The following is a 144,179-nucleotide window of genomic DNA, read 5'->3' as shown; positions in this document are numbered from 1 at the left end:
CTCAAATTTTATCAATCAGTCCATACTTGTATATGGTGTAGTTAGGAAGATCCACTAGCAAAAGTCTGAAACCATTCTGGTGGAGTCCCACCCAGAAGGCAGGACCTAATTGCCCTTGAATCAGGATGCACATAGAATATGATGGGCAATGGAAGTGGGACATAAATCCAATTTTTTAGGTTCATTTACTTTAGGAACTTCACCACTCCTTTCCTTAGCAAATCCCAATGGAAAGCTGGTTATAATAATAGGAAATCATTTTTGTGAAATTTGGTGTTAACAACTTTCCATCTCAGATAACTAAAAAGAGACCAAGATCTTTCCACATCTCAAGGCTGTAAGAAAAGTTAGCTGATGCTATAAAAGAGAATGCTTATATAGCTCTGCCAGCCTTCAACTCAGCTCAGCACAGGCTCAATTAAACAGCAACCATTACTCCAATGACTCTTAAAGTTTTTGTTCTGCAACTTCTGCAACCACATGCTTCCTGGTGGAGAAGGCCTGCCCACCCTCAGATCAGGGAGTAGTGACAGAAGTCTTGTTAACAGTGAGAATTCCCACTAGGCAAGTTCGCTCTGTCTTTTTATATTAGCTGTCCAACAATTAGGGAATGCAGGACTTGGCCTTACCCTACCCATAGCCTACTCCAAAACTGTTGAATATTCTGTCTGATCAAGAGCCCATTTGCATATGAAGATTTCTCCATATGGAATAAAAATGGCTCTTTTTATTATTGGTTGCCATTTGATCATCCACCCTTTATAACTGTAGCACTCTTCCCTCTACTCGACCATGATATGAACCATGAGACCATCACATCCCATCCAAATTTCTGACAACCCAAATATTAGAGGTTAGGAAAATTGCTAGGTTTGATGCTGGGATAAAGTGAGTCACTCACAAGTAACTGATTAGTTAACAAGGTGGTTTCATTATATAATCTAAAAACTGCAAAGGGGCCCCAGAAGTCATGGAGTCTAACCCCTATACAAATTAATTCAATTTATAACATTCCAGAAAAATTTCAGGCAAGAAGCAATTATTAAGCATCCTGAATGTGTCAAGAGGTGGGAATACAAAGAAAGGCAAAAGACGATCCCAGTTCTCAAGGAGTTCACATTCTAATGAGGAAAACAGAATTTGAACTACTACATCATTTACTTTCATATATATTTATGTATATGTGTGTGTGTGTTTTGCGTGTGTGTGCGTGTGTGTGTGTGATAGAGCAAGGGGGAGAGAGAGAGAGAGAGAGAGAGAGAGAGAGAGAGAGAGAGAGCAAGAGTGAGAGAGAGAATACATGAGATATCAGCACAGGGAAGGCACTTAGTATCAAGGAGGCTTGGAAAAGGCTTCTTGTAGAAAGTGGAATTTTAGCTGTGACTTGAAGTAAGCTTGGGAATGTAGGAAGTAGAAATAAGGCATGTAGGCATGCAGGACAGTCAATGAAAATGAACAGAGTTGGGAGATGGAGTCTTGTTCATGAGAGGGGATCAAGATAACAGATTACTGGATCACAGAGTGCATGGGAATGAGAAAGGTATAAGAAGAAATGGATTAGAAAGACAGGAAAGGGCTAAATTATGATGGACTTTGAATTCCAAATAGAGATTTATATTATATCCTGGATGTATTAGGAATTGGATAGGGGGCTTCCATAGTCAGACTTGTGATAGCTGAATAAAATGTCTCGGAGAAGGGAAAGACCACAACATCCAACCTTCAATTGAAGGTTTTTGGTGTCTAAAAATGAACTATCATTGCATTTTACAGAGAATTCTTAGAAAAGTTTCCTCAACATGTATTTTCCATCCATTGGTAGTAGCTCTGCTGTTTCAGAGCAATTTAATCTCTTCAAACCTTTGCAGACAGGTATTTTGACTCTCCAAAGCTCCCTGGTCCATTTGATATTTTCTGTCATTAGAGCCACTATAGATATACTTTTTCTCTCTAATTCTTAGACATCTTTGTATCTGACTCATCCCTCTCCCCAATCCATAACTTCTGGAGAGAATGGATTGTTTATTTTTTATACCTGTATTCCTAACACCTACCAAAGTGTTATATTGATGCTTTTTGATAAGTTTTGGGTATCTGAGCAAAAACTCTAGAAAAGTCTCCTTTACCTTTTACAAAGTATACCACTCAGGAGTAATCTATTTAGAAATTATGTTTGTTTCTGTAGCGTCTTTCTCCCTAACTCATCTTATAAATATTGTATTCTTTAGCTGCAATATTGTTTTATAGAACAAACAGTCAACACTACCACTTAGTGGCTAAAAATGGTAAGGAAAAATGTAAGGATATTATAATAATCAAGGAATGAAATGATGAGGGTTTGCACCACAGGGATTGTCACATGAGAGAAGAGGATGTATATAAGTGAAGGCAAAATTTATGAGGCATGGTAAACATACTAAATATGTTAGGTGAGAGAAAATGAGGAGTGGAGAACCATGTGTAGGTTGATAGTGGTGGTGGGGGTTTGGGTGACTGGTAGGATGTTGAGACCATTGATAGCATGATGAATGGATTAAATGTGATAATTTGAGGATGGGGAAGATAGGCGTATGTAAGCAACAGAAAAGCAGTCAGTAGCTAGGGAGAGAGTGAAGATTAATTCAAGAGTAGGGATAACAGAGGGGCAATCTTCTGGAGAAGAAAGAGTAGAATGGGAACATGTGGAGAGATTTGCCTTAGCTCTTCATGTCACACAGTGGTAAAGGAAGCAATAGTAGAGGAATGGAGAAGAAGGAGATCTAGGCAAAGGGCCTCAAATTTTTTGTGTGTGAAATGTGAGGCAAGCTACTTAGTTGAGAGGGTAGGAAAAAGGGAGATCCATAGGAGATTTAAAGGAAATGAAGGTTGAAAAAAAAAATCTGGTGGTAAGTGTAATGAATTGATTAGGGTAGTATGAAAGGATTGTCTTGCCACTGTGATGGCTCAGTTGATGTCATGCAACTTAAATTTGTAGTGGACCAATTTGAATGATGTTATAATATTCTCCATTTTCACTCAGCAACACATGAATAATATTGAAGGAAGCAGATTGTGTGATAATTAAAAGCTGAGTTTTGATAGGACAAAATTGGCAATATGAAAAAAGGGCTAGGAGCACAACAGAAGAGAATAATATAGAGTTACATTGATTTGCCAAAAGGTCCAAGTAAAAAGAGAGGAAATAGTGATGCCTGGAAGAGTAAAGATACCACATATCACAGTGAGCAGGAAGAAGCAAGTTAAGGGTTACAAGGAAAAGGGAGAGGTTGAATCATAGCAGACAGCAGAATGATCATTTAAAAATTTCAGAATTCATGAGCATGAAAGTGGTATATATGGTTGATGACAAGATCAAAGGTATCATGGTCTGTGTTTAGCTGAAGTGGGATGGAGAGATAAGTCATAGGTAAGTTGAGAAATTGTGAGGTAAGAGTATTTTAAGGAGTGCACAAATATATGCAAATATATATATATATATATGTATATACTAATGTTATCTCGTATGCACAAAAGAATTGGAAAGGAGAAAAAACTTTAAATTCAGTAAGGAAAAATGAATATTCTGGATGTTTGTATGTTATAACAACTAGAATCTTGATTGGGAGATAAATATGGATTTAAATTAGACTCAAAGAAAGAGATGTTACTGAATGATGGTGGTAGAGAAAGAGTTTGATTAAAGTAATTATAAGCAAAGAGTATTTTGATTCACCTCTCTATTAGTGAGTTGGAAGTCTGAGTGAAAGTGCAATCATTGGTGGAAAGGAGGGTTTGGGAATCTGAGTTAGATGTACAGAGCCAGGTATCTGTGAGTTGCCAGAAGCAGGAAGAAGTGAGAAAAGAGAATTTTCAATATGAAAACATGATTGTTTCCTATGAAGGAAACACTCCACAGAGCATAGTATAATGTATGGGTAGATCTTGTGTGGTTTGTTGAGAGTGAGGTGGTTCACATTGGGTCAGTGGGTGATGGAGTACAGGCACTAAAAATAACATAGATACTAATGAGGTCTTTTTATGATCCCATGCCTTTTTTTTTGCTTTCCAAAGAATCCACTTTCATAGATTCAACAAAAAAGAAAAAAAGTGCTAAGCAGGGGGAGTATTTGCATATTTTTTCCTTATCGTTTTTAATTTTTGTACAAATGATGTTTTTAATACATTATTAAAATATTATTTTATAAGAGTAACCATAATACCCCCCCCCAAATATAGACCCTCATGAGCAATAAAAGTACAGGAAAAATAAAAAAAATAAAAATATATAATTAAAACAATGTGCTTCGGTGGAACACATTCTTTATAAGTCCATCACAAAAGCTACTTCCATATTTTTCCACTGTTGCCACTGCCGATCACAACTCCTTCCATTTGTACTTCCCCACTGCCATATACTATATTTTCTCTCTCCTTTCACTCTGTCCCTCTTCTTAAATGTGCTGTAGGGTATATGAGTGGTGCAGCAGACTGATCACCGGCCCTGGGACCAAGAGGCCCCGAGCCCACATATCATCCCTAAGACCCAGCAAACACCTGGCCCTGGTGGTTCCGGACAGGCCAGCCAATCCCAGTCCCTTGCAAGAAGTAAAAAAGAAAATGTGTTATATCTGACCACTCTCTCCCACGGTCCACCCTTTCCTCCATCACTCACATCCCCCCCTTCCCCCTGTCCCCCTTCTCTCCTTCTTACTCTAGATGCCTATACCCCATTGAGTATATATGCTGTTTCCTCTCCAAGTCACCTCTGATGAGAGTGAAGGTTCCCTCATTCCCCCTCACCTTCCCCCCCTTCCATATCATTGCAATAGCTCATTGCAATAAAAAATCTTATTTTATGAAATATCTTAGCCTATTCAACCTCTATGTTCTCTTACTCCCATTACATTTACCTTTTAGCCATTGAGTCCATTTATATAGCATTAAGTTTTGCAAAGTGTTTTATTTAGATCATTACATGTGAGACTCACAATACCCTTGCTAAGATCTCTTCCAGCTCTATCATTCTCTGAAAAGGAAGGCAAAAGGTCAGTTTAGTTATATGAACAACTATACATTGTAAAAACTAGAGAAAGGGAGGGAGGGAGAGAGAAAGCAGGACTTACATTATGAAAATAACATAATTTGAAGAGCATCACAACTGCTTCAAAATACTCTACAACATGGTACTGCTAATTGAGCTGAAATCCCCACTATTCTTGGGAGGAAAAAAAAATAGGATGATTACCTTCAAAAGGTCACTCTTTAAGCACACTCATTATCTGGTAGAAGAGAAAGTTATGCTGACCTTCCCATTAGTACAAATTAGTTCATTAACCACTTAAGAAAATCTGAGGGAAAAAAATCTGCTCCTGAGATGGTGAAATAAAAAAAAAAAGCAATCTAAATATGTCTACTGAAGTCCTACCTCATTATGTCATGGAGATAACTCTGTGCTCTCTAATACTAAAACATCAAAGGAAAGAGAACTAGTAAACCGGACTAAACTAGAAAGATTTCTAGTGTGATAACTGGCTGTAAGTTTGTACCAGTCAAGCTAAGTACAAAGCTGGCTGTAAGTCTGTACCAGTCAAGCTAAGTGCTAAAAAGTTGCCATCAATTAACAAATTGGTTGTAGCAATTCATAAAAATATATATATATATATATATATATGCATATATATATATATATATATATATATATATGGGTTTTAATCAATGGAAGGTGTACTTACAGTAATAAAATTTTGGAACTTTTGAACTTTCTAAATAAGTTTGAATTAGGAGAAAAGAGGATATATCTGTGAAATGGGAATAATAAGTGCACCTACTTCCCAGAGTTATTGTGAGGATTAAATGAGATAGTTTTTGTAAAGCAGTTTTCAGATGCTATATCACCATATAAGTGCTAGAAGTTATTGTCTTTTCATATTTAGTACCTGATATATATTTAATGACGGATATATAATAGTTACTTAATAAATGCTCATTAATTTTATTTTTTAAAAAGTTGAAACGGGGTGGCTAGGTGGTGCAATTGATAAAGCACCGGCCATGGAGTCAGGAGTACCTGGGTTCAAATCCGGTCTCAGACACTTAATAATTACCTAGCTGTGTGGCCTTGGGCAAGCCACCTAACCCTATTTGCCTTGCCAAAATCAAAAAAAAAGTTAAAAAGAGGAGAGAGTATCTCATCAAAAGAGAGGACAGACAGAGAGATAAAGACTCATCAAAATCATTGCTAAAGTATAGAATGATGATTGAAAAGTCAAGGTAAGTAGGACCAATGCAGGCAGATTTTGCTCGTTTCTTGGTTTTTACCTAGAGTCTATTTTGAACAGTAAATTCTGAAACCTTACATAAAATATTTTTGGCATATTTCCTAAACCAGGATCTTTATATTCCTCCCTAAAAATAGCAATATAAAAACAAAAACTGCTTTAATATAGGAGATAAAAACAGGAAATAAAGAAAGCAGTGATAAGAACAAATGTAATTTTAAAAATATATAGCTAAAATTAGAAAACAAATAAACTCCAAAATCCCCAAACTTTGATTCAGTAATTCCATGAAACTATGATGACTTCAATGAAGGCATTTTTTCCATTAGTGCAATTCATCTCTTGAATGGAAGGAAAGGGAGGAGGAAAGAAAAGGGAAAAGGGAATAATCATTTGTTAAGTATAAGGTGTTAGATCTTTTAAGAATATTATCTCAGTATAACTTTGGATGAAAAAACTCAGAGGAAAGATTAATGACAGTACAGTAACTTGAAAGGGAGAAGACTAGAATTGTCTTAAGGAATATAAATTGAAAATTCTGAGAGCATACTTCTCTATAAAAAAAGGAAGACAGCAGAATGAAATGAGGGGAAAAATAAACTTAATAATAACTAAAAACAAATGTGACCATGATTTAGAGAATGTCTCAGTAAAATGATATATAAGTAAAGTGGAATATTCCTGTTCCATAAGAAAAAATGAATATAATGAATACTGAAAAGCACAGAAAAACTTACTTAAATAGGTATATAGTGCGACTTACATTATATTTCATATTAAATTAAAAATTAATGTATTGTCTGAATAACAACTTATTCACACATATTTGAATCAATTGCCTAGATGTTTTTGATTTGTGTACTTAAGTTGTTTTTTTTAAATATAATCTGCATTGATTTGGTTTATGAAAGTTTTCAGTATATTCAAAATTATCCTTTTAATTTTTGGGGATACCTTCTATCCTTTTTTTAAGCCAAGAGTTCTCTGGTCTCCAGCAAACAAAAACAACAACAATAACCACTTAATATTTGCAAAGTATTTTACAAATATAATGTCATTTTATTCTCAGAACCCTGGGAGGTGTTGGTTGTTGTTTTAAGTCATGTCCTATTCTTTGTGACCCCATTTGGGATTTTCTTGGCAAAGGTACTGGAGTGGCTTGCCATCTCTTTTTCCAGCTCTTCTTACAAATGAGGATCTGAGGAAAACTGGGTTAAATGACTTGCCTGGGGTCAGACAGCTTGTAAGTGTCAAATTTGAATTTAGGAATTTAGGAATTTAGGAAGTCTTTGGGACTTCAGATCTAACATGCTGTCCACTCAGCCTCCTAGCTCCTCCAACTCTGAGTGGTAGGTGCAATTATTTTTCATATTTTTAATTTTTGTAGATTGTGTTTGTAGGTAGACAAAAGTTAAGTGATTTTTCCAGAATCATACAACTAGTATTCTGAATTTGAACTCAGATCTTCCTGATTCTAGGTCCAGTATTCTATTCACAAGCCTTCCTAATTTTTCTCCTAATTGTTTATGATGTGACCCTTTATATCTGTCATGTATCCATTTGACGTTTATTGAGGCATATAATGTGAAACGCTGATCTAAACCTAATTTCTACTTAATTTTTTTCAAATTTTCCAAGCAATTTTAGCCAAATAGTGTATCATTACATCAGGAGATCAAGTCTTTGGGTTTGTCAAACACTATTACCATGTTCATTTGCTTCTGTTTTTGTGTGTAACTAATCTATTACACTGTTCTACTATTATTGTTTGTGACATAGTTTGAGATCTAATGCTATCAGGTTCCCTTCCTTCCCATTTTTCTTTCATTAATTCTTTTGATATTCTAAACCTCCAGTTTTTTTCTGTATACCGTAATTTTTAGAGGTAGATTTAATTGGCACTGAGTAAATCAGTTTAGTTGTTGTCGCTTTGATCCAGCAATACCACTACTGGGTCTATACCCTGAATAGATGAAGAAAAAGGGTAAAAACATCACTTGTACAAAAATATTCATAGCTGCCCTGTTTGTGGTGGCAAAGAATTGGAAATCAAGTAAATGTCCTTCATTTGGGGAATGGCTTAGCAAACTGTGGTATATGTATGTCATGGAACACTATTGTTCTATTAGAAACCAGGAGGAATGGGAATTCAGGGAAGCCTGGAGGGATTTGCACGAACTGATGCTGGGTGAGATGAGCAGAACCAGAAAAACACTGTACACCCTAACAGCAACATGGGGATGATGATCAACCTTGATGGACTCACTCATTCCATCAGTGCAACAATCAGGGACAATGTGGGGCTGTCTGCAATGGAGAATACCATCTGTATCCAGATAAAGAATTGTGGAGTTTGAACAAAGACCAAGGACTATTAACTTTAATTTAGAAAAAAAGTGATACCTTATTGTCTGATCTTGCTATCTCTTATACTTTATGTTTCTTCCTTAAGGATATTATCTCTCTCTCATCACATTCAATTTGGATCAATGTATACCATGGAAACAATGTAAAGACTGGCAAATTGCCTTCCGTTGGGGTTGAGGGGAAGGAGTAAGATTAGGGGAAAAATTGTAAAACTCAAAATAAATAAAATCTTTAAAAAATAAATAAGTAGTTATTGTCATTTTTATTATGTTGCAAGGTCAAGTACTGAGTAATTAATACTTCTCCAAATTTTCAAGTAGGTTTATATTTTTATTAGCATGATTTGTAGTTGTATTTTTTTAGTACTTACCCATGTTTTATTTAATAAGTAAATGCTAAAAATATTTTTACATATTCTGTATTTATTTTGAATGAATTTCTTGATTTCTTCTCATTTGGCTTTATTGGTAATATATAGAAAAGCTAATGATTTTCATGTATTTATTTTATATTTTATCACTTTAATTATTATTTCAATTTTTAAGCTAAAACAGAGCATTTTGCAAAATGTAATAGTTATTTATTCTCTATTTTTCTTAGGTTTATTTCCTCAATTTATTTTCCTGGATTTATTTCTGTAACTAACATTTTCAGCATTATATTGGATAGTAGTGATGATAATGAATACCTTGCTTTTTTATTCTTTCATCTCTAGTTATAGATATTATTTACCTTATTTTAAAAAATCCAGCAACTACTACACTTTTCAGTATCCCTAATGTAAATAGATGTTGCACTTTTTCAAAAACTTTTTTGACATGTATGATTGATATAATCATGTAATCAATGCTGGTTTTTATTAGTATGATTTTTAAATATTTCTATTATTCTAATTTTAACCAATCCAGCTTTACTGGCATGACTCCAATCTAGTCATAGTGTATAATCTTTTCAAAATAATCTAATAATTACTTTAAATATGATTGCATCAACATTCATTAGGAATGAGAAGAAACATATTATATAGTGGAGAAATGTGTTTCTGACATATATGGGTTGCGTGACCTTCTCCAAATCACTCTTCCTTTTAATGCTCTTCATAGCTCTCTAAGACAGCAAACTGCAGAGAAGGTGCCATCTTTTACTGGTAGAAATAATTCCTTCCCCTAGGAGTTTCCTATACTAATGAAGTCATAGGTTCAGACCTTATCCCTATCCATCAGAGATATCAGTCTACAGTTTTCATTTTCTACTTCATCTCTCTTTGGATCATGAATTGAGACTACCATTTGTATCATAGAAAGATGGTGATAGAATTTCTTCCTTTTTATTTTTATAAACAGTTTATATAATATTAGTATTAATTGGGGTGGCTAGGTGGCATAGTGGATAAAGCACCGGCCCTGGAGTCAGGAGTACCTGGGTTCAAATCTGGTCTCAGACACTTAATAATTACCTAGCTGTGTGGCCTTGGGAAAGCCACTTAACCCCATTTGCCTCGCAAAAATCTAAAAAAAATTAGTATTAATTACTCTTTGACTATTTAATATAATTTGTTAGAATTTGCTTGCAAGGGCAGTTAGGTGGTACACTAGACAGAGTACCAATGATGGGTTCAAATCTGGTCTCAGACATTATCTGTGTGACTCTGGGCAAGTCACTTAACCCCAATTGTCTCCTACCCCCCCCCAAAAAAAGGAGGGAATTTACTTGCAAATTCATATGATCCTTGCATTTTTTTCTTGTGGCTTGTTTAATTTCTTTTTAAGAAATTTGATTATTTAAAATGTCTATTTCTTATTTTTTACTGGGTCTTTTATATTATTTTAAGTATTCCATATATTTATCAACCAGGCTATCAGTTTTAGTTATTTAGTAATCATTAGTTTTATGAGTTCTAGCTTTTCTAAAATTCCATTTGAGTCATTAATTTTTTTCTTGTTTCTTCCCACCAAACACCATTATAATATGTATGGTTATTCCCAGATTGCTCCTTATGGCAAGCATGTACAGATGCCCTTTTACTGCTTTTTGCTTTAAAATATCACTTGGTTCATTCCCCTTCATTAGTTACTAAGTTAGGAAAGCTAATGATAACAGGTTGCCAAGCTTGTTAGAAGAGTAGGCAGTTTCTAACTAATGGGCCTTGAAAAGACAAGATGTGACTCCTGTGGAAAAAGGAAGGTTTTCCTGCATTGGCTTAATGTTGGGGCCAAGTTCCTCCAGGCTTCCACTGCCCAATTGGTGCATGGAATCAATCAGAACATGAGATGTTCTTATATTTGCCAGAAGTCTATAAAAATCTTTATGAGAATGGTACATAATATCCTTGAAAATATGAAACAGAAACAGGTTTTCACAGTCTGTTTCCTTTAGTAAATCATTTTCAGTCATATAGTTCACTATGAAAGATGAACATAAATAGATGGGATGATATTACCATTTATGGTTTACATCTGAGAAATGAAAGTGATTTCCTCAAGAAAATGGATGACTAAAAAGCAGTTAAGCCCATCATATAGTTAGAGGTAAAAGATGTTTAATACCACTGGTAGCAATGAAATGTTAAAAGACTTAGGCAGGGAATTTAGCAGGTTGGGTAGATTATGGGCAATTTTTGGAGTTCATGGGAAAGACTTGCAATCTGGGAGAAGGCATGAATTAGGCTCAATCTTCCCATTGAGATGAGTTCAGATTCATTAAAGTATTGTTTTTCCCATTCCAATGAATTAATTTAGTCTGGAAAACTTTAAATGCAGAACATGCCGTATAAAGTAACTTTCTTTTAACAGAAAGAAATATTCAGTTTGGAGAAGAAAAGATATAGAGGATAAGATGGTTATCTTTAAGACTTTGAAGTGCTGCTACATGAAAGAAAGAATATATTTGTTTTATTCATCCAAAGAAGGATAAATTAGGAGCAAATGGTCAATTTTTACCGATTAAGAGCTAAAGAAAATACCTTTCAAATATATTTAAGGATGAAATTGTATTACTTCAACCCAACAAGGAGGGAGGATATAAGGGTAAATAGGAAGATCAGTAAAGTTTGGTAAGACAAGGATTTTGTGACTGTCCAGTAAAAATAATATAGTAAGGAATTAACCAATGGCCTGAACAGTTTCATCTAACTTTTCCTTTCAGGAAAACTCATTTGGATGGGGGTTAAAGAGAAAGAAAGTGCATTAACCTAAACTCTTCACAGCACTTGTGACATTTTATTAGTTGGAATTTAGGTTGGCTAAAGTTTGGGAATTCAGACCAGTACAATTATCAATTTAGCAGGTGAGGATCGCCTCTCTGCCTTTTGGCTAAGATCAAGTGTAATTTAGCAGGTGAGGTTAACAAGGGTGTAATCTATACCCCAGTAGATGGCAGCAGAGAGCAGCTCAGGAACTTTTAAGACTATTGAAGATGTTAGCAAAAAAGCAAAGAACAATGTGATTACGTCACCAAAGACTATTAGCAGCTCTGTACAAGCAGAAGTATGATTAGTGTCATGGCCACGTGTTTCTCTGTGAATGCACCTTAGCCAAACCTGTACTCCACATGGGCTCCCGCTTTGCATGTTACCTGATCACATATATTCTCTGCATTTAGGCCTTCCTCCTGTGGTCATATGGTTGATTACCTAGGATAAAATCTACTCCCTCTTGGTAAGGGGAAAATCTTTCCTTATCATTTAATTTGTTATGCTGACTTTTTCTATTTCACTTAGTAAAATTATCTTCCCTCTATTTAGTATTTCCTATTTATCGTAAATACAGCTTGCATTGTATATATTATTTGCATCTTGTCTTCCCCCAATAGACTGTAAGTCCTAGAAATTAGGGACTTTCTTTTGCCTCTTTTTGTATCCCCCAGTTCTTAGCTAGTATCTGGCACTTAGTGTACATAATTGTTGTTTATTGATTGTTTGAAGAAAACTTATCAGTGGATGGTACTGAGAAAAATATTAATGAGAAAAATTAAATTTATTCACTTATACAATAAATGTTATATCTCTTCTTTTGCTGCAATCACTTCTTTTATAGGACTTGACATTGAATTCACAATATTGTTGATACATTCCTTAATACTTTGTCATAAAAACACTTTTTTATCAGATAGAATTGTATTCTCTTTCTGAAGTCTAGCCTAATAGACTTTTTTCTTTTAGGTTTTTGCAGGGGACAAACTGGGTTAAGTGGCTTGCCCAAGGCCACACAGCTAGGTACTCCTGACCCCAGGGAGGGTGATTTATCCATCAAGACACCTAGCCATCCCCAATAGACTTTCAATGGGCCTTAAGTCAGGTCACTGAAGCATGTTTATCTCATCTCTTAAGTAAATTTCTTAATCTTTCCTGATGTGTCATGCATTACAAGTTTGTATTATAATATCCATTTGGGAATTTCTATAATCTTGGAATAATTTTGCTTCTCAAAATATAAATATATTTAGCAAAGTTCCTCCAAGGAAACATATTATAGATAGATGTTTTTTGGATGATGAAATCATCATCAGTTCTTAAATATTTATTTGGATTTCATCTGTCAATGGTATATCCTTGAATGAAAAACCTAGTTCTATTGGTTAAAAATTACCTTTTCTCCCCATATCCAATATTCCAGTCTTTTTATTGTATTACACATGACAAATGATTTTCTTGATAATAATAGCTAAACTATGTGTTTTTTTTTTAAATTCTTCATCTTATTGTTCTTCCAGGTTCAAGAATCCTATACCCCACTGCTGAGGAATGAGTAGAAATGTCTGTAGGTTCTACATACATTTGAGGATTAATTCTTTGTTTTCTGCAGAATAATTAAATTTTAAAAACAATTCACCAGCTTTTTTGTTTTTTGGGTTTTTTTGGCAAGGCAATGGGGTTAAGTGGCTTGCCCAAGGTCACAGAGCTAGGTAATTAGTAAATCTCTCAGGTCATATTTGAACTCAGGACCTCCTAACTCCAAGTCCAGTGCTCTATTCACTGTGCCACCTAGCTGCCCCAATTTGTCAGTTTTTAGAATTTTTTTCATATCCTTTGGTGTTTAGCATAACTGATTCTGTTTCATTGTGGGTTTTAAAAAGTATTACTTATTTTTAATATTCATTTTTAAAAAGTTTGTTTCAAATTCTTTATCTCTCTCCTCCCTCCCCAATGAAATCTCTCTCTCTCATCCCCTCAACCCAATGAAAAGGCAAAGAATAATGATATCAACTCTACATATGAAATCTTGCAAAACTTATTTTCATATTAGTTATGTTGCAAATTTAAAAAAGCAAGCAAATATTTGTATTTGCAGAAGTAATTGTGGACAGTGACATACTGTTTGGGCTTAGAAAGCTCTGAGATACTCATATGTTAAATAATGCAAAAACCCCAATACTAAGGAGAAATGCTTTTGTCTTAGATGTTCTAGGAAGAAGAGTCTTATTTCTATAATTTAACACCTGACTTGTGTCAGATTTGTTAGCTAGATTATCATATGTTTGTAGTTAAATTGTTTCTGGTGCTTGGAGATTTGAAGGCATGATAGCCATAACCCTATTTACAATTATCAAGAACAATATACCAATTGACCAAACAATTTGATTATCAGCAGAATAACAAGCAGACCAAAAAAAAAAACCATGTAAAAATGGAAATTATAAAACAATTGATTTTTGCTTAGGTTTTGATATTTGTGGTATCTTGATATTCTATTATTAAGTATTACTCTACATATGCAACTGAATATGGTTTTGGTATTTTGGTAAGCTCTTATTAAGTAGTAAGTAGTATTCTACATATGCAACTGAACAGTTTGTAAGGTTCAGTTTGATGAAGTTAATTTCATAATTAAAATTTGAAAACTAGTCAATAATAAAATTTGTAAATAAATGTTTGAACAATAATGAAAAAAATCCACTTAATTATACACACATAAGAATGTCAGAATAATAGCATTATAATACTCTAAGAAAGAGAAAAGACAAAGGAAAAAATGTGTATCCCAGTATGAATTCCAACTTGTAGCTAGGTGTTACTTTAGAACCCAGATTTCTATGTCTTTATTCCTTACTGTCTGTACCAGAAAAGGGCAGAGTCAGAACCTTAGTTTACTTCCTGGAATAACCAGGGCAGAACTTTCTCATCTTCTTCCCTTCCCTTAGGCAAGAGGCTTAGTCAAAGAGGTTAATCTATTTTGGGTGATTGCAACTGATTAAAAATGAAGATAGGCTTGGAGCAGGAGGCGAAAAAAACAGACAGAAAGTCTTCTATTCTGATTTATTCTGTCTTTAGAACAAATTTACTCTGATTTATTCAGTCTTATGAAACAAATGTAGGATAAATAGCTCATTAAACTTGATCACCAAACCTTCAAGTAAAATACTACCTTGTATATTCTGTGAAATATAGACTAAAGCCCCCATTGTCTTAAGCATACTAGGATAATATTTTCAGTGCTACTCAGCAAAGAAATGGAAAACAAACTCCCCAAAACCTAACAAAAACACTTTTACCCAGTGAAAGATCAATTCTATATCTGGGCGGATAGAAGAGGGAGAAGAGGAGAAAAATATAACCTTAGCCACTTGTCTTTGCAGTAGAGGGGTAAAAATCCACTATTCTTGCTTGACTATGGTTTCCAGTATCTGTTTGGTCTTCTGGAAAGACTCTTTCCTCTCTTCCCATTTACTGATACCTTCTTTGGCAACCTTCCTCATTTAAAGTGAAATTCCCTACCAAACCATCTTCACAAATTTTGAGATGTTCAGTGTTAATAACTCTTTCAAGACTAAAAGTAGACCCGTTTTGATTTGCCTTGTTGAAGAGTTTGCATACTAGAGTTCCCTATATCAATTAAATTACACACCTAGGACAAATTTAAAACAACCAAAATATTTCAATCTATAGAAAGAATTCAGGAACTTCCAGAAGTCAAGATAGTGGAGTAACACAGGAAATTGTCTGAACTCTCCCAAACTGAACTCAATACCATAACAAAGTAATGTCTCAAAATGAATTTCAGAATGGTAGAACCAACATAAAGATGGAGTGAAACAATTTTCAAGCCTAAGACAACATGGAAAGTTGACAAAAAAATTTTTGTCTCATTTGGGTAAAAGGGAGGTGCAGCCCCAGTGAACCTCCAACCCCCATCTTCCATTTCCACAAGCCTCAGTATAGCACCATGTGAGTAGTAGACAGGTCCTCAAGCAAGCCACCAAGGCTTGTGACCCCTGGCACAAGTAGTTTGTCCTCTCTACCCCAGGAACAGAGCTCAACTTTAAAAATACCTAACCATAGGAAGTTAATATGATGACAGGAAAGATCAAAATACAAACTCAGTAGAGACCAGCAATGTCAAAATGCCTAATTTCAAAGCCTCAAAAGAAAAATGAGAATTTGTCTCAGTTCAAAAAAAAAAGAACTCCCTGAGGAGCTAAAAAAGAATTTTTAAAATCAACTAAGAGAAGTTGAGGACAAATTGGGAAAAGAAATGAGAGTGATATAAGAAAAACCATGAAAAAAGTTAATAACTTGTTAAAGAAAGCACCAAAAATGGAAAAAATATACAAAAATGTACTGAAGAAAGAATTCAGATATCTTTAGAGATATATAATATCCTTCTATTGTCTGAGGTCAGGAAAAAAGGAACAAGATGGGAAACTCAGGTCCCTTGATTCCTTTTAGTGTTCTTTCTGCTTCTGTTCTCTAATCAAATGAAATGCTATTTGTAAAGAACTTAGCACAGTGACAGTCACATAATAAGCATTTTATAAATACTTATTCCCTTTTTACCATACTTCTGCACTATTCCACTCTGAAATGAACAAACTTTTTGGAAGAAATGCCTGTTATTTCACAAAGTACTAATGATACTTAATTCCTTAAGTACAAAGTACTAAAGGTATTAAAATATTGCCTATGGTATTTTAATAAGGTAAAAATTCCTGAGTGCCATTAGGAAACACCATTGCTTCTTCCTCCATTTGAAAAAAAATGGCCTTGTTTCTGTAAGGCAGGCTGACCTGACCTACCAGTTTTTCCCAAAGCTCTCTATTCAATCTACATCTTGAAGAAAGCCTATAATCCTTCTTTGCCTCACATTATCTTCAAATGTAATGAGACTTAAAGCTCATTCAAAAGAAGTACACATAAAGGGGTTAGATTCCTTCTAAGGACAGCCAAAAAAACACACACATTCCATAGGCTACAGATGGGTTGTCTTCACTCTGGAGAGCTAAATGCCACTGAAACTATCCCTTTGATCAAAAGCTTATGTTGTCCATTAAAAGCTTAGGAACATGGGATTTAGATCTGGAAGGGACCTTAGTGATTATCTGGTCCTTCCCCTCATTTTAGAAATTAAGGAATCAAGGGTAAGAGAGGAAAGTGAAAGGACTTGTTTGATTCTAGAGAAAATAGCAGAACAGGATTTGAATACAGATACATTAATTACAAACCTAGTGTTATTTCAGCTGTTTTCATGCTATTAAAAAATCTCTTATTGTTGATCATCTGCCAAAAAAAATCTCATTTTAGTTTAATTGGCTACAAAGGAAGGGTTTATTCACCTCTGATATGTGATCTACCATGCAGTTATAAGATAGTATAAAGGTAAAATCTTAGTGTAAGAAAACAGGGCCTTTGATTTCTCAAGACCTTATCAATACCAGTAAAGTGTCAGGTGATTGATTTATTCAATAGTTTTCCTGTAGAATGTAACAAAGCTTTCTAAAATCAAGATTATTGGCTTAAAGAAAGTTTGAAGGGATAGTTGCACTTTTTCTTTTTCATTGAAAAGGGGGGGGAGGTTCATGTTATATCTATAGATTTCATTGGAAAGAATTCCATTGAGTATACTGTTTTGATAAAGACAGATTAATCAATAAGAAAGGTTATGAGGAAAATCAAAATGGGTCAATGAATAGAATAGAGTACAAGATTGAATTTTTAACAAGATTGAATTTTTAACATTTTAAGCACAAATTTAAAAGAATAGTAAATTAGCTCTGTCTTCTATAGTTATGACCTTTATGTAAAGCAGAGGCAAAAACAAAGTCAAGTGTATCCCAGAGCCCCTACATGCATTCCTCTGGGCTTTACAAGAGGATTTTCAAATTTTGATCTTTTCAGCCATAGACTATGACCTGTACATGTTCACAGGAATATATTTTATAAGAACAAAATGAAGTGACCTCATTCCCGATGGGAGAGCTCCTTCAATCTGTATTGACTGACTTATAGTCTCCTAGGTATATTTCTGATGTCAGCTTTGTCATCAACTTAGTTTCCCTTGGAGAAAAGATGGGAGAAAAGGGGCAAGTGATGTCTATTGTACCTACTCCATGCTATGTGGGGGCAGCCTTTGCTATATAAGACATTAACAAAAGAAAAATGTTTATGACATTTTGTGAAATTTTAGTTCCTACTTTTTTTCCCATAACATGGAACACAGACAAAACAGTGATAAGAACTTCCTCCTTCCCCACCATTTGAAGCTTAGCTAAAGGAACTGAAAGTTTAAGTCTAGTTTAAATCCCCTCATTTTGTAAATGAGATTATTATTGGTTACAGATAGCCTGGCAAAGATGAATACATATTTTCTATTTTTCCCTGGTTCCCCCCAAGTATTTTCTCCTATCCTTTATCCCTCCTATCATACATACTAGATTTGCATTCTTTGACTCTTATCCTCTAACCCAGGTCAATGCCAAAGAGAAAAGAGCTAGAAGATGGTGAAAGAGAAAGAAAATTCTGTCCTGCTCTCACCTTAGGAGGCATTATCTTCTACCACTACACATAACTATAGAATGGGAAGGAGAGAGAAGAGGGAAAGTCATTAAACCACTTCAGGAACCCAAACTTTACCAAATCACTTCCTTAAATAAAGTGGGGAACCTCCTGAGGCTTGCAAGCATCTTTTATTTTTTGCAAGGCAATGGGGTTAAGTGACTTGCCCAAGGCCACACAGCTAGCAGATTTGAACTCATGCACTCCTGATTCCAGGGCCAGCACTCTAACCACTGTGCCACCTAGCCACCTCCAAGCATCTTATTTTGAAGTTATTTCTTCTCCCACTCCTCTGATTTGGAGGGCAAGAAAAATGGAATGTGTATTCCTTGCTAAGAAAGCACTTTTGCTTCCAGAGTAGTTCTCTATCTCCATCCCTCAATAATCTTATCTATTTAATGCCATCATTTTCCTACCGTTATTTGTCATCTATTGATTTCTATTTTACTCTTCCTGAGCTCATTGTTACTTTAGTATATTAATAATCTTCCTTTCTATGTTACTAATATCCTTCTTACACCATCCTTCTACTAAAATTGCTCCCTCCATTTCTTAATTGATGAATCTGATGGCCTTTTAAAAATGTTAACAGCTCATATGGCATGGCTGGACTGATTGTCTCCAAGCAGACACAAGTTGCTAAAGATTCTGGAAAGTGTATTTCTTCCAGTTGTGAGATCAGTATTGGAAAGTGGAGATTCTGATGCAGTGGAAGTTTGAAAAAGATCTCTGGAGGGGAAGGGAGAGAAAGAGAGAGAGAGAGAGAGAGAGAGAGAGAGAGAGAGAGAGAGAGAGAGAGATAATTGAGAGAGACAGAAAGACAGACAGAGATAGAGAAGCTGTAGGACAATTTTCAGGGGTTTTGGAAGCCTTTTATTTGGATGGAACCTTTCTCTTGCAGCTTGTCTTTTTAAGAGAATTCAGCAGAGAAATACTGAATTCAGATTTTTTGGGGGGGAAAAAAACCCATAGCAAAGCATTGGAACAAAAGTGAATCTCTGTTTCACCCTTTTGTTTTATTGTTTATTGAGCTGCAGCATCATTAAGGGTTTCTTTGCTATTTCAACATTTTGTCTAGTGGGACCTTTACTCTCAACTAAAACTCTTAGCACTAAGCTCATTTTCTCCAAGGAAGACTAGTTAATTTGTGCCAGGGTACTTTGTTTTTTTATCCCCCTCTAAGAGAGGGGGAAATGTAAAAACATCAAAAGGAGGTTGGTCCTGGTTAGCCATAGTGACCTCTGCTGGCACAATGAAGACTCTCTGCAGTCTTTGAAACTATTGAGCACCCCCTACTGTTAGAGACTTTTATCTTTTTCTGATACTTTCCAAGATAGGGCTTTCTTCTCTTTCTTCTCTTAATTTTCTGACATGTTCAGATAATCCATGTGCCATCTTCAAGACTTTCCTTGTTTATACTCTTATCTGGTGATCTTAGCATTTATGGGTTCAATTTTCATTTCTATTCAGAAATTTTTTTGTGTTCAACTTAAATCTCTCTCCTAAATTCTAGTCCATCATGCCAATACTGCTGTAATAAACAACTGGTTGGTCTCCCTGCCCAACATTTCTTTCCACTTTATTACATCCTCTAATCAGCTGTCAGAGTGATTCTCCTAAAGTGCAGCGTTGATCATGTCACCTTCCTTCTCTATAAACTCCAATGACTACCTATTATCTCTAACATTAAAAATAAAATCTTTTGTTTGGCATTTAAAACCCAACACAGCCCTTTGACCCTTTTACCATTCTTACACTTTATTCCTCTCTCTCCATGTGCTTTGCAGTCTAGCAATGATTTGTTCCACATATACAACTCTTCTTCCCTTGATTCGATGTCAGTTTTCCTGACTATCAATCATGTGCAAATTTAGAAAATCTACCCCAAATGTTCATATGGCCCATTTATTCCCAACCTTTCCTGGCTGATCAGATCAATACAAGCTTGTAAGATTCTATCACAGGTTGGGCACAAATAGTCCAGGAAACATTTTTGGGCATTGTGCTGGTAGGCTGTCCAGATTTCATAAGCATGCAACACGTTCCTTTTAGAGTCTCTCAAACACTGAGCTAGCTCTGGCAATGCATGTATCAGCTTCCTCATCTACTGTACATCCCTGGAAAGTACACTGCCAAAGTAAGTGAACTTATCCATGACATTCAATATTTTTCCATTTGCTGTAACCAGTGGTTTTATGTGTGGATGGTGTGGTGCTGACTGGTAGAGAATTTCTTTTTTCTTGTTAATTGTCAGACCAAATTGAGAAGAAGAGGCCAAGAACTGACCCATAATTTATTGCATCATAGCCTCAGAGGTTTTATTGAGTGCACAATTATCTTTGAACAAAAAAGCACTAACTTCTTCCACTTTAGTCTTGACTTGCAGCCTTTTCAAGTTAAATAATTTAATATAAATATTGTAGCTGACTTTGATTCCATCTTGGTCCTCATTGAAGGCACATGGCAAATTGTTGAAAACATGTAAAAAGCATGAGAGCAAACACACAACTGGGAAAATCTGAGCCCATTGTCCATTCTCCAGAATCTGTGCAAGCATTCTGTGGTGGAACTGGCATACAATACTCAGGAACTTCTCTAGGAAACCAAATTTTTCCACAATCTTCCTCACACTCTCATGACTGATGTTATCAAAGGCCTTGATCAGGTCAACCCATATTATCTCTAGACCTCTGTTCTGTTTCTGGCTTCTCTCCTGGAGTTGATAGCAACAAAGTCTGCACTGACAGTTCTTTGGCCTCTCTGAAACCACACTGGCTCTGGGTAGATGACTGATTATCTTCCTGGTTGAAGGACCAGCCTATTAAGGAGGCTTCTGGCAAGAATCTGGCCAACAACGACTAAGAAAGATCCTTCCCCCTGGTCCCCCACTTTTCTGTTTGTCACAGGGCAGCCTATTTCCTTTTTCTTTGTAGAGATGGACAATGGAGGCATCTTTGAACTTCTAGGGATAACCTCCTCTTATCATATGGCCCAGAAGATTTCAGTCAACTTTTGTATGAACAGTGGCCCCCTGCTTTGTAAACCTCAGCTGGAATAGAATTATCACCAAGCATTTTGCCAACAAGAGAAACTTAACAACATTCAAAATCTCCTTCAGTTCAAAGTTTAGCTAGAAAAGGATAGACATAAAATACTTAATAAAAACTTAAAAAGGCTCACAGTCTGATATCACCAATATTTGGTTAGACATCTCTACTTGTGAATCCAGTGCACACCTCAGCCTCAATATATCCAAAACATAACTTATCTTCTTTAATAAACTCAATCTTCCTCTAAATGTCCTGAAATCCCCTCACTGATCATTAGCCATCTGGGTCTCCCTCTGCCTCACTTCTTCTTGACCTTTCTCTCCTCCCCTAATTTCCTCCCTTGATAGTTTTAACTCTACACAGCATATCTTCTCTCCTTGAATACTTTCTTTTTCACCTGTTCATATCTTGTCAATGTTCACTCCTGGGATATTATCATCACTAAATGACTGGTTTGTTCTCCCACTGCTTAGGAATGGCCTGTGGGAGGCAGGAGACAATAAAGAAGAATGACACAAATTATAGGCCTTCTCAATTCAATAATAAGAGAATTGATGTTATGTAATATTTTGTGATATTATTATATTTCCCCTGAAATTAAGTAAACCTTTTTTGCTTGACTATGATCAGAGGTCTAAATGAATGATTATAACTGGTTATAAACAGGAGGTATGTCCAGAGAGTGGGAGCTACATCAGGAATAAAATTACTAGGGCAAACTTCAGTCCAAACTGAAGCATAACATCTTATGCCATATCTATAGAGAAGTAGAGTTGTGTTATCTCATATCTCAATCACTTTTTGCTTTGTTTGTAAAATATTTATTTTATTTCAGTTGGTTCTATGTATCCCAGGTATTATCTACTTGAATTTCAAAAATGCCTAGATCATGATGGCACTACTGCACTAATGACCTCTTCTATTACTTCTTCATGATGTTCATGTGATCCCAAGTTATTGAATACTATCTGGAAAATCCCGATGAGTGGAAAGTTTTTGAGAATCAACCCTAAGATGGTCTTTGAATATATTCTCTTAAGATCAGAGATTTGAGAAGTTCGACATCAAAAGTGTCTTACCAAATGATTAGATTATTGTCATTATTTTTGTTTTAGAAACTCATAAAACCACCAATAAAGGTATAGGATGGGGTGTGATCCACAATGGTGGAGGGATTTTCCATACTTAAGAAAAAAATGATCTTTTGAAGTACCATAGCACTATGGCAAAATAGTTATACCCTCATACTTCCTGAAAGGAATCCGCAGTATTCTGAAAACAAAGAAACAAGATGAATGTAACTAGGCATGAGAAAATGCCCCTAGTCAAAAATATCCTTTAGTTTGAAGCATTCTGAGTTTCTAATGAAACCTAAGCCTATTTAATGCTGGGAAAGTTCAACTTCCTTGTTCAAAGCTTATAGCATGGTTTACAGGACAAATGGATATCAAATACAGTTGTTCTTACCAAACAAGATTTTTTAAATGAAATGAATATAATTGAATCAGTGAGATTCATGTAACCCTTGAGTTCCCAGGCTTCCTAGTGCCCAGTGTTGTCATAGAGATAGCAGACATTAGAAATGGCTGATATAGTCTGATCCAGAATTTGCCAGTTTTCTGACATTTTTTTGAACTCAGTTATAGGGACTCATGGGGAAGAGTAATAGGAATAGATTTTATCTTAAGAATCATATAAAAGAAGGGAATAAGTTGTAGTGTTAGGAGACACCCATTGACATGAGGGTCCTTCCTCTTTTCCTGGGACCCTCATCACAGGTCAAGGAGGAGAAAAACCCTGTACACCACCGATTAGAAGCAGACCTTCTTGGAGCCTCTGTGGGGTTTCTTGTATAGAGAATAGCCAAAATCTTATACCCATGAAGGTTTTGTGAGAGATTTTCTTTTTCTCTTGTGGAGACAAGGTAAATACTCCCACCTTCCCCTGTTGTCATACAGTAAGCTCCTTCCCTCCCAACAATGCTGGTCCTTGATTCTTTAACCCTCCCTGAGGAAGAATTGAATATTATAGGTTATTACACTGGCAGCAAATGTAGAGGTGGTCAGTCAATTTTTTTTAAGTTTTTTTTTTTTGCAAGTCAATGGGGTTAAGTGGCTTGCCCAAGGCCACATGGCTTGGTAATTATTAAGTGTCTCAGACTGAATTTGAACCCAGGTACTCCTGACTCCTGGGCTGGTGCTTTATCCACTGCACCACCTAGCTGCCCCTTGTGCCACCTAGCCGCCCCTGGTCAATCAATTTTACAATACAGTAGGTGGTGGGCTATAGTGGGTTTACTTTTTGACACTTAACATACAAATATCCACTGATTGTCCACTGCCTTAGGGTCTGTATATGTTCCTGCCCCCTCCTTGACTCTGCAGATGGGCCTGTCTCTCCCACCTGTCTGTTCTTCCAAGATTAATTACTATCCTGCTACTTCTGGGGCATGAGCTCTTCTGCTTTTTGCTGGGATAGAATATCCATAGACCTTATGGCTAACACACTGGCCACTATGGGGCCTGAAGCTGCCTTGACTTTGCTCCCTTATGCAAAGGGTTGCTGGGAGCCAGAGATGCTCCTGCCTACCTGTGCTTAGCAGGCATTCTGTGGACGCTCTTATGGCTCAGGACTGTGTCCTACTAAGCTGGGGCCAGTGCTGCAAACCATAGTTTCATTGCTTCCTGATGTCAGAAACTGCTCACTGGAAGAAATCTATATTCAAGGATTGGGTTAATCACTCCAGGGCTTAGGTTCCTTTCCTCCAATACAGGAAAGCTTTTCTGATGCCAGTTGACTCTCACTGAAGGACCCAGAAATTCTTAATACCACAAACTCACAAACTTTCATTGACTAAGAATTTCTAGCTCAAGAGCCATTTATTCCTAGAGAAAGAGTCTCCTTATAGCTCCAGAGAAAATTCCAGAACTGAATCTATGGACACATGTTTCAAGAGCACACGCAGTTGATTTTCTGGGGTCAACAAATATTAAATTTTTTTAAAATTTTTTCTCTTTGTATTTTTAGCATGTCAATTTATTAAGTTTTATTAAGCACTTATGTGCAAGGAGTTACACTAATTTTAAAGTGTTTAAAAAACAAGAAAGTCCTTTTCCTTGAGGAAAATACATTCTACTGGTGGAAAAATAGATAAATAAGAGAATAGTAAAAATCTTTGAATAAGAGCAAATCAGTGACAAAACTGTAGGAAAATCTTTCCATAGAAGGTAACACATAAGCTGTGAACCTTGAAGAAAATTAAGGATTTTAGGAGCTGAGGAAGGAGTGAATTCCAGCCATGAGGGACAATCTGTGTAAAAATTATGTAATACCTCATTTGGGGAAATTAAAGAGGGTTATTTTGGTTGGAACACTATATGTATAAAAGGGAGATAACATAAAATGTCTTGATAAAGAAGCTGAAACTCAACTATAAAGCTTTAAAAAGGCCGAATTGAAATTTTATCTTAGAGACAACAGGAAACCTGCTGAATAGTTACCAGCTGCTTTTGAACATTTCCACTTAGATTTCCTATTGTCTTTTCAAATATGCCCAAATAACTTACTGCCTCTATAAACTCACCATCTTAATTTCCCCATTTAAGTCACTTAGTTGGATAACCTTGGAGTCATCCTTAATTCTTCTGTTTCTCTCCCACCTTCCTGCATACCTTTGTCTCCCATTCCCCTCCCCATCCCCCACTGATTAATCAGTTATCAAATCTTAATGATTCTACTTCCACATCTTTCCTGTCTATCCTTTTCTCTTCACTAAAAGGATTACTACCTAAGATCAGACCTTCATCATTTTTCAAGTAAACTATTGCAGTACTCTCTTAATTGATCTATTGACTTCCATCATCTTTTCTCTGTATTTCACTCCTCATATAGCTGCCAAATTGGTTATTCTTAAAAGCATAGATCTGACCATATTGTCTCTTTTGATCAAAGGAGTGACTCTCTCTCTCTATTGCCTTTTAAGGCAGACATGAATTCTTCTATTTGGAATTTAAAGCAATTTACATATTTTGTTGCAGCCTACCTTTACAGATTCTAAATCAAAGTCAAACACTGACCTTTTTTGCTACTCCTCATATGCCACTTTTCACCTCCCAAAAGAGTCTATAGTTTGTCCTCCTTGCCTGTAATGAATTTCCTACTCATTTCACTCCTCTTATCTTTTGTCACATCTCTCTTCATGTCCTTCTACATGAAACATTTCCTGATCCTCTGAGTTATCTCCCCTCTTTCAGAAGAGACCATACATATATGTATACCATATTTCCTTATGTATAAGATGCATCCTTTTTCAAAAAATTTGGGGTTTAAAAACTGGGAGTGTCTTATACTTATGCTTCAGTCTACAGTTGTAGATTGTTTTACTTGCATTTCCCACTTTTTTCTTGCTTGTTGTCTTGGTGCTCATTATTTTGCATTTGTTACTGGTATATAACATTAAGTTTTGCCACGTTCAGCCCACAAATGACTCAGAAAAGATTTTCTTACAGCACTGAATTCAAAGTTCAAAGTGATCCAGTTTGCAAAAGTGAATGACAATCATGCTGCTAAACCTAAATTTCATCTTCCTTCAAATGAGAAAATAATCTGAGAATGGCCATGGGAAGAAGAAACCCAACAAAAATGCCACAGTAGAAGAAGGCTATGAGAGGCAAATCAGCAAAATGGCCTGATCTAGAGAGGGAATTGAAGAGATAGATGGAAGAGTAAAGGGCCATTGGAATTCCTGTGTCCACAAAGATGGTTTAGCATGAGGCAAAAATTGCTGATGAAAAAGAAGTTACTGATTTCAAAGGAGGACACAACTGGAGCTTCAGATTCATAAAACAGAAAGGACTAAACATATGTCTATGCTCCAGTCAATCACAGAACAAAGCACAAGCAGGAGAGTAGTCAGAACCTCTCCTAAGACAGTGATTCATCATCAAACACATATGAGGATGAGCTAATGGACAGGAGTTTTGACAGTGATGAGGAGTTGAATCAATTTTATGATGAATAAAACAATCTTAATAACTTTATGTAATATATCTTTTTCAAATTTTGGATCTCAAAATTAAAGTGCATCTTATACATGGGAGCATCTTGTCCATGGGGAAATATGGTCCATATACATATATACACACATGTATGTATGTATGTATGTAGCTAGCTATCTTGCATCTACTTATCTATTACATATACTTTTCCCCAATAGAATAAATACATAACATATAGAAGTTGCTTGATGAATATTGATTGACTGATTGAATAGGAGTGTGACTTAGTCAAATCTGTGTTTGTTTCCTGCATGTCTGCATGTTAGGAGTGGACCTCACTCAGACCAGCACCTTATGAGTACAGGTTTGAGGGGATGAACAAGCAAAGTTTTTAAAAGGAGATATACTTTCTTTAGAAGGAAATTTCAAAAAAACATATTACAGAAGTTGGCTTGGTGAGCTGTACCCCTCAGTCCAATCTTGTCTCTCTATGGAAATATATAAGTCATCAGGAAGTGGTGACTCTTGAAGTCTGGAGATCTGCCAAGATTGATGGATCCTGATTGGACTTGGGAGAGCTTTTTTATTTTCTTAGGAGACTAGGAATCAACTTCAAAATGACCAGAGGCCACCAGGATACTGTGTCAAGTTGTTGGATCAAGAGAACATCTTGAGTCTTAGGACACTCTCTCCCCACCATTACTCTCACACTCTTGCCAATCAAGTCCTAAGGATTGCTTCACTGTCTTTTAGGGAAAAACTATTCCAATTATGTTGAGGTGTGGGGAACAGAGGGATGGATAGATGCAGATATTGTTCCAATTACACCATGTAAAGAGTAGATTAGAGAGGGAGAGACTAAGATCCAGGAAAATATTTCAGTAGACCTTGTGAGAAATGAGGAGCCTGAACTAGGGTGATGACCATATAAGTGTAGAGAAAGCATAGATTCAAGAAATGTTGTAAAGAGAGATTAACAAAAAATATTGGCAGTTGGTTGAATATGAAGTATGAAAGAAAGTAAAGATGGTTGGAAACATCTCCATTGTTGCAAAACTAGTTGACTGAAAAGATAGAGGTATGCTCAATTGAAATATATTTAGAAGAGTTTTAGGGCAAAATAGAATGAGTTCTGGATTGAATATATTCAATTTGAGGTAAAAATTCAATATAATATATTTGAATGGGTGTTGCCTCAGTCTAACCTGTTAATGACCTTAGTTTAAAAAGACCAAACTCTTCCACTGCATTCAAGGTCATCTCTGGTCCTCCTAATCTACATCTTGCCCTTGGATTCAGATGGTTTCTGAGGAGAAAGTAAGGCTGGTAACTTTGCCCAACCCTCCCTCACTTCAATCTAATCCACTTGTATGTTATAGCATCACTTCCCTAATGCTATGGTCCTCTTTGAGAATGAAGGACTATAGCAACAACAACAACAACCACCTAAGATAGTGGTGTCAAATTCAAATAGAAACAAAGGCCACTAAATAACACTAAAGAATGATACCTGTGACCCACATATTGACTTAGAAAACCATGCATATTTATATATTTCTTTTTTTAAATTAATATATCAAAACAGTAAAATCAGATGGAACATTTTAATATGGTATGGGTCACTTTAAGGAGTATTGTGGAGTGTTAAATGTTCTAAGGAACATTTCTTTAAATTCCAAACTTAAGATCTTTAATCTTTTAAAATTTTTTTTTTATTTATTTAAGGCAGTGAGGTTAAATGACTTACCCAAGGTCACACAGCTAAGCCATTATTAAGTGTCTAACGCCAGGTTTGAATTCAGGTCCTCCTGACTCCAGGGCTGGTGCTCTATCCACTGTGTCACCTAACTGCCCCCTTATCTTTAATCTTCTAATCAAATAGGGCAAGACAGAAAAGGAACACAGTGCTTGCCTTTTAGTTGAGATGGAAGTATGTGAAGAGAAACTAGAACAAAAGGACTTTAAAAAATTATCTGACCTGTATGATTTATGTATACATCATGGTCACATAGACTGTCTTGAATGAAACAGAAACCTTCTAGGAAAAGAGGTTTGATCCCTTTTTTGTTAGCTGACTGATTCAGTAAGGGAATCTTCACAAGAACTTTGTTCAAAGTTTTTAATAGTTATTAAGGTTTTGTAACCTTATAAATACAAATATACAAAGTTAACTTTTATGGTTCTTATAAGCATATATTTATAATTTATATGTATTATATTTATGTGGTTTTAATATATACTTACAATTATGTTATACACCATATAATATTCATAAATATATTCATAAATATTTGTGCATATTATCATTACATCATACCACCATATAAAAATATTGTTGTTGTCTTTTGTTTTTGAAGACCAATGACATCAAGGGGCAATGTCTTAACTCATGAATGAATTGAAGTTTAAGACAGAATTTCATAAAGTCATCAGCCTCACTCTTCCAGAGTCATCAAAGTCCATTGAGAAGACAAAAGTCAGGATGATTGGCAATGCCCCCAGGATGATGTTGGCATTTTTGATATCTGACCAGGCTTCTAAGCTCTTTACAACACTTACTTTAGCTGCCTTCATGGCCATTGGAAGAAATTGATCTTATCTACCCATTCTGCTGGGGAAAATTTTCACATGCTTAGGATAGACAACCCCTTAACTCACCAATGTATTTGAAGGCTGTCAGTTATCCTTAACGTGCATTAACCTGTCTACCAATATGATTTTTACCTCTGTTGATACTATAGCTTCTCGGAGCCACAGGTGAGAGTTGGTTGCCTGGTAGACACCAAAGGAGAATTAGCAACCCTGGAAAGGGCACATCAAGTTGTTATGCCAGAGGTATTAATCTTTCTTGAACATCTCATATATTTTATATTTACATATATGTAAATAGCAAATACACATGTGTGTACATATTTATTCATATTTTTGTAATTTACCATGTAACAAGCTATCATTTGTAATTTATCAGTGTAATTCACCAAGCATATCCAATAATTTAAAGCAACATAGTCCTATTTAAAGCACAATACTATTTAATTGTCCAGTGTTGTGTCCTCCTTCTTCCTCCCACTCCCACTATGTGACCTTTGTTTAGTCATCACTAATATTTAGATAGCTAATCTAGTGCTAGATGTAAAGTTACCAAACAATGTATTAATCTCTAAATGACTTTACAGTGAGTGACCTTGACGTGACTCTTTAGTGTTTTCTTTTGTGTTTCTTCATATGAACTGAATTGGTCTTGGTTGGCTAGGAAAATTTAAATCCCTCATTGAGGTAGCCAGTGCCTTTTTCTGTATATCATGATCTCCTTCATTATATTTGAGATCCAAAATTTCACTTAAGAATATGAAATCAACCTATGGAAGTTTTTTCTAAATGAGTTTACTTGAAAAGTATTTGCTCATAGGTTTAGAAAATAAATGGAAAATTCTAACAAAAGCATAATCTGCTGTGACTAGAAATTAACTCTTCAATGCTAAATTGATTCAAACTGTGGGCCTCAGTCAAGGTAAGAAAAAATAGCCAAGGATCAATATTACCAAACACTCATTAAATAGCTCTGGGCAAGGTAATTGCCATCTCTGTCATTTTAGTGAGCCCACATAATCTAGAATTATCTCTTTCCCTTCTCATTCTAAAGGGCTGGGTGCTTTACCTACCTATCATACAATGAAAAGATTATGGTCAGAGAGCTAAGATTCTCTGAGAAACATTAAATTTGATTCTTCAGAAAAAACAAACTATTAGAACAAGTTGATTTGGAACTAGGGAGGGTTTAATGATAAGAACACTACACTTGGATTCAGTGGGTAAAATTACTACTAGAATAAAATATTATTATTTATGATATGGTGATTCTGAGATCTCACAAGGCTACTATAGCAGCATTTATAGTCTATTAAATCATATAAAGATGGAAATCTTTAAAGTACAGACCTTTAAAGTACAGATTGGCTATCTAAAGTCCTTCCTCAAGAAGTTCAGAGGGGTTCATCCCTACAGGACTGACTGTTCTGGTGATTAATTTCAGCTCACAGGCTCATAGATTTAAAACTAGAAGGAATTTTAGAGATAATCTAGTCTGAACCCCTTATTTTATAAATGAGGAAATGAAAACCCAGTAAGGTTTAATTATTTTCTCAAATTCACACAGATTTTTTTTAAAGCCAGGTTTTGAACCCAGGTTCTCTAATTACAAATTACAAATGATGCCTCAATTGGTTTAGTCAGAGCAACTCACAAAATTGACTTAATGAAGAGTAAAGAATTTTTGAGCTTCTTGGGTGGGAGTAGAGCAATACCAATGAATTCACAGTTATACTGATGGGCTAAAGTATAAACATTATAATCATTAGTGCCATTTTAACTAATAATGATGTTATAGACATAGCAAATTAAACATTTTTCAAGGAATTGAAGTGAGTAGAGAAAACCTTGAAGGCATTGCCTTAAAAGTTTAGGAGAAAAAATAAAGCCACTCAGTCAACTAGGAATTATTAAGTGCCTAAGTATTTAAAGTCCTAGGCATTGTGCTTAGCACAAGAAAGGCAAAACCCAAACTAAATGAAACAAAAGAACAAAAACTAGTCCCTGCTCTCAAGGAACCCACAAATTTAAAGTGGGGGGCAGCACAATAAGAATTGTGGAAAAAACTATGTACAAACAACATATCTATCTATCAATATATGATATATTAGGTATAGTCTCAGCTTGTTTTGGTTTAGTCCTGTCTGATTCTTCCTGCTCTCATTTGAGGTTTTCTTTGCAAAGATATTGGAGTGATTTGCCATTTTCTTCTTCAGTTCATTTTACAGATGAGAAAATGGAGGGAAACAGAGTTATGTAATTTGTCCAGGGTCACAGAGTTTGTAAGTAGATTTGAACTCAACTTTTCCTATCTCAAGGCCAGGTGTTCTGTCCACTATGCCCCACTCCTAGTGGGGAGGCACTAACTTGAAAGTAATTCTTGGGTTCCTTAAACTCTACACTCTAAACCTTAAACTGTAATTGAATTTCTTAACCATACACTTTAAAATCTCTTACAGGGTAGAACCATTTTGGAAGGGTAGCTATTGATATAGTTGTGCTTTTCCCTTGAGAGGAAGTCTGCTATAATGGAAACAGCATTGGATGAAGTTGCAGAAAACACTCCTTCTACTTCTAGCTCTGCTCCCAACTAGATAAATGACTATTTCTTTGGGATTCATTTTCTTCATCTAGACTAGATTGGGTTGCTTCTTATGAGAAACTAATTGTAAAGCAGAGTTCCTGGTACATAGTAGGCACTTAATAAATGCTTATTCCCTTTCCAATATTCCTTAAGTTCAAATATTCTGTGACTGCAGTGTTGTTTCTTTTCATCAGTCATGCATCTGAAATTTCATTTTTGTGTATGTGGTGCTGAAGCTCTAAGAGGGCTTTGCAACTAGGGCAGTATAAAGTGAGAGATGATTGAGGTGACGGGAAGGTGGTATCTGAAGGTGCCAGAAGAAGCAGACATGAGACTGGAGGTAAACATTTAGATTTCTCTGGATTCCCTTATATAAAGGATATCCAGGGAAATTTTCTATGAATTTCAGGGAACATGGCAGTAATTTATTTATAATGAAATAGAAGCAGCTGAGTAAGCTAGACTCATATCTCAAGGAAAGATGGGAGGTCTGCCATCATAAATATATTAAGACCTTCAAGTGCCCAAGAGATTGAATCATCAGTCAATGACCAATAAACCTACAAGAGAGTTTATTATGACTTAATCATGAGGGCTACCATTATAAAAGACAAAGACCTGAGGATCTTGCTTCTAGAAAGGATAAAAGTCAGGAAGTTTGCAGTGACATGCAGAAAGTGTACTATGTTTACCTTTCAATCAGTATGTATTCATAGGACAAGGTAAAAGGGCTAGACCATGCCTATTTGCTTTTCAGGTTATCAGGGAGAAGAATGGAAGAACTGTTTGAGGAGAAAATAAAAAAGCAAAGGCATCTGATAAGGCAGGGGGTAATCCTAACCTGTGTAAAGAGTTTGGAGGGTAGAAGAATGTGACAAAGGAGAAAGGGAAGCAATAACACTGAAAATTCTTAAGAACTACTATTTTGAAGCTTTTTCCTTAGAGAATGGAATCATTCAATAATAGAAGAGATAAATATTAGTGGTTGGTAATTCCCTTTTGAGGAATACTGAGACAACTATTCTGTTGCTTTGGCAGAAAAAATAGAGAGTTCTGCTAGCTTTCTGGGGCAAGTTTCTAGGATAAGATGAAAAATGTCCTGACATTTGCCACACCTGACAATCCCTATCAACTGCTAATGAATCATGTATCAAGGATAATTCCAGAGGTACCCTGGAAAGCATTACTAAAGTTTAAAATCCTATGCAGACTTTAGGGGCACAAGAGGTATTTTCTACATTGTTGCTGATTGAAGGGACAAGTTTCAGAGGAGAAAGGCAGATTTTGAAAGTGAACACAAAGTTAAGAAATTATACAAAAATTGTACTTAGATTTCTGGTCCACAGCTTAAAATGTAGCTTTTGGCTATGGATAGCTTATAAGTGAAAATAAAAAATATATGCAACTTCCTCAAGTTATCTCTTCTTCTCCTTGCCATATCATGATTGGGAACTCATTCAGGCGAGGGGGGAGGGAACAAGCCCAATTTAAAATTAAAGTTCATAGGTCTCACACACCAAACTTAAGGGTTCAGACATAATAGAAAGAGCTGAAGATTGGGCAGGATTGAGGGTGGAGAGATGGGCTGGGTTGCAGGAAGAGGAGTTGGTACAGGACTGTTCATGAATTGGTCACCAGCACAAAGACTGTTTTGAATCTGCTCCTCATATCTCTTAATTTCTTTAAAAAAGCAAGTTCATTCCCTCTGAATAGGAACAGACTTAGAAGTGAGTCATGAATATATGGGGAAGGAGAAACTAGAGAAATATCTAAACAACAATGTCTGATCATGATTTCATTGTATAGAGCATTTAAATAAGGACAACACAGAGAGGAAGAACAGCAATATTGTACCAAGAGGAAGCTATTGATTACTTTCAAAGAAAAAAGCAAAAGAGACAAAGAGTTCATGAATCATATAAATCTGATACAAAGTCATGATATAAAAATGAGAATATTATCTAGGAGCCAGCCAGATCTCTTTCTATTAAAAGAAGACTAACTGGCAAATTTTTGACTTCCTTTATTTATTCTTTAAAAAAGTTGAAAGAGCAACCAGGAAAACAATCATTTTGGATTGATTCATATCTATAAAGAGGAAGTGCTAAAGGGAACTTCATTACTGAATTATTTTTTAAATTTATTTTTATTAAAGATATTATTTGAGTTTTACATTTTCCCCCCAATCTTACTTCCACCCCCCTCCACAGAAAGCACTCTGTCAGTCTTTACTTTGTTTCCATGTTGTACCTTGTTCCAAATTGGGTGTGATGAGAGAGAAATCATATCCTTAAAGAGAAGTCTAAGAGGTAACAAGATCAGACAATAAGCTATCTGTTTTTTTTTTCTAAATTAAAGGGAATAGTCCTTGTACTTTGTTCAAACTCCACAGCTCCTTATCTGGATACAGATGGTACTCTCCTTTGCAGATAGCCCAAAATTGTTCCCGCTTGTTGCACTGATGGAATGAGCAAGTCCTTCAAGGTTGAACATCACTCCCATGTTGCTGTTAGGGTGTACACTGGTTCTGCTCATCTCACTCAGCATCAGTTCATGCAAATCCCTCCAGGTTTCCCTGAAATCCCATCCCTCCTGGTTATTAATAGAACAATATTGTTCCATGACATACATATACCATAGTTTGTTAAGCCATTCCCCAATTGAAGGACATTTACTGGATTTCCAATTCTTTGCCACCACAAACAGAGCTGCTATAAATATTTTTGTACAAGTAATGTTTTTACCCTTTTTCCTCATCTCTTGAGGGTATAGACCCAATAGTGGTATTGCTGGGTCAAAGGGTATGCACATTTTTGTTACCCTTTGGGCATAGTTCCAAATAGCTCTCCAGAAGAGTTGGATGAGTTCACAGCTCCACCAACAGTGTAATAGTGTCCCAGATTTCCCAGGCCCTTCCAACAATGATCATTATCCTTCCTGGTCATACTGGCCAATCTGAGAGGTGTGAGGTGGTAGCTCAGAGAAACTTTAATTTGCATTTCTCTAATAATTAATGATTTAGAACATTTTTTCATATGGCTATGGATTACTTTGATCTCCTCATCTGTAAATTACCTTTGCATATCCTTTGACCATTTGTCAATTGGGGAATGCCTTTTTGTTTTAAAAATATGTCTCAGTTCTCCGTATATTTTAGAAATGAGTCCTTTGTCAGAATCATTAGTTGTAAAGATTGTTTCCCAATTTACTACATTTCTTTTGATCTTTGTTACATTGGTTTTATCTGTGCAAAAGCTTTTTAATTTAATGTAATCGAAATCATCTAATTGGTTTTTGGTGATATTCTCCAACTCTTCCTTAGTCATAAACTGTTCTCCTTTCCATAGATCTGACAGGTAGACTAGTCCTTGATTTTCTAATTTGCTTATAGTATTGTTTTTTATGTCTATGTCCTGTAACTATTTGGATCTTATCTTGGTAAAGGGTGTGAGGTGTTGGTCTAATCTAAGTTTCTTCCATACTAACTTCCAATTTTCCCAGCAATTTTTATCAAAGAGGGAGTTTTTATCCCAATGGCCAGACTCTTTGGGTTTATCAAACAGCAGATTACTATAATCATCTCCTGCTTTTACACTTAGTCTATTCCACTGGTCCACCACTCTATTTCTTAGCCAATACCAAACAGTTTTCATGACTGATGCTTTATAATATAATTTTAGATAGGGTAGGGCTAAGCCACCTTCTTTTGCACTTTTTTTCATTAAGCTCCTGGCAATTCTTGACTTTTTATTTCTCCATATGAATTTACTTATAATTTTTTCTAACCCATTAAAGTAATTTTTTGGAATTTTGATTGGTAGGGCACTAAACAGATAGTTTAGTTTTGGTAGAATTGTCATTTTTATTATATTAGCTCTACCTATCCATGAGCAGTTGATATTTGCCCAGTTATTTAAATCTAATTTAATTTGTGTGAAAAGTGTTTTATAATTGTTTTCAAAAAGATTCTGAGTCTGTCTTGGCAAATAGACTCCCCAATATTTTATGCTGTCTGAGGTTACTTGGAATGGGATTTCTCTTTCTAGCTCTTCCTGCTGTTTCTTGCTAGACATATATAGAAAAGTTGAGGATTTATGAGGGTTTATTTTATAACCTGTAACTTTGCTAAAATTGCTAATTGTTTCCAGTAGTTTTTTAGATGATTTCTTGGGATTTTCTAGGTAGAGCATCATGTCATCTGCAAAGAATGAGAGTTTTGTCTCTTCCTTCCCAATTCTAATTCCTTTAATTTCTTTTTCTTCTCTAATTGCTGATGCTAACATGTCTAATACAATATTGAATAGTAGTGGTGATAATGGGCACCCTTGTTTCACCCCTGATCTTATTGGGAATGCCTCTAGCCTCTCCCCATTGAGTATAATGCTTGTTGATGGTTTCAGATAGATACTGCTAATTATTTTAAGGAACAGTCCATTTATTCCTACACTCTCTAGTGTTTTTAATAGGAATGGATGCTGTATTTTGTCAAAAGCTTTTTCAGCATCTATTGATATAATCATATGATTTCGGATAGGTTTGTTGTTTATATAATTAAGTATACTAACAGTTTTCCTAATATTGAATCAACCCTGCATTCCTGGAATAAATCCTACTTGATCATAATGTATTATCCTAGTGATGACTTGTTGTAATCATTTTGCTAAGATTTTATTTAGGATTTTTGCATCTATATTCATCAGGGAGATAGGTCTATAATTTTCTTTCTCTGTTTTAACTCTTCCCGGTTTAGGTAACAGTACCATATTGGTTTCATAGAAAGAGTTAGGCAGAGTTCCATCTTTCCCTATTTTTCCAAAGAGTTTATATAGGATTGGAACCAATTGTTCCTTAAATGTTTGGGAGAATTCATTGTGAATCCATCAGGCCCTGGAGATTTTTTTTAGGGAGTTCAGTAATGGCTTGTTGAATTTCTTTTTCTGAGATAGGGCTGTTTAGGTGTTTAATCTCTTCTTCATTTAACCTGTGCAACTTATATTTTTGTAAATATTCATCCATTTCACTTAGATTACCATATTTATTGGCATAGAGTTGGGCAAAATAATTTCAAATTATTACTTTAATTTCCTCCTCATTGGTGGTGAGTTCACCTTTTTCATTTATGATACTAGCTATTTGGTTTTCTTCTTTCTTTTTTTTCATCAAATTGACCAGAGGTTTATCAATTGTATTGGTTTTTTCATAATACCAACTTTTGTTTTTATTTATTAATTCAATAGGTTTTTTTTTTGCTTTCAATTTTATTAATTTCTCCTTTAATTTTTAGAATTTCTAATTTGGTACTTAATTGGGGATTTTTGATTTGTTCTTTCTCTAATTTTTTAGTTGCATGTTTAGTTCATTGATTTCCTCTTTCTCCAATTTATTCATATAAGCATTTAGAGCTATAATATATTCCCTGAGAGTTGCTTTGAATGAATCCCATAGGTTTTGGTATGTTGTTTCATTATTATCATTATCTAGGATAAAATGGTCAATTCTTTCTATAATTTGTTTTTGGTCCACTCATTTTTTAAAATGAGGTTCTTCAGTTTCCAATTTGTTCTGGGTCTATATCTCCTTGGCCCAGTATTGCATATAACTTTTATTGCATTGTGATCTGAGAAAGATGTATTCACTATTTCTGCCTTTCTGCAGTTGATCATTAGGTTTTTATGTCCTAGTACATGGTCAATTTTTGTATAAGCTCCATGTACTGCAGAGAAAAAGGTATATTCCTTTCTATCCCCATTCAGTTTCCTCCATAATTCTACCATATCTAATTTTTCTAACAATCTATTTACCTCCCTAATTTCTTTCTTGTTTGTTTTATGATTCAATTTATCTACATCTGATACAGGAGGTTGAGGTCTCCCACTAGTAGAGTTTTTCTATCTATGTCTTCCTGTAATTCTTTCAGCTTCTCCTCTAAGAATTTGGATGCTGTCCCACTGAGTGCATATATATTCAATATTGAAATGATTTTATTGTCTATGGTACCTTTTAGAAGGATATAGTTTCCTTCCTTATCTCTTTTAACACTATCTATTTTTGCTGCTGCTTTGTCTGAGATAAGGATTGCTACCCCTGCTTTTTTTACTTCAGCTGAAGCAAAATATATTTTGCTCCAACCTTTTACCTTTACTCTATATGTATCTCTCTGCTTCAAACAAGTTTCTTGTAAGCAGCATATTGTAGGATTCTGGTTTTGAATCCACTCTGCTATTTGCTTATGTTTTAAGGGAGAGTTCATCCCATTCACATTTAAGGTTATGATTACTAATTCTTTATTGCTCTCCATGCTATCTTCCCTTTATTCATATTTTCCCCCTTCCCCCTTTTTATCCATATTCCCCAGTCTTTTGTTTCTGAAAACCACCCCTTCAGTGTATTTGCCCTTCTATATCACACCCTTCCCTTTCTTTCCCCTTTCCTTTTTTCCCTTTTCCCTTCCCTTCCTTTTATTGTTTCCCCTTATTTCCCCCACTCCCCTTCCCTTTCTCCATTCCCCCTCCCCTTTTCATTTTATAAGTTAACTGTGTATGTGTAAGTTGACTTTAAGCCAAGTCTGATGAGAAGATTCAGGTGTTTCTCCTCTGCTCCCTTCTTCCCCACTATTACCATAGGTTTTTTTGTACCTCTTAGTGTAATGCGATTTACCCCATTAAATCCCCTCCCTCCTCCAGTCTCTTTCCTGTCCCCCTTTTTAGGGCAGTAGTGTTTTTATTTTTAGATCATTCTATCTGAGTCATAGAAAATTCTGAGTGTCTGACCCTTCTAGTTCTGTATATTCTATCAAATAGAGTCTAAATTCCTGAGAGTTATTAGAATCTTTCTCCCAAATGGGGTTAAAGCCAATTACATCCCATTAGATAGTAGTCTCATGGATAGGTCATGAATGTCCATCATTTCTGGCAAGGTGTATTCTCTCTGTTAGAGTTACATTTATTGCACTTGTTTTCTTTTACTGCCCCCCCCTTTTTTTTTACCTTTTCATGTGTCTCTTGAACCTCCTGTTTGATGTCCACATTTTCTGTTTAGCTCTGGTCTTTTCATCAGAAACTTTTGGAATTCTTCCATTTCGTTAAATGTCCATCTTTTTCCCTGGAAGAGTAGGCTCAGCTTTGCAGGAAAGTAGATTCTTGGCTGCATTCCAAGCTCCCGTGCTCCTCGATATCTCATTCCAGGCCCTTCGATCCCTTAATGTTGATGTAGCCAGGTCCTGCGTGATCCTTACCGTGGCTCCTTGATATTTAAATTGTTTCTTTCTGGCTGCTTGCAGGATTTTCTCTTTTATCTGATAGTTCTGTAGTTTGGCCACAACATTCCTTGGTGTTTTCATTTTAGGATCTTTTTCTGGTGGGGATTGATGTACTCTTTCAATAACTACTTTGCCCTCTGATTCCATGATATCAGGGCAGTTTTCCATCACTAGATCCTGTAATATTAAGTCCAGGCTTTTTTTCTCTTCAATGTTTTCAGGAAGTCCTATAATTTTCAGGTTGCCCCTCCTCGATCTATTCTCAAGGTCAGTGGTTTTGTTGATGAGGTATTTTACATTTGCTTCTATTTTTTCTATTTTTTGATTTTGTTTAACTGACTCTTGCTGTCTCGTGGAGTCATTAGTTTCATTATTGGATTCTTGATAGAAAATTGAACCTATACCTCGTCTTTCATGTACCTTAGGTTTTGGTAGAGCAGAAATAGAGTGAATCAGATCCTATTGTCTAAAATTCTATAAGAAAATAGTTCAGATGGGATAGGGAATTCTCAACAGTGAAATTCTGAACATACAAACAAAACCATATATTGATAAGGCACAAAAGAGACCCATATGGGTGCTTTGAAAATCAGTCATCAATTTAGCAAACTAAAATAGGCACAAGAAATATAACTAAGTACAGTTAAGAGACTATGAATAAAAATGATTTGTGTGATCTTGTTTGAATAGTCAGTCAGCATTGCTAAAGTGGAAAATAAGCTGAGATATATGAATTTTAAACATAACAATTTTAAGGTTTTTTTTTAAATCTCAAATTGTTAAAGGAAGAAAAAAGACTATCAGGAGTAGATAGGTTGATGATAACGAACAAAAGAGAAATCATATTTATGACTTTATTTTGCTTTTGTTTTCTTTTTCCAGGAGGATGATCTTCAGACTGGGGAGTATACAATAAAAATGATCAACAGTATTGAACCACAAGATAATTAGTGAGATTATCAGGAAGCATCCAAGTAGCATTTAATATATTGCAATCACTGTGCTTGAATGAACTATATCCTAGGTCATAGAAAGAATGAGCATATATGATCACTGAATAGCTGATGAAGTTGCAAAATCAAAAAAGATTTTGAAAAGATAAGCAACCCTTTTAATCTTTCCAATATACTCTCACAAACACTACAACAGTTGTTCAGAAACTCATGACTTTTCAAATCTCACCCTACACTTCTTTCTCTTTTTTTAAGATCTTGCCTTATGTATTTCTATTCTGCATCTCAAAACTCCTTCATATTTCTCCTCCCCACCACTATCTTTTCCTTCACTCCAACCTCTGATGAAGATATTAGCATTCTCCTTACCAGGACTAACTCTCAATTTGTAGCTGGATCCCATCCTTCCCTTTTTATCTCGTCTGGGCGGTTTATCTTCACCATCTTATTTTCTTTCAATTTTTTTCTTTTCTTTCCTATTTACTGACTCAGTATTTGCTGCTTGTAAACATGCCCAAGACTCCTCCATCTTTATAAAGCCTTCATTCAATTATGCCACTTGTTCATATATTTGTCTTTTTTTCTTTTCCCTTTCCCAAACAAATTCCAAACAAAAGCCATATTCATTGATTCCTTTACTCTTACTTATTTTCCAACTCCTTGTAATCTGACTTCCAACTTCATTACTTAACTGAACAACTGTTCTCTAAAATTACCAATGATATCTTAATTGCTAGATCCAATGGTTTCAGCCCAGTCCTCCTTCTTGATTTCTCTTCATCATTTTCCTTCTATATATATTCTGTGCCAGAAGGATATTTATGACCCTGCTCTCAATTCTCTTCCTATGAGTCTAATTACTCTTTCTTAGTATCATCTGGATTGTAATTCATATTTTGGCCACTAAATACTGAAGTCACTCAAAGCTCTATCCTGAGCCCCTGAGAACTCTAGTCTTCTCTTTCTATGGTCTGTCTTTGAAATTTGCCATATTTCCCCATATATAAGATGCACCTTAATTTTGGGGCCCAAAATTTGAAAAAATATTACATAAAGTTATTGAACTCAAATTTTATTCATCATGAAATTCCAGGACCTTCTGCTCATAACTTTCAGGCATCTTTTGGGCAAGTTTGGTGTATAGATGAAAGCTTAGTTCATTCTGTTTCACAAACCTGAAGCACCAATTGTTTCCTCTTTTGCAATCAGTCATTTAGTTTTCATCAGCAGTTCTTCTTCCCTCATGCTGAACCATCTTTGTGGACACAGGAATTCCAATTGTCCTTTGTTCTTTAATCCATATCTTCAATTCAGCCTTTTTTTGCTGACTCATCTCTCGTGGCCTTCTTCTGCCATAGTGTTTTTGGTAGGGTTTCTTCTTCCTTTAGCCATCTTGGATTGTTTTCTCAATTGGAGGAGGACCAAACTCACCTTCAGCAGCAGGATTTCCATTCACTTTTGCAAACTGGATCACTTTTTAACTTGAATTCAGCACTGTATGAAAATCTTTTCTGAGCCATTTCTGGGCATAAAGTGGCAAAAATTAATCTAATAAACCTGTAACAAATGTAAAACAATGAGTGACAAGACAAGTTTTACAAGTAAAATAATTTACAACCACTGTATAATATGCTCCCAGTTTTTAGATCCCAAATTTTTCAAAAAAGTGTGTGTCTCATACATAAGGAAATATGGTAACAGGTTCACAAGGTGTTGGGGGCCAGGGTCTCTAAGATGCTTGACACAGTCACAGCAAGAAGACTCAAGGCAGTCACACTGCCTGATGAAACAACATTTCCTTCTTCAATATATATATAGGGATTCCATGCATACCAATATTTATAGGTTTATTATTGATTGTAATACTTACTTATCCTAATAGGGGAATGACTATAAAGGAAGGATTTCAGAGAAATTCCTTGAATAAAACAGATTGTAAACTCTGTCCAAATTTAGCAGGACTGCCTCTCCCTGAGGCATACAAAAGGCTTCAACATTATGAAATCTCTGGAAAACCCAACACTGCGAATTCCAAGGAGATGCCAGAATATATACAGGGAAAACAGATACAAGATGGGTCAGATAGAATTCCAGGGAAATTAATAGTTTTGCCCCCTTACCATATACAGAAATATATGAAAAGGATGGAGAGAAAATAGTTAGTATAGGTGACTGATATGTGAACTCGAACAGCCTTAAAAAAGTCACAGAAATTGTGGTTTCTAGCAACAAGGCCTGAAAGCAAAATTGGTTATTGTAAGAGTTAACAGATGGGTGGACAAACATAAAGACCCTCATTATAGATTGTTAAGGGAATGTATCGAAAAACATTACTTACATAGAAAATATAAAAAACTTTCCATTAAAAGCATTGCTTAATTAAGAACTTTAAATGCATTAACAATTATAAAATTTAGTAATAAACAAGGTAACAGATAGGTTGAGGTCATCATGATCTGAGTAGGGATAAAAAAATCAATTAACTATATGATTGTTAATTAAACTTATAATCGCAATTAAACTTGTAACCACATGAATTATATGATTAGTGATGAAAATTGTACACTTTTGCAGCCCAGGAAATGATTTTAGCTTGCTTGTTTGATATGATTCTGAGACTATAAAAATAAATCCAAGCAGCTGACAGTCAGTCAACCTGCTCCTGCCTTTAACCCCTATGTTGACTCAACTCATTTCACTGACTCTATCCCTCCTGTCAGGTTCCAAGGACTCCACAGAGGCTGGACCCCCACAACAAGGATTAAATGATCATTTCTATATAGATGACTCTCAGATCAACCTATTCATCTTCATTTCCTGAATGACATAGCTATAGATATATAGATCTATATCTATATATAGATATATCATCTATCTTTAGCTATCTTATCTATCAACTATCTATCTATATGAGAAAGACAGGGAAAGAGTTTGTTTTTTTTAGTGACCTTCATGTGTTGAATAAAGTCATTATGCTAATTAATGAGATTTTCTTTGACCTTGTCCATGTTTGTGGACCAGGTATGCCGGACACAGGATGATTAGTATAACATTATTCATCTTGCCTAGCACTGTGACTGAGGAGGAACAATTTCCTTTTACCTAGGAAAGAGGTCAGAATAACTTTACCATTTTTCCTCAAGGATATTTGAATTCTCCTTCAAATTGCTACAGTTTGATAGACCAGAAAGGGTTCTCATTTTTTATTGATATTTCATTTTTCCAAAATACATATTATGAAAAATTTTCAACATCAATCCATATGCATGTGCATATTTTTAAGTTACAAAATTGCCTCCACCCTCCTTTCTCAACTCCCAACTCAGCAGTGAACAGTCAGGTTAACATTGTACATACATATTTTTGATGGACATGTTTACAGATTGGTCATTTTCTGTATGAGGAATTAGGATTAAGGGAAAGAGATACATGAAAGATATATTTTAAAAAATTAATGTAATGTCCATCAGATTCTGAAGGGTTTTGTTTTGTTTGGTTTCGTTTTTCTTTACCCTAGATGGGGATAGTATTGTCCAGAACCCATCTAATAGAGTTGTCCTAGTTCTCAGCTGAGAGAAGCTGTATACATAAAGGTTGATCAACTTACAATGTTGCTATTAATGTATACAATGTTCTCTTGGTTCTGTCCCCTTCACTCAGCATTAGATCCTTTAATTCATTCCATGCTTCCCTAAAGTCCAATCATTTATGGTTTCTTATCCAACAATAGTATTACATAATATTAATATACAAAAACTTGTTCAGCCATTCCCCAATTGATGGGCATCACCTCGATTTCCAGTTCTTTGCCACTACAAAAAAAGAGCTGCTATGAATATTTTGGAACATGTGGGATTTTTTCCATTTTTTAAATGATTTCTTTTGGATATAGGTCTAGTATTGGAATTCTTGGGTCAAAGAGTATGAACAGTCTTATTGCTCTTTGGGCATAGTTCCATATTGCTCTCCAGAATGGTTGGATCCATTCACAACTCCACCAGCAATACATTAATGCCCCAATTCTCCCACAATCTTTCCAACATTGATCATTTCCCCTTTTTGTCAACTTAGCCAATCTGATAGGTGTGAGGTGATACTTCAGAGTTGTTTTAATCTGCATTTCTCTAATCAATAATTATTTAGAGCATTTTTCATATGACTTTATATATATATATATATGTCTATTCATATCCTTTGACCATTTATCAATTGGGCAATGACTTGCAACTTTAAAAATCTGATGCAGTTCTCTAAATATCTTAGAAATGATACCTTTATCAGAACTTCTAGATGTGAAAATTCTTTCCCAGATTTTTGCTTTCCTTCTAATTTTGGCAGCATTTATTTTATTTTTATTTTTTCAGCATTGACTTTATTAGTGCAAACCATTTTTAATTTAATATAGTCAAAATCATTCTTTTTTTCAATTTATAATGTATTGTAATTCTTGTTTGGTCATAAATTTTCCCCTTTCCATAGATCTGATAGATGGAATATTTCTTGATCTATTAATTTATCTATGGTGTCACTCTATAAATCTAAATCTTGGTCCTTATTTTTTGTATAGAGTGTGAGATGTGGGTCTATGCCTAATTTTTGTCATACTATTTTCCAGTTTTCCCAACAATTTTTGTCAAATAGAACCAGAAGTTAATGTCTTTGGGTTTGTCAAATAGATTACTGTAGTCATTTACTATTGTTTCTTTGAACCCATCATAATCCACTGATCCTTTCCTCTATTTCTTAACCTAAAACAGGCAGTTTTGATGACTGCTGCTTTATAGTATAATTTTAGATCTGGTAGAGGCTAGACCCCTTTCCTTTCCACTTTTTTTTTATCAGTTCCTTTGTTATTCTTGATCTTTTGTTGCTCCAGCTGAATTTTGTTACCATTTTTCTAGCTTGGTAAAATAATTATTTGGTAATTTGAGTCATATGATACTGAATAAGTAATTTAATTTGGATAGAATTTAGGGCATAAAAATGCTCTAAATCATTGATTAGTGAAATTCAGATTTAAAAAGATCTCTAACACAACAGATTATATTTGCTTTACTTAACCATGAACAATTAACATTTTTCCAATTATTTAAATCTGACTTTATTTGGGTGAGATGTGCTTTATAATTGTGTTCATACAGTTTCTGGCTTTGTCTTGGGAAGTAGATTCCCAAGTATTTCATGTTGTCTAAAGTTACTTTAAACGGAATTTCTCTTTCTATCTCTTGCTCTTGGGCTTTGTTGTTCATATATATAGAAATGCTGATGATCTATGAGGGTTTATTTTATATCCTGCTACTTTGCTGAATTTGTTAATTGTTTCAAGTTGTTTTATGGATGACTTTCTTGGGTTCTCTAAAAATACCATCATATCATCTGCAAAGAGTAAAAGCTTTGCTTACTCAATGACAATTCTGATTCCTTCAATTTGTTTTTCTTCTCTTATTGCTAAAGCTAACATTTCTAATACTGTATTGAACAGTAATGGTGATAATGGGTATTGTATCCTTTCACCCCTGATTTTATTGGAAATGTTTGGAGTTTATTCCTGTTAATATAATATTTGTTGATAGTTTTTAGATAGATACTATTTATTATTTTAAGGAAAACTCCATTTATTCATAAACTTTCTAATTGCTTTCAATAAGAATGGATATTGTAGTTTATGAAAGGCTTTTTCAGTATCTATTGAGATAATCATATGATTTTTGTTAGTTTTGCTATTGATATGTTCAATTATGTTGAGTATTTCCCTAATATTGAACCATCCCTGCCCACCTGGTATAAATCCTTTCTGATCATGGTGTATTATCCTAGTAATAACTTGCTGTAATCTTATTGCTAAAATTTTATTTAAGATTTTTGCATCGATGTTCATTAGGGAGATTGGTCTTTAATTTTCTTTGTTTTGGTTCTTCCTGGTTTAGGTATCAGCATCATAATAGTGTCATAAAAGATATTTGTCAGAACTTGCACATTTTTATTGCCCTTTGGGTGTAATTCTAAATTTCTCTCCAGAAAGGTTGAATGAGTTCACAGCTCCACCAACAATGTGCACTAATACATTATTGGTGTGGATATGAATTGGTCCTGCCATTTTGGAAAGCAATTTTGATCCATGTTGAAAAATTTCCTAAATTGCATAACTCTTAACCCAACTATAACAGCTTTTTTAAAAAAATAGTTTATGTAGAATAGGAATTAATTGTTCTTAAATGTTTGGTAGAATTCATTTGTAAGAGATCTCATTTCTTGATAGCATTGGTGCTTACTACTATATTGACAATGCAATATTGACTGAGTCAGATGAGGCTATAGTGGCAGAGACTCTAGATTGGATGATAGCTCATATGAGATGTCTTAGTAGATCAAGCCTAAAAAAAAGATTCAGGGGTCAGTTTTTGGGAATTTTTGGGAAAAAGCTCTATGAGAGGAACTCAGAAGAGAACTCTGTATATAGGGTATAATTACTTAGTGACATTTGTTCTCCCATTTATTAGCTCAAAACTTAGATATTTGTTAGAAAATTTAAGTTCTGGAGAATTCATGTTCTCCACCTGGATATTTTGATTGCCTCCATTTACTGAGTTACTCAAAAATCTTCCTCCCTCTAATGGGGATTGGAATAGGTCATTGTTTAGGAAGATCTAAAGCAAGATGTCCATCAGTCTTTCCCCCTGGGCTTTTCTGTTTCTGTATACTGCTTTCTTGGACATTCCTTTTCATAAGAAACAAGATGACACCAGTCATCCTCCTATGGAAATCTATTCTATCAACCACATAAAAATGCTCTAAAGCATTGATTAGTGAAATTCAGATTAAATATGATCTTCAAGGTTCTACTTCAAACCCAGCAGATTAGCAAAGATATCAAAAAGCAAAAAAATGAAAAATAAAGTCACTAGTCATTTCAAGGAAATCGGTGTACTAATGTTTTTTTTAAAACTTTTAAGATTTTGTTTTGAGTTTTACAATTCCCCCTCAGTCTTCCTTCCTCCCCCCCCACAAGACAGTCTGTTGGTCTTTACATTGTTTCCATGGTATACATTGATCTAAGTTGAATATGATGAGAGAGAAATCATATCCTTAAGGAAGAAAAATAAAGTATAAGAGATAGTAAAATTACATAATAAGATAACAGTTTTTTTCTAAATTAAATGTAATAGTTTTTGGTCTTTGTTCAAACTCCATGATTCTTTCTCTGGATACAGATGGTATTTTCCATCACAGATACCCCAAAATTGTCCCTGATTGTTTCACTGATGAAATGATCAAGTCCATCAAGGTTGGTCATCATTCCCATGTTGCTGTTAGGGTGTACAATGTCTTTCTGGTTCTGCTCATCTTGCTCAGTATCAGTTCATGCAAATCCTTCCAAGCTTTCCTGAGTTCCCATCCCTCCTGGTTTCTAATAGAACAGTAGCGTTTCATGATATACATGTACCATAGTTTGGTAAGTCATTCCCCAATTGAAGGACATTTACCCAATTTCCAATTCTTTGCCACCACAACCAGGGCTGCTATGAATATTTTTGTACAAGTGGTGTTTTTACCCTTTTTCATAATCTCTTCAGGGTGTAGACACAGTAGTGGTATTGCTGGGTCAAAGGATATGCACATTTTTATTGCCCTTTAGGGGTACTTCTAAATTTCTCTCCAGAAAGGTTGAATGAGTTCACAGCTCCACCAACAATATGCACTAATACATTATTAGTGTGGCTATGAATTGATCCTACCATTTTGGAAAGCAATTTCGATCTATGTTGAAAAATTTCCTAAATTGCATAACTCTTAACCCAACTATATTACTACTAGGTCTAAACCTCAGAGATCAAAGAAATCAAGTCTTGTCAAGAAGCATTGGTTAGACACCTATTATGTATCAAGCACTAGGATAAAAAGAAAGATTATAACAGTCCTTGTTCTCAAGAAGCTTCAAGTGAAGTGGGGGAAGTAACATGCAACAACCATGTGCAAATAAGATGTATACATGATAAGTTAGAGATGATCTTAGAGAGAAGACTCTGTGGAAAGGATTCTTCTAGAATGGTGGATTATATTTGGAAACTGATGGGATATGATCAGGGGGAGGGGAAGAGAATTCTAATCATGGGGGACAGCAACTTAAAGTACATAGAGTTGGGGTGGCTGGGTGGTGCAGTGGATAGAGCACCAGCCTTGGAGGAGTACCTGAGTTCAAATCCGACCTCGGACACTTAATAATTACCTAGCTGTGTGGCCTTGGGCAAGCCGCTTAACCCCATTGCCTTGCAAAAACCTAAAAAAAAAATAAAGTATATAGAGTCAAGAGATGAAATATTGTTTTCAAGGTATTTTACAGTATAAAAAAGATTGGGAAGGAAGGAAGAGTTAAGGTTATGAAGGACTTTTAAAGTCAAGGAGTGGATTTTGTGTTTAGTCCATGAGGCAACAGAGAACCGTTTTGTGGATAGGTGGATGATATAGACTGATCAATTTGATAGTCAAGTAGAGAACTGAGAGATGTGAGGCAGGGATACTACTTCAGATTACAGTCCAGGTGTAAAAGGATGATGACTTATACAAGGATGATGGCAGTGGTGGAGCATGAGATAGAGAGTAAAGAATCAAAGATAATGCCTAAGTTGTGCATCTGAGAGGAGGATGGTACCAGTGGCAGTAATAGTGAAGTTAGGAGGAGGATACCCCAAGCTATAAGGCATCCTTTCCTTTATACATCTTTTGGTAACCTCTGGTCACTTTGAAGTGACTTCCTAGTCTCCGAAGAACATAAAAAAATTCTTCCCTATTGAGCAGATGGGACTTCTAGGAAGGAGTAGGTTTTGCTTAAAGGATCAGGAATGGTGAGGGTGATATAAGAATGAGGCCTTCTATCAACTTGGGCCCTGGGAGAGGTTGCATGTACTTGGTTCACAATGTATTAACTATCTTTTTAAAATATTATTTTATTTTTCAGCTAACTATTTTTTGTTGACATCCAATAAAAAACAAGATAAATTCTAATAACAAATAATAATAGTCAAACTAAATAATAGGACATGTCCAAAATATGTCTCAGTTTGCATTTGTCCAATGCCTCCTTGATAGGGGATTGATCAGAGTTTTAAGTTTTTTCAAAATTGTTCATTTTTAAAATGTTGATCTTATGGTATAAATTTTTCTCCTGACTCTGTTTACTTCATTTTGCATCAATTCATACAAATCTTTCCACATTTCCCTGTCTTTTTCATCATTTTTATGTTAAAATAAAGTTCAATTACATTTGCATTCCATAATTTGCTCACTCATTCTCTAATAGATAGGTACCCCTTTAGTTTCCAGTTCTTGGTCACTATAAAAAAAGCCACTCTAAATAGGTATTAAAAAGGATTCACTCTCCCTCTTGCTTTGATCTCTGTGGGGTTACAGATTTGATAGTAGTATAATTTGTTTCAAATAATATGTAAAATTTATTAATTGGGGGATCATATTTTCAAATTTCTTTCTGAATTTACTGCTATATCAATAATCAATGTGCCTATTTTCCTGAAGTCCCTCCAACCTTGTTATTTCCCTTTTGTGTCAACTTTGCCAATCTTATGGATGTGAGATGGAATCTAAGAATGGCTTTAATTTATATTTTTCTAATTATTATTGAGTTGGAGCAGTTAAAAATATTACTATAGATCAATTTCTTCCCTTGAGAATCATTGTTGATTGGTTTTAACCATTTTCAATTAGGTCAGGGTTTCTATTCTTTGCAAATTTGAATCATTTACTTATATGTCTTCAGGAGAGAAATTTTCTGAATAATTTTTTCCATTATAAAAACTGTGCATATGCTTTTAATCCAGCAATACTACTACTAGGTCTGTATCACTCAAAAAAAATTTTTAAGAGAAAAAAGGACTTTGTACAAAAATAGTCATAGCAGTTCTTTTTTTGGTGGCATAGAAGGAATTAAAGGAATGTCCATCAATTGGGGAGTGGTTGAACAAGTTATGTGAGAGAAAGGATTATTAATAATCAATGATTTGGGAGATCCAGAGTTACTGATAATGAGACTAGACTAACTTTCTTGTTCAGACTCCACCCAGATGGGGAAGATATTGAATTCTATTCGGATTTGGGTTAGGAATAAATTCTTTGAATAGATTGATCAAAGCTGAGAGTAACTTAAAAAGTGAATAGCATAATCAGAGTTCAGGCCAAGTCTTTCATTGTAATATTCATTTTCTCATTAACTGTTAACCAATCAGAGTTGATTGCCACCCTCAGAAACACTCCTTTTCCAATGGGCATATAAATTATGAGCCACCCCCCCCCAACCTCCACCCCTGATTGTCTATGGTCTAAGAAAGAGACACCAAATGATCATTCTTTTATTGGCATTCTGACAGTACTAATAAAATTATTAAAATATCCAGAAATTATCTCTCAAACCTTTTTAAATGATGCAGATGATATATGATTGTAATAGAATACTATTATGCTATAAAAATAATAAACAGTATGGTTTCAGAAAAAACCTGGACTTACATTAATTGATTCAAAATGAAATTAGAGAACCAGGAGAACATTGTACACAGGAACATCAATATTCTACAATGATCACCTGTAAATGACAGCTATTCTCAACAATTTGATTCAAAACAATTCCAAAAGACTCATGATGAAAAGTACATCCATATGTAGATGAAGAATTGATGGAATCTGAAAATTGAAAAATGCTATTTTTCACTTTTTTCATGGTTTTTTATCTTTATCTTCTCTTACAATATGGCTAATATGGAAATATTATTTCACGTTTATAACCTATATCAAACTGATTACCATTTCAGGGAGGGAGGAAAGGAAGATGGAGGGAGAGTTGAACTCTAAATAAAAAAATGTCAAAATTGTCTTTACTTGTAATTGGGGAAAAATAAAATACTATTAAAATAAATTCTTCTCTTGTTAATTGATTCTTTTTTAATTGTAACTGTATTGGGTTTGTTTGTGAAAAACTATTTTTATGGAAGCATTATTTATTATTTTATCTTCTGCAATTTTCTCTATCTCCTGTTTGGCCACAAATGCGTCCCTTATCCTTGGATCTAAAGGATCTAATTTGTTCATGACAGTGACCTTTTTTATATTTAGGTTATGTGTCCATTTGGAATTTATCTCAATAGATAGTGTGAAAGATTGATCTAAATCTAATTTAGATCATTTCTCCTGTTTTTTCCAGTATTTTCCAGTTTTTTCCCAATAGTTAGTTCTTACTGTGGTCCTTACACTAGCATATTGAACCTCTTAGCTGTCTTGATACAGAAAATCAAAATTTGATGGAGACCAGTGATGTCATTAAAGGTATTGTCATTTATGTGGTAGACATGGGTACTATTTCTGGCTATCATGAATATCATCTGATATTACTCCTGACTATTTAAAGAAGATTACATTGTTTTTATTTTTAGTTTTTTAGTTTTTGCAAGGCAATGGGGTTAAATGACTTGTCTAAGGTCACACAGCTAGATAATTAGTAAATGTCTGAGGCTGGATTTGACTCAGATCCTCCTGACTCCAGGATTGGTGCTCTATTTACTGTATCACCTAGCTGCTTCTTATATTTTAATAATTTTCATTAAGTTTCTCCTTCAGTTGCTAGGGTACTTTTAAGATTATTTTAGCGGTGGAAAGTTCCAATGAAAAATTTGGAAACTTTGTCACTAAAAGTGAAATGTGTTAGGAGATGTATTTGTTTTGCACAATGATAGCTATATTAACTTTATTGTTGCCTCTTTCAGTGGCCACAATGGGGACATGAACAGCGGGTCATGCACTGGGGCCATTACTGGTGAGTTTTGTCCATAATTTCTGAGAATGCTCATGGTTTTGCTTCTGCTATGACTGTGGCTAAGGCAGCCTTCTCCCTTCTTTCTCTTTAAATTTTGCTGTCTTACTCTTGAAGAGGATAGAATGCCTGACCTGAAGTCAGAAAAACCTGTGTTGAAATCCAATCTCAGATACTTACTAGCTGTGTGCCCCTGGACTAGTCACTGAACTCTGTTTGCCTCTGTTTCCTCATCTGCAAAATGACCTGGACAAGGGAATAGCAAATCAAAAATCTAGTATCTTTTCCAAGGAAAAGAGTCAGACATGACTGAACAACAATATTAACCATAACACCTTGTTTTACCTTCCCTGGTCTCTCCAGAGGCATTTCCCAGAAGTATATACTGAATTAGTTCTTTAAGGAGAAGGGGAGGTCATCTGCCTGCCTTGCTGCTTAAATATTAAAAAGACCCAGTCAAGTGGGAATTTATTTCAGAGCTCCTGAAGCCTTTGGGAAATGTTTTCATGAATTTTTCTCTGTTAGTGGGAAGGAACATTTTGTACTCGTTTTAACTTTGAGATAGATTCTTTCCATCTTTAATTGGTGAAGTGATTTTTATAGTACAAAAATACTTCATTCATTTTACCCCTCAAGTCTGAATTTTTGGACTGGCCTGGTTTAGGTCTGATCTAAATTATTTCTCCTCCACTCAACTACTCTAGTTCAGACCCATATCACTCCTCTCCTCTATTTCTATAGCCTCCTCCTTGTTTTTTTTGTCTTCAATCTTTCTTCTCTAGAATTTGTCCTTCACAATTCCCAAAGGTACTTTTAAAGCATAGGTATGACTAAGGGATTGCTGGTAAATGTTTAACGATTATCTCTCCAGGAAGAAAACTATAATTGTGATCTGCTTTGAGCTGGCTCTTGCATATACCTTGGTCTTATCATGTTAGTGTCCTCCTCAAAAAATAAATTTTAAGAGACCGATAAAGATGAATGATTTGATCCTATAAAGAAGAGGGAGTCACTGGAATTTATTGAGTTAGGAGATATGTGACTTGCATTTTAAGAATATTAATTTGACATTTGTGTGGAAAATGGATTGAAGAAAGGAGAAGTTTGATGCAGGGAGACCAATTTGAAAGTTCTTGCAGTAGTCTAAAGTGGTAATTAGAGCCTGAACTAGAGGAGTATCTAGTAGAATGAAACCCATGACCCTGTATGATTATGACTTATTCTAAAGATACAGGGTAGGTAAAGAAGGGTGGGAGGTAGAGAATAGTATTATATATTAAAAAAGTATATGAGGAGATTTGAAGAAGTAAAGTATAAAAGAATATTCAGGTTAAAGTTAAAGAAAGAAACAGAAGTAATTTTGTCATATTGCCTAGTCAGAAAGAAAAAGACAGATAAAAAAGTATGAGACACAAAGTACAATCCAGCATAGAGGCATTTTATGTTAGTGGAGGACTTCAATTAACTATCCATCTGCTGCAGTGCTCTTTCTTTCAAAATCTTTTTTATTCACCTTAGTGATTATTTCATCCTTCACAAGGTTCAGGAATCAATAAAGGGAAATTCTATTCAAAAATCTATTTAGGAAGGATCCAGCAAGGCTTCATCAAGAACAGATTGTGCCATACTAATGAATTGCTGGTGAACTATTTGGCAAAACAAATGGGAATCACACAAATAAAGTAATTAAAATGAGCATACCTTTGGACCAGAGATTTGCCTGATAGATATATATTCACAGGAGGTCATTGTCAAAAAGAAAGGCTCAATATACACTAAAATATTTTTAGAAGCACTTTTGTAGCATCAAAGAACTTCCCATTATTTGGAGAATGACTTGACAAATTGAGGAACATGAATGTAGTGGAATATTACTGTGCAGTAATAAATGATAATTATTATCCCTATGAAGAATCATTACAAGAATCACATTAATTGATCCAGAGTGAAGTAAGAAGAGCCAAGAAAATAATTTGTACAATGTAAATATAAATGGAAAAAATATAAACAGCAAATATATCAAAATTGAATGTTATGGCATCATAGGGACTAAGATTGGCCCAAGAAAAGATGCAAGAAGACCCTTCTCCCCTTTGCAAAAGTTGACTGGTCATATAGATATGGAACATTGTATATATAAAATCAGATTTTTTGATCTGCTTTTTGATTTTTGTTCATCTTCCCCTCTTTTCCTTCTTTTAAAAAAAAAGACATTCCTTATTTTAGGATAGCTCTTTGAAACAGGGAAGGGAAAGGAACATGAAAAGATAGAAAATGTAAAAATGTAAAAAAAAAATTAAAATAATATCTTTAAAAGAATAAGTAATGCCAGACTCATTTACTTTATAGAGGAAAGCAAATAGTATAGACATAGTTTACTTAGATTTTAGCATATTTTTTGTTAATATCTTGTGCTATTTTTGTGGAGAAGATGGAAAGAAATGGATTAGATAACACAATCAGAAGGATTCAGAAGTGTGTGGAAGACTGAGCTCAATGAGTTAATGGTTCAATATCACAGTGGCTAGTTTACAGATGGGGAACCCAGAATCTGGGCTTGAAATTGTTCTTTTTAATATTGAAGTCAGCTAACAATCCATTGCCCCTCCTATCAAGTCTTGTCCTCTCTAGGCTAAACATCAATAATTCAGTCAATTTATTCTCATATTACATGAACTCATGACTTTTCACCTTCCAAGTATTCTTCTTGTAATCTATCAGCTTCTCCCCCTTCCCACAAAATGGGGAGGGCTCAGGATCCTCTTTTTTCCTTCCTGCACCAGGGATTAAATTTTACTAAAAGAAGTCAAAGTTGTTTCCAGGACTTGATTTCTCCTTTTCCCCCTCACACTGCTTTCTAGTGTTCAAAGGGCATAAAAAGTTCTCAAAGATGGTTCCTGAGACCATACAAGGTTCCATATCTCCATAAGATGCTGACCAAATGTATTTACCAGGTGATAAGGATAAAGGAATAGATAGTCTGCTAATCAAATTGGGAGATGATACAAACCTGAGATTAACTAAGAGAATAGATGATAACATGGTCCAAAGGATCTTTTTTTATTTAATATTTATTCTCATTCTGTACAAATAATGTTTTTTTATACATTAATAAAATATTCTTGTTTAAGAGTAAATGAAATACCCCCTCCCCCCCATAAATATAGGCTCATTTGAGCTATAAAGTAAAGGGGAGAGAAAAAAATTAAAATTTAAAAAATAATAGTAATAATTGTAGGTATGGCTAGGTGGCGCAATGGATGGAGCACCAGCCCTGGAGCCATGAGCACCTGAGCCCACATCCAGCCCCATACACCCAACAATCACCCAGCCGTGTGACATGCAAGCCACCCAAACCCCACTGCCCTGCAAAAAAAGAAAAAAAAGACCCCAAATAATCTTAACAGGGTTTAATTTGATGAGATGAAATGGAAATAGATTTCTTGCATTTGAGTACAAAAAAGTTGACATCACAAGTATAATATGGAATAGTTATAGCAGATAACAATTGCTTTGAAAACAGTTCTTGTAATATGTTTTAGGTTATTATAAGTTTAATATGACCAAGCAATATAGAAATCAAGTTAATACTGTCATGAGGTACATTAACTTCCAGGAATAGAGAAGTAATAATCTTGATAGATCCTGCTCTTGCTTGATTTGTACTGTGTTCAGTTTTGAGCACCGCCATAAAAGAAGAATAATCTGCATGATACCTAGATAATTTGAATGGTACCTAGAAGAGATGGTGGAGGTAAGCTTTAATGTGGCACTTGCCAGTTCAGGTTTGATTTTGGGATGAAACGAAACATTCATAATTCACTGCATGGTGGACAAAAAAGGAAGTTTACTTTGCCCTGTCATAGCAAGGATATGTAACAAGAATTTAGTGGCATTTATTTTCAGCTTTGGCAGATATGACCTTCTTCATCACCTCAGAAATACACTTGGTCAGCACTTTATGAAGATACGGAAACTTGTGTGGTCTCAGGAAACATCTCTGAGAAGCCTAGGCTCCAACTTTTTTATGCCCTTTGGACACTAGAAAGCAGTGTGAGGGGAAAAAGGAGAAATCAAGTCCTGGAAACAACTTTAACTTCTTTTAGTAAAATTTAATCCCTGGTGCAGGAAGGAAAAAGGAGGATCCTGAGCCCTCCCCATTTTGTGGGAAGGGGGAGAAGCTGAGATTACAAGAAGAATACTTGGAAGGTGAAAAGTCTTGAGTTCATATGAGAATACATTGAAGGAATTATTGATGTTTAGCCTAGAGAGGACAAGACTTGATAGGAGGGGCAATGGATTGCTAATTGACTTCAAGTATTTGTCAAGAGTCATTGCATTTGGGTGTTTTTGTCTCAGAGGGCAGAACCAGGAACAATCACTAGTGGTTGCAAAGAGATTAATTTAGTTTGAATGTTGGGGCGGGGGAAGCCCAACAACTAGATTTCTACAAAAATGGAATTAGATGGTAGCTGAGACCTCTTTCAAATTTCAATGATTCTGTGAGGCAAAGCTGAAATGGTATCAGTTCAGCATTATTTTGAAGGGACAAAAACCCAATACCCACATTTGGCCTAATAGGCTTTTGCATTTGGATTCCTTTCTTTCAAACCAATAGGGGGCCCCAGGAGGGAATGTCTGATGTTGGCTCTAGTACCAAAGGTTAGTTTAGGTGACTGAGCTCCGCCCAAGGACAAAGGAATGAAGTCTGAGCTGAGGGGGAAGGGCAAGCAGGTACTTCAAGGGTTTGCAAGTCATCAGGTAGTGAAAGTCACCCAAGCTCTATTGGTGACCAAGGGAATTCTTCAATTTTCGGATTGATAAACAGATTGGAATTTTAGTGAAGAATGAAGGAAGCGAAGGAACCATTACAGTTTTGAACCTGAGATCCAGATCTTTGGATAGAAAAGATTTAGGCTTGAACGTCATGACTACAGCTAGCAATAAGCACTAATCCATCTGAATCAGAGTCACCATAGTTCCAGAAGTCCAAGGCTAGGGAGGCAGGAGAAGTGTAACGGGCTAGAGTTGAAAAGCTTGGAAGACTCTCTGTTTACGGAATCTCCACCGGCTTTTTTTCTTCCACCAGGGGTCTCAAGTTAAGGACACTAATTTCATGAAACATGACAGAAGCTACAGAAGCTGCAGGAGTCCTGGCCCCCAAGGAAAACGCAGAAACTCTAGCATTGTTGGAAAGAGGAGTCGGAGAACTGGGGCCTGCTCCTGGGACGAAAGAGGAGGAAAAGCGAGCCTCTGAAGAGCATGCCACCCAAGACAGGGAGGGAGCGATGGCCTCCATCAAGACTCCCAAGGTGAGGGAAGAAGCAGAAGCAACCACTGGCCAAGTAGACCAGAAGGAAACAGAAGAGAGTAAATCCCTGACGCAAAGTGACTGGGAGGAGGATACACAGGAAAAACATGAGGACAAAATAAGAGCATCTCCCGGGAACGTGGAGGAGCACAAAGATCAGCAAAGGGAGGGAAAGGAAGAGAGGAGTGAAGGGCTGGGCGATGTAGAAGGAGAGGTGACCGGTCAGGAAAGGAGAGGGGAGCTGGAGGACAGCAGCAGCTGCAGCGAGGGCCAAAGGCAGGAGGAGAGCAAGGGGGCAGCCAGAGGAGCCCAGGACCCGGGGGACCCGGAGCCGAAGGCCGGGGTGGGGGCGGAGCAGAGCGCTGGGGGTGAAGCATCAGTTGTAGCTCCCGCGGCAGCGGCAGGAGAGGCTGCCCAGGAAACGGTGCAGGGAGCCGCAGGCAGACAGCCCGAGGGAGCGGGGATGCAAGCAGAAGGTCTCGAAAGAGGGAGAAATTCGGAGAATGGAGAGAGCTACGGAGGAGAAGAAAACAGTCCGGGGCACCAAATGGAGCTGGGGAGTACAGAGCCGAGGGAGGAAGAGGAGGGGGTGACAGAGCTGGAGAGCCTTGAGGAAAGCCCGGACAGGGACCCTGGGACCGATGCTGCGCAGGAGGAGGGTCTCCCAGGTGTGCATTCCCCCGAAAGCGTGGAAGCTGAGGCTGCTGAAGGGCTGGTGGAGGAGGAAAGCGGGGGACAGGAAGGTGCGCATGACAAGGCCATCGGGGAGGATCCCGAAGGAGCAGGACAGGTGGAAAACGATGCCCAGGAAGAAGCCCTGGAAGAGGGGGGAGAAGAAGAGTGGGATAAGGAGGAGCCCAAGGCGGAGGCCATGGACCAGGGGGAAGAAAATCTTGATGGAAGCCCACAGAAGGAGGAGGAGGAAAATGAGGAGATTACTCCAGAAAGAAACTTGGAGGCAGAGCTGAGCAACCACCTGTCGGAGACGAGTTCTGAGAGTGCCCCTGCTGAAGCCGAGACACATGAATTAGGGGAAGGGCTGAACGGGGAGGCATCCGAGGAGGAGGCTTCTGGAGAAGGCGCCCCTGCCCCGGCGCTGGCCCTGGGGAACGAACACGACATTTCCCTCTTCGTCAAGGTAAGTCCCGCTTCTCTGACCTCTCTCTATCTTACATCCCACTCTTCAGTCCCTTAACTCTTCCCCTCTTTGAGTGTGGGCTCCTCACATTGGAGGAGAGGCTGGGCAGGGAGGGCTCCCCCCTTCGTACCCTAAGTTCCTGGGTTTCCAGGGAAGAGGAGTCGGAATTAGGGGTAATTATGTAAGGGCATCCAAACTTTCCACTGTCCTTTGTCCTGAAAATAATGACTTGGCTATTCAAGTCGGCTACTAGAAAAAAAAATCTTCCTCCCATTTCTCTTCCTTCTCTCCTCCTTCTCCCCTCCCCCCCCCCCCACTTACCTAGGAACTAGCAATCAACAACCACAACTGGGATCGGAGTAGTGTTAAGCTGCCAATAGGATTAAAGATGTGAAAATGTCACCAAAAGGGATAGTCAGGAAACGGGTGAAGTGAAAAGTAATTACAGTTCTTCAAATTTCAGCGATTAAAGAGATGATTTATGTTTTCCATATCCAAAAATTCCAGGAAGACTCCATTTGTAGGAGAATAAATAAAATTTAAATTATTAAATATTTAAATAAATATTAAATAAATATTTAAATTAAATTAAATTTATATTTAAATTAAAAATTTCATGCCATGTGTAAGTAAAGGGCCCCATATCAAAAAAAATGTAAAGTCGAATGGTGATTAAACATTCCTTTAACGTGTTTCTTAAAACTTCAATTCCACTTAAAATTCTACATTGTTATTTAGGATAGCTGTATAAGTTTTAACTTCAAATTTAAAGTTGTAGGAGATATTTTAAAAAATAACCTAGGTAACATGGCTACACATAAAAATGCTTGTTAATAAGTTCTGGATAACTAGGAGAGAAAGGATAATACAAGACTAAAAATACTTCATACATTGCATCATAGCCCTTTAACAAATTATTGACAGAGTTCTAGAAGCTAGTGAACTCAAATGTAAGTTTATTACTAAAATAAAAAGTAAGAATGTGAAACCTCCTTATATAATTAAGTTTAAGTAAATCTCAGAATTCTTTGATGGAAAGGGAGATTAGACCTTTACTCAAGGGACATATCACTTTCCAAAGAGAGATAGTATGTTGAATATTTTTAAAATAATGTCTTCAAGATTGATAGGAGGTTGTTTATAAGCTCCAGTCTACTCTAGTGTACATGATTAATAGCTATTTCATTTTACCATCTTGACTACTAGATTTAGGAATCTCATTTCTACTTCCTGCAAAAAAAAATGGGTAGAACCAATGTTTGTTCTCCTTTGGCACTTTGCTAATAGACATGTTCAATTTCATTCTTTTTCTTACTCTTCTAGTTGATTAAAATATTCGATCAATATTCCTTCCCTCCCCTCTTCCCTGCCCCCAACTACTTATTCCAAGGTCATCAGTAACTAAGTATGCTAATTTTCTAAGACTATTTTCTACCACTTCTCCAGAGCATTTGACATATTTTATTCCCTCTTCTTAGCAACACTTCTTTGACTTTCATGACACTGCCCTTTCCTTTTACTTCTTTTATTCTTCTATGTTTTTGACTCAATCTTTCCTTTAGAGGGACCTCTTTACAACTTATTTGTTCACAATCCTAAAATTTCAAACATTATCTCTGGTTTTCTCTTCCTACATTCTTCCCCATTCACAAATGGTTTGTGTTGTGTAGCCTCCACAGGTGCCTTTTTTGCTGTTAACTGTTTCTTTAACCCTGATCTCTCACTTGCACTCCTCTCTGGGGTTGCCTTGGTGCCTCCATGAAATGGAAGGGAACCATATCCATCAGGCCAAGGACTCCCATAGCATCCAGACCTCATCAGAAATCCTGTTTCTTAGCAAAACAGGCCAAGGGGGAAAAAAAGTGAGAAGAATGTCTTTGCACGACATTCCCTTCACTATAATAAATTTAATGTGCTAGTCATGTCATCATATATATTTCCTATTCCATCTATGACACTAACCACTATCTTAGGCTCTCAATTCAAAAATCTCAGAATTATTTTTGTCAAAGCACATTTCCTTAGAGTTTATTCTTCAGGAGGCCCCTATGAATAGGAAGGGTGGGTGTTAAAACCATTTGCCAATTGAGTAAATGCAAATAAGAGATTAAAACTTGCCCATGGTCAAACTAAGAACAAAATTTAGGCCAGTTTTGAGGTCTCTTAATTTCTCCCTCCAGTTCTAGATTATTACATTCCTCTGGGTTATGGGGTGCTAAATTAAATATTGTTTTTTGGTAGCTCAGTCATTTCAGTCATGTCTGACTCTTCATGACTACATTTTGGATTTCCTTTGCAGAAATACTGAAATTGTTTACTATTTCATTCTCCAGATGAGCAACTGTGGCACAAAGAGTTAAGGAAATTGTAAGTGTTTGAGACCAGATCTGAACTCATGAATATGAGTCTTCTGCCCTCATGCCCAGGATACTATCCAACTTACCCCCACATTTTTTTTTGCTTGGGCATTAGAAATGCTAATTTGATACCTCCATTTCCATTCATAAGAATCAAATGTGTAGTGAATAATCTAACATAATTTTTAAAGGAAATTTCAAACTTTTAAAATATAGACTTACTGAGTCTCTTGAAACTTGATTGTGTTTCCCCACTTATGACCTTCAAAATATTATTGTGGATTTTTGTCATGTGGAGCTTAAAAAATGCAAGGAGGCTTTTTCAAACACTTTGAGGGAATTTTTAGTTGCTCAGCTAACAATGACTTTATTGGATTTGTGGGGCTAAAAAATATCCTGCTTTGAAAAAAATCCCCTTAGGTACTTAATTATCCCCTTTTCTAGGGTAAGAGTGTGATAAAGAAGAAAAGAAATAATTAGTTTCTCAAGTTTTACTGGGAAATAGTATAGCTGATTTTTTTTGGTGCAGAAAAATGCCATCTGAAGGGCATTAAAAAACAAATAATTTATACAAAAAATAAAATAGGTGAACTTTTAAATATTTTAACTGCTTTAAAAAGAAACAATTACCTAAACACATTTTCCAAGCAGGTTTCTGAACAAAACAAACTTCGAGGGTCATTCAATGCCTCTCATTAAACTATTAGGGGTTTTCCAGTTTCTTCTTGCATTATTAATGACACTTGAAACAAAATAAAACTCAAAATCTAATGTTTTCTTTGTAATGATACCGAATTCAAAACAGTCCTTGCTTTAAGTTACCTTTAGAATTCCTTGCCAGATATAACACTTTCCCCAGTTTTTCCCCCCTAGATCCAATGCTATTTGGTATTAGGTTGTTTTGATTACCAAGATCAAGAAGTTCATACAGGATGCCCCATATGCATGATATCTTTAGGTAAGCAGAAGTGATGATAAATAGTTAACAAATAACAACAGCACTAGTCACAATATATAATCAATATTTTTCTTTGAGGTCAAACAATAGTCATATTTTTAAAATGCTCTTGTCTTCACATTTTTATTAGTCATTCTATTTACTCCTACTTACAGCTTTTAGCTCATTCTTAAAGTTCATATTTTTAATAAAAAAGTAAATTATTTGAATACCAAAATTCATTCATTCACCCAAACAAAAGATTTTAATCGAATGCCTTTATGTGCTAGCAGATGATGAAATGTGGAGGAAGAAATGATAAACAAACCCTCACAGAGCTTGGGAGATATAATTGAAAGAAATAACTATATTACACAATACAATGTAAAAATGAAGAATGAGTTATATAAAAAGCAATGAGAAACTAAAGGAGAAAAAGAGGACACTTTTGAATTGAACCTCCAAGAATGAATAAGAGTTGGACAGAGCTTTAGGGGAAAGAAATTCCAAATAAGGAATGTTGTGAATAATGGAACAGAAGAGAAGAAACACAAGTTTGTTTGAGAGAAACAAACAAACAAAAATTATCTAGTTTGGTAATGATCCAAATAGTAATGCTTTGGAACATATGACAACAATTGCCCCATTATTTTTATGAGCTATATAGTATGAATCTAGTGGTCCTAGCTATTAAAAAAAATAGTCCATTGTTGCAGGAATTTATTCTAGCTAAAGAGGTCCATTACCAAACTGAATGAATATGTCTACAGCTTAAATTACAGATCTTCCAGTATTGAAATTTCTAGAAGCTGATTATTAACTTTTGGACATCCTTGCTATAAAAATGACTCACATTGGAAATGATTTGAGACTTACTTTTATGGCACATTCATGTATTTTTCTCAATAATTTTTACTATTGAAAAATTTCCCATGCCACACTTAAAACAAATGACTGCTTTACATGTCTCTGAGAAGAATAAAGTCATTTGACTTGATATCTTTCAACTAAACTCCCCAATTTACCTCAAATTTCTCATTATCACCTGCTCCTTTTTAGTACTCTAGGAAAATCATTCAGCCTTGGGTGTCACATCTATAAAATGGAGACAAAAACATCTCCTTTAAAAAGTGGTTGTGAGAATCAAGAGTGATAATACATATAAAGCACTTTAAAAACCTTAAAATGCTATATATTATTATGATTGTGATAATTATTGTAATTATGATTATCATTATTGGAACAGAAGTTTCTCATCTATATACATTAATGCAATCATAGATCAGTTATTTTTCTTATTCTCATTGTCATTAATATCATTAATCTATATTAATTTCCTTATTATCTATATGCTTAATCCCATTTCTGATCTAACATCAATTATAATAATTTACTCTTTCTCATTCATGTTCAGTCTTTTCCTCTCTAGTGGCTGCTTTCCATAATCTACATATATACTCAGGTCTTCTCAATCCAAACCTAAAACTTTCCAGATATGTTGGTTCCTCCTTTTGAACCCCTTCATTGTTAACTTTTTTGAAAATGTTGTTACTATCTTCTCTCTTCTGAACCCTTTCTAATCTGACTTCCATCCCAGTTAATCTAATGGATGCATTACTAAAAACATTGATAAACTATTTCTCTACTTACAATCTAATAACTTTGTCGAAAAGGAAATTGACTTAATCTCTGTAATCTGTTTTTGATGATTCCACCTTCACAGAAGCGCTTAAATCCATTCAGTTTTTCAATCTTATTCTTACTTTAATTATTTGAGCACACAGGTACTTATTATCACCTACAGTATTATTTAAATACAATTCTAAAATTCTACTTTTTATTTATATTGGGTTATTTTGCATACCAATCTGCAAAACTATTAAGTACAACTTTCTATTTTAAAAAATATATAATAAAATTATCATGTAAATTTCTTTTTTTCTTTTTCCTTTGTTTCCTGACCTCCACTTGCCCTAAAGATGGCTGCCATTAAACACAAATATATAAAATCCTTCTATGCATACTTCTATTTATCTTCCTTAATATACCCATCATAGCTAATTTGGGTATTTATAATGGTCAAAATGACTTATTTGTTCAATGTTCTTCTTAAAAAATATTGCTATTATTGTATAAAGTGTTCCCTTGGTTCTGCTCATTTTACTCTTTATTATTTTGTGTAAGTCTTTTCATATTTTTCTAAGATCATCAAGTTCATTCATTTCTTCTAGCACAGTAGTATTTCATCACAGTCATATACCACAACATGTTTAGCCATTCTCCAACTGATGTGAATTAACCCTGTATCTCTTCTCCCCATTAAGAGTGCCATCCTACACAAAAAGAAATTTTTTAAAGAGAAAGAAGAGGAAAAAGGCACCAAAACTGGTCAAAATATTGAAAAAAATCTAAGTGTTTATACAACTTCTGCTTTATGGACCTTCTACCTTTGCAAATGAAGGGGAGAAAGTATCTTTTCATATCTCTTTTTATTACCATATTTGTTCCTTGTAATTTTGCAAATATTTACTTTTGAATGGTTGTATTTGTTCTTTCAATTTATAATTTTGTAGCCTTTGTTTTCTTAACTCTTCTTACTTCAGTATTCATCAGATTATGTAACTCTTCCCAAGTCTCTTGGTATTCATCAAATTATCACTTCTTATGAAATAGTAACAGTATTCCATTATCTTCATTTACCATACTTTATTTAACCATACATCAATTGAAAGGTTAAGTACTTTGCTTGCATATCTTTCTTACCACAAAAGTGCTACTATAATTTTCTTTGTCTTTAGTGGTTTCTTCTTCTTAATAAGGTTTATGACTAGTAGTGGAATCTCTGGGTCAAAACATAGCTGCATTTTAAACTCAAACACAAATTGATTTCCAAAATTTTTTTTACTGATTCACAGTGCCACCAAAAATACACTAGTATGCCTACTTTTCCACAACTCCTCCAAAACTGACTATTCTGTTCTTTTGTCCTTTTTTCTAATTTATTTGGTCTAAGGTAAAAAGTTAGATTTGAAAAATTTTTGTTTCTCTTATTATTACTAATTTGTTAATTTTGTATACTTCTTTTGTGAATTACTGCATTCCTATTCTTTGACTACTTATCTATTAGGTAATGACTTTTGGTTCTGCTTTCTGGGTCAGCTAGGTGGTACAATGGATAGAGCGCCAGGCCTAGAGCTAGGGAGACTCATCTCCATGAGTTCAAATCTGACCTTAGATACTCACTAGTTCTATGACTCTGGGACAGTCACTTAACTCTTTGCTTCAGTTTCCTTATCTATAAAATGCAGAGGTGGCAAATCACTTTAATATCTTTGCCAAGAACATCCCAAATGGGATCATGTAGAATTAATTGGACATGACTGAACATTTATGCATCAATATATGTTTATGTACAGATAAATATATTTATACATATGCATATATATGTGTATGTGTGTATATAAACATATATATAGTATATCTATCTACCATCTATCTATCTATCTATCTATCTATCTAGCTAGCTAGCTAGCTAGCTAGCTAGCTAGCTAGCTATGTCCCCATTAGTGCAAATGAAACTCCTTGAAGTAGTCACATAATTCAAATTAACACTATGTATTCCCATTAGACTGAAACCAATGAACCATATTTTATATAACTAAAAGTTCAAATAGTAAGAATGCAACCATTCCAAATGATTCATTATTCACATCAATCAGAACCTAACAATTTACATGTATATTCTGCATATTGCATATCAAACCCTTGAGAAATTTGAGACAAAGATTTTTTATTTGATGTTTCTTTTTTATTTTGATTCACTAATTTGTTTTTGGTTAAGTTTTCAATTTTATGTTATCAAAATTACAAATTTTTTTGCAATATATTTCTAATAAGATTTCTGAATTTCTATTTTTCCACTTCCCTGAATAGTTTGTGCTCTCCTTCCCTCTCCCCTCCAAATCCTTTTATATTTACTTGGTATATATTTTGTATGTATTTCCACTTGTCCACATTGTTTTCTTTACATAATATATAAGCTTCGGAGAGCAGATCTTATTACTTGTCACTAGCCTGTTCAGGAGCAGTGTTGCCTTTTTCCCTGTGGCTGCACCTAATCTGGAGGATCAGGGTCTCTTTAGGGGTTTCCATTTCCAGCTGCTCCTTATCTTAGGAGCAGCCCACTTAGAGTCTAATCATCTTTGATGTTGTGTCCTCCTCCAAAATCCTAGTTTGGGATCTGTATGAGGTGGGGAGTGTTCTTTAAATGTTACCCTATCACTTCATTTATTCAATTATATTGCCTTCTATCCTGATTGTCCTCTTTGCCCCAACTATCAGTCCAATCTAGTTTCCTGTGCTGTTTCTTATAACTTTTTGCAAAAGTAGGATATTTAGTTTAAAGATATTCTGAACTTACTCTTCCATAGCAAGTTTAGCTATGTTCTAGTGTCAGTTCTTTTCTAATGATAATCAACAAGCTACCACTCCAGTGTGTAACCTCCAAAGATTAGTGCCCCAGTTCTTTTAAACCAAATAACATCATATTGAGGGCAAGTTACTGCAAATTCATACTAGGAGTGGAAGTACAAGCATTTCTACCCAGCACCTGGGGACACACTGGGAAGAATGACTTTAACTTAAAAAAACTATATAAACAGTATTGGTCCCATCAAGTGCATTTCATGTGATATAATCTCTTCATTATTTCTTATTTCAATGGGTTGATTTAATCAATATTATTAGCACTTTGCTTTTACTTCTCACCAGACCCCAGGAAAAACTCAAACTTCTAGACTTTTGAGTTCACTATTCTGACCTTTCCAAATTCACAAAGTTAAAGCAATCTCCAACGCTTTCTGAAAGAGAAGGAAAATCAGGAAAAAATAGACACAATCAAGATAAAAACAACAATAGAGGAGTATATTCATGGCTCATGTACTTCAGTGAGGAGACAAAGATCTAAGACTTTTCATTTAATTTATTTATAAGATGACCTTTGATATTAGCTCAAATATATCTTTGAAGCTCTCTTAGAATATGATGTAAAATGTTGATCTAAATTCAATTTCTTGAAGACAGTTTTCAAGCAGTTTTTTATCCTTACAAAACAGTGAGTTCTTATTCTGGCAATTTATGTCTTTGTGTTTGTCTGATGACTCTATGCTGTATTCAGTTATTTCTGGACCTCATGTACCAACTTATTTCAGTGATAAGTTTTTTTAAAAATTAGTATTAATATTTTGATGGCTAGCTACATAATATAAATATAATATAAATTCAATTTTGTGCCTTTGCACTGACTGTCCCACCCTCTCTCTGACCTATGGCTCTTAAAATTCTTGACCTCCTTTGAGATTAAACATAAATGTCACCTTCTGGCAGAAACTTGTCCTGCTTGCCTCCCCAACCCCCAGCAGCCAGCATTTTCCCTCTATACTTACCCTGCTTCCATAGCTTTGTTATATATATATATATAACAAAGCTATGGAAGTCTCTGGGAGGAGAAGGTTTAAAACTTAGTTCACTTCTTAAATAGCATTGAACCTATCAAATTCATGCCCAAGAGTAGTATCTATGTCATATGATGACAAGAACAGCATATATATATATATATATGTATGTATATGTGTGTGTATAGTTATTGTTTCAGTCATGTCTGATTCTTCATGACCACATTTGAAGTTTTCTTGGCAACAATACTGAAATAGTTTGCATTTCCTTCTCCAGTTCATTTTATAAATGAGGAAACTGAGGCAAACAAGGTAGAAGTGACTTGCCCAGGGTCACACACAGCTAATATATGTCTGAGGTCAGATATGAGTCAAGAAATTTAAAATTCCTGTTCCAAAACTCTTTACATTGTACCACTTAGCTGCCCTTGTCTTATATTTACTTATTTACAAAGCTGTCTTTCTATTAGAATATTAGTTCTTTGAGGGTAAGAACTGTTTTTGCTCTTGTTTTGTATCACCATTAACTAGCACAATGCATAGTAGATGTTATGGTTGTCTAGTTCTTTCAACTGTGTATGACTCTTGTTGATCCATTTTTCTTTTAGTTTTCTTGACAAAGATACTGGAATTATTTGCCATTTCCTTCTCCAGCTCATTTTACAGATGAAGAAACTGAGGCAAATAAGGTAAAATGACTTGCTCAGAGTGGTACAGCTGTTATCCTGAAGCCATATTGGAACTCAGTTCTTTCTAATTCTATTCACTGAGCCACCTGCCTGCCCTGGCACTTAGTAAAACTTAATAAATTATTTTTGATTTTTGGTTATTTAGGTCTTTATTTCTGTGTTTTTTATAGTTCTAGTGAACTAAGTCCTGAGTGTACTTTGGTAGCCTCTTACATACTATGTATGTATCGAAGAACACTCCAGCTTACTTTCCTGGAGCCAAGTTTCCTCATCAGCCTCTCAGGTTTCCAAAAGGTAGGTAATCTTAAGGGGTTGAGGTACCTCTTTTCTCTGCAGTCATTGACTGAATCCTTCCCAATTTTTAGTACACCATTTAATTTAAAACTTGCTTTTACAAAAGATTTTTTGCTTCAAAGACTTCTCCCAACAACTCAGGGATGTATTCTCCACTAGACCATCTCAGTCTCTGGGAGGAGAGGTTTAAAACTTAGTTCACTTCTTAAATAGCATTGAATCTATCAAATTCATGCCCCAAAGTAGTATCTATGTCATATGATGACAACAGCAGCAGCAACAACAACTTCTAGTTTTTATGTAGTGTTCTTTTTGTATTTTTTAACCTGATCCTAATTTCTTTCATTGATTTCTTAAAATATTATACATAAGTTTTTTATTTGTTCATTTGTTTTTTAGGATGCTTAATGATTCTTAAATTTTGATAGCAGACCTCCTACATGCTTTTCTATTTTTTTCACTCTTTTGAATTTATTCTAACATTTGTTGCTATCATATCAGTGAGTTTTATTTGCTTCATTCCATTTTTCAGAGGCATCTTATGTTTTAAGCTCCACCACTTCTGATTATCTTTTTGTGAAGTCTTATACAGCCTTTAACACTTTCTAGTTGTTAAGATCAAGAAATAGAAAGCAAAAACCAGTGATGAGTCATTCTCTCCGAGTAGAATCTCTATAACAAAATAGTGCTAATATTTACCATTAGTTTGTACCATTACCTGAGTATCCCTCCCCCAATCGTAGTCAAAAAATGGTTGCTCTCAAATGAAATGAATAAGTGAAGCAGTTAAATTCTTTGGAACAAATATCTGATGAAAATTTGGGGAATTTTTGGTTGTTTATACCACTCTCCTTCAATAGCTGAAAAGGTAAAAGAAAATCCATCGATTTGTTCTGGGTTAAATGAAAGGTGGGGAAAAAAATCGAAATAGACATTTCCAGACTCTAGAGTTCATTGTTTTCCTCTCTTCTTGCACTTGGTCCTTGTATTCTGAGCCTGCAAGCCATAGATTTTAACAGGGATGAAAGTAACTTAAGGTACTTATTATTGTCATGATTCATCTCCAATCCATCTTACAACAGCCACCACCATTTGCTCGTTTATATTTAATAGGTAAATCATTGTATATAATTTCTCTATCTAATTCTCTTGGCTAAAGTTTTATTATTGAGATAGGAGATAGTAAATGTGATTTCATTGGTAAAGGGACTTTGCAGATGAGGAATATTCTTCTCTCAAAGTAAATTAGCACCTTCTCTGCTACTTATCATCTTTGAAACCAGCACTGAGAAATTAAATGACTTGCCCAAGGTGACATGGTCAACCTCTATCCAAAGTGGACCTCCCTCCACTACATCATGCTGCCTTTCAAATTCAGAGTAAAGTCTGAAATAGCCTTATCGTTCCCATATAGGGAACTGTTCATGCTGTTCTTATAATTCACATGTCTTGCTAATTTTTTGCCACACAATTATATAGGGTCAGACATGTTTAGAATCCTGCTGTCATCATTTCCAGTAGAGAAATCTATACATACTAAGATGATTATACTTTCTCTTTTATAGAAAGACATCTAGCATAGCTGGAAGAATTTCTATAGGATTGCTAAAGGTAACTTAGCCCTGAGTATACCATAGACCATAATTGTTTCAGGCCCACATTAATTTGACTTGCCCTAAGTGAGTGAATGCTTCTTTACCACTCACATTCTTATATATTAACTTTTTACATTTAAAATTAAGGTTTACTGAAGAATATCTTCTTGGGTGGAATTTAAAATATATCTCAAATTGAAAACTGAATAATATGACAGAATTGATTTGAAGCAAATAAGTACTATAACAGGGCAGATAGAACATTAGTCTTCAGAAAGATATGAGTTCAAATCCAATATCAGATACTTACTAGTATCATGAACCTGGTGTATAAATTGCTTCATTTCTTCATTTATAAAATGCGAAAGAGAAATGGCGAACCACAACAGTTTCTTTTACCATGAAGTTACAAGGAGTCAGACATAACTGAATGACTAAATAGCAACAAAGGTACTATAAACCCCCTCCCCCATAATTAAAATTCACATTGACTGAACAAATATTTATTTAGTACCTTCTGAGTTCAGAGTGCTCTGTTGGTGATGGGGAGACAAAAGACAAAAACAAAATAATCTCTATTTTAGTATATATTCCTGGAGGAGAAAATGGGATACACTATAGAATTAGGGAAGTGACTGTAAATGAATTTGAAGTGAAGAGAGAGCACTGTAGATTATCGGAAGCTTCAGAGAAGAAGCAGAGTTTCAATTGGGTCCTGAAGGAAGTTAAAGATTCCAAGATTTGAATTGAGATTGCTTCCTAAGCATGGGGATCACTTGGGCAAATTCATGTAGCAGTGAATATCACAACTATTGTGGCTGCAATGTTGTTTGTTAAGGAAAGTAATGTAAGAGAGGGCTCCAAAGAAGTCATTTGAAGAAGACTCTAAAACACATTTGGAATCATGTAGAAGTCTTACAAAAGTAGAAGTTAAACCAGAGAGTAAATAAGGTTAAGCATTTGATATTTTAAAAATTAAAAATTTGAAATAGATTTAATGTAAATTATAACCTAGGAGGTGTTTCCTCCTTCAAATTTTTAAAACTTTTTATTCATTTCTATTGGATGCTTCTTATACTGACTTAGATATTTAACAATTTTTTAGATTGACCAATTGAAAGACAAATTTTAAATTCTAGCACTTCCTTTTTTTATTTTAAGGTAAGACTTTTTTCCAATTACAAGTACATCTAGATTTCAACATTTATTTTTTGTAAGATTTTGTTCCCCATTTTTCTACCTTTCTCCCTTCCCTCACCCCTTTTGACAGGGAGTTATCTGATATAGTTTAGATATGTACAATAGTGTTAAAATATTTTCATATTCTTCATGTTGTGAAAGAAGAATTAAAACAAAAGGAAAAAAAACCATGAGCAAGAAAAAAGTTATAAAATAAATTTTTAAAAGTGAAAACAATATACTTCGATCTGCATTCAGATGTCATAATTTTATCTCTGGATATGGGTAGCATTTTTCTATTTTTGAATGTTATTATATTTTATTTTTTAATAGCTTGCAAAGATAATTTCCAATATTCATCTTTTTTGTAAACTTTTAATTTCCACATTTTTCTACCTCTCTCTTTTTCCTCCTTTCTCCATGACAGTGAGTAATCTGATATAGGCTATTCATGTACAATCATGTTTAACATATTCTCATATTAATCATGTTAAAAAAAGAAAAATCAGAAGTAAAGAAAAAAAGCCATGAGAAATAAAAAAGTGAAAATAATATGCTTTGGTCTGTATTTAGACTCCATGGGCTTTTTTTTTTTCTGAATATAGCTGACATTTTCCATCACAGGTCTTTTAGAATTATAGTTGACCAACTAACTGTATTACTGTTAATGTGTACAATATTTTCCTGGTTCTGCTCACTTCACTTGATACCAGTTCATGCAAGTCTTTCTAAACTTTTTTGAAGTTCAGCTGCACATGATTTCTTAGAGAACAATTGTATTCCATCACATTCCTGTTCTACAATTTATTCAGCCTTTCCTTAAGTATGGGCACTCCCTCAATTTCCAATTCTTTGCTACTACAAAAACAGCTACTATAAATATTTTATTCATATGGGCCTTTTCCCCCTTTTATGATCTCTTTAGGATACAGACCTAGTAGTGGAATTGCTAGATCAAAGGATATGTACTGTTTTTATTGCTCTTTGCCAAATTGCTTTCCAGAATGGTTGAATCAGTTCACAATTCTACCAACAGTGCATTAGGGTCCCAATTTTCTCACATCCTCTCCAACACTGATTATCTTCCTTTTTTTTTTTTTAGCATTTTAGGCAATCTGATAGGTGTGTGGTAGTATCTCAGAGCTGTTTTAATTTGCGTTTCTTTAATCAATAATGATTTAAAGCATTTTTATATGACTATAGATAGCTTTAATTTCTTCATTAAAATTGCTGTTCATATCCTTTGACCATTTATCAATTGAGGAATGATTTGTATTTTTTACAAATTTGACTGTTTTCTAAATATTTTAGAAATGAGTTCATTTTCAGAAAAACTAGCTGTAAAAATTGTTTCTCAGATTTCTACATTCCTTTTAATCTTGGTTGCACTGGTTTTATTTGTGCAAAATCTTTTTAATTTATTGTTATCAAAATTATCCATAACTGTAACACTTTCAGTTTAGAAGACACTAAGTCTGCCAAAGATATAATGATGATTTAAAAATATTTCAGGTTTGGAATGAGAAAAGCAACCCAAATTCACATTAATATATTCTAGGAAATATTTGCAGGAATTTGTTGAATAGGTAAGCTATTTTTAAAACACAGTTCTTTGTTTTCAATTTCTCAGCCCTAGTAATTGCCCAAGAGTGGGTATAGCATTTGAACAAACATTGACATTTTGCACTGCACAATTATTCTAAAAACAATCACGTCTGTGTGCTTACTGCCACACAGGCTCTCTCTGAATAAACCAATTGTAACTGGGTTCCCTGTTGCTTTTCATTGCACCAATAGAAAGCATGTTGTAGCACATTTCCTGGTGCTGCCGTTTGGTCTCCAGAGGTTTTGAAAAAAAGAAGCATTTATTTTTGTAATGTTATATAAACTGATTTAAAGGAAAATGGGCACCAGTGTATTTAAGGAATAGTCATTCTGCAGTCTAATTTCTCCCCTTTCTAAACAGAAAACAACTCAGCATTTGCTTTCTGATAATCTTTAAAGACCAACTGAAAATTGTGATGAAAAATTCTTATAAATCAATTTAGTGTATGTAAAAGTAGAACATGAAAGAACTTTAGATTTGGAGTCAAGAGGATGTGAGTTCAGATCCAGATCAGTTCTTACTACCTATATAAACTTGGTTAAGCTCTCTGCATCTCAATTTTCTCATCTATAAGATTAGAATAGATGAACCTTGAGTTTCTTCTACTCTAAATCAATGATTCCTTAATTTTAGATGTATATAAAACCAAAATTCATTTTTTAGAACATATCTAAGTGACAGAGCACACAGAAACCTTCCCTATATACTTCCTATTTTCCAGGTATTTTAAAATCTCCGTCCAGGACATGTGTATGATACTTGATTTTGTTGTTCACATTTTAGCTATGTACAACTCTTTATGACCTCATTTGGGGTTTTCTTGAAAGAGATATTGGAGTGGTTTGCTATTTTCTTCTTGCAGCTCATTTTACATATGAAGAAACTAAGTCCAACTGGGTTAAGTCACTTGCTCAGGGTCATATAGGTAATGAATGTGTGAGGCCAGATTTGTCCGGAAAATGAATCTTCCTGTCTCCAGGCCTTGCACTCTATCCACTGTGCCATCTAGTTCCCCATGATACTTGAAGAGGTGAGGGGGAAAAAAGTAAGATGTAAACTGTTCTGTTTATCTTATCTTTGCATTATTAGTGCTTTGCATAGATCCCTGCACATAGCAAGAACTTAAAAATGCCGTTTGGAAATAAATGCTGGAAGTTTATCAGAATGGGTTTCTACAGTACTTCTATTAAGAAAGTATAATTCATACATGGCCAATCAAATGATCATAGAAACTTGGAATGTTAGGATTAGAAGGGAGCTTAGGGGGCAGCTAGGTGTCGTAGTGGATAAAGCACAGGCCTTGGAGTCAGGAGTACCTGGGTTCAAATCTGGCCTCAGATACTTAATAATTACCTAGCTGTGTGGCCTTGGGCAAATCACTTAACCCCATTTGCCTTGCAAAAACCTAAAAAAAAAAAGACAATAGTATTTCAGGGGCCACTAGGTGGCGCAGTGGATAAAAGCACCGGCCATGGAGTCAGAAGTACCTGAGTTCAAATCCGGTCTCAGACACTTAATAATTACCTAGCTGTGTAGTCTTTGGCAAGCCACTTAACCCCATTTGCCTTGCAAAAAAACCTAAAAAAAAAGAAAAAAAAAGAAGGGAGCTTATATGTAAAAGGGTTCAATGACTAGATGATCTTTGAGATGACTTCCATTTCTTGGTCAATGGTAACATGATCATCAGGTCCAACTTGCTCATTTTTCAGATGAGGAAACAAGACTGAAGAGATAAAGTGATTTGGGGAAACTCACACAGCTGTCTCCTGATTCCTAGATCAGTAATTTACTTCTGTTGATTTGAATGTACCCTTCTATGGATCAAGACATTTATCAGCAGAGTCACTAGATAGGTCTTTTGAGGGCATTTTAGACTCCACTATGCCAGAGATTATTCCCATTTCTGTTCTTCAATTACTATATGTGTATATGTATATATATATATATATATATATATATTCTATAAATGTGTATAGCTATTATATATAATATAGTGATTATATGTAGTAATTGAACTATATAGTCATTGAAGCACATAATAGAAATATAATTTTTACAAGCACAAATACATATTTATATACCTGTACACATATATGTATACATATATACATACATACCTATATCTATCTATCTATCTATCTATCTATCTATCTATATGTTTCCTTTTCTAAGACTGGATTACTGAAGAACTTGATATGTTCTTTCCATTGTAGTCGTTCCATCGTATCTTCTTTCATGACCTATTTGAGGTTTTCTTGATGGACATGAAAGGCAGGAGATAGTACTTCTGGGTCATCACAATGTTCCTAGATCCTTACTTAATTCTTTATCATTAATCTCTGCCTCTCCTCCTCCCAATCTTCTTCTTACTATCTTTCTTCACCATCTCAGTTCTTGTTGTCAAATCATTACCTGTCTCTGTACAATTTTTCACAGTTTGTCACTATGTATTTTTAAAGTGTTCTTGACACCCTTATTCTGCCTGCCTGTTGTAGTCTTCCCTGGCAGGTGTCAAAGAACTAGGCATGCTTTCCTTTAATTTATAATTGCATAAATTATCAATTCAAATAGAAATTGTTTTCCTGGTTCTGCTAGTTCACCCTGTATCAATTTATGTAAGACTTTTCATGTTTTTGTGAAACCATCTTTTTTTCCTGATTACAACACCATAGTTTTCCATTGCACACACACACACACACACACACACACACACACACACACACACACACATATATATACATATATATATATGTGACATTTTCTTCTTTTTGGATCTCTTTTTGGATATAAACTTAGCAATGATATAGCCAGATCAGAGGTCACTGTTTAGATCAGAGGTCACACAGTGTTTGGCAAATTTTTGTGGATAATTTCAAATTGCTTTCCAAAATCATCACACCTATCCATAGCTTCAATAATAGTGCATCCATGAACCTTTTTCCTGTAACCCCTTCTGTATTTGAATAGCTGAAATTTTCTTTTTTCTTTATTTTGTTAATCTTTTTCAGTGTGATGATTATAAGGTAGAACCTCAGAATTTCTTTACTCTTCGTTGCCCTAATTATTAGTGCTGGAGACAGACCACTCCAATATCTTTATCAAGAAACCCAAAAAGAAATTCTGAAGAGTCAGGCTTGACTTAAAATCACTAAATGACAAATTATTAGTGACTTAAGAGTATTTTTTCCATATGGCTATAGATGGGTTAGTGTTTCCAAATTCCCAATAGTTATTAAACTTTAGGATTTGGGCATAAGAAATTGAAATTCTTGGAAGTTTTGAGAATTTTTGATTATAAATCATCCTGTATTTTTTTATACTTGAGAGAGGAGTCTGATCAGAACCTCACTGAGTAGAGCCCTCTAGCAGAGATTTTTGTTTTAGTTAACTGTTTCTATTCTTATATTAACTATATTAGATTTGTATATGTAAAACATTTAAATTTTTTGGAAACAAAGTTATCCATTTTTATCTTTTGTGATCCTTTCTAACTTTTGCTTGACTTTTGACTCTTCTCCTATCCATTGGTCTGATAAGTAATTTCTTCTTGCTTTTTTAATTTGTTTATGATTTAATCTTTTCTATCTAGTTCACATAGCCATTTGAAGCTTACCTTTTGCTTTTATTAGGATTGTTCTATAAATTAATTAATTTTGAAATTTTTACTTCTCTGGTAAAACTAACTTGGTTATAATGAATGATTTCTTGATTGAATTATTGTGGTTTATTTAGCATGATTTTATTTTAAATTTTCAAATTTTCTATTAATGAATTATCTTTAATTCTTTTTGCTTTATCATTTTTTAGTTTATGTGTTAATTCTATATTTATCTCATAAAAGTTTCATAGATTTCTTTCTTTCTATTTTGAGAATAATTTGTATAACATCCATATTCATTTTTCATTGAAAATTTGATAAAATTTTCTCATGAATCCATTAGGACCAGGAATAATTTTCTTTTTTAGTTTATTTGCAGCTATCCCTGTTTCCATTTCTAAGATTGGATTACTGAAGAATTTGATATGTTCTCATTAGAGTTGTTCCATCGTGTCTTCTTTCATGACCTATTTGAGGCTTTCTTGGCAAAAGGTACTAGAGTAATTGGGTTTTCCTTCTCCAGCTCATTTTACAGATAAGTAAGCTGAGACAAACAGGATTAAGTGACTTGCCCAAGGTCACATAACTAATAAGTGTCTGAGGTTACATTTGAACTCAAGTCTTCCAAATTCTGTTGCTCTATATCTAGTCTCTGGTACCACTTAACAGCCCTATTCTTCTGGTAGTTATGGTATATTATATTTTTGGAAATATTACTTGATAAACTTTGGGTTCTCAGTTTTAATTAGAAAATATTTGTATAGTAGATTCTGACAATTTGGGGGGTTTCTTCTGGTCTGCTTATTTCACCTCGCTCATTTACTCTTTTTTTGTCTGAACTCTTTATTTTAATCACATTAGCAAAAGTTTATTAGTTTTGTTAGTCTTTCTAAAGCATTAGATTTTAGTTATGTTTATAATTTCTGTAGGATTTTGAATTTCTAATTTATCTATTTCTCCTTTAATTTTCAATATTTCCTCTTTTCTTTTGCATTTTGTCTTGTCATTACTTGTTGATTTTACATAATAAATTCATTAATCCTTTGTTTTTCTATTTTTAATGTATGTTTTTAGTAGTATAATTTTTCCTTTGAGTACTACTTTAGTTGAAATCCACAGATTTGTTTATATTTTTTTATCAATGTTTTCTTTCCCATTGTTTCTATGCCTTTTTCCCTTTTACTCACTCATTACCATGTCTCCATTTGGGTCTGTGTTTATCGTGTGTGTTTCATAATGATTTGCATTTTTATTGAATTATGGTTTGTAAAATAGTCCAGTTCTATTTCTTGTTGCCACAGAATGCTGGTATGAGGGCAGTAACAAAGAATGTGTATCAGTAGTAAGGGAACTCAGTAAAAGCCCATGGATTCCATAGGGTTATACTGATAGAGTTTGGGGGCTGGCAGTGTAGGGGTGCTGAGTGATAACATTAGGGATTAGAAATGAGCTTTTTCTGGTGTTTACTCAACATTTTGTTTGCATATTAAATTCCCAAATTAAATTAATTTGTAGAGACAACTATAATTATTTTTATCTCTTTCATGTAATTATTATTTTTGTCATGTTTTGAGTGATCACGATGTCAGTGAGGATGTCAAGTGCTCCCTATTTTTGATCATATGATTTTCAATTTAATTAATTTTTTAAATTAATTAGCATTTATTTTCTCTCCTATCCACCTGCAATAAAGCAAAACAAATTCCCTTGTTTGTCATGTTCAAAAATGTATGTCTCATTCTTTATCTTGAAATCATCATATCTTTGTCAGGAAGTGCATAGCATGAATCATTATTAGTCCTCTTGAATTGTGATTAATCATTGAATTGATCAGAGTTCTTAAGTCTGTCCAAAGTATTTATCTTTACAATGCTAGTTTTATTGTAAAATTGTTCGCCAAGCTTCTACTCAGTTCACTCAGTTCTACTCATTTGATGTCTTCCCAGAGTTTCTTCAAAAATATTCCTTTATTCATTTTTAATAGCATAGAGAGATTTCATTATATTTATATGCAACAATTTATTTAGCCATTACCACTTTATTGATACTATCTTAGGTTCAAGTTCTTTGCCACTACAAAAAGAGCCACAATAGTATTTTTGTAAATATAAGTCCATTTTTTATTTCTTTCATCTCTTTCTGGTAGAGGCCTAGTAGTGGTATCTCTGTGTCAAAGGATATACAAAATTCAGTAGCTTTTGGATTATAGTTCCAAATTTGTTTCCACAATGGCTGGACTAGATCACAAATGCATCAACAATGCCTATTGTATTGTAGCCCCTCCAACATTTTTCATATACTTTTTTTTTTTAGGGGCAATCTTTGTCAATCTGATAGTATTCAGATTGGTATTAAGAAAGAACTTCAGAGTTCCTTTAATTTGCATTTTTCTACCTTTTACTGATGTGGAGCATGGTGGTTTTTATTTTTTATTTTTTTAGAAACTGTTGGGAATTTTAATTACTTCCTTTGAAAATAACCTGTTAATATCCTTTGACCATTTATCAATAAGGGAATGACTCATTCTTATAAATCTGAATCATTTTGTTATATAGCTTAGAAATTTGACCTTTGTATATATTTTCCCCAATTGTTTCCCATTAAGTTTAACTGCATTGGTTTTGAGTGAAAATATTTTTAGTCTAGGCAGTCAATGTATATCAATCATGTACTAATTCATTCATTTTATATAATCAATATTGTCTGTTTTTATCTGTGATCCTCTATATCCCTTTCTTTTCCATGAACTTTACCCCACATCCAATAGATCTAGGAGAAAATCTATTCTGTGCTCTTCTATTTTGTTTATGATGTGATTTTTAAAAATATCTAAGTCATGTATCCATTTAATGATTATCAAAAATCTTGGTATACATTGTGAGAGCTATACTTAGTTTCTGCTTTCTTGCTTCCTAGGTTTCCCAAGTTTTTTGAATAGTGAGTCCTTACTCTAGGAGGGTGGGGTCTTTGTGTTTTTAAACATTAGGCTTTTGTTTATAGTGTCCTAATTTGTTCTACTGCTGGCCTTTCTATTTTTTAACCATACTAAATTGTTTTAACCATTAACAAAGATTGTTCCTATATACTATGATTTGAGGTCTGTTAGTGTTAGACTTCTTTCTTTTATTATTTCTTTTGAGATTCTTAACTTTTTGTTTTTCCAGGTGGAGTTTAGTTACTACTTTTTTTCCTAACTCTGTGAAGTAATATTTTGACTTGGCTGCCTGAAAAATTAGTATTCTACCAATTCTTTAGTTCAGTCTTTATTTCTGTAAAGAATGCCTGTGGTATTCAAAGAGTTTATTTGTCTTGTAGCTATATCACAAGTATTTTATATACCTTGCAGCTATTTGGATGGCAGTTCTCTATCTCTTCCTGTTGGGTGTTTTATTTTATTTTATGCATTTCTTTTTATCTTCTGCAATAATCAGATTTTAGATTTATAATTTCAGTTTTTTATTTTATTTTATAATTTTCCATCAGATATACATCTGATCTTCTACATGTTAACATCCTTTTTTGTCCTATCCTGTATTCAACTTTTGTAGAAGTGCCATAACTACAGAGAAAAATTCTTCACTAGATTCACTGAGTTTTCTCGTTATAATTATTTTGTTTAATATTCTACAAACTGTAATTTCTTTTGTTGTTTAATTTGTCACACGCTATTAATGGGACATTAAAACTTCTATCATAAAAAAATCTGTTTCTTCTTGTAAGACTGAGATTTTATTTTATAAATTTTATTACAGAATTATTTGATGTAAATATTTAAGAATGACAGTCTGATTCCCAATTCAATTCAATTAAATTTCTACTAGATACTATTAGGTTCTGGCTATATCAAAGCTAAAACAAGATCAGTCCTTGTCCTCAAGACACTTATATTGTTCTTGGGAGACCAATTCACACAATTAAGTAAATATAAAATATGCACAAAATAATAGTAGAGAGGGGAGGCACTAACAATTGGGAAATCAATGAAAGGTCTTACATAGGATATATTTCTTGAGCTGAACTTTGAAGGAAGTTAGAGTTTCCAAGAGTTAAAAGTGTGTGTATGGAGAAATATTCTAGGAATGTGAAATGCTTGGACATGGGAAGTGATTGGTTATGCATGAGGAATAGCATGTAGGCCAGTTTGACTAATTCATAAAGTACATGAGGAGGAATAACATGAAACCAGTTTGGAAATTTAAGTGGAACCAGGTTTTAAAGTACTTTAAATGCCATAGAAGTTTATATTTTTATCATAGAGAGTGTCAATGAAGATCCTTGGTGGAGGATTGGGGAATAACATAATCAAACCTGAGCCTTAGGGAGCTCATTTTGGTTGCTGTGTAAATGTTGTAGAGGTTGGAGACAATTCCCACAATATTCATCACCAGTTATTAACTAGTATTTCATTCAAATCATTGATTGAATCACTGATTAGATTTCTATTATCACTTAATAGATCAAGATCAATTTACTTTTATCAAAAAATTCCTCTGATATATCAGTCTCATAAGATTGTAAGATAATAGATCCAGAGCTAGCAGAGACATCAGGACTATCTTGTTCAGTTTACAGATAAGGAAACTGAGGCCTAGAGAATTTAATTGACTTGCCCAAAGATACACAGAAACAGGTTTTAAACCCAGATCCTCTAGTGCTTTTAACTTGAATTTTCCCTTTATCATTTTAAAATTATCCTGCTGTCCACTCTAAACATTTTTTCTGAAGCTTTCCAAGACAGACACTATGATACATTTTGTTAACATTTTGCTAACAGATATTTTATTTAAACTTTTAAAACATACTTTTGGCTGGGTGGCATACTTGTTGTTGAAACAGTCGATGGACATGGAACTATTTCAAAATCTTACCAAGTCTACTTGCTTCTCCAATATCCATCATTTCTTCCTAGAACATACTACATTTTGCTAGATAGAGTTCTTTTTCATGTCCCTTGCCTTATAATGTTACAGATCTTGTATTCCAATTTCCCAAGCCTCCTTTTTTCTTTCTTGAAGATGCTTCTGTGGTGTTAATATTTGTTTCTTAGCAAGTAATTTCTTCATTTCTAGGAAATTGTAATAATCTTTTTTTGTCCTTGTACCAGTATAGAGAATAATGTTCAGAACTTAATCTTTTTTGTGTGTATATATATTTTTTCCATTGATGACAATTTTTTTAATTTAAAATTTTATTTTTAATTTATGGAATAAAGCATTTCTATAGCAAGTACAATAAAAATGCAATTATATACCAAATTGCAAATCTAATATGTACAACTTACTATTCCTTTCAAATATACAGCAAAATTATTATGTAAATTTTTTTCTACCCTTCCTTATGCCCTAGAGATGGCTACTAAGAAACAAATAGATGTGTGTGTATGCGTGTGTGTTTAAAATTACTCTACTTTTCAGTTCTTTCTCTGAATGCAGATAGTATCTTTCTTCATATGTCTTTTGTAATTAATTTGGATATTTATAATAGACAAAAATAACTCATTTACTCAGTCATTTTTAAAACAATAATGCTGCTACTGAATACAATGTCTTCTTATTAATGCCCAAAAACGTATGGGCATTTTAATAACTCATTGGACCCAAGTCCAGAGTTCTCTCCAAAATATTTGGATCATAGACTTTTTCATCAATTCTAGAAAACTTAAAATAAATTGTCTAGGCCCTTTCACTCCCTCTATGTTTTCTGGCATATTGGAAATTCTGAGATTGCTGTATCATGATTTATCTTTTAGGTATTTTACTCAAAATATTTTTAAAAATTTGGATAATTCAATCATTTTTCATTTGAATTTATATTTTCAGATTCTTAACATTGTGTGGAATCTGATACTTGTCTGTCCTTCCTTCCTTCCTTCCCTCCCTCTTCCCCCCTTTCTTCCTTCCCTTCTTCCCTTCCTTCCTCCTCCCTTCTTCCCTGTATCCTTCCTCCCTCCTTCCTTCCTTCCCTCCTTTTCCTCCTCCTTCTTTCTTCTTTTTCTTCTTCCTCTCCTCCTTCCTTCCTTCCTTCCTTCCTTCCTTCCTTCCTTCCTTCCTTCCTTCCTTCCTTCCTTCCTTCCTTCCTTCCTCATCTAGATCTATTGTTCCCTCTAATATCCTCTAATAGGGGAGGGGATGCAGTTCCTGAAATTTACTTTCACCAAGGAGATGACAGACAAAACAGTTGAGGAGTGATGAAGTTGCCTTGGTTCCACAAAGAAAAGTCAGAACATCTAACTTTTATGAGTGGGGAACTTTACAAAAAATTAGTAAAAAAAAAAGCTCACTTTACCATGATTGGCAGTTCATCACCATCTTAAATGTTATATTAAGTTCTTCAAATACAATCAGGATGCCTGTTTATATTTATAGAAAATAAAGATATACTTTCCCATGATATCAGAATATTACAAGGATTAAAGAGAATTTGGACAAAATTTTCTGTTTTTGTATTTGGAAAGCAGTTAGTTGTGTGTTCTGTAGGAATAGGTGTTTGACTTTATTATATTCACTGGTTGAATCTCTCTTTCTATTCTGGATGGTGTAGTTGTTAGGAGAATAAGACAGTTGCCCATGGCAGCTAAAGTTCACTTTCCCTATCTCAGGGTATACATCTGGTATAATAAATAACATGTTGGGAGAACTAACATTGATATTTTCCTAATAACCCTGTTTGTTGTCTCCTCCCCCCTCCCACCCCTTGTCATATTCTTACCTCTCTCTAGACCTATCTTTGGAGTTGTACTACGCAGAGGAGTGAGATAAGGCAAACATTTCTCACTGTGACTTGCATAAAGACATATGAAGGCTCCTGAGACAGTCTGATATGCCCTAAGATACCCTGTCATATTATATGAATCAAGTCCAGAAATTAGCAAGTATCATTTACCGAAAATCTGAACATCATTCGCCCAGCATATACATTATTATATTGGGACTAATTCTATGGTTGTTCTGGGCAACTAATTTCATTGCTTTTCCAAAGGAAGTGAGTTCCATAGAGCCTCAGTTCCAGAGATTCTAGGTAATCTCTTGTTATCAGAGCATAGGAGAGAATTCATAAAATCCCCTCTTTTCAATTTTCTTGGCTTGATTTCACCCTAAAATCAGACCTGCCAACTATATTATTAAAAGGTCAGATTAGGAAAGCTGAAAAAAATATGGTGTGTGTGATGAATTAAATCTCTTGATGGAACATTTAATGCTTAAGAAAAAAATAGATGAAATGGGAATTGTGTTTTTATAGAAATAAAATGGTATCTTACATTTTAATCAGTTTTGTCAATTAGAAATATTTTATAAAGCATATGTTTCATAAAATGAGGCATACTACGTAATTACTAGGAATTTATGTTCTTATTAGCAGCATGATAGAAAGGTCAAACTGTTAACTTTCAAAAGATGAAAGTAATAGTTTAGTTCAAAATAGTTCAAGAAATTATAAATAGATAAATCAATGGAACAGCTTTTTTTCATTTTCTAGATTCACAACATATATCTGGTAGAAGTTGAGACTGACTCAAATAGAGGTAGAAGAGATAGAAAGTAAAAAGAAATTCAAGGGATAGTTTTTAGCTCTTGAGAGAAAGGAATAATTTTATATAACTAAATTTCTTAGCCTAGAATAGTAAAAAAAAATTCTAAGGACTGGATAAACTAATCACTTGACAACGTAAATGAATACAACTTCCAAGCAGTCTTCATAAACATCATTAAAACACTATATAAAATAGTATGTAAATGTCATTAAATATTAAATGTCATAAATAAATATTAAACTAACACCAGTTTTTCCAAACCAATAATGTTTTCTAGAACAAGGAGTTCTTTTGTTAAACTAATCCTTTGAAGTACCTTAACAAGGAAACAAGGTTTTATCTCTAACTAAAAAGTTCAGCTGGTACCTAGCCATGTTATTAAATGTGGATTAGAACTAGCACTGGGGTTTTAAAAGCATAATTCTTACATTAGGATAAATAGCAAATGTTATTTAGTTTAGTCATGTACTGTTTTTGACATAATTCAGTCAATATAACCTATGATACTGGGCAAATTAAATATCTTGTGACAATTTAAAACAGAGGAGTTTATTTCAATTAAGCCCCTGGGTTAAATCAATTTAATATATCCAGTAATATATAAATGATTATGTTTGTGAGAGTAGATATGACACATTGCTTGGTATATGGAATTTTGATTAAGATTGTACATTTGCAAAGGTTTATTATTTATATATGTAGCAACTAATCAAGGGACCTCAGTTTAACTGAATTCTCCCAATCCATTTAATGAAATTATAGGTTGTAAGGGGCAAGTAACAGAACTGTAAGATTGTATTCCCTTCAGACCCATTTATACCTTGTAAAAACTGATTCCATTTTAGACACTGACTGCTCTATCTCAGTTGTCAATTTGCAGACATTTGGGGATAGCCTTGGTAAAAGTTTGAAAACAAATGAATCCAGTCAAGATATAAGTTGAGAAAGCATTCAATTTAGGAAGATGAGAAGAGAGAATTCAGCCCCTGAGATTTGTATTCACCTTTCCTCTTGTCCCTCTTATGGAATGGAACAAGAGAGGAGGAGATTTTCTTCCCAACCACTGCTATATTTGTGATAGCATCTTTCATTTGCCCTGAAAGGAGGATTCAAAGATATTGCTTCTTAAACCACAATCTTCCTTGTACAACAAAGATGTCAAACTTATGTCTACAGGTTGCTTCATCTGCAAAAACTCCTGAGTACTGTCTTAACTAGATTAAAATTAACTGAGAAATATTTAACAAAACGAATAAAAACACAACATAGATAATGTTAATTCGTGGTTTCCTAAGTCAGTTAATATGTAGAATAGGGTACCTGCTCTTTTTGAATTTGACAGACTGATTAGAGGATGGGAGATAGTGAATTCAAGAGTTCCAGAAAAATTTGTGTGAAGTTCATATTGGTGAAGTGATAAGAGAAGTTGTAAAGCTAGCACCTGGGACTAAGATTCTGTTCAGGTAATAACAGATCCTAGAACTAGGACTCCTGATGGTCCTAGGGTGTGGGATCTTCCTTTTTTTTCACAAGGGACATAGTAATATCCTAAACCAGGATGCTGTCTGAGTTTGAAGCTGGAGGAAATGATGATCAGGGAAGCAACAGTCAAGAGAGAATGTGTGACAAATGTTGGCTGGAGCAGTGTAGAATAGTAGTACCCTTTCAACCATAAAAATGAATTGCCCCTTCTTTTGAAAATCTGTTTCCTCTATTTGTTTCCTCTATTTGTGAACTCTCACTAATATGAATTTCTGTGAATGTACACTCAAGGATCATGGAAAAGTTATTGTATTACTATGCCCTATTACTATGCCTTTGCCTTGAGTTAGTTGTGTCTTTTGACCAATTAAAGTAAAGGGAAGTATACCAGGAAGGTCTAAGTCTAGGAAGTTTGTGGACAAGAATCCTCTAGAGAGCATAGCTCGTAAATCCTTTTGACTTGTTCCTTTTACTAGTTAACCAGAAAATACACAAGGCAAAACATTAAATGAAGTAGCATATTAATAAAAGTAGCAATCAAAAATTCCCCTACATAACAATTGCATGCAATTTCAATGTTAAGAGATAATGTTTAGGGATCACACCTGCGCCAAACAAGTGTTGCCAAGGCACTTTTGTGGAAGAGCAAACACAAAGGAGACATATATAACTAAGGTAAACATGGTGAATAGATTTAAACCTCCAACAATGTAAAGTTGTTATTTAATTAAGTAGTTCTCTGTTGGATCTAAACCTTTCCATACCATGGAAAGCATTTCTCTTTTATTTCCTTAGAAGCATCAAGACTGTAACAACTTTTGGTTGTTCTGCTACAGTTAGTTTTCAGCCAGCCACCTTCAGTCTCTTAATGTCCTATTCATCTTCCAAGAAAGATGCCATGATAAGTAAGCTTTCCCCTTTGAAAGAAAAAAAAAGATTACAGCATTTTTAGCCAGCAACTCCCACTGGATCTCCAATGTTATATTCTCTATTGTTCTTTTTCCATGACCGCTTACTATCCTGTCTCCCATTCATCATCCACTTGAGCTAGTTGTGTCTTTTGAGTTAATAAGTTTCCCCTACATAATTTCCTTTACCCAATCACCATGAAGCTCTTTTTCAGATAATACTTACAAAGATCTTCTTCTCAGCTAGGCTTCTCAAAGAAACTCACAGACAACCAGTTTAAGATCATTCTTCTCTTTGAATTATCTATTCTCTACTGCCTCTTCTGACTCCCTCAATTCAACCCTCATTTGATTTATATATAGATCTGTTGAGAGTCATTTTAGTTTTTACTTCTGAAATCATTTGACTTCAGCAACAATCCCCAGGATATTTCCATATATGGACAAGGAGCTAAGTAAAGCTGTGGTGAGAAAACTGCTTTCAATATATTCCCATCATACTTTTCAATACTAGGCAAAAGATAAGGATTGTATTGATTAGAGAAGACTCAAAGACTGGGTGCATGTCTATAATCCTAAATAGTGGAAGGTTGAGGCTGGTAGATCTTTTGAGATAGCTCTTGAGAGTCTGAGTTGCATTAGGTTATGTCCAACACATATTTGCACTAAATCTAGGATGGTTATGAGTCTCTGAAAGTGTTGCCTAAGAGGGACCAACTGGACCAAGTCAGAAATGGAACAAAGTCTGTGCATCAATCTATAGTGGGATCAAGCTGGTGAGTTAGCCCTTGCACTTCTAGCTTTGTTCTTAAAAGAACTAAAATTTGTTCTCTTTTCTCCTCAAGTGATAATTCACAACATGATTTATATACTTATAAATTGAAAAATGTAATTTTAATATCTAAAAATAAAGTTAAACCAAGGACATGATTTCCAAGATGGAACATGATCTTTGTCCTTTCAGTGAAGATTGGTAAGTGCTATATTTTCCTTATTTTTAGTGTCTCTCTATACTTAGGTCATTGATTCTTCCCCAGGGAACATAAATATCTATAATAGTATTTTTTATGTGTCTTATCTTTTTCTTTTAGCTTGATTACAAATTCTCTTTACAGGTTCTGTCTATCTTGTATAACAGTGGTAAGTGAGGAAACATGGCTTATAATTTATGAACAGATTGATTTATTAGCAAGGCTAGCAACTGTCAATCAATTGAGTCCAAGACTTTGTCAGTGAGTATACCACTTTGTAGTTGACAAGGTTTTCTTATAGTCAGCAAAGAGGAACCAGCCAATTTATAGACTCTTGAATAACATGATCACTTTCTCTTCTTGTTTGACCAGAGTTTTATATATCTTGTGGTTATTTCAAGAATGTCCTGGTACTTTTTGTGGTTCTTATAAAAATATAATGTAACGTTTTGTGGGTGGCATCTACTATTCTAATTTTTCAGAATTATATCAATATCTCAATTTCCCCATAACCATATGATTTACAGCAAAGTAAGCCTAACCTCACAAAAATGAAAGGCAATCACAAAATGTAAATAACCAAACAAAATGGAGTTAGTTTTGGATTCTATAACTATTAGTAGAGATGGTAATATATCTCCATTTTTATAGCATAGGATAGCAAATTTCCTGCTGAATTTGACCTTGAAAAGTATCATCTGTGATATCTCTTATTATCACTTCTAAATGTGCTTGAGTTATTTCAATAGAAGCACAGTGGATAAATGTAGTCATTGAAATACATTTTAAAAAATGTGTACCAAAAATATTTCTTTTATTTTTGTATAAGTGCTTTAAGAAATCTGACACAGTAGCTTAATTACTTTCTTTTATCCTCAGGATTTTATTATCTAGTCCAACTTTTTACTTCTTATTGCTTTGGCTTCATTTTGGCACTCTAAAAGAAGACAGGAAAAGAAAGGGAAAAAGATATGAAGTCCATATTCATGTATTTCAGCTATTAGTATCTGAAATTTGCACATTCACACTCTTCTAAAGAACTATTTGTTTTCTGGGTAATTTGCATTAATTATGCCTTGTGGAAAAGTTAAAAAATATCCAACAGATTAGAAATTACTTTTGTATACTTAGCAGAGTTATAGTAATGACACAGATGAAGGTATTGGTCATTCAGAAACTCTCAGATGTAGATTTAGCTTCATTTGTTGCTATTAAATTTAATCCATTTGCATCTAATTTTTTTGTTTTTGTTTTTTGGATTTTGTAATACAATGGAGTTAATTGACTTGCTCAAGTTTATATAGCTAGGTAATTATTAAGTGTCTGAGGTCAGATTTGAACCCAGGTCCTCCTGACTTGAGGGTAATGCTCTATTCACTGTGCCACCTAGCTGCCCCCTACATCTAATTTTTTAAAGCAAAAACTTCCACTTTTTTTACCATTTTACTTCCTTTACTACCTTTCTCTCTTCCTCCCCAAATTAAGAAAGAATAAAAACCGAAAAGACTATTACAAATGTGTAGTTAAAGAAAAGATTGATGTTCTCTTCTAGTTAGTTCTGTCAGTTCCCGATCTGGTTTTGAATTGGAACTACATGCTTGTGGGTTTCTCCTAGTTGGAGTGCTAAGTAAATTGTTGTTAAACTCAGATGAAAAGCTGGGTATTAGAAGTGTAGATTTCCCCTTTCTCCTGGGAATCCTGGTACTTCTCCTTTAGACTTCATAATGCACTGGGGGTAGAACTGAGGGGTCAAAGTCATTCAATGACTGCCTGCTTCCAAAGTTTCTTCTTTCTTCATTCATGGCTTTGAATACTTTTCTGCCTTGGAATGCAACCCTTAAGTAAAGATCCCCTCCTCTGTCAGCCCAAAATCTGTCATCTGGAACTGACTAATGAGTGACAGAATTGTCAGTTGGATAATTATTCCTGAAATCTGCACAAGGGTTATTTCCTTCTTTATGTATCTGGAACCTCTTCTTTTTCTGGTATATGGCTTACTCTTTCTGACTCTGACTTGGAATGCTGTGAATGAGCTCCTAGAACCCATACCAGGACTTTCAATAGTTCTCTGTCCTCATTCCAAACTGAGCTAGACAAGTGATGTACAGTGATTTTTTTTTGAAATCCCAGATTAGGACTTTATCAAAATTGATGGGTTTCCTGGATATTTATGAAACAGGCATTTTTTTTGGGGGGGGGGGGATGATGGACTTGCTTCAGTTCTACTTCTTTTTGCTACTCTGCCATCTTGGTATTCACCACCATCATTTGCAAGAACAATGTCCATCTATTTACATCCCACACCTAGAATGTTGGCTTAGCTTCATAGAAGGGAGGAATCTAGCAGATCTATGTAAGCTGAGAAAGAACAGAACAAGTAAAGAATATGGAAGATGTAAGTAAGAGACCAAGGGAACCTGTTTTGAGAGTTTGTCCTATAGCTATTAAACTGACTGAATGTTATTCTAAAGGAGGTGATCCAAAAATGTTTTGAATAATGACATCATTAAAATAAATATATTTCCTTTCAGGAAATTATTTAAAAAGCCAATGCTATTTTGTATGTAAAATTATGAAAATATAAAAAATAGGTCTAGTGAAAAGAAGTCTAGTCACAAAATAACTGATAGAAAAAAAGGAGTAACAAAAGTTGGTCAGCAGGCAAATAACAGGCACCTATTGGATTCTGGAGATACAAAAAACAACAAAACAAAAACCCTTCAAAATGCAGTCCATACACTCAAGGAGCTTATATGAGGGGAAAATGAAGTATTTTTGATTGAGATGAAAACATTTTTGGTTTTATGGATTCAAGAGCAAAGATAAGGTTGTAAGTCTTTGAATCTAGTTACCATTCAAACCCAAACCTTGAGCCTTTTGATTGTTAATTACTTTCATAATGAAGGATCAAAAGATAGAAAAGTCATTATAAATAAGAGTTGTTCCATGCTTTTTAGCACCAGATAAATTTTGCATAACACAAACATACAAGATGAAGTTGTTAATGAAATTGGGATGGGATTACAGAAGATCATTTTGTTCCAAAAGAAGGAAGTATTATAATTAATAACTTGATCATTAATGATTGGGTGATAGAGAGAATTCATAAGGAAAAAAGAAGGCAGGGACATTAAATTTCTCATCTCAAAATGTCCTTTAGTCTCCCCCAAAGTTCCCTAACATTTGGAAATATTGCAGAAGACATTCTTGAGAAATAAACTTGAAAGCATTATATAAATAAAAAATAAGTTTTTCTGATTGCCTATCTTGACCGAAGAAATTTAAACATTAGAAAGTTTTTATACTATAGCTTTCATGATGGTTTTGTGTGTGTTTGTGTGTGTGTGTTGTTGATCCTATTTACAATGAAAGCTGACCTTTTTATGACTATAAAGTTATCCTAGGTATGATCATGCCAGTTTTAAAGTAGCAGAAACTGAGATTTAGGGAGGACACATAGACAAGTGATGTACAATGATTTTTTTCTTGAAATCCCAGATTAAGACTTTATCAAAATTGATGGATTTCCTGGATATGCCCTTTGGGCATAGTTCTAAACTGCTCCAGATAATGGATAAATTAGTTCACAATTCCACCAGTGATGCCATATGGCTTCTCAATGTTAGAGACAGGATTCAAATTCAAGTTTCCCTTACTCTAAGTCTAAGAGTCTAACTATTCCATGTTTATGACATGGCTATTAAAAAAAGTAAAGAATCCTTGCTAGGAAAAATAGCACATTGTCCCAGGATGGAGATTTCCCTGAAGGATATTCATTTTATGAGTTCCAAATTCTCTCCTAGCCATATTGAGGCTAGAAATTCAATATAGGCTATGCATGTGTGGTCAAACAAAACATTTCCTTATTAGTCATGTGGCAAAAGAAAATATATACAAAAGACCTCAAGAAAAATAAAATTAATAAAAGTATACTTAAATTTTTTTTTCTCTGAGGAAGGATAGTATTTTTCATTTTAAGTCCTTCAGAGTTGTCTTGAATCATTATATTTCTGTGAATAACTAAATCATTCATAGCTGATTATCTTTCAATATTGCTATTACTTTATATACAGTACATTTCACTTTGCATCAACTTATGTAAGTCTTTCTGAGTTTTTTCTGAGAGCATCCTGTTCATCATTTCCCATAGCAGAATAGTATTCCAAAACAATCATATATGATAATTTGTTTAGTCATTCCCTAACTGACAGCCCTTCAAGTTCTAATTTTTTGCCATCAGAAAAGAGCTGTGATAAATATTTTTGTACATTTGTAGTCTTTTCTTTTTTTAATCTTTTTTTTCGGATAAAAACCTAGTCATGGCATAGTTAGGTCAAAGGTTTGCATGGATTCTCAGCCCTTTGGGCATAGTTCCAAACTGCTCTAGATAATGGATAAATGAGTTTACAATTCAACCAATGATGCTTTAATGTCTCATTTTCCCCATAGCCTCTCCAGCATTTGTCATTTCCCTTTCTATACTTTTAGTCAATCTTATAAGTATGAGATAGTACCTCAGAATTGTTTTAAATTGAATTTCATCTATCAATAGAGCATTTTTAATATGGATTTTTTAATATAACTATGCATAGTTTACTGCCTATCATTTGAGGAAATGGCTCTTATTTTTGTAAATTTTTATAAATTTATAAATTTTATAAATTCTCTATATGTTTGAGAAATAAGGTCTTTGTCAGAAAAACCTATTTAAAATATTTTTTACTCACTTGCTATTGCTATTGTTCACTGTATTTCTCTCTATCCTGTTTCTCCCTTTTACTCTCCTTTTACCCTATCCCTCCTCAAAAGTGTTTTACTTCTGATTACCTCCTCCTCAAATCAGCCCTCTTTTCTATACCTGCTCTTCTCTTATTCCCTTCCCCTCCACTTCCCTGTAGGGAATTATGGATTTTTATGCAAAATTGGGTGTGTATATTATTTCCTCATTGAGTCAATTCTGGTGAGAGCTAAGGTTCACTCACTTCCCTTTAAGTCTCCCATCATCCCCTCCTCTCTAAAAGAATTTCTTGCCTCTTTTTTTCTGAGAGAATTTACCCCAGCTTTCCTCCCCCTTTCCCTTTCTCTCAGTATATTCCTCTCTTACCCTATAATTTTATCTTTTTAGATATTATCCTTTCATATCCAAGTCACTCTTGTTCTCTCTCTCTCTCTCTCTCTCTCTCTCTCTCTCTCTCTCTCTCTCTCTCTGAATATATATATATATATATATATATATATATATATATGTATATGTATATAATCCTAACTGCCCTAATAATGAGAAAGTACTTATGAGTTCCAAGTATCATCTTCCCATAAAGGAATATAAGCAGTTCAACATCATTTAGTTCCTTATGATTTTCATTTCCTGTTTACCTTTTTATGCTTCTCTTCAATCTTGTATTTGAAAGTCAAATTTTCTGTTCAGTTCTAGCTTTTTTTTTCATTAGAAAATTTTTAAAGTCCCCTATTTCATAAAATGTCCATCTTTTCCCCTGAAAGTGTGTACTTAGTTTTTCTGGATTGATTTTTGGCTGTATTTCAAGCTCTTTTGCCTTCTGTATTATCATATTCTAAGCCCTCCAAATCCTTCAATGTAGAAGCTTTTAAATCTTGTGTTATCCTGATCCCAGCTCCATGATAGTTGAACTGTTTCTTTCTGGCTGCTTGCAATATTTTTTCCTAGACCTGGGAGCTCTGGCTATAATATTCCTGGGAGTTATTATTTTGAGATCTCTTGCAGGAGGTGATTGGTAAATTCTTTCAATTTCTATTTTCTCCTCTGGTTCTAGAATATCAGGGCAGTTTTCCTGAACAATTTCTGGAAAGATGATGTCAAGATACTTTTTTTGATCATAGCTTTCAGGTAGTCCAGCAATTTTTTAATTATTTCTCCTGGATCTCTTTTCCAGGCCAGTTATTTTCCCAGTGAGATATTTCACATTATCTTTTATTTTTTCATTTTTTTAGTTTTGTTTTATTGTTTCTTGATATTTCATAATCATTAGCTTCTATTTTCTCAATTCTATTTTTTTGTATTTATTTTTTTTTTGTATTTATTAAGGCAATGGGGTTAAGTAACTTGCCCAAGGTCACACAGCTAGGTAATTATTAAGAGTCTGGGCGCAGATTTGAACTCGGGTCCTCCTGATTCCAGGCCTGACACTCTATCCACTGTGTCATGTAGCTGCCCCTCAATTCTAATTTTAAGAAATTGTTTTCTTCAGTGAACTTTTGTATTTCCTTTTCCATTTGGCCAATTCTGCTTTTTAAAGCATTCTCCTCATTGCCTTTTTGTACCTTTTTTGCCATATGACCTAGTCTAATTTTTAAGGTATTATTTTCTTTATTTTTCCTTCCTTTCACCTTATCTGTCATCCCTACTATTTTGCTTTTGAATACTGCCTCTCTCAATATGTCCCCCCCTTCTATCAGCCACCATCCCTTTTCTTTTCCCTTTCCATTTTCCCCTTTTTTCCCTCCCTTCTATCAACACCTCTTTCCTTTCTCTTCCTCTTCTAGAACTGCTTCCTATAATTGAAACCCAGATCTGAGTATGGACAAATCAATAGAGTCCTTCCTCAGTACTAGCAGAGACCCATGCAATCTCCTTTTGACTATTTGTGCAATTCCTTTACTTGTCTGTGGACTGAGAGTTTTGGGAGCATTTGCTACTGCTGCTACTGCTTCAGAGCTCCCAAGGCCTGGTCCTGTTTGCTGGGTCCAGAGTTGTGCTGGGTCAGCCTGCACTACACTCTCACTCAGATGCAACAGACCTTTTCTGCTAAATTTCCAAGTCTTTTTGTGAGTTTTGATATTCTAGAATTTGTTTAAAGTCATTATTTAATGTTATATAATTCCCTTTACTCTACCATCTTGGCTCCACTCCAACTCAAAATTAGAAAAAAATGAATTGTTTTTAACATATAATTGGTGGGAATAAAATAGTAGATTAACTAAATAACTTCAGAGAAGTGTGATAAAAAATGGACACATTATAGATCATCATGAATTATAATTTTTGTAACAATTCTAATATTAGTCCTTTGGTATTGAAGAGGACCACACTGACCAACCAAATGATTGGTGGCATGAGTTGCATAATTATATTTATTATGGTGAGGGGTAGGCTGTGAAAGACATTGCCTTTCAATTGCCTTTACAAGAATTGTTCCATCCTAAGGCTTGATTGATAGGAAGCAGGACTATTGGAAAAGTCTGGCTGCTGTGAGAGATTCTTTTTAAATTAAAAAAAAACTTTTAGATTTTTCAAGGCAATGGGATTAAGTGGCTTGCCCAAGGCCACACAGGTAATTATTAAGTGTCTGAGGTCAGATTTGAACCCAGGTACTTCTGATTCCAAGGATGGTGCTCTGTCTACTACACCACCTAGCTGCCCTGAGATTATTGACCTTAAATTGGTTTCACTCATTTCCATATTAGTGAGGCACTGAAGGGCATCACCAACATAGGGCAACCACCAGCATGTGATATTTAGCAACAGAGTATCATAACCTGATAAATCCTAAGCTGTCTCTTGATGGAGTAATTGTAGTAAAGCCTCTCCTCTTGGACTTTCTCAGACACAATTGACAACAGCTTTAATATTAGGAGAATGTCATTCACAGGACTATATAGCTCTGCTATTAGTATACTCCCTAGAGCTTGATCTCTAAGGGGCCTTGGGAGGAGTCCAACCGTTGGGGAACCCAGCTCTTCTTTTCACCCCAGCCCATAGCTTGCTGACTTCCCTTACCTACATTGTTCAACATGCTAATGACTTGCATATTGAAAACCTGTTTGCAAATAACAACAAATGCATCATCACAATAGTCAATGGTGTTTTCTTATTTCTCATTCTTCTTGACCTCCCTGCAGCCTATAAACATTGTTGATCACTCTTTCTTCCTTGATACTTTTCTTTCTAGGTTTTTGGGACACCACTCTCTTTCCATCCTTTTCCATATTTGACTACTCCTCTGTTTTTGCTGAATCCTCTTCCAGATTATATCCTTTAAGTAGAGGTATCTTCCATTTTGTCTTGGACCCTCTTCCCTTTTCCCATTATACTACTTCACGTGGTCATCTCAACTTTCATGAAATTAATTACCAACTTTATGTTGATGATTCTCAAAACTACCTATTCTTCCCCAACATCTCTGCTGACCTCTAATCTTATATCTTCTACTTCCTTTCAGACATTCGGAAATGCAATGTGTCCAAAACAAAACTCAGTATCTTTCCCCCAACTACCCTACTTCCCTAAATGGTAACACATCACTATTATCCCAGTCCCCAAAGCTTGCATTCTAGGAATCATACTGGACTCCTTATGATTTCTCATCATCCAGAATCTTAACTGTTTCCAAGACCTGTCAATTTAACTTTTGTAATATCATTTATTTACATTCTCTTCTTTCCTCTGTTATCACAATCATTCTAGTGAAGGGTCTCATCATCTCAACAATCTTCCTACCTTTGAAGTTCACTTGATATTAATTGAGGGGGCATACCACAATGTGTATGATAGATCTTCAGGGCACTAGTCTTCTGGGCATGTGATTTAAATGATTTATTGTATATTATCTCCAAAAGATGCTTTTTGACCCATGCCAACTTTGAACAAAGATTATCTAGGAAACTTCTCTCTATATCTAATTTCTGGCTCAGCTAAAATACTTGGTTATCTCTTTCTCATGAGAGAAGGTAGCACTGATCTGGCAACTTAAATAAAAGAGGATTTTTTAAGGTCTTTTGGGAAAGTGGTCACCTTTGTTTTGCAATATTTAAAAAAAAAAAACCTTTCCTATTTTGCTCCCTTCAGGATTTTGGCTAGATCTCTCATCAATAACAGGAGATTTTTTTTTAACCCCTGGGGTCTTCTAATCATTTTAGGATTAATTTTTCATAAGATTAAATTTCCTGTTCTCTGGCCTTGGGGTTTCTATGGGTGACTTGATTCTAGTTCATGGTGAACATTCTTTATAACTTTCTGATTCTAGTTTCTAAAGGACAAAATACAAGACAAGTAAAGTGTAGTAATAACAAAGTACCAAACACTGGAATTTCCTAGTTTTCAAGTCCTAAATGGTTTTCACTTTCCATGCAGACAAGTGAAGAAAAGGAACACAAACTAAGTATAAGGTACAAAATTATTGCCTCTGCTACTTGCCTGTTTCCAACTTGACCTTTCATATTTAGGTATAAATAATCAAAAGTTAAAGTTTGAGTTCATTCTTTTACATTTATATCATCCAAGCTTTCAGTTGATCCTGTTATCTTCTATCAATTTCCAAGTCACTCTCTCCCTTAAGAAAAAATATCTATTTAAAAATATTTCTTTCTTTTCATTCCAAACATTTCCTTATACCTGGAAACTCATATCCATCTGTTGTCTCCACAAACACCTTGACCTCATATATACATCAAATTCCAAAGCTCTCATGTGGAACAACTTTATTTCAGCAGATTGCAGGAATATTCAGGTCTTAGATGTCCCCATCAACAATAAATTATAGCATCTCATTACTATGATCTCAGAAAATTCTCTATTACGATCTCAAAGTCCTATCCTTCCATGTTCCCCTCTGCTTCAGTCCTAAATCTATACTTCATTCTCACTATAACTTCTTATTCTCTTTCCTTTCCTGTTCTTTTATCCCTAAATACTGCTCTGGCCTTACTTTTTTTCTAACCATGGATTTAACCATATAGTTGACTAATTATACTCTACACACTTCTTTACCATTTAACTTTCTTGTCTCTTTGTTCTCTAGATCCTAACAATACTCAACTCTGATTCATTTCTTACCATTAAGCTTCTCTGTTTGCTCCCAAATTACTGTTTGCTTCTATAGTAAGTCTCCTGATCCTTAGTTTCAATTCCATTATTGCCCAACTCTTGATAAATAGCTCTGTCAGTCTGGCCCAGTCCCATAGTTAGCTCAAATTTAACATATCTAAAATAGAGCCCTTTATTGTTCTTCTCAAATCTACCCTTCATCCTAACTTCCCTACTTTTATTGAGGTTACAATCATTCTTCCAGTCAACTAGACTTAAAATCTCAGAACCATCTTTGAATCTTCCCTCTCCTCCAACCATACTCACTCCATAAGCACTTAATTGCCAGATCTTATAGATTTGATCTCTAGAAACATGTCTCACATCTGTCTGTATCATGTGAGACATGTTTCTAGAGATCTGAGTTTAGGCTCTCATCAACTTTTGCCTGGAGTACTACAATATTCTCCTGATTCTTCTGTATGCTTTCAGTTTTTCTAATATCTAACTCATCATTCATACCATTGCCAAAATGATATTTTTAAAGCATGGTTCTGACCATGCACTGACCTACTCAAAATTCCAATTGTTTCTTTTTGATTCTAGGAATAAAATACAAGCTCCTCTGGATTTAAAGACTATCAGATTCTAACCTATTTCTATACTTATTTTACATGATTTTGCATACAGAAAGTGCTTGCTATTTTAGTCTTAATTAGTACTAGGAAAAAAAGATCACAAAATGATAACAAAAATCTCTTAGAAATAGTGAAAAATGGTTTGGAACTTTATCTTGACAAAATGAAGCAATAATTATGAAAATAAACTTATTTCATCTTATTTGACAAAATTTAGTTTATAATTGCAATTTTATACTAATTTTTAAATAAATGAGTCAAGTATTCTTGAAGTAGTCATAATTTTTATGACTGTTTTTGGTAGCATAATATGACATTCTTTTCATCTTGGCTTGGTTATCTTTTTCAGGATAGTTATAAAAAGAATTATCATCGCAAACATATTCCAGGATTAAATTTCTTCAAGGATGACTCTTAATTTTTTAATTTTCAATTCATGTTCTTTTGAAGTGCCTATCAATGATTATAATCAAAGGCTAATGAATTATGGACAGAGATGAACAGGATTAGATGCTACTGTTATAGGAAAATGATATTGTAATAGTGATGAATTTTATATATAGTCATTTCCAAAGTGAAGAATTTCAAGTTATGAGGACTTTTGTTTATATGTGTATGTACATTCATATATATATATATATATATATATATATATATATATATATTTCTCCCCCGAATATGTGTTAAAACAATTTTTTGACCTTTTAAAAATTCAAAATTCTGATCCTTTTTCCCCTTCCCTCTCTCATAATCACAAGACCATTAGTAATCAGATATAGGTTATTCATGTGCAGTCATGCAAAATAATTCCATATTAGTCATTTTGTTCAAGAAGTCTAATAAATGAAAAATAAAGAAAGTGAAAAATACCATGCTTTAGTTGTATTCAAGCAATATCAGTTCTTTCTCTGAAGGTGGATAGTATGTTTCCTCATTTGTCTTTTGGGATTTGTCAAGGATCATTGTATTACTGAGAACAGTTAAGTCATTCACAGTTTTTCATTGAATAATATTGCTTTTATTATATACAATGTTCTCCTGGTGTTGGTAGCTTTCTAAAAAAAGCATTATGAGATAATGGATAGCTTGCTAGCCTTTCTTTTCTTTTTCACACACAGGTACAACACACACACACACACACACACACACACACACACACACACGCAAAATCATTCACTGTAAAAAATCATTGGTAAATCACCTAACCTTTTCTAGGTTGCAGAATAGTTTCTGACTTTCATTACAATTCAAATAAGATAATATGTATGAAATATTTTGTAAACTTCAATATGGCAAACTATTTATTGTTTTTTATAGAAGTTCCCAGCATAAATATAATTACAGATCGAAACCAAAATAGAATGCAATCTTATATCTATAGGAAATTAGGCACTAACTTTTTATTTATTCATATATATATCTTATATCTATTTCTTTATTATTTTGGTCCAGACCTATGATTTCATTGGTATAAGGAACTCTCTGATGTGATATTCCTTTACTGATTCAAGTCAGCACCTCCTCATTCATCTGCAACTTACTATTATAATTTCAAAGAATTATCTGTGGAATTGAGACTTACTTGTCTATGGACACATAACTAGCATATATCAGAAGTCAGGTGATTAGGTGGCTCAGTGGATAGTGACAGGAGGACTCTAAGTTTAAAGCCAGCCTTAGACACCTGACGCTTTCTACTGTGTGACCTTTGGGAAGTCATTTAACCCTGATTGCCTTGCATGCAGGAGCAACTTCAATTGTCCTGATTCATATATGGTCACTGGACCCAGATGACTCTGGAGGAAAATGAGGCTGGTAATTTATAACTTATTCTAATCCAGTTTATGTGCTTGTCATGACATCATCTCCCTGACATAAAGGTCCTCTGGGAATGAAGAACAAACAACATGTTTGAAGACATATGTCAGAAGCAGAATTCTGGTCTTTATATCTGCAAATTCTGTTTTATCAGCTTCCAAGGCCAGGAGAAACAAGAACTTCTCTTCCTCTTCCCCTCCCCCCAAAGTAAACAAACAAAAAAAAAACCCCTCTGTTCTAGCATCTAATATAGTTTGTGGAACATAGTAGGTGCTTTCTTGATTGTTTGAGATTGTACTTACTATCTCTCCCCACCCCCCCCAAGGGATGTACTCCCTACCCAAATATATGATCATGCTTAAAAAAAATAAAAAATGCATACTTTTTATTGCAATATATCCCATAAGCTTTTGGCCAAGATTTTAGTCCTGACATTTGTTTTTGAAGAATAATGCTAACTTTTTCCTTTTCACAAATCACAAAAATTCTGAAAGTAGATGTGATTCAGAAAGCTCTATCTAGCTTAATCTCAAATTAAGATTGCTTTACAGGAAATGGTTTCCATAAGTTTTTTGAGTTTCAACTATGTTTCAGAATATGAAAGCATTTTGTTCTTTATCCTGATGCATATATCTTAGTAAATGTTAAGAGTCTCTTTGACCACATTTTTAACATATTATGCCCCTTCTTTTCAAATTCAAACAAGAAACAATTTATCATTTAAAAAGAAATGAACATTTACAATACTGCCACTAGGTGGCATGAATAGCATGAAAACAAAGTTGCTTGATTTCAGCATGCAATAGATCTTTAAGAAGACAATAAAAATGACCATATAAACATTAGAAAATTGGAAGAGATCAATGTTACCTTTCACATGTTGAAGGTATTTGTGGTCTGGCTCTACCAGAGCCATCTTATAGATTTGGAAAAGGTGAAGTGACTTTAACAAGAGCTCACAGGGATAGGCATAGTCTAGGTTGTACCATAAGTTGTTTTATGCAAATCAATTATCTTTGCTACAGTTTTTCTGGGATTTCACATTTCAACAGAAGTTGGAATGAAACATTATCTAGAAGTCAGGCCATCTCTAGAATGATATCTCTCCAGAGCAGATACCAAAATTACACATAATTCTTTGTTTCTTTTATCTTTGTAGAAGCATTGTAAGAGAATTTTACTCATCAGAGCCATCATAGGGATAATGATCTTGGTAAAATGCAGAACCCAATTTGTTTTATCTGAAATCTATGGAAAGCTAATTTTGATAGATAAGTATTCAATTTTATTCCTTGAATAGCACTTGAGAATGAAATCCTTAACTGATAGAGAAGTAATGAAAGATAGGGAAATTAGGTCAATCTGGTTTCATTTGATAAAGGAGAAATGTACTCAGCCTAACATCAGTAGAAGCACAATTGTCATAAAATGCTATCACATAAGAAGCCATATGCAAACTATTCCATATTCTAAGCAATTTACATACTGCTCTATAATTAGTTTAGTAGAATAATCTGTATTAATATGCAAAGATGAATATATTATTGGGCATGTGATCAGAAAGATATGGATTCAAATCCTAATTCTTATATGTGTTAGCTCTGGTGACCCTGAGCAATATTTAACTTGTATATGTCCTAGGACTTATCCACTAACTGATTTAGTGGCAGGGGAAGTTCTGATAGGCTGAGGAAATGAACAGAACTTTTAGTATATACTAGAAAAAAAGTTAAAGTCCTACTCCCAATGAATACAAAATATATTTAAATCTAATTTTTCTGAAGACAGTGCTTACATCTGTGTAGTAATTCTTATAGTGGAATTTTCAAGTCAACTATGAATGGTAAGCAGTTTCATTGACTGGAGACACTTTGGGCTAGGGAGAGAAATACTGTGAAGCAAATAAGTCCTTTTATTTCCTCTAAAGTCTTCCTAGTGATCAAAGACAATTCTTAAAAGACTTGTAATGGAAAATGCTATCCATATCCAGGGAAAGAACTATGAAGTCTGAATGCAGATCAAAGCATACTATTTTCACTTTTTAATTTGTTTTTTCTTTCTCATGATTTTTCCCTTATCTTTCAGAACTTGAACAATAAGGAAATATGTGTAACATTATTGTGCATGTATAACATCTATCCAATTTCTTGCTGTCTTTAAAAGGAGGGGGTGAAGGAAGGGAAAGAGGGAGAAAATTTTATAAAAATGAATGTTTAATACTATCTCTCTCTCTCTCTCTATATATATATATATATATATATATAATTGGAAAAATAAAATAAAAAATAAAAACAAAATCTTACTGGCATGCTGCCTATACATAAAGTCAGTTACAAATATTTGAAGTATGAAAATAGTACAGGAAAAACTCTAGGTACATCATTCCTCAACCCTGAGCGACAGGGTTGAGATGTAGTCGGTCTATCTCTGGGGCAGTGAGTTCAGTGTACTCACTTTAGGAGTAACATCATTTGTTTTAGTGTAATGAGCATACTCTGACACTCTTAAGATCATAAATCTCAGGATTCCAGGGAACTCAACTTAAGTCCACCACTATTAGCATACTTTTTACAGGAACCATTTAACCTCTTCTCATTGCTTCACTTTCACAGAAAAAGGATATTTATTTCAAAGGCAGAACCAAAAAAAAAAAAAAAAACTCCAACACCTACCTCCAAGGCATACATCCCTCTATACTATTTCAGTCTCTGGGTGAGAGAAAGAGAAGGGGAGTTAGTATTGGTCCTACTAAATTTATTTTCAAAGGCAGACTGCCTAATGTAGGAGTCCATAGTAATACATCTAAGTCCCCAGAGTGGCTTGAATCTAGACCTCTTGAAAGGCTGATAAAATATTCTTCATACCCAGAAAGAGAATTAGAGCTATTACATGGAAACACTGCAATATTAGATCTGAGTACCCTGAGAATGCAGATGAGAGAGACAGATCTGGAGTAGACCATGGAAGAGTCAGGACTTTTGTTAGTTCTTAAGGATACATATGATTTTCTTAGTTCTTAAGGATACATCTGTAAATTGCTTAGAAAGAAGCTAAGAGGGGAAACATTTGCAGTGAGGATAGGAATCTTGAGCAAATGCATGGAGGTTAAAGTGAGGATGGCCAGTGTGTATGTATCTCTGGGAAAGTAAACACAAGAATGAAGAGCCCAGATTAATTTAGGTAAGATTATATGTGGAAAGGCAGCTAGATGATGCAGAGGATAGGGTGTTGGACAGGGGGTTGAGGAAGGCTCATTTTTGTTGTGGTTGCTGTTTGCTTGCTTTTGTTCATGTCTAACTCTTCTTTACTCCATTTGTCAAAGACAAAGATACTGGAGTGGTTTGCCATTTCCTTCTCCAGTTCATTTTGCAGAAAATAAACTGAGACAGATGGGTTAAGTGACTTGTCTAGAGTCACATAGTTACTAAGTATCTGAAGGCAGATTTGAACTCAGGAAAATGATTCATTCTATCCACTGTTCCACCTAGCTTTCTGAGTTCAAATCTAGATCCATAGATTTACTAGCTGTATGACCCTGGCTATGTCACTTGATCAAGTGTACTTCAGTGTTCTCATCTGTGAAATAAGCTGGAGAAGGTAATGGCAAATTCAGTATCTTGTCCAAGAAACCCCAAATGAAGTCAGGAAGAGTCAGACACAACTGGAAAACAATTGAACAATAAAATGTGCCAATAAGTAATGAGAAATAACAGAAGAATTTACTCGACTAATTAGGATGAGTAAGCATTTTACCTGTGTAACATTGGGTAGTTACTTAATCTCTCTGAGTTTTAGTTCCCTCATGTTTAAAATGAGGAAGTTGTAAGTCTTCTTCCTTTTTTGAGCTGAGGGTGACATGATCAAAGTGGAGTGTTTTAGTCATCTAGAAGCTTGTGCAACATGAATCGGAGTAGGAGAGTAGGAAAGACCAGAGGTAGGGAGTACTATGAGGAAATTATTGGAATAATTTAAACCTGAGGTGATGATAGCCTGATTAGTGAGGTAACTGTGAGGATAAGAACAAAAGGAAAATCTGAGACATATTTTGAAGGGTAAAACAAGACTTAGTGAAAGACTGAATAAAGGGGTTGAAAGAGAGGAAAGATCAAAGATGACCTCAAGGTTTCTATGCTAGGAAAGCAGAAAAGTATTATTGCTGACAGAAATGTGAGAGCTGGGAAAGGGATGTTGATTTGGGAGGAGCCTTATTTTTTGGACAATTTAAAGACAATGGGTGGCATGGTATATTTTACAGTTTCTCTGTCTCAAAATTTTGCCAGTTTTGAAGGAATGGAAAAAAGATTTGCAAATAGAGGAAAGAATAATTTCTAAACTGTTAAAAATGATAAACAAATGCTGCATTGAAAAATACCCTTTTGTAAAAAACATTACTTGTACAAAAATATTCATAGCAACTCTATTTATGGTGTTAAAGAATTGGAAATTGAGCGAATGTCCATCAACTGGGGAATGGCTTAGCAAATTGTGGTACATGTATGTTATGGAACACTATTGTTCTATTAGAAGCCAGGAGGGATGGGAATTCAGGGAAGCCTGGAGGGATTTGCATTGAACTGATGCTGAGTGAGTTGAGCAGAACCAGAAAAGCTTTGTACACCCTAACAGCAACATGGGGTTGATGATCAGCCTTGATGGACTTGATCATTCCATCAGTGCAACAATCAGGGGCAATTTTAGGGTATCTGTAATGGAGAATACCATTTGTATCCAGAGAAGGAACTGTGGAGTTTAAACAATGACTAAAGATTATCTTCAATTTTTAAAAAACTCATCTTGTAATTTTGCTATCTCTAATATTCTTTCCTCTTTAAGGATATATATTTTCTCTTAACACGATTCAATTTTGATATATATCATGGAAACAATGTAAAATTTATTAGATTGCCTTCTGTGGGAGGGGAGGAGGAGAGAAGGAAGGATGGGGGAAATTGTAAAATTTGAAACCTTGCAAAAATGATTGATAGTAACTACTACTGTATATAATTGGAAAACAAATAAAATATATTTAAAAAGACCAAAACAAAGAAAAATACCCTTTTGAGGGAGAAAATATTGTTAATGGATTATCTATAGTTTTGTGTTTTGAAGAAATAGATGAACTTAATTATGTTTCCATTTTATATTTTGTCTTTTTTAAAAATAAATTTTATTGATATCTTCCTACTATCACCAGAGTTTCTCCCAGTATGTTTTCACTCTCATTTCGAAGAGACATTCTATATTTTAAAGAGAAAATAGAGGAAGAAAAGGAAAAAAAATCAACAAAAGCTAGTTAACATCAAAAAAGTCTGAAAATATATGTAATTTACCAAATCCATGAAATTCATATCTCTAACATATCTCTACAGATTAGTAAGATCTTTTCTTTGGGATCATCCTTGATTGCAATTTCACCACACTCACTTTTGACCATTTTTGGTTGTTCTTTCCATTTACAGTAGTCATTATGTGTTAATGTCATTGTTTAGATCTATTGCTCTTTCTAATGGATATTTAGCTCAAATAGGAGAGGGGATGCAGTTCCTGAAATTTACCTTCACCCAGGAGATGGCAGACAAAACAACTGAGGAGTGGTGAAGTTGCCTTGGTTCCACAGAGAAAAGTCAGAACATCTAACTTTTATGAGTGGGGAACTTTACAAAAAAACATAGGGAAAAAAGCTCATTCTACCATCATTGACAGTTCATCACCATCTTAAATGCTGTGCCAAGTTCTTCAAATACAATCAGGATTCTGTTTATATTTATAGAAAATAAACCCCAGTATACCAACAATATCAAGCACTGGGATGAAAGTGGGAAGAGGGATATTGGGAAAAAAGGGAGCTTCATTCTGTAGAAAATCAGTGTACTTTGTCATCTATAAAAGGTAAATGATATTTTTACTTGATGAAGTTAAAATATCTTTTCTTTAGGCCTTCCTACTTTTTAAGGAAATGTCTTTATCCTGCAAGGATCATAATTTTGTCCATTCAAAAGACTTAAAAATGATACTTTAATTCACTTGAAATTTCATCCCCTAAATCTCAATGTGAAAATGCAAAATTACTTAGCAGATTCATTAGAAGTTCATTGATTTTTTTCTTTAAGATTCAACAGTGCATTTTCTATCAGAAAAGGGAGGAAGGATGGTGCAGTGAAAGAATTAGAAGATAAACGTGCTGCTACCATGGGCAGGTCATTTCATTTCTTTAAACTCCTTTTTCCTCACTTATAAAATTTAGTCAGTTGCTGATCTATTAGGTTCCATTAATTTTCTAAATATCATGATGTATCTTGTGGTTCCCAAGCAAATTCTAATATTTACAAGTATTTAATTATTGAGCAAGAGTATAGGAAACAGAAACTGTTACTGGAAAATATTTGATTTTTATACTTGAAATTTTCTCCTATTTTTCTCTTTCTCTAAGCCCACCATCTAGCTCTCTAATTATATTCACTTAGTTAAGGGATATGTCTTTCTGAATGGGTTTTACTATCTAGAAATAATCCATCTTTAGATAAGTGATCTCTCTTTAAGGTGGATATTCCTGCTAGAACTGCAGAAAATGACACATCTGTGATAGGAGAAAATGAAAGGAGGCCAACCTGAATCCTTCCAAAAAAAATAAATAAATGGAGGCTCCAGGAGTAACTCACCAATGGAAGGAGAGTAGGCCTTGCGGAAGAATATTTCAGAACATTCCAGGATGAGGAGAGGTAGACTGGTACAGGGCAAGTAAGTCCCAAGTAAAGAAGGCAAGGTTTTGAATAACAGAAGTAAGACCTGGAGAAAATTGAAGCACTATGCTAGACATCAGGGATGGTGGGAAGTTTAGATAAGATACTATCTCTTATTTCATGTTATCTTATAGTCTGGTAAAGGAATTAGGCACATTGTTACACAGTGTTATAAGTACATTAGAAAGTATGAAAATATTATCTAGATGAGGTGTTGAGGTAACAATGAAGTAGTTATGGAGGAGATATTCAATTAGAATTTAAAAGATATTTACTATTGGCTAAAATCATAGAATACAATTTTTGTGATCAATGTTTGTTGAAATATGTAGTTTTTCTTGTGTTGATGTCAAAGTGCATGGTCTGAAGAAATTTAGGAACATTTGAAGGTAAAGTACAGTGCAATTTTAACAGGATTAGCTAAGCAGCATGAAGTAATAATAGTTGGCCTTCTCCCTAATTTAAATATGATAATCCAAATTTACCAAAGAAATGCATTAGGGACTCTTTGACGAGCAAAAATAATTCAATAATGTATTTTCCGTGAGGAGCAGAAAACAGTGTTATGTCTTATAGAAAGCAGACCAATGAGTCTAGCTTAGCCTCATGCTCAGCCAAGATGGTTTGCATTTTGCCCAGCAAGGAGAACCAAAAGGAGAACATCAGAGTCTACATCTCTGTAGAATTAGAAGATCCTCTTTGCAAGTGCTTGCCCATATGTTTTCTACTTGAATGTCTTTCTTTTGACTTCTATGACCATTTGCCTTGATAATGCTAGGTTTATTTGTGGGAGAGAGCCTCATGTTTATGGAGGAGAGTATTAATACTCTTCTTATACTATTTTAATAACTTTGATTTGACTTATTGTGTTCTCTGACTGATTAGTGAAAGAGAAACTCAGCAGAGGAGCCCTGCAAGGTATAATTTTGGAAATTACTTGAATCTTGGGTATTCATCCAGTCAGGAATTCATCCTGCATGCTGGGGAGTGGTCCCAAGCACTAGTACTACTGTATAATAAAAACAATAATTTTATTATAGCTGACATTTATATAACTTTTTAAGATTTGTAAAGTGTTTCATGTGTTATCATTTGATCCTCACAATAATTCTGTGATGTAGATGCTATTATCTTTTTTTTTTAAGGATTTTGCAAGGCAAATGGGGTTAAGTGGCTTGCCCAAGACCACATAGCTAGGTAATTATTAAGTGTCTGAGGCCCTATTTGAACTCAGGTATTCCTGACTCTAGAGCTGATGCTCTATCCACTGCGCCACCTAGCTGCCCCTATTATCATCATTTTACAAATGAGTAAATTGAGGCTCAAGAGACCTTAAAGCATATTTATTAAATACCTATTTAACATTAGTTCACTGTGCTAAGGATCCAAAGAAAGACAAACAACAGTCTCTAATCTAAAGGGGGAGATAACATGTAAATATATAGGTATAAACAAAAATATTTACAGGAATAATTAAAGATAATCTCAGGGGAAAAGATTAAAGAAGACTTCTTTGAGGTTTAGTGACTTACTAAGGATGACACAAGTACTATCTGAGGCAAAATTTGAACTCAATTTTTTGTAAAACCTAGCCACATGTCACCCATTGCTATATACATTCCTAAAAATAGAAGCTTAGAGGGAATGAGTAAGTTTTTAAGATACAATTAGTTTAAAACTATGCCAGGTGCCAATGGGACTGTGTGGGAGTCAGCTTGAACTGGCTCAGAGCTGATTGTTAAATATTCATTGTGAAAATTTATATTATTTTGTGATTGTCTAGGCCTATAGGGATGTAGAAAATGTTAATAATGCAGATTAAACTTGAAAGTATGTCCTGTGTACTTTTTTCCTGAAGAATTAGTTGTTAAACATTTAAAAGTATACTCATGAATACTAAACTACCATTTCAGAATCCTAGTCCAGTGCTCTTTCCTCTATACCACACTAAAAGCTATAGAACTGTTTAATTTGGACATCCTGTGCATTTCTGGCTGCCAATTTTTATTTTTTATTTTTATTTTTTTGCTTTTTTGTTCAGTTTTTGATGTTTTTAATTTCATTTTTAAAAAAGATTGTATTTTGAGTTTTACAATTTTTCCCCTAATCTTGCTTTTCCTCCCCCACCCCCACAAAAGGCAGTCTGTTAGTCTTTACATTGTTTCCATGGTATACGTTGATCTCAGTTAAATGTGATGAGAGAGAAATCATATCTTTAAGGAAGAAAAATAAAGGATGAGATAGCAAAATGACACAATAAGATAACAGTTTTTTTCTAAGTTAAAGGTAATAGTCTTTGGTCTTTGTTTAAACTCCACAATTCTTTCTCTGGATATGGATGGTATTCTCCATTGCAGATAGCCACAAATTGTCAATGATTGTTGCACTGATGGAATTAGCAAGTCCATCAAGATTGATCATCACCCCCATGTTGCTGTTAGGGTGTACAATGTTTTTCTGGTTCTGCTCATCTCATTCAGCATCAGTTCATGCAAATCCCTCCAGGCTTCCCTGAATTTCTGTCCCTCCTGATTTCGAATAGAACAATAGTGTTCCATGACATATATACATATATACCACAGTCTGTTTAGCCATTCCCTGATTGAAGGACATTTACTTAATTTCCAATTCTTTGCCACCACAAACAGGGCTGCTATGAATTTTTTGTACAAGTGATGTTTTTTACCCTTTTTCATAATCTCTTCAGGGTATAGACCCAGTAATGGTATTGCTGGATCAAAGGGTATGCACATTTTTGTTGCCTTTTGTGGCTGCCAGTTTTTAAAAGATGATTTTTAAAGAAGCATAATAAAAGAAATTCAGAGTCAGGTAAAAGTCAATCAAATGTAGTCATCCCCCATTTGGCTTCTTTGAATTTCTTTCCCATCGACTTTGACCTTCCCCTACTACTTTATCCAGTCTCAAATGTTACTGCTTGAATAATAATTTTATCTGTTGTTTTACTACATCATTTCCTTCCACAGAAAACCCCACAGTGGCCTCCTATTGCTGCCCCACATCAAAACTCTTCTCTTTGTTTCAAAACCCTCATCCAGATTAATACTGTTTATTTTCAAACTAGAAATCCCACTGGAATAATCATACTTGAGTATGTCCATCACCACTCAATAATCTCTACTACATTTGCTTTGATCAAGCCAAACTAACTGTATCTCATGTTTTGTCTCTCTTCAATGCCAAACTAAATATCGTTTCCTAATTTATTGCTTATTCGTGGAATAATCTGAAGACCTTCCACATGTCCCCAAGGTTCTTTCTTCATTCATTAAAAAGCAACCATATATGACTTTTCTTCTAATTAAATGGAAGCAAACTGCTATGTATAGAATTACATATCTCAAAACACTTGTATAAACACCAGTCTTTCCCCCTATTCTTTCATCAAGTTATTCCTCCTTTCTAAAAAGACAAAAATGTTTATTGAATTATGAAGTTTTCAGGCTGACAGGGCCTCAAAGATGATCAGTAAGGTGTAGCAGAATGTTTACTACTTTAGAAATCAGGAGATTAATCCATAATTCTCTCTCAACCTCTGTGACTTTGGGCAAGTCATATAAACTCAGAGTCATTTCTTCTTCTTTTAAACAAGGCCTGGCAAACCAGTCTGTTTTTGCATCATACAGTGAGCTAAGAATGTTTTTCACATGTAAGAATTTCTTTTAAAATTAATTTATTTTGAAATATAAAAAATAGAGACCAAACATGAACAGTTGGTTGTCAATGACAATGGGACAGAGTTGACTGACTTCTGGACTAGATAATCTCTAACCCTAACTTTCTATTATCTGGTCCAACTTCTTAATTATACATGTGAGAAAAATGAGAATCAGAGAAAATAAGTGAATCAACCAGTATTACAGTATGTTAGTTGCAGAGCCAAGAGTAAAATCCTGGCCCATTCCAATGCTCTTTCCACTATGGTGCATTGCTTAGGTCCATGGTTCACCCTGAAATGCCTACCCCATTTCTTCCCACCTTGTTAATTCTGATAGACAGAACCACTCCCTGCCTTGGAAGAAGCATGATTTTTTTTGCATCTTCACATCTATGCTTATATTATACCCTAGTCCTGGAATGAACTCCTGCTGAATTCTTGCCAGTCTTTTAAAGTCCAACTCAAATGTTACTTCCTCCATAAAATCTTCATTACTGGTAATGACTTTCCTGTTCTGACCTTACATAATAATTTGTTTTTGCCAAATGTTGAATGTACATGATAGCTATGCTGGTGGCAAGGTCCTACATATATATATATATATATATATATATATATATATATATATATATATATGTATTAGAGTCAGAGGCTACTACTCTGCTTGCCTCAGAGAGAGTACCAAAGTAGAATTACACCTATCTTCTTCATGAAAGTTTTTTATAAATATTTTATTTGTTTTCCAATTAAATACAATAATGGTCTCTACCTATAATTTTCTGTAAGGTTTTGAATTTTACAATTTTTCCTCCACCCTCTCTTCCCTTCCCCATCCCTCCAGAGAAGTAAATCTGGTAATCTTTACATTGTTTCCATGTTATACATTGATCGAAATTGAATGTGTTAGGAGAGAAATCATATCCTTGAGGAGAAAATAAAATATTAGAGATAGCAAAATCATGTAATACATAAGATGCTTTTTCTTAAAAAAATTGAAGGTAATAAACTTCGGTCTTTGTTTAATCTCCACAGTTCTTTCTTTGGATACAGATGGTATTGTCCATAGCAGGCACTGAAAAATTGTCCCTGATTATTGCATTGATGGAATGAGCAAGTCCATTATGGTTCATCATCACCCCCATGTTGCTGTTAGGGTATACAGTGTTTTTCTGGTTCTGCTTATCTCCCTCAATATCAGCTCATGTAAATCCTTCCAGATTTCTCTGAAATCCCATTCCTCTTGGTTTCTAATAGAACAATAGTGTTCTATAACATACATATACCACAATTTGTTCATCCATTTCCCCAATTGATGGATATTCACTCGATTTCCAATTCTTTACTACCACAAACAGGGCTACTACTTCATGAAATATTGTCAAATGGGGGATGAGGTTTTTAACACCCATTGGTTGCTTTAATTTTGATCACCTCATTTTTTCTTTATGTTTCATTGTGAATAATTTTAATGGATTTACATGCTCCTTGAAATGTTTGATTTCCCTGTATGAAGAGCCACTGCAATATCACTAAAAGTCATTGAAGTTTACTCTTTAAGAGATGCATTTTCCATGTTTCCATGGATTGATATCTATTCTTAAAATCACAGAATTACAAATGTAACAATAAAATGTGTGTGGTTTGAAATCCAGCAATCAAATGAGAAAGAAGTAAGAAAAAGGGTTGACATCAGCTCAATCTGGTGAAATGAAATTTTCTTTCAGGTTAGTGTCAGTAGAAGCACCCAAGTGTGATTATTGCTGTCCTGATATGAAACCATATCAAAACTTTATTTGTTCCAAGTAAGTGAAACACCAATATCTACTGGGGAATGACCCATTTAATTGTATATTATATAATATACAATATATATAGTATATCATTATGTATAACTACTGTATTTCCAAATGTATATGATGTACCTTAATTTGGGGGCCTGAAATTTGAAAAAAATGTATTTCGTAAAGTTATTGAACTCGTTTTATTCATCCTACAATTCATATGAGTCCTCATCACTGTCAAAACTTCCATCCATTAAGGGCGGCTAGGTGGAACAGTGGATAAAGCACCAGCCCTGGAGTCAGGAGTAACTGGGTTCAAATCTGGTCTCAGACACTTAATAATTACCTAGCTCTGTGGCCTTGGGCAAGCCACTTAACCCCATTTGCCTTGCAAAAAACCTAAAAAAAAAACTCCGATCCATTAACTTGTCCTCATCTATGTTTGCTGACAAATTGGTGTCTTAGGAGAGGGTCTGACTGCTCTCCTGCCTGTGATCTGGTCTGTGGCTGACCACAAGCACTCTCTGGGCAAGTCTGATACATTGATGCATGCTTAGTCCATTCCATTTCATGAACCTGAAATATCAATTGTGTCTTCCTTTGAAATCAGTCACTTCTTTTTCATCAGCAATTCTTCTTGCCTCCTGATGAACCATCTTTGTGGATACAGTAATTCCAATGGCCCTTTGCTCTTCAATCCATCTCTTCAATTCCCTCTCTAAATCAGGTCATTTGACTGACTTGCCTCTCATGGCCTTCTGCTGTGGTGTTTTCAGTAGGGTTTCTTCTTCCCATAGCCAGTCTCAAATTGTTTTCTCACTTGGAGGAGGACCAAACTTATGTTCAGCAGCACTATTTCCATTCACTTTTGCAAACTGGATCACTTTGAACTTGAATTCAGCACTGTATGAAAAAAGTGTGAAAAAGCAGGAAATGCAAGTAAAAAATCTACAACAATGAGCACAAAAACAATCATGAAAAAGTGGGAAATGCAAGTAAAGAAATTCACAACCACTGTATAAGATGCTCCTAGTTTTTAGACCCCAAATTTTTTGAAAAAGGATGTGTCTTATACATGGGGAACTATGGTATATTTTATATTTATACTATTGCATATATATATATATATGTATATATATATATATATATATATATCAATTCACTAAATATCTTGGATTTTTCAATCATGTTAATATCTTTCCTAGTCAATCCTTCCTCTTCTTATTCTATTATCATTACCTTTCTGAAAAAAATCTTGAATTTAATATAATAAAAACTATCTATTTTATCTTTTATGATAATCAGATCTTTGCTTTGGTTAAGAATGTTCAACCAGGTACTTGTGAATAGAATCCATTATTCTCTTATCTTCTAATTTTTAATGATATGATTTTTTTACATTTAAGTCATACATTTATTTTGAACTTTTTTATGCTTTATGGTATAAGCCATTTTCCTAAGACTAATTTTTACCAAATTGCTTTCCAGTCTTCTCAGAATTTTTTTTAATGAAAAAGGTGTACCTTCCAGTAATTTATGTTCCTGTGTTTTTAAAATATCAGACTGCAGTTTTCAATTGTTTCTCCTTTTTTCCATATCTAGTTTGTTTCATTACTTAATTTTTCTTCATTTTACCTAGTATCAAATAATATGGCTATGTATTATTTTTAGTATAGACTAACATTAATTCACTTTCTAAAATTTGGCAGTGCTGGAAGTTTTTTCATTTGGACTTTTTTCATACTTATCTCTTTTGAGAATCTTGATCTTTTTTTTTCCTCTAAATGAATTGCTATTGTTAAGAAGCAAAAGATCAAATGGTATTTTTTTCCATATAGACCTAACCTGTAAAATAATTTTGATATTTTTATTTTGACTATTTTTTACTCACTTTAGCTTTCAGTGCTAAATGGCTCCACTTATTTGTATAAAGTGTTCTATAGCAATAGTTATATAAAATGTATACATTGCCTTTGTAGGTTTACTATAAGATATTTTTATCTTAATTTTTCAATTCAACATTTCTTCACATTTTTTGTTACCATCAATTTAAAAAATGCTGATATATTTAGTATATTGTTAAGCAAGCAAAGATTTTAATCATCACAATTAATTTCATTCCTGATAATGTAAAGTTTTCTAAGAACATCATCATGCCTTTATAATTGGTTATAATTTTGTTTCCCCATTGCAAATAATGGCAGCTCTTAATTCAAGATATTTGCTTTTGATCACTTCAAAGATGAAAGAAGGACCTTTTCATGCTTATGTTTTGTTGCATAAATAGGTAATGGATTTTTTCAAAGATTTTTTGTATATGCATGGAAATAATACTTTTTTATTATGTCAATAGTTTTTTTTTAACATTGAACTATCATTGCATCTTAGACAAGAATCTAATTTAGACAGAGGGGATTATTTGCTGCATTACCTTTGTAAGGATATTCTTTTTAAAAGAAAATTAGGTTATACAGTGACAAGAGGACTGGCCCTATGTGCTCCTAAAAAATTACTTTTCCCCTGTCTAATTCAGTTTCATCACATGTAAAATGGGGTTGAAGATAATATCTGCTTCTCAAGGTTGTGGAGAAGAAGGCACTTAGTAAAATGCTTGTCAAATGGTAGGTGTTTAATAAATGCTTTTTTCCTTCCCCTAAAATTTTTGCATCAATATTATTTAAGAAATATGTTTATCAGGGTGGCTAGGTGGCACAATGGATAAGAGCACCAGCCCTGGAGTCAGTAGTACCTTGAGTTCAAATCCGGTTTCTGACATTTAATAATTGCCTGTCTGTGTGACCTTGGACAAGTCACTTAACCCATTGCCTTAAACAATTTTTTAAAAAAGAAATTGTTCTATAAGGGGCAGGTAGGTGGCACAGTGGATAGAGCACTGGACCTGGAGTCAGGAGGACCTGAGTTCAAATTTAGCCTCAGACACATAATAATTGCCTAACTGTGTGACTTTGGGCAAGTCACTTAAAAACCCCATTGCCTTAAATAAATAAAAATTTTTTAAAAAGAAATTGTCTATATTTTTTTCTACTTTGTCTCACTGATTTTCATATAAGAAACATTTATTTTATAAATGTTTTGTGTACAATTTTTATGATATAAATTTTTAATGTGCATTTATAACTGTTCAGCTGTCTATTTTTTAATCACTTAGCTTTCTATGGACTTATCCAGGTCTGTAAGGCCTATTAAATCTTCTACTAATTTTTGTATGATTATCAATGTCTATTTTTTTGGTCCCCAAAATATTAATTATCTTTCCCCCCCTCTTATTTTCTACTTTACTATATGCTTCTTTTATTATTTCTTCAGTTCTTTTGCTCATTAATACTTTCTTCATTTTCTCAATGTTCTTTGAACAATTTGAGAGAATTTTTTTAAATAAATAAAAAAACAAAGGACAGACTCCTCCTTATATCCTTGTCTAGACCTAGTTACATGAAAATAAATATTTCAATTTTACTCCTTCAATATTTCTGTGAAGTTTTTCCCATATAATTTGCTGAATTATAATATTTAGTTTTTATTTTTCAGGAGATATTTTTAGAAGATATGTGTTTTGTATATTTTTTATGTTTCTCTTCCTTATTCAATTTTCAAATTCATTTTTTAGTCTTTCTCCTGACTTTTTCCTATGATTCTCTTGTAAATATGCTACTGTCAATCCTTTCTCTTTTGTTGACCCAGTGTTATGGCCCTTTAACCATCTTCAGCTGCATGGCCTCTCTTTTTGCAAACTAGGTTTCTTATCAGGGTGAGGACAATCCATTTAAAGACTTTTTCAGGGATACTCAGAGAGGCCATTTGTACTTGGTCATATTTTCTACTTTTTACCATCCTATTTATCTGTGGGCTCTACTCTCAAACTATTGTGACCAACTTTATTAATTTCTTAGTCTGATTCCAAGAGGTTGACCACAGAAGAAGCTAGAGAAGGGTCCTTTAGGACTAATGATAGGAAAGACTCAGAGATGTATGCAACTATTTCCCACCATTCTTTACTTCTTTGCCTGGCTACTTGTTTCCTCTTAAACAGTTTTATGTTGTTACCAGTGTCATACTTCTGGTCCTCTTCCTCCTTTATAAGCTTCTTCATAGGTCTCCGCACACTTCTATAGTAATTACTTTATCTTCTTCATGAGAAATAAATCCTTGTCTGACTTACCAACCTCAACCTCTCCTGGGAGTAGATTTTCCTTCTACCACTGGCAATTGGTGAACTTCAAAAATTGAAGCTTAAAACTATAATCAACATTACCATTTGTGGAAGGGAGATAGCTTGGCTACAGGTTGTGTCCAGTTGACTGGTCACCTGCTGTTGGTTATTTTTTCTGAAAATTTTATTCTTTCTGTCATTATTGAATTTTCTTGAAAGTACTTTTCTTTTTGCTATACTAGGGCATCATCAGTGTAGTGAAAAGGATCTCACAATCTATCCATGAAGGTTTGTGTCCTTGGAAAAATCACTTCATCTTAGGTCTCATTTTCCTCATCTCTAAGATGAGGAAGTTGGACTAGATAGTCTGTGAGGTCTTTTCCATCTATAAATTTATGAATTCTCATTTTGCCATACTTTTAGCCTTGGAATTATAGGATTTAGAAATGAAAGATATCTCAAGATCACTTTGATCTCAGGGGAAGGATTTCAGATCTTTTAATTCTGGAGCCAGTATGCTTTTCACTATCTATATAATATATTTATTTATCTCTATCTTTATATCCACATTCATATCATATCTATAAAGATAGATATACTAAATTCTAGAGCTTTGCACAAAGTTATACTCATTTTTAAGACATTAACAAAAAGAAAGTGCGCAAAATGTCGATGTAATTCTGGATGTATTAAAGACAGTGACCTGACACAGTGGAAAGAATACCTGATCTAGTCAGGAAGCCTTGAGTTCAAATTTGACCTCAGAGATTTACTAGCTGTGCAACTCTGGGCAAGTCACAACCCTGTTTGCCTCACCAGTAAAATAGTTGGAGAAGACAATGGAGAAGGCAAACCACTTCAGTGTCTTTGCCAAGAAAACCCCAAATGAGCTCACAAAGAATCAGAAACAACTGAAGTAACTGAACAATGGCAACTAGAAAAGTAAAATTTCTAAGAATGAGGTCTATTATACTTTTCTGGCCAGATCATAGTTGAATTGCTGGGTGCATTTTAGGGCATTATATTGTAGGAAGGAAGCAGATAAGCAATAGAGATTTTTAGAGGATGGCAACCAAAATAGTGAGAGAAGTAACTTCAACTCATGCCATAATAGGACCAGTTGAAGAACTGGATTTGTTTGGAAATGAAGATTTTTGATGTTATGATAAATATCTGTAAGTATTTGAAGATTGTCATGTGAAAGAGGGATTAGACTTGTTTTGTTAATGCCCTAGAGGATATAAGCATTATGAGTACTAATCCACTAACTCTCCCAATATCTCTAGAACCTAATTTAATAATGAGAACTTGACATAAACTTGGGAAAATGCCTCTGGAGGGAAGCAATTGTTGAAGGAAGACAAAGACAGTGGAGTTCTTATATTGCCACTATGAGGAGGGGACAACCAGTGATATGGCATTATTGAATTCACAGCACTAAATAGCTCCTTCACAAGTTAAGCAAGAAATTGGCAAGGAAAGTGGACTGTAGTGGTGAAATCTAAATAGCAGGAATCTAGTAGAAGCCTGACAGAACATGGTCCTGGTAGAATGAATAGAAAGAGCTAGAGGTATCATATAGCTAGTTTTATGGATTTAGCATCTTCTCCTAAACCAACCTGTTCTTGTTGTTCACAAGATTGTGAACAACAGATTAATAGCAGATACCTTCCAGACTATGCATATAAATACACTCCAGAGCTTCTCTTCCTCCCAGGGTGTCTATGGGTCATGTACTGCTATTTCCTCATTTACATAGAGAGAAAAAAATGAGTCCCAGAGAAGTATGAATAACTTTAATTTCCATGATGTAGATCACAACAAAGTGATCCTCTTCTTTCTCTCCCCTTGAGAAATGACAAAACTTACATTTCGCTTCAAGGACAATTGGACATATAGATAAAGGTACTCTTGCTTGATATGATCTTGTTCATGTAGAAGAACAAGCTGGAACCAATACACGTGCACTTAAATGATTTGCTCCAAACAAGATTTGGAAATTCATTTCAAGAAATGGAAGGTAAGAAAGGAAGAAAAAAGAGAAAAAGAAAAAAAAATGTAAAGAAAGAAAAGGAGGGAGGGAAGGAAGGAAGAAATGAGGAAATAAGGGAAGGAATGAAGGAAGAAAGAAGAAAGAAGGAAAGAAAGAAAGAAAGAAAGAAAGAAAGAAAGAAAGAAAGAAAGAAAGAAAGAAAGAAAGAAAGAAAGAAAGAAAGAAAGGAAAGCAATATTGGCCAATGAATAAAGCATACTTGTCATTGCCCATAGAAAGGTAGCTATGATTGAGTGCTTAACTTGAAATTGGGAAGACCTGCATTAAAACCCTTCTTTTGGTACTTATACTTACTATGTTGCCTTTGTTCTTTGAGCCTCAGAGGATTCCATAGTACTCTAATATATTGGTTGTGATCTGACTTGGCTGAAGGACTTCTCACAAAATCATTCCCAAACTACATGTGTTAAAACCTACTTATATGTGGAACTATCCATATTGCAGACATCTCTTTTTTAAATACAGATTTTGGTTAGTTTATAAAACTTTAAATCTGCTTAAAAAACCCCACCAAAACCTTTGGTCTTTTAACTCTTAATTCTTTAAGTAGAAATCATTTCATAGCTTTGTGTCATGAACAATTACTCTTGTTTATTGAACTGAATGAGATTCAGTTAGCCTGCATCAATAGATACTAAAATTAAGTGTTTTTTTTCTGAATTTCAAATAGCAATCTATTTATGAATAGAACAATAGTGTGAAAGAAGCAAACCACACAGACATTATTTGAAGTAAATTTTGATTAAAAGAGAGAAAATAACTAAATTATCCATCTTTTATAATGCAGTTGCTGTATTATTCATTTCATTCCAATATTTTCTGAGGGAAAAATCAGCAGAAATTTTAATGTTCTCAAATGCTGAAATCTGAACAACTTGAAAAGGGAATTAAAATCTTAGATTCTTAAAAAGTTGATTTTAAAAGCAGAACATTCAAATCTGGGTTATCTAAAGACTACAGTTGTCCAAAATTTTCTTCAACTACTGATGCGGAACAGGGAAGACACTTCTATCTCCCAATATGTTTAATTTGAATGTATTAAAAATGTACACACATAAAAATTTCTTCCAAGGCACAGAACATGGTTGATAAATTTTAAAATTAGCCTAGAGAATTGTTAATGTTGGCAAATAAAACTTAAAAACTTTCCTCTCTCATTAGACTGTGCCTTTCTAGAGAGCAGGACTATTTTTTGCCTTCTTGTTCTTCTCAGTACAGTGCCAGTCAGTGAGTATGTGCTTAATTAATCTTGTTGACTGACTTTATTTTATAAAATTTCTCAATTATTGCTATATTGTCAATTAGTCATACTTCACTTACATGTATTTATCCCATCATCTTGTCTATCCTATGAATACCATTGAGACAGAAATCTCATTGCTCAATAATGGACTATGTTTATTATGTATCTTCTTTATTTTTGCTGGCACATTCCAGTACTGAAGCACATTATAGTAATAAAATTAGGCAGCAAGACATCCTAGTCACTCCTACCATATTCCCGTAACCCCCTCATTTACAACCAACTGAGACAGATTTCTTTTAAGAGTAATTTAAGATGAGGCAATACTGTATATGTAAATCCTGTTTTATTGGCACTGGTGGCAGCCAGTTAATTTTTCTAAAATGTTGTTCAGCCTTCAGTCAAATAGCTATACTAGGTTTGAACTCTATGATTTTAAATTGACCCTGGGGGATAATGTGCAAAGGCAACTTTCATGACTATCTTATAAATCATGGACATTATGGCCACACAAACACTCTTGCCACCAATAAGCCAGATGTCAGATCCCATCTGTAATTCTGCTGCTGAGTCTCTAGAAGTCTGGGACCTTAGTAGAGACTGTTAACAATGGCATGTCTCTGTCCCTTATTCATTTAACCCTGCTTCCATAAAGAGGGAGCGGTAGTAGCTAAGATACAGGAAATGGAGAGGAGTAGGACAATTACCAGGAAAAACATTGACTTGATGCAGAGGCTGAGATCATTAAAGAGATGGAGAAAATTAAGAGGCTCACACAATATAATTATTCTTTAGAGCTCAGAGTTGAAAACTACTTTCTGCATTAAAGATGCCTGTTTCCAGACACAGAGCTCTTTGTGAAGGTGAGCTTTATCAAGAAATTCAACAATGAAAAAATACACAGAGTTAAGCAGGTATTTCATTGCATTCAAAATGAGTTAGATGAGGATTCCAAAGGTTAAAGAGACAAGTAAAAAAAATGATTGCACCACTCTGCAGACTTATGTTGAGCTTTACTGTACTTAGTATAACTACTGTAAAATATGAACTTTAAAAGGCTGCAAGTCCAGACTAGTTAAAGTAGGTATGTGGTTGAATGTCCTTATTCATTGGTAAGCCTTCCCCCTTTTCTTTACATGAGAATGTTAAAATCTGCAGTTATTTAGAATATAGTACAATTTTAAATAATAAAAACAGTAAGCTATGAAAATTAAAAACAAACAACTCAACTTTCTTTTTCGTTTAGTAGACATTGAGGAAGAGAGGAGGTAGCAATGGTGAAAATGCATTTTGTTGTGCTCTGAAGGTGAAAAAAGGAGAATTGTATAGGGGCATTCTTACAGATAGGAATAGTACCTGTGCCTTTTGCTGTCTCTAATGTGAAAAGAAACATTTATTAAGCATTTATTTAAAACATTGCTCTAAGTTCTAGGAAAACAATGTTCCTATCCTCAAAGGGTTTGCACTGTAGTAAGAAATGGGTTTAATGTAATGTGTGATTGCAATAGCTTGCATATACATACACATATGTGTATTTGTATAAATATATATGTATATGTCTTCTGTGTGTTTGACCTTGAAAACAATAATTAAATAAAATATGTGCTAACGTTCAGAGTTTGTCCTAATAAGGGACAAATATTAACCTCAAGAAAGAGCAAAAGGGAATTAGGTTAAACTACAAATTTATTAATATTTTTATCTAAGTTTGCTAATTATCAAGGCATATGTTGGACCCCAGCTAGAAAATCAGATTCTCCCCAAAATGGAATCATAGAACTTATATATTCCACTATGAGAAAGTGGGATCTGAAAGCCTCTCCTGGCTTTTCCATCAAGGAAGGGAGTAGTCCTCAACTTAGGATAGAGCTTGGATATCAGCCTCATCTCTCAAGAGGTATAACCAAGTGTACATACTGGGAGGGATGGTTCCTTCCAAAAACAGGTTCTTTGTGTCTTGTCAGTTATGCCAAGACCTTCATAAAGCAAATGTGAGTTATACTAAGTCTCTACAAAGCAATGTGAATACCACCTACCTTTCTCTCCCTCCCTTGACTATTAATGAGAATAAGAGATGATCAATATGTGTATTTACAAATGCTTTACAAGTAATATTTCATTTTATCCTAACAATAACCCTGTGAGATAAACTCCAATTTTAGCCCCATTTCATGGATGATTAAGTGGGGTAGACGGACATTAAGTGATTTGTCCAGGGTCAGAGAGCTTAGTTACTACATTTGATCTCAGACCTTTCTAATTCCAGATTCAGTATTCTATAAACACTGAACCATCTAGTTGCCTCTATGCAGAAAAGTGTGGTATGGAGTAGTAAATGACAAGGGGGGAAATGAGAACTAGACCAAATACTTTAGGGATTTTTGAAAGGGAAGAGTGTATTCCTTGAGGAAAAGTGAGCCATAGAAGCATAGCACTATAGAAGATGAGAACTTAATTAGAACCTGATAGATGATGTAGTTGAACCACTTGATTTAAAGATAAGGATTCTATAAATAAGTAGATGGGAAGAAATAAACAATTTGCTTATGATGGCATAGCAGGACGTTAGCTTAGCATAGTTGGTTGACTTCTAATCTAATTCTCTTCCTACTCTGACACATTTTGGTAGGTATTTTTTAATATAAGAGAAGGCCACTTAAGTCTGCATTATTTTGGTATAGAGAATTAATTTTTAAAATATCATTTGTTCTTGCATGTGTTATAATTTCATTGGATGTCACAATGAGTCCTTTACTGAAGAGCATATCTAAAACTCATCCTGATCTTTTCAGCATCCTTGCATTATTATGGATTTATTTAGTAGTACTTTGGGACTTTGAGAAAAAGAATTTCAGCTTTTGCTTTGTCAGCTTTGACAATAAATGCCCTTCTCAGAGGAGGTGCAAACCATTTTTTTTTCTTTTTCTGTAACCTCAACTCCTCACACACTACACTGCCAGAAAGGGAAAACAGTCAATATCAATAAGTATTTAATAAGCCTTATTGCCTATTACTATATGCTAAACATTATGCCTGGGATACAGAGAAAGACAAAACTCATAAAAACTGTCTCTCTTCTCAAGAAGTTTACATGTGAATAAGGGAAAAAACATAAATAAACATACATGAGCCATACATCAAGTACAAAGAAGGTAACCTTAAAGGGGGGGAAGCTCAAGTGGAAAAATAGGGAAAACCTACTACAGAAGATTACAATTGAGCTGAGTATTAAAGAAAACTAGGGCTGTCAAGATATCAGATTGAGAATGGAGAACATCCTAAGGATAAGCAACAGCCAAGGCAAAGGTGTGGAGAGGAGAGACGGAGCAACATGAGTAAGGAAAAGTAGGAAAACTAAGAAAGTACCCATCAATTGGGAAATTACTAACAAATTATGGCATAGAAATGTGATTGGATATTATTGTATTGTGAAAAATGATACAATGAATAACTTCAGAGAAACTTGGGAAGACTTGTATGAATTGAAGCAGAGAGAATTGCACAGAACCAGGAGAAAATTTATATAATAAAAGAAATATTCAAACTGAAAAATGAGAAATATTTTTGGACATAACATGGGAATTTATTTTAACTATGTATATTTGTTACAAGAATTTTTTTTCAGTTGGAGGATGGTGAAAAGAATAAAGATAATTGCTTTTTAACCGATAAAATAAAAATATTGATGATTTTTAAAAAAACATGAGGAAGATTGGTATTGCTGGATTTTAGAGTTCATGGAGGAGAATGAATTGTGAGAAAAATGGAAATCTCAGAAGAGACAAGGTTGTAAAAAGGCTTAAATGCCAAACCGAGGAGATGGTCAGACTTATGCTTTAACACAATCATTTTGGCAGTTGTATGGAGGTTAGATTGAACTTGGGAGAGAGTGAAGGCAGGAAGACCAGTTCCAATACAATTTCAATAGTTTGAGTGAGAGATAACAAGGATCTGAATTAGAATACTGCTTGTTTGATTGGAGAGAACATATAAAGGAGAATTTGTGAAGATTGGAAAGAGAATTTGGTAACTGCTTGAATATGTGGAGAAAATAAAAGTGAAAAGTGAAGGAGGAAGTTGAAGTAAGGAATCTGAAATGATGAAATTGTCCTCAATAGTAATGTTCAAAAGACAAATGCCTTTGGTGGATGGGGATGAGTTTTGCTTTGGACATATGAAGTTTGAGATGCCTATGGGGCTAGCAGTTCAAAATGTCCACTCAACAGTTGGAGATGCAGTAGTGGAGATCAAAAGAGGGACTAGAGATGGTTATACAGATCTGAATATCATTTGCCTAGATATGATAAGTGAACTCATGGGAACTTATGAACAATGATAATAATAGTTAGCATTTATATGACTCTTTAAATTTTTAAAAAGACTTTACGTATATGATTTCATTTTATCTTCATAACAACCATGGGAAACAGATGCTTTTATTAGGCCATTTTTACAACTGAGGATACTGAGGTAGTCAGAGTTTAAACCAAAAGTAATATAACTTGTAATTTCCTGAAGTCAGATTTGAACTCAGGACTTCCTGAATCCAGATCTACACTCCATGGACTCAGGACAGGAACCTTGGGAGGTAACTATGTGACAAAAATGAAGGTCCTGTAAAGGAGACAGAGAAGAATTGGAGGGAAATCAAGAAAGAGCATTGGCACAAAAGACAAGAGAGTTGATAATATTAGGAGGAGGCAATCAACAATGCCAAAAGCTGCAGAAAAGTCAAGCAGAATAAGGAATGAGAAAATATCACTCAATTTAACAGTTAATAGATCACTGATGATTTGAGAGAACATTTCATATCAACAGCAATATTAGAAGTTTAACTGCATTGGGTTTAAAAGAGCATATGAAAAAACAAATTCATTACTGAGACTTTTACAATAGTTTTAGCAGAGAAGGAAAGAGAGATAAAGAATGCCATTCACACTTTTTGAGGATAGAAATATGATCACATTTGTAGACAACAGAGTAGAATCCAGCATATAAAGAGATGTTGAAGATTAAAGAAAGAATGGGAATGATGGTGGGATCAATATTCTAGAGACATGAGTAAAGATTGGGCCATAATGGAATGTAGAGAGGTTGACTTTGACAAGGAGAGACTTATTCATCTGATACTGGAAAGAAAGAACAGATAGTGGATGAGGATATGAGATGAAGAGAAGGGGGGAAATGGAGATTTTGACCAATGGTATTAATTTTTCAGTGAAATATGACCTAAGTTCCTCAACTGAAAGGGTTGGGTGCTGTGGGAAGTTAGAGTTGAGATGAAAAGATTTGGGAGAATCACTATGGTAAGTGGGATAGGGAATCAATTCAACAGGAGTAGAATTGCCTTGCTCTTCTGAAGGTCTAGATGAGCTATGGTAATATAAATTTGTAGTAGAAAGGCACATTCATTTTTATGAGGGAAAGTATATTTGAAAGATGAAGGTAGGGAGAATTATTTGATTTACCCCAAGATCTTTTTATAAAATACATATTTTCTAGTGGATAACCCTTATATTCTTTCTTATATTCTTCCTCTCAAGTTTCCAGAATTAGAAGAGACAAATTTTTCTATAATATTTGAAAGTTTAGATTCTAATTTGATATAATTGAGAAATAGAAATAAAATAACTCTTTATTAGTTATCTCATTTGTGTGTGCATTTCTTGTTCTGTCTCTCAGGGGGGAAAAGGGAATTAAATGGGAGCAGAGAACCATGTAGAATATCAGAGATAGATGGGACTGTAGAGTTCATAAGATCATAGATTTAGAGCTGGATATATTCTCAGGGGCAATTTAGTTCAGTTCCCCATTTTGCAGTGAATTGAGACCCAGACAAATATTACACAAGTAATAGTTGTCAGAGGTAGGATATGAACCCATAGAATCATTGCTTTTTCCAATGCATGCCACATCAAACTCTTGGTTTTTTGTTGAGGTGCTCTCTTTCAGTTTTATTGCTGTTTTGTGTTTATATTATATACATTTATAAATTATTCCCACTTCTTGAGAGGTCTCCCAACAGTAAGCAAAACTAATAAGACAGTGACTTCATTTGAAAGTGCATGCAATATTTTGCATATTTCACAGAATTTTTTTCTCTTCCTTTCACTTTGCAAAGGAGCAAATCTCTCCTATTTTAAATCATTCCCTACTCATCAGTTGTAATGGGAGTTTAATGTTTTTGTTGAGGCAGTGGGTAATAGGCCTGAAAGAGAACAAAAACAATATTCCATTTATCTTTTGCAGCATTGGAGGAATTCTCAATGCTCATAATTTTCCTGCACTTTCTTTCCCTCACCCAAACCTTATTTGAAAGCTGCTAATAGGAAGTGATGAGGTGATAGGCGACAGAAACAAATAAATATTCAGTAAATCAAAGGATTCAATATTGGAAGTAGAATAGGCTTAATTATTGCTGTGTTCCTTTCACTCCCTTAACTTCCATCTGATAATATCAGACTCCACCGAGATGAGCTTGGGACCAGAGTAAAATATCCTAGAAAGGCATTTAAGAAATTGACAAACCTTAGAGCAATAACTTATAATCCATTTAATTTCTATTGTGTAGTTTAGCCTTAACAAATATGAACTTGCCTTAATAGAAGACCTTAAAAATTCTATTTTAAATTTGTAGGCTGGTTATGATGGTGAAAGCATTGGAAATTGCCCATTTTCTCAGCGACTCTTTATGATACTGTGGCTAAAAGGTGTTATATTTAATGTTACAACAGTGGACTTGAAAAGGTAAGAGGCCCATAGAATAGTTTAATTTCAATGATTGTAACTAATTTTCCTCCATCCCTTTTTCTTTTATCCTTTTTTTTCCATGCTCTTTTATTTCCTCCACTCCTATCCTTGTTCTCTTGTACTTTCCCCATTGAGTTACTCCCTATCCCCCTACCCCATGTAATAGAATCATATAAACAGATCTCTCTCTCTCTCTCCCTCTCTCTGTATATATATATATATATATATATATATATATATATATATATATATATATATATGCATATATATGTATCTATATATAGTTAGAAAAGTTGAGTATAAACTTTGGTTCACAGGATATGGTCCAGGAGAGGAGAGGGGTGTGAGGTAATGTGTAAGCTCCTCCAGTGAATATGGGCTGCTTTTTAAATCAGGGTCAGCCAGATACATTTAGGATATGGATCTGAGCATATTGTAGAGCAGCTCAACTTCATAGTTCAAACTGTTCTTCAATGCCTGTGTCAGTGGAATTAAACCTTTCATTTTAAGGAATCCTTTTGTTCTCCTTGCCTTTGAAAATAATCATAAACATAACAATTTGCTTTGAAATAACAAGAATTTTTCTTTGGCAAAATTGGAGCAGATTGATTCAGTAAGCAAGGGAAATGAGTGTCAATAAACAGCTGCTTTCTACTAATTCCATTGTTCATCTCTTTTTAGGAAACCTGCAGACTTGCAGGATCTGGCTCCTGGAACAAATCCGCCTTTTATGACTTTTGATGGTGAAGTAAAGACAGATGTGAACAAGATTGAGGAGTTCTTAGAAGAAAAATTAGCACCACCAAGGTACTCCATAGAAAATTAATGGACTAGTCTGGTTAAGATATTTTCAAAAATAAATTAATGTAAAATTTTGCAGGGAGCACTGATAAAGGGAGCTAAATTTACATTCCATTCTTCTAGGACTACTTCCAATTTATACTGCATATATTGTTTGATATAATTGTTTGCATATTGGTTTCCCCCCATTAAACTATAACCTATTTGAGAACAGTAACTGTCCTTTCCCTTTCTTTTTTTTAATTCCCAATGCTAGTACCTGGTGCATTGAGGGTTAGTAAAAAAATTCTATGTGTTAGGGTGACTAATTTATATTTTGATGGGAATGTTTTTACTATTTAACCTTAGTTGAAAATGAGGACTAACGATGATCTATCTACACACTGTATGACAGTTAGTTACACTTAGACATTTAAAAATGCTTTTGACAATAATATTGTTGTCAATACCCCACTCCAAATACTTGGGTGGCGTGAGTCAGGGAACCTTTAAGTTCTGAGTACCAGGTGACCTGAGAAGCAGAGTGACAATTCTCAAAGGGAAAGATCTTCATGTACTTTTTTCTCCTAAGAAATATTTCTTTATATGATCTAGAATAGCTATTGTTTGTGACATCTTTCATTTTGACCTTCACAGATATCCTAAGCTTGGAACCCAGCATATGGAATCAAATTCTGCAGGGAATGATGTATTTGCAAAATTTTCTGCATTTATAAAAAACACGAGAAAAGATGCCAATGAGAGTGAGTTCCTTATAGTTTCTCTGTTTCTGCTCCTTGTTGGATGTGAGGTTGGAATCCCTCCTAAACAATTTGAAATCATGGAACAACATTGGCTTAGAAATCCAGAAATTCAGATACTATCTGTGCAATCTTAGACAAAAGACTATCTCTCTATTATTCAGTTTCTTCATCTCTAAAGCAAGAGAGCTGGACTAGATGACTTCTAAGATTCCTTCTGCCTCTAACACTGACTGAGATTTCATCAGTGGAAGGAATTTTTTGGTGTAGAAATCACAAAGGTAAACCAGCAACTAAAGAGTGACTTTTTTTAACCCATAACTGTGATTTCATTATTATAGGTCATTCCAGATGAACCTGGAATCTAGTTGTATAGGACTTTAAGTGTTAAACAGAGAAGTTTATATTTTATCCTAGAGGCAATAAGATTCCAAGGTAGAGGTTACCAATTAAGATAGTGTAGATAGAAGAGAAGAGGCCCCAAAATGGAACATTGAAGTATAACCACAATTAGGACACATTTCATGAATGATGAGATGGCCAAGGAGTTGAGAAGGCAGGAGCAGTCCTAAAGGAGAAAAAACCAGGAGAAAATAATGTCATAAAGACCCAGAGAGAAGGAAAGGATAGTGCTAAATACTGTGGAAATCAAAAAGGTTGACCATCATATTTCAAAATTAAGATGTCATCAATAATTTTGAAGAGGATGGTTTTAGTTGAGTTATGAGATTGGAAGTCGGATTATAAAAGATTAAGGAGTTAGTATGACAAGAAGGAAGAAGAGGGGCAAAGAACTGAGAAACTGAATAGGAATAAAGGATAATAACTTGATAGTATGGTGGATTCTAGTGAAGGTGAAGACTTGCTTTTGCTTTTGTCTTGAATGGGGCATCTCAGGCATGTTTGAAGGCAGTATGGAAGGAACTAATAGACATAGAAGTTGAAGATTCCAGAAAGAGAGGGAAGATGACTAGTAATACAATCTGCTAGAGTAGAGAAGAATGAATGGAATAAAATCAAATGTAAAGAGATTGGACTTGGAAAAGAAAGAAACTTCCTCTTTGTGAGAGATTGGGGGAAAGGAGAAGAGAATGGAAGATGATATCATGGGTTTGAAATTTAGAGAATGAATAGCAAGGGAGCTTAAATTGAATGATCTCAATTTTCTGATCAAAGTAAGAAGAAAGATCCTCAGAAGAGAGAAGAAAGGAGGAAGCATGGGAGACTTGAGGAGAGAAGAAAAAGTTTGGAACAACTTCTAAGGGAATTGAGATAAAGAATTAATTTGGGAAGAATAAAAGGATTGCCTAGTGAGGGCTCAGGTAGAGCTAGCTAACATAAATTTGTAGTGCACCTTGTTATCATAATTGAGAGACTACCTCCAGCTGGGTTCATCATTTTATGAATAGGAGCTTCTCAGGTCTCTCAAATAGCAACATTGCTAATTACACACAAAAGTGAATGTCAGACATAAAGGAATGCACTAAATTGACTTTTTGAACCCAAAGAATTTATCTCTTGAACCAGACATTACCTTAATTGTGCTTCTTTGTAATTTTTCTGCTTTTCTGATTCTAGATTTGGAAAAAAATCTGATAAAGGCTTTGAGGAAACTAGATAATTACTTAAATACTCCTCTACCTGATGAAATTGATGCCTATAGCTCAGAAGACATCACTATTTCCAACAGGAAGTTCCTCGATGGGAATGAGCTCACTTTAGCAGATTGTAATCTCCTACCTAAACTCCATATTATTAAGGTTGGATTTCTCTTCTCACATTTGTTTTTTATTGATATTTTATTTTTCCAAATACATGTTTGAAAGTTTTTCAGATTTCATTCATATGCGTATGCATATTTTTAAATTATAAAATTTTCTTCTACCCTTCCTTCCCACCCCCCCTCCCCTCAGTGGGTCACAATCAGGTTAATATTGTACATACACATTTAAGTTAAAACACGTTTACAGATTAATCATTTTTGGTATAATGAATTAGGATTAAAGGAAAGAAATACATGAGATTTTTTTTTTAAAAAGTGAATGTAGTGTTCATCAGATTGTAAAGATATTTTTCCTTTGTTTTGCTTTGTTATAGTTTTCTCTCTCTTGATGGGGATGATATTGTCCATAGTCAATCTAATAGGGTTGTCCTAACTTCTGAACTGCTGAGAGGATCTGTATCCATCAAGGTTGATTAACTCACAACGTTCTTAATGTCACAATGCTCAACAACAGATCCTGTAACTCATTCCATGCTTCTCTAGAGTCTGATCATTTATGGTTTCTTATAGAATAATAGTATTCCATAATATTCATATGCCTTAATTTGCTCAACCATTTCCCAATTGATACATATCCCCTCGACTTCCAATTCTTTGCCACAACAAAAAGAACTGCTATGAATATTTTGGAACATATCTTCTCACATTTGTATAAAAAATCATTTGTTTTAGGCCAGACATTTTTAGAAAAAATCTGGAATCATGAATCTAATTAAAATCAGTCCTAACTATTCCTATTAATTCTCCAATTCAGATTCATGAAATCAAGGTAGCATAAAGCCTCAAAAGGTAGCTAGGCTTGCTCCCATTCACTGTTAATATTTTTAACATTTACTCCTATGTTGAAAAGAGAAAGTCTACAACTCTTGTAGTATTTTTACAGTCATACTCTCTCAACAGGAATCTCAGAGCTAAAGACAATGTTCTTAAAGCTTGAAAGCATAATAAGGTAGAGCTGGACTGCCCTTTGGTGTCTCTTAGAAAGTCAACTCATCTATTCTAGCTATTTTTGTAAGATTTAGAAAGATTTTTACAAGTCTTAAAAATAGTCCACTCTAATTCTACAGAAATATACTTTCAAATCATTCACTCGCTTTGAGGAATACTTTGATTATTTATTTTGTATTTTTCATAGTCATATAACACTCTTCTATACATAAGAACATTAAATTCTCCTTTGTAACAAAAGAAACCAATGAATATCAATACAGTGTCTATTTTGTAAGAAACAGTTTTCCCTAGTAGTTTTCCCTCACTTCTCTGCCAAGAGTGAGAAGGCATGTTTCATTATCTGTTCCCTGGGATCAAGATTGATCATTGTAATTATTCAGTCACCTTTTTTGTATTCTTTCATTACAGTGTTCTATGTTTTTATGGTTTTGCCAATGAATTGTATCATCAGTTTTTCTCCTTACATGTTTCAGAATTGGGTTTACCCTTTCTACAATTCAGAGATAGGATTTAGTTCATACTGTTAGAGATGGAGTTTGTATTGCTGCTAACTTAAAAAAAAGATTCCCTAGACTCTTAACTGCTATTATCTCTCTGAACACTGCAATTTCTGTATTGTCAGACATTCATACTCTATTCAAAGAAAAAAAACCCTAATATAGACCTGATCTCTATTGAGTAAATAAATATTTACTGTGTAACTATGAAGTATAGAATTTGGAATACCCTGGGGTAGCAGAGGAGCAAAAGATGAGTTGGGATTCTTACTTTCAAATCACTTATGTTTAGCAGATATTTGGCTCCTCTTCTATCCTTTGACCATTGGTAAGGTCTGATCTTATAAAATCATGATAAAAACATTCTAAATTTCAGTGAAAAAGAATGAAGACTCCACATAAAGATCATTTATGGCATTGGAACCAACTGAAACAGTTATTATTCCTTGTTTAGAGACCCTTTTATCCTCTTCCTGCTTTCTATGATTCCTCTGTTTCCAATTATAAATATCCTTGATGATGTTTTTTATACATACAAGTCAACACTGGTAATATGCCAAAGTTCATATATACACCATTCATCTTTCTTTAGTCATTTAAATTAAATATATTTATTGAATGCTTTTTAATTTATGCTAAAAAGCTAATCCAATATTAATGAAGTACATAGATAAGGAAAAGTAAGATAAGTATTATAACTACATATACTGATGTTCTTAATGTTTACCAATATTCAGTTACTATAAATCCCACCAAATTCATTGTCTAATCAGGGTGTCCACAGCATTTCAGACTACTCGTTTTCCTGGAATTCTTCAAAAAGAAAATCTAAATAAGAAGAACAATAGTAGCTAACTTTATATGGCATTTTTCATATTTGATTTAATTTGATTGTCATAACAACTTTGATGGGCACAGTTTTAAAATTTCAAGGGACTCAGGAGCTGATTAGAAACATTAAATGAGAAAAGGGATAGCTCTTTCTGCTGGATATAAATTATGTAGATAATAACTTACTGTGGAATATGGGTTCTCTGACTCCTCAAATAGTATAATATTCTTTAAAATATTTTCACTGTCTTTGTTTAATTTACTTTTAAATAAATTTCACAGAATTAGGTGGTACAAATGGTTTTTCACTTTATTCCAAGTCTTCCCACTAATTCCTTGATTGACACCAGTTCTGTGATGTACAAGTTATAAGTTCTCATTAATTTGCTTGGATGGACAATTCTTCAAAACCAAAATTTTACAAGATACCACTTTGGAACTTTCCACTGGCCCTGGACTTCAATGGCTCTTATTTATTCTTTGGCATTCCTTATTTTTTAATCATTAAGAAGGCCATACTAGCTTTAATATGACCTGATATCTCTCATGCTAATCTCAATAATGTTTCATCAGTACTACACAAAATCACATTTTTTTGAGCCCTTAACTGGTCTTTTCTATTTCCTAAATGCAACTCTGTGTTCTGGTTTGATAACCTCAGGAACTGTAAAAGAAGATAAAGCTATTCCTTTCAGAATTGCCTAATTGCTTATCTTAGTGTGGGTTTTCCCTCTTCTGATTATTTTCTCTTTGTTTTCAGATTGTGGCAAAAAAATACAGGAATTTTGAGTTTCCCTCTGAAATGACTGGCCTATGGAGATATTTAAACAATGCCTACACTAGAGATGAGTTCACAAATACCTGCCCTGCTGACCAGGAGATTGAATATGCATATTCTGATGTTGCAAAAAGGATGAAGTGAAGTCACTGTCTGATGGTTTTCTTTAGAGGTGGAATTGGATCAAGTGATGTACAAAAGGAAAATGTTTTGTTTTAAGTTTTACCAATGGCCAATCCTTAAAAAAAACAAGCTGGTAGTATAATCTCTTCAATGCCAAATAGCATGCATGAATTCTACTTGCACACATCTCTCTATAGACCAAATATCTATTGATGTGAAATACATACCCCTGTCCAACTCAATGTTAATAACAGGTTGTTATAATCTTTGGTTTAGGATTGCATATTTTAGTGGTTTCACTTTCAAAGCTAGACATGTTATGGTTAAAATTGTTGCTTGACTTTTTTATTTTTTTATTTTTCTCTCTCAGATATTTTTAACTGTCATGATCTTATATCTTGATTCCTCACAACTGAGATGTCAGTTTAAATGAAAGGAACAGCTGAAGGTTACATTTGCCAATCCCCTTGACAATAGTCCATGGAAGGACTAAAAAAAATTATTCATGGAATTTTAGAGCTCAAAGGGACCTTAGAGATTACTTAGTTTGATTTTGTGATTTTACAGAGGAGGAAAACTGAGACTCCCAGAGTATAAGTGATCTGTTCAAGGCCAAACAGCTCACTCATGTCATATCAGGAATTTGAAGTCTGGGCTCCAGCTCTGCTTTCTGCTATATTAGGATGTTCCTCTACCATGCCACATGATCTCTCAATTCAAAAGTGGTGTTAAAGGGTTGAGGAACGGCTCAAGCATTGAAATGAGTGAAAAAAAATTCTTGCCTTTTACAAACTACTCCTTAACTTAATGATTTTTTTTCTTAAACCCTTTGTTGCTTCACCTTCCACAAAAGCATTAAGATTTAACCTTCCAGGGCAGTTAGGTGGTGCAGTGGATAGAGCACCGGCCCTGGAATCAGGATGGACCTAAGTACAAATCTGGCTTGAGATGTTTATTAATTGCCTAGTTGTATGATCTTGGGCAAGTCACTTAATCCCATTGCCTTCCAAAAAAAATTTAATCTTCCCTTAAATTTTGGAGAAAATTCAGAGAAAATAAAGGGGTAAGATATGGAATTAATAGAATATCCTCCTCTTCCCCTTTTTTATCTTCAAGAACAGATTTCTCAGTTTTTCAAGAGCTGATTGATCACTATATGAATTATTTAGTTATTCTCTTCTTGTAGTACTTGAATCACTTCCCTATCTCAATACCATCACAAGAGCTTAACTAGTTCAGTTTGGTCACTTTTCAGTAGTTTGGAGAAATAGAAGATGTTGACTTAAAAGAAAGCTTCTAGTTTTATTGACACCTCACCTGTACCCAGTAATCAAAAACTACCTGTATTATTGGCTACATTTTGGAAGGATTTTTGGAAGTAGAGACATGGTATCCAACTAGTGACATGGGAGATTCTTTACATAAAGAGAGTTGACAGAACACAGAATCAAAGTATTAGAAAGGACTTTGGTGAATCTCTACTTTGACCCCCCTCATCTTGCAAGATGGGGAGTTGGGGATCAAAAACTGAGACCTAGAGAGGAAAAATGACTTTTCTAAGTTCATAAATAAAATGGTCTCAGTCAAAGTTTTTTCAGTTAAGTCTTTGCCCATTAGGATGTCTCTTTCACATTACATAAAGTAACTATATACAGACATAAAAACATTTATTTTTCATTTATATATTCTGGATACATGTTATAGCATTCACAAAGGCTATAGTGAAACATACATCACAGATTTAAATTTCCTAAATAAAAACTTGGTTTCAAAGGAGCAAACTATTTATCAAGTGGAGACTATTTTCCTTTCTTTATTCATTGGAATATTGCTAGTTGAGGGAAGGGCCCTGTGTTCCTTAGACATGAACCTCTTGAACCCCAGAGCCCAGTTCATGTTGCTGTTGTCAGTGATTGTTGTCAACTAGTGTTGTCAATGAGAACAAAAAAGTGGACTTCTTACTCTTCCCTTTTTTCAGGAATTACTATAAATTAAGTTTTATGATATAACCTTTTCAGTAGTAGAAAAACAGTACACAAATATAATATCAAGATCTAGAAACACACACACAGAACACCTATGTATTCTTCTTGTGCCTTAAAATTAAATTGATTGTAAAAATTCACAAATTAAACTAATCTTTATACTGAATTCAGTGATTTTTTTCCTCTTTTTTTAACCCTCCTCTTATGTCTAAAGAAATATAAGAAAATTGGGTCTGTTTTAAGGGAATGCAGAAAAAAATGAGGCCTTCTGTTCCATCTATATGAAGCATTAATCATTTAAAACTAGCTAAACAGATGATTTAAGAAATAAATCGGGTTTATTTTGACTTAGGATAGGAGCCAGGGAGGCTTATAGCTCTTTCGCAGTTCAAATGTGGATGTATAGAAACAATTAACACCTGCTTCCTCTCCTATTTTCCAAAATGAGCTCCTATTTTCATGCACTTGCACCTAATTAAAATTTGCACTCAAAAGGTCAATATTTTAAAGGAATGTTTGGTATAAAATATTTATTACATTGTGATTTTATTTAAAATATATTTATTTCTTTTAAATCTCTTATACCCAGGGAAAACATGGCCAAAAAATTAATCAATAAATCTCCCCTTTGAAAATGATATATTGAAAGGTCTTCAGATGTTGTAAGGCTTTCATGTGTAGATTCTCAGTTACCAAAGTTATCCATTCATTTTGAAGGTTGAATATTTCTTCTTCTGAACACAGTACTTCCAAGAACAGACTAGAAAAGAATACAAGCAAATAATGGGGTTATTCTTTTTAAATATCTCCTTGTCAGATCAAGTATGATGTAAAATCACAGAATTTTAGATTTAGCAATGAATTTAGAAATCTAGCCCAACATTTCCAAAAATCTGGTTGTTACTTCCAAATCTGACTTAATCTGTTTCCAAACTGTTGGTAGCTTTCATTTCCCTTTATGTTTTGGGGATTCCCAGTAGGGATGGAAGCACCACTTGTTAGGCTTTACCCTGATTATTATCTTTTATTCTCGGTCACTTTCTCCTATCATGCCCTTTCCTGTTAATTGCCAGAAACAAGAAGACTTAGGAAAATCCAAAGTATATGATTCTCAAGGAAAAAGGCTTGGAAACCTGGCATCATCTAATGCCTTTATGTAGAAACAGAGATGTAAGGTATATGTGTGCCCCACTTTAAGCAAATCTGAAATAAAAACCCAAATCCGTAAAGTATGTTAGTTTTAATTCACATTACAAAATACTTCTGTCTCTATCCTTCTTTCCATCCTGTCCCCATCTAAACCCAATTTTATTTTTAGTGCAATAAAAATCACTCTTAGAAAAACAGGACAACAGAATTTCTATCTGTCTTTTCCTATTGATCTCTTGTTGACACAGTTCTGGTGAGGTCTATTCTCCAGACTTATCAGCTGGAGACATGTACCCTATAAACCCTTTTACCTTTCACATTATATTCTCTGTATATTCTGGCCACAACATTTTTCATTCCATCTCATTAAAATTACTAACCTTTTGAATACCCTCTGGAGTTAAGCCTTTGTTTTTAAGTAATTTGGCTTTGGTATAAGTGGCACTAGCCCTGGGATGTGAAATAGGGATAATCTATTCATACTGGAGTTGAATTTCTCTGAAACAAGAGAAGGATTTGAGTTCAACTGGTTCCTCATATAATTGTTTTATTCAAACTTAGCATTTGTAGTTTACTTAAATGGTTTCAGCTTGAGTGGTTATAACCACTAACATCACATTTATGGTGCCTACAAAGTCATTTTCTGGAATATCTTTTGGATGTTAATACTAAAAATCATTTGATAATAGAAAAGGAGCTTATAAATACAAAGAATCTGGAACCATTTTCCTAGAATGGAAAAGCAACAAAAATACCCTATGGACTCTCTTGACCTAGATAACTTTGACTGAATCAATAAGCAGTTCCAATTCTAACTAATGAGTAACAATTCAGCCAGTAAGGCAAATATTCTAACAATTGAACAAATACCTACCAATATAGATAAGCTATTTTAATTTTTCGACTAGAATTAACTGACTTACTTTGGAAATATTTTTCACAAGAAACTGAAAAAAGGATATAAAGGTAGCAAGACCTGACAACTCACAATCAGCATAACCTAATACTTGAGATTCCAAACAAATCATTATAACCACTAGATGGTGCCCCATGCCATTAATTCATATGAGTTAGCACATACTTGAAATGTGGACAATTAGAGATGACTATATTTTCTTGGCTACTAGAAGTCTATGCAATGTTAGACTGATGAAGAAATAATAGGTACTTAGTCTCAATGCAAATTCAACCTTGCTCCACTTTTGTCAACCCAAGGGTGCATCATGTGAAATGAATTGAAGGTTCTATTATCAGGATATCATTGAATTGGAAGAGATCCCATAGGAACCTATGTCTATCTTTTTGTCTTTAGCCAAGTCTACAGATAAATGTCTAAACACATGGGAGTCATGAAAGCTTTTCAAGGATAAGAATTCCAGAGGAATTCAATCACCATCTAGTCTAACCCTCTACCTGAAAAATAATTCTCTATATTATAAACAGTCATTCTATCTTAACTTCAATATTTATGGTAAAAGGAAAATCACTATAGGCTGAGATGATTCAAGATAATTGAGGATGGTTCTAATTGTTAGAAAATTTTTCCTTACATTAAGCCTAATTCTTCCTCTCTGTCATTTTAACTCATTATTCCTATTTCTGCCTCTGGCAGCAAGCAGAACAAGTCTACTCTCCTGTCCATGTGGTAGTTTTTAAATACTTAAAATTGGTTATTGTGTTCTTTTCCATTCCTTAACCTATTTCCTTTTTTTCAGAGTTAACATCCCCAAATACTTAAACTCATCCTCCTATAGTATGACTTCAAGATCCTTCACTTCCTTCTTGCCCTTATTTGAACGTCTCTATCTTTCCATTATACATCCTAAATATTCATGATGTGCTCTGACCAAGACAAAGTATAAAAGATTTATCATTTACTTATTTCAGGACATTATATGTCTCAATCAATTTTGACTGTATTCAAATGATTTTGTTGTTGTTGCTGTTGTCATATCTTGTGACTGACTCATATTAAGCTTACAATACTTCAAAACTTCCAAATCTTTTTTAGATGAACTATCTAATTGTACTCCCTCAATCCTATGCTTGAAAAGTTGATATTTTATGCAATTAAGAAGATGAAGGTCCAAGACACTGTATTAGGATAAGCAAATTATTTAACTTCTCGGAGCTTCAGAGAGTTGTAAAATGGGTATATTACTATCCATATTATACTCCTCACAAGGACTCTCTGAAACTCAAATCAAATAATATGTTTGATAATTTGAATGTGTAAAGAATATATAGAAATATATATTTAAAAGTTGATTTTGGGAAGTATGAGTATGACTTTTTTATATTTCTTCCTACTAGATTTTATCTCTTTAGAGATGGCTTAATTTTCTATTTAGCCTTCCAATACTACCATTACTAACTAGCACTCATATAGCATTTTAAGATTTTCAAAGTGCTTCACAAATATTTTCTCAGTTGATCCTCATAACCATACTAGGAAGTAGGCATTATTATTATTATTATTATTATTATTATTATTATTTTCATCTTATTGACAAGGAAAATAAAACAGTGATTAAGTGATTTGTCTAGGGTCGTGCAGCTAGTAATGATCTGAAGCTGGATTCAAGCTCAGGTTTTCCAGATTCCAAATCTAGATTTCTATCCACTAATTCATCTAGCCACCTTTAGAGATGTGACTAGTTATTTCTCCTAATTTTATGTCATCTTCAAATTTTATATCACCTATGCCTTTAGCAAAATCAATTAATTAAAATGTTAAAGAACACAGAGTCAAGGGCAGATACCTAGGTTCTGTTTTTTTAAATTTTCTTTTTTTATTTAAGGCAATGGCGTTAAGTGACTTGCCCCAGGTTACACAGCTAGGCAATTATCAAGTGTCAGAGGTCAAATTTGAATTCAGGTCTTCCTGACTCCAGGGTCAGTGCTCTCTATTCATTGCTCCACCTAGCTGTCCCATTAGGTTTTGTTTTGACATTCTTGGAGTCTAGCCTTTTAAGCAATTCCAAACTAACTCTGTTCTTGTCTAGCTAGGTGAGGAATTAGATGGAGCCTGGAACTTGGAGTTTGGAAGACTTCAGTTCAAAACCTGCCTCAGATGCTAATCATATGACTCTGAACTAGTCACCACAGTCTGTCTTAGTATCTTCATTTGTAAAATGCGAATAATAATAATAATACTAACAAACCAGGATTGTTGTGACATAAAATAAGATATTTTAAAATGTTTTGTAAACTTCCAAGTCCTACTTAAAGGCTAAATATTATCACCTCCATATTTTTTCCTACTTTTCAAAATCTAAGATTTTCAGAAAGTTCTCCATGTAGTTCTATTGATTTGTTTAGATGCCTATCTATTTTTCTTCTTCAAAATCACTTGCCCTATTTCAAAAAGTAATATACCTCACTTTCTCAAAATAAAAGTGTCCCTAAGGACAATTCAAAGCACCTCTTTGAGTTGCCTCAGAAGATGTGAAATGCTTTAACATGACATGAGGAAAGGAGGAAATGGTGCAGTGGTATCTTCAGGAGTATTCACTTCTTCCCCTTACCTACATTTTTTTGACATAGATGGTGACCCTAGACTGCTTAACTAAATACCCTCCCAATCTGTCATTTGGGTTAAAGTGGCAACTGACTGAAGTGATAAAGGATGGGACTGATGACAAAATAATTATATGAAATGCTACAGTGTTTGGTCTGGCATCCTCATGACTGAGCTGCTTACTAAGTCAGCCAAATTGATGGGGTAGTCATTTCAATTATTAGGACTATTGTAATAATCAGAAAATAGCAATAGCCATAAGTGACCTGAAGATTGGCTAGTTTGATCATAAAATCTAATTGTTTGGAGTTTCTTGCTAACTAAATATAAAATCCATGTGGCAATCTGATTAACAGGATCTGGACATATTTTCAGAGGTAGTATATAGACATAGCCAATGGATTATATTATTTAAAAACTAGTTCCAGTTCTCAGGACAGTGCCTTGCAAATGGTAGATGATTAAGATGATTAAGAAACCTTTATGAAATAGAAGAAAAGAGAAAGAAGAGAAGTAAAGGTAAGGAAAGGGAAGGGAAGGGAAGGGAATTAAATAGAAACCTCTTTTTCAACTCTTTTTTGGTTTCTGGAGTGTTGTCTTTCTGAAATTCTGCCATAATAATAGAAAGACATCTGAATTCTCATTTCAAAAACAGATGAAGATTTCTTGGTAGAAATGAGAGCCTGAGTTAGCATTATCTGTAGTGTCCAGCTAAAGAACACATCCAGAAGAATATTCAAGATTTGAAGAGACATGTCTAAAATTTTCCCAGAAATGGTGGCTACCAGAAAGCTACATGGGAAAAACTTTATAAGAAATGCTGTAGCCTATTCTAAGAGCAGTGCCCTTTATTCTAAAGCCTTTCTATCTTATGTGAACCCCATCTCCCTGTCAAGCTAAATTTATTGGTTTTATAATAGCTCACTGTTATTAGAGGTATGTGTCTGTACTGGGGCAGGACCAGGAATGAACAGAATTATTCTGAAGGTTCTATCCCTGCCTTTGGTTCTCTTCAATCCAGATTCTTTCCTGGAAGCATCTGACTATGAGCTATGTGGACTGGAGAAAGGAGGTAGAAGGTCAGGAACTTGTCCCCTTTGGTCATGTTGAAAACCAGAATAAGAATGAAAGCAGTTGCTTCCTACTAGAATCTTCTAAACTAAAATGAAAAGGGAAATCCAAACCATTTTAAACGAATTTCTTTGTACTTTTAGGGACTTTGGTAGAAAACTAAGATAAGATTAAGTTTTGACAACCAATACTGGAGAGGCCTTTTCCTCATTGTTGTGAGAATAATTAATGACTAGGAGAAAATAGGGGAGTCTAGGACAAAGACCAATACTCCAAAGGGATAGTGGTTCATAAAGTCCATTCTTAATCAACTCAATTACCTGAATGTTCTGTTTCTATTACCCTGACTCACTCTTTTCTTTTTTCTTTTTTATTGAATTTTATAATTTTCCTGTAGTCTTGCTTCTCTTCCCCTACCCCAAGGCAGTCTGACAATCTTTACATTGTTTCTATCCAATACATTGATTAAAATTAAATATTTTGAGAGAAAAATCATATCCTAAGTGAAAAAAATAAAATATAAGAGATAGCAAAATTACAGAAGATATTTTTTTAAATTAAAGACAGGTCTTTGTTCTTTGTTTAAACTCCACAGTTCTTTCTTTGAATACCCTAAAATTGTACCTGATTGTTGCATTGATGGAATGAACAGGTCTATTGAGATTGATCATCAATCCTATGTTGCTGTTAAGGTGTACAATGTTCTTCTGGCTCCACTCATCTCACTCAGCAAGCATCAGTTCATGTAAATCCTTCTAGGCTTCTCTGAATTCCCATCCCTCCAGGTTTCTTTTCTTTTTTTTTTGGTTTATTTTATATTATTGCAATAATTTTTTTATAAGAGTAAACATACCCTCCCCCCAAGAAGATGAGAAACCTCAAGAATAGTGAGAGAGAGAAAAAAAAAATGTACTTCAGCCTGTGTTCAAATTCCAGTGGCTCTGTCTCAGGGGTGAGTTGCCTTCTTTATCATAAGTCTACCAGAGAAGTTGCTTCAATATTTTTCCCATAGTTGCTATTACTAGCTGTATTTCCCTTCACTCTATTCCTCCCCACTCTCATTTATTCTTTTCTCTCTCTCTCTCTCTCCTTTCATCTTTTCCCTATCCAAAAGTGTGTTGTATCTGAGTACCCTCTCCCACAATCTTCCCTCTCTTCTATCACCTATTCCCCCCTTCCCTCCCCCTATTCCCCCTTTCCCATCCCTTTCTTCTTATTTTCATCTAGGGTAAGATAAATTAAGTGTGTATGCTATTTTTTCTCTGAGCCATTTTTTTTAGGTTTTTGCAAGGCAAATGGGGCCAAGTGGCTTGCCCAAGGCCACACAGCTAGGCAATTATTAAGTGTCTGAGACTGGATCTGAGCCCAGGTACCCCTGACTCCAAGGCCAGTGCTCTATCCACTATGCCACCTAGCTGCCCCTCTGAGCCATTTCATATGAGAATGAAGGTACACTCATTCCCCCTTGACTTTCCAATGCCCCCCTTTCCACTCCAATGAAAAAAGCTTTCTCTTGACTCTTTTGTGAAATTTCTTAGCTTCTTCTTCATTTCCTTTCCCTTCCTCCCAGTACTTTCCTTTATCACCCATTGACTCCATCTTTTTACTATATTAGACTACTATATTCAGCTCCTTCCTGTGCCTTGTCTATACATGCTCCTTCTAACTGCTCTTATAAATGAGAAAATTCATATGAGTTATCAGTATCTTCTTCCCATGGATTTAAGGAATATAAATATCATTATGTTCCTCATAGTTAGTCCTTCTCGTCTGCCCCCTCTATGGTTCACCAGAGTCCTATACTTGAAGATCAAACTTTCTGTTCAGCTCTGGTTGTTTCAATAGGAAAGTTTGAAAGTCCCCTGTTTCATTGAAAGTCCATCTTTTCCGCTGAAAGAGGATGTTCAGTTTTGCTGGGTAGTTGATTCTTGGTTATAAACCAAGATCTTTTGCCTTCTGGAATATCATATTCCAATTCCTATGAGCCCTTAGTGTAGATGCTGCCAGATCCTGTGTAATCCTGACTATAGAGCTACAGTAGTTGAATTGCTTGTTTCTGGCAAATTTTACTATTTTCTCTTTGACTTGGGAGTTTTGGACTTTGGCTATAACATTCCTGGAAATTTTTCTTTTGGGATCTCTTTCAGGAGATGACCGGTGAATTCCCTCAATTTCCATTTTACCCTTTGCTTCTAGGATCTCAGGGCAATTTTGTTGTATTATTTATTGAAAAATGAAGCTTAGGCTCTTTTCCTGGTCATGACTTTCAGGTAGCCCAATAATTTTTAAATTATTTCTTCTGGATTTGTTTTTGAGGTCAGTTGTTTTTCCAATGATATATTTCACAATTTCTTTTAATTTTTTACTTTTTTTGGAAGAGTTTTATTTCTTCCTGATTTCTCACAAAGTCATCAGGTTCATTTAGCTCCATTCTGCATTTGAAGGAGTTATTTTCTTCAGAGAGCTTTTTTTTATCTCCTTTTCCAGCTGGTCAGTTCTGCTTTTTAAGGCATTCTTCTCCTCATTTGCCTTCTGTTTTGCTTTTTTCCATTTGACCTAAACTGGTTTTTAACATATTATTTTCTTCAGTATTTTTTATATTTCTTTTCTTAATTTAAATTTATTTTTATTAAAGATGTTATTTAAGTTTTACAATTTTCCTCCATCTTACTTCCCTCCCCCAACCCCCCCCACAGAAAGCAATCTGTGAGTCTTTACTTTGTTTCCATGTTGTACCTTGATCCAAATTGAGTGTGATGAGAGAGAAATCATATCCCTAAAGAAGAGACAAGAAGTCTAAGAGGTAACAAGATCAGAAAATAAGATATCTGGTATTTCTCTAAATTAAAGGGAATAGTCCTTGAACTTTGTTGAAACTCCACAATTCCTTATCTGGATATAGATTGCACTCTCCTTTGCAAGCAGCCCAAAATTGCTCCTGATTGTTGCACTGATGGTATGAGTGAGTCCTTCAAGGTTGATCATCACTCCCATGTTGCTGTTAGGGTATACAGTGTTTTTTCTGGTTCTGCTCATCTCACTCAGCATCAGTTCATGCAAATCCCTGCAGGATTACCTGCAATCCCATCCCTCCTGGTTTCTAATGGAACAATAGTCTTCCATGACATACATATACCACAGTTTGCTAAGCCATTCCCCAATTGAAGGACATTTACTTGATTTCCAATTATTTGCCACAACAAACAGGGCTGGTATAAATATTTTTGTACAAGTGATGTCTTTACCCTTTTTCATCATCTCTTCAGGATATAGACCCAGTAATGGTATTGCTGGATCAAAGGGAATGCATATTTTTGTTGCCCTTTGAGTGTAGTTCCAAATAGCTCTCCAGAAAGGTTGGATGAGTTCACAGCTCCACCAACAATGTAATAGTGTTCCAGATTTTCCACAACCCTTCCAACAATGATCATTATCTTTTCTGGTCATATTGGCCAATCTGAGAGGTGTGAGGTGGTACCTCAGAGAAACTTTAATTTGCATTTCTCTAATAATTAATGATTTAGAGCAATTTTTCATATGGCTATGGATTGCTTTGATCTCATCTGTAAATTGCCTTTGCATATCCTTTGACCATTTGTCAATTGGGAATGGCTTTTTGTTTTAAAAATATGACTCAGTTCTCTGTATATTTTAGAAATGAGTCCTTTGTCAGAATCATTAGTTGTAAAGATTGTTTCCCAATTTACTACATTTCTTTTGATCTTGGTTACAGTGGTTTTATCTGTGCAAAAGCTTTTTAATTTAATGTAATCAAAATCATCTAATTGGTTTTTGGTGATGTTCTCCAACTCTTCCTTAGTCATAAACTGCTCCCCTTTCCATAGATCTGACAGGTAAACTAGTCCTGGATCTTCTAATTTGCTTAGAGTATTGTTTTTTATGTCTAAGTCCTGTAACCATTTGGATCTTATCTTCGTAAAGTTAGGTGTTGGTCTAATCTAAGTTTCTTCCATACTAACTTCCAATTGTCCCAGCAGTTTTTATCAAAGAGGGAGTTTTTATTCCAATAGCTGAACTCTTTGGGTTTCTTGAACAGCAGCTTACTATAATCATCTCCTGCTTTTACACCTAGTCTATTCCACTGGTCCACCACTCTATTTCTTAGCCAATACCAAACAATTTTGATGACTGATGCTTTATAATGTAATTTTAGATCAGGTAGGGCTATGCCACTTTCTTTTACACTTTTTTTCATTAAGCTCCTGGAAATTCTTGACTTTTTATTTCTCCATATGAATTTACTTACATTTTTTTAACTCATTAAAGTAATTTTTTAGAATTTTGATTGGTAGGGAACTAAACAGGTAGTTTAGTTTTGGTAGAATTGTCATTTTTATTATATTAGCTCTACCTATCCATGAGCAATTGATATTTGCCCAGTTATTTAAATCTGATTTAATTTGTGTGAGAAGTGTTTTATAATTGTTTTCAAAAAGATTCTGAGTCTGTCTTGGCAAATAGACTCCCAAGTATTTTATATTGTCTGAGGTTACTTTGAATGGGATTTCTCTTTCTAGCTCTTCCTGCTGTATCTTGCTAGACAGGTATAAAAAAGTTGAGGATTTATGAGGGTTTATTTTAAACCTGCAAATT

General features: G+C 34.4%; 1 protein-coding gene across 1 annotated transcript; it reads left to right on the top strand.

Annotated features, from left to right (window-relative positions):
* Positions 1-56,382: 56,382 nt before the first annotated feature.
* CLIC6 (chloride intracellular channel 6) lies at positions 56,383-135,495 on the top strand. Its single transcript, XM_074214033.1, has 6 exons — positions 56,383-58,085; positions 125,224-125,333; positions 126,018-126,143; positions 126,774-126,880; positions 128,456-128,637; positions 131,700-135,495. Exons 1-6 carry the CDS (start codon positions 56,760-56,762, stop codon positions 131,859-131,861), a joined length of 2,013 nt encoding a protein of 670 aa, XP_074070134.1. The 5' UTR covers positions 56,383-56,759; the 3' UTR covers positions 131,862-135,495.
* The last annotated feature ends 8,684 nt before the right edge of the window (positions 135,496-144,179 follow it).

Source organism: Macrotis lagotis, chromosome 1, assembly GCF_037893015.1.
Source record: "Macrotis lagotis isolate mMagLag1 chromosome 1, bilby.v1.9.chrom.fasta, whole genome shotgun sequence".
Classification (NCBI taxonomy): domain Eukaryota; kingdom Metazoa; phylum Chordata; class Mammalia; order Peramelemorphia; family Peramelidae; genus Macrotis; species Macrotis lagotis.
This window is presented reverse-complemented; position numbering and strand designations above follow the sequence as displayed.

Excerpts from the sequence above, each read along its gene's own strand:
- CLIC6 (XM_074214033.1), top strand. The coding sequence starts at position 56,760 with ATGACAGAAGCTACAGAAGCTGCAGGAGTCCTGGCCCCCAAGGAAAAC. Across the intron at positions 126,144-126,773 it reads GAAAAATTAGCACCACCAAG|ATATCCTAAGCTTGGAACCC; the intron begins GTACTCCATAGA and ends TGACCTTCACAG. Across the intron at positions 126,881-128,455 it reads GAGAAAAGATGCCAATGAGA|ATTTGGAAAAAAATCTGATA; the intron begins GTGAGTTCCTTA and ends TTCTGATTCTAG.